Source organism: Miscanthus floridulus, chromosome 3, assembly GCF_019320115.1.
Source record: "Miscanthus floridulus cultivar M001 chromosome 3, ASM1932011v1, whole genome shotgun sequence".
Taxonomy (NCBI): Eukaryota; Viridiplantae; Streptophyta; class Magnoliopsida; order Poales; family Poaceae; genus Miscanthus; species Miscanthus floridulus.
Window position 1 is genome coordinate 4,794,864 of NC_089582.1, and position 144,179 is coordinate 4,939,042.

Consider the following 144,179-nt stretch of genomic DNA (forward strand, 5'->3'; position numbering starts at 1 on the left):
GTTCCCCACGCCGTTTTCGCTCACTCACACCTCGGAAGCCCCACAACCACCGCACGGAAGAGCTCCGCCGGCCACCGTCCTCGCCGTCCGCGTCGCCGCCTTCTCCAAGCCTCCCCGTCCTCGTTTTTCCCCGCGGTGAGAATCCCCTCGCTCTCCTCTTTCTCCCCGGCCTTTTTCTTTGGCGTTAGATGGTTCCTAGCACCGTAGCCACGGGCGTCCGCGAGCTTTGGCCACCGGCCATGGCGTCCGCCGCCTTGGCTCACTCCTCCGGCCGTCGTGATGGCCTGGGCGAGTTCCCCTCCTCCCCAGCTTTCTCCCGGTGCCTCCGGATTTCCGAACTGTGGCCCATGGGCCGTGTTTCGCGCGCTCCGGGGACCTCCATGCTGCCGGCAATGGTGCTCTGCCGCCGGCGTCACTGTTTCGGCCGGCCAGCTTTCTTCTCTCTCCCCCGGATCCATTCCTGGCCGCTCATTTCTAATCCAACGGCCGAGAACGTCCGGTACCCCTTCGCGTGGCAGATTTGCAAAAGAGACCCTCGGTTTCGGATGAATAGAACCCACAGCCAAAGCGCATTTCCCTGATTACGCATCCGCGTTTTGAAAACGTAAACTTCACTGCTTAAGTCTAAAATATGTTTTCAGTATTTACAGAAATACCATTTGAATTGTTTTGCTTATAAAATTGTCGTTTTATCTCCGAATTGATCCATTCAAATCGCGTTAGCTTCGTAATTCCATAATCTACATGTTAGAACCACTGTTAGTCAAGTTTGGAACTTTTTAATTTCATGGTTAGATTTAATTAAATATATGGCTATAGGAAAACCCGTTTAAATCATAACTTTCGCATTTTAGCTCCATTTTTCGTGGACTTCGCGTTGACGTGATCGTAGCAAAACGTAGATTATTTTTACAAACATTTTATCTTGTTTTCAATACTGTTGGTGTACTGTTCTAATGATAGGAATGTTTGCCTTGCATGAATGCTTTTGGAATGTTGTATGTTGTCGTGTTGGTCGCGTTCAGACGATGAGGAGAACGTTGGAGATCAAGAGTTCTTCGACGACCAGCAGGACCAGCAAGAGTTTGTGAACCAAGGCAAGTATAGCTTGGGCCTACCTTGACGTCCTATTTCACTTTAATCAATTACTCATTTGCATGTGTCTAAATATTGATACCCGTAAGGACATCCTAGTGAATTGTTTATCCTGTTCCTCATCTCCTATGGGTTAAATGCATATGGGTAGATTGCTAGTGCTCTAACTGAACTTGATCTACATGATGATGAATGACTCTTTGGAACTAAGAGTTTAACATGATATATAACAACTGTTCCATAGGGCAAAGGTGCAAATGACCTTTGTTCATGTTGCTCCCGGCCCTCCATAAGGACTTATCTATCGGCAAAAGCTGGGACTGACAGTGCAACCGGGAGAGTCATATGGCTCTGACTTTAGCTCAGTAATAGGAACTTTTCTAGCTAGTTAGATGTTACCTTTTTGGCGCAAATGGGGCTTGCCACGTTGGGTATAGGGCTGCCTCTGTTCCTATGAGTATAGCCACGATGGATATGTGCCATAGGAAAGGGGGGTTCCTACATCTGCCTGCCAAGGAAACCTAGCGGCCCTAACTTGTTAGTGAAACCTATGAAATGGCTTCATAGTGTACCCTGCCCGCTCACCTTGGCAGTGACATGGGAGTAATTAACCCGAGCATATGGGGATCACGACTCGCGGTGAATGTGCACCACCTCTGCAGAGGGTAACAAACTGTTATAACAGCCGTGCTCACGGTTACGAGCGGCCCGGAAAACTCATAGAATAACTGGTTACTTGTTGATGATCATTTAAGTTATTCAATGATGATATATGGTACACTTGACCCTGATATATGTTCTTATGGGAATTAAATGGGAGCTTAAGCATAATTTGATAACACCTGAGAATAAAAGCTTGACTTACTAAAAATGCTAACTGTAGTAAACCAGAGTCAACCCTTTTTGAGCTTCATAACCCCATGTTAACTTGTTAAGTACGGGATGTACTTACACTTGTTTATTTTCTTTATTTGGATAAAAATCCCGGATGGGTAACAGATGACAACGGGTATGTGGAATTCCAGGAGGATTTTTAGGCTTGTGGTCAACCAGTTGACCTTCCCTGTGATGGTGTTCCACGAGAGAGTTATCCTTTACTATTCCGCTGTGTTGTGTAAGACTACTTAATGTTATTATTTGTGATGTAAGAGACACCGTGATGATACTTTTTATGATTTGTCAACTTGTGTGTGTGACTGATTCCTGGGCACACATGAGTATCGTGCATTCAATTTTATCCTTAAAATTGGGTGTGACAAAATGGTATCAGAGCCAGGTTGACTGTAGGACGCAAGCCTAGTTAGAAAATGGTCGTTTTAGCATCTTTGCTCCTCTGGTTTCTTGCTTACTGTCTTATTCTTGTTATTTTATTAAAACATTTATGCTTTTCATACCTTAATCTATTATTTAAAATTGTTGATTCTAATTCTATCTCACTTTAAATCTATAGATGTCTCATAACCCGAAGACTGTTCGCCTCAGCACCGTCGGCTATCGTGCCATGTTCACCCCGCGAGCCCCACAGGCGGAGAGGGAGATTGGGATCATCTCCGACGATAAGGAGATGGCTACCCCGACACCTACACCTGCTCCTACCCCAGTTGTCGCGCCAGTCTATCCAGTCGTAGCTACACCTGAGGAGTCGACGACTACTTCCCCTACACCTGCACCATCCCCAGCTGTCCCCGTGGTGGATGAGGAGATTGGCTGGAAGTGCAAGTACTACTTCAAGCCAGCTCCAGAGACGGCCTACTACCACACCCTCCTCACTCACGTGCTGGACGACTACTACCCCGACTTGCACGCCTCCATCAGCTACCACTGCGCCGAGTACCAGCATCCATTGGAGGCTACCTTCTGGAAGGTAGAGCTGGTGGTCACCGCCTGGAACGACATCAAGAATGGACATGAGGTGGAGACTGTCCACTGTGCCCCTGCCAGGAGAGCCCATGCCTTGGATGGCATGGAGGATGTAGCACAGAACGCCTACATCCACTACCATGGTCGTCGCTTTGAGGCCATGAGGGAGGATCGCTTCAGGTTCCTTCCTCGAAATGATCATGAGGGTGTTTGACAGGTTTTGGCTCCACCAGAGAATGACCCAACTCTAGAAGCAACGGTGCAGCATGTCCACGCTATGCAGGGAGTGGATGAGGAAGTCAAAGGAGAACTGCGTGCATCTCAGAGGGCTCAAAGACGCCTCCAGAAACAAGTGGATGAACTTCGAGCACAACTTGGGCAGCCTTCCATCTACAAGAAGAAGCGCCGGTCCTTCACCATGATTGACACCACTCCATAGGTGTTAGGTGCCTTGATCTAGATTACCCCATCGATAGTTCATGTTTCTTATTTAGTCTTGTTTGGTCTTGTGAACTTGGTTGATTAGATGTTTAATTTGTGAACTTGGTTGATTTGGTATTTGCTTGATTGCTGGAAGTTTGTGGGCTTGTCCACAACTTCCTTAGATTGGAACTTTAAGTTTAGAATGAAATCTTAATGCAGATGTTTCGCTTTATCTTATCTCTGCTGTGCTGATTTCTGGAGCAGCCCGTGTTCTTTATCTGGTATCTCGAAATCTGGGATGTTAAAAATTTTGAAAATTTTGTGGAGATAACTAGACCTCTGTATCTTTCAAATGTCTCTAGAATCACGTCATTAGCTGTTCAGGTTTGTGAGATCTAGCTGACACAAGTTGATGTTCCTGCGCTGTCTGGAACCCAGAACAGATTTGGTTTAGCTCTACTTTTGACTATGTGTGTGTCAGAATCTGTAAAAGTGATCTAAATAAAAGTTGTAGCTGATCTCCTAATCTTTCTAACAAATCTTGGTGCACCTCTATTGGATCTCTGAAACTCAAGTTATAACAGTTTTACTGAACTGCTGAATTTGAATCTTGTCCAGAAAATTCTCAGCATTGTTTCTTATCTTTTGTAAGCTCTCTATAATTGAAAAAATCTCTTAATTTTGCACATTTGTTGAAAAACAGATGGCCGCAAGAGGAGGAAGAGGCAGAGGCCGTGGTTGTGGGCTTGATGCTCTCATAAATCCACCACCACCGCCACCTGTGACCATGGAACAAATATTGGGAATGCAAGCGCAGCTGATGCAAGCTATGATGCAGCGCTTGGACAATGAACCTGCAAGAGGACCACCGCCTGTTTAGGTCAGAGATAAGCGTGGAGAGTTTATGAAAGGTCGACCACCGATGTTCACCCGTGCCTCAGACCCTATGGAGGCAGATGATTGGTTGCGTGCTATGGAGAAACAACTGAACATAGCATAATGCAACGACCTTGAGAAGGTGTTGTACGCTTCTGGGCAACTCCAAGGAGCTACTCAGGATTGGTGGGAATTATTCCAGTTTGGACGTCCCAACAATGCTCCTGCTATCACTTGGCAGGAATTCAAGAACAATTTCCGGTCATACCATATTCCCGATGGACTAGTGGAACTGAAGCAAGAAGAATTCCGATCCCTCAAGCAAGGATCAATGACTGTGGCGGAGTATCGGGACAAGTTCGCATAACTATCACGCTATGCTCCAAATGATGTAGCGGACGACAAGGATAAGCAACGCCGTTTCCTCAAGGGACTCTATGATGGACTGCAGGTCCAGCTGATGTCTAATACTTACCCTAACTTCCAGTCTTTGGTGAATCGCGCTATCGTGATTGACGATAAGCGCAAGGAGATGGAAGCTAAGAAGAGAAGGCTCCAAGGGCAAGCTTCTGGAAGCAACACTCGCCCACGTGCTTATCCCTAGCAAGGTTTCCAGCAGAGGAATCAAGGACCAACTCACCAGGGAAACCGTGGTCAGCATCCTCAGCGGAACCAGTTCCAGCAACGCCCTCAGTACCAGCAACAATTTGGGAATCAGCGTCCCCTGCAACAGACCAGCAATCTTGCAACACGCCAGGGAGTGCCCAACAATGCTCCTGTGAAGAGTGGTGCACCCAACAACCCCAATGCCTGCTACTGATGTGGAGAAGTAGGTCACTATGCCCATCAGTGTCCTAAGAAGCAGAACCAACAAGCACCTCAGAACCAGACTAGCAATCAGAAGTTCAACGCCCGACCACCTCACACTGCGAAGGTGAATTATGTGTCATCTGATGCAGCTCAGGAGACGCCTGAGGTCATGTTGGGTACGTTCAGCATCAACTCTATCTCTGCTACCGTACTTTTTGATTCTGGTGCTTCGTATTCTTTTATCTCCCAAGCTTTTGTTAGAATGCATAGCATACCTTTGTGTGCCATGAAAAACCCCATACTAGTAAATTCTCTGGGAGGTAGTATGCCCGCTTCTTATTGGAGCCCCTCAACTAGCATTTCCTTAAGGGGGGTAGACTTCAAAGTGAAGCCTATTGTGTTGAGAACAGCGGGAATTGATCTTATTCTGGGAATGGATTGGATGAAATAACACCGGGCAGTGATTCAGTGTCAGGAGAAATCTGTGGTCGTGATATCACTCAATGGAGATAGAATCTATGTAGAAGTGGTAGTGCAAGCTCAGCCTACAGCCACAATGAACTAGCTAGATGGAGAAGTCAATGAACAAGATCGTGTCGTGGAGGAGTTCCCGGATGTCTTCCCTGATGACTTGCCAGGTATGCCACCTGACCGAGACATTGAATTCATTATTGAATTATTACCTGGAACTGCACCAATAGCTAAACATCCATATAGAATGGGAGTTAATGAATTAGAAGAGCTTAAGAAACAACTAAAAGAGTTGCAAGAAAAAGGTTTCATACACCCCAGTTCTTCCCCGTGGGGGGCACCTATGATCTTTGTGGATAAGAAGGATGGTAGTCAATGAATGTGTGTGGATTACCGCTCACTTAATGAGGTTACAATCAAGAATAAATACCCTTTGCCTAGGATTGATGATTTGTTTGATCAGTTGAGAGGAGCCCATGTGTTCTCCAAGATTGATCTCCGATCTGGTTATCATCAGCTTAAGATTCAAAACTCGGACATACCTAAGACAGCATTCACTACACGGTATGGATTATATGAGTACATCGTTATGTCTTTTGGATTGACCAATGCACTTGCATACTTCATGTATCTGATGAATAAGGTGGTCATGGAGTTTCTGGATAAATTTGTGGTGATATTCATAGATGACATACTAATATTCTCCAAGACTGAAGAAGAACATGCTGAACATATAAGGTTGGTCTTGCAAAAGCTTAGAGAACATAAGTTGTACGCTAAGCGGAGCAAGTGTGAGTTTTGGTTAAAGGAAGTCTCTTTTCTGGGTCATGTTGTCTCCAATGGTGGAATAGCAGTGGATCCAGGCAAAGTGCAAGATGTACTGAATTGGAAACCACCAACAACTGTAAGTGAGATTCGTAGCTTTTTGGGATTAGCTGGATATTACCAAAGGTTCATTGAAGGTTTTTCCAAGCTAGCCAAGCCTATGATAGCTCTGTTGGAAAAGAATGCTAAGTATGTATGGTCGGATAAATGTCAGACAAACTTTGAAGAGCTAAAGAAGAGATTGACTACAGCTCCAGTATTAATCTTGCCCGATTTAAGCAAGAACTTCTCTATATATTGTGATGCATCCCGTTTGGGTCTTGGATGTGTGCTTATGCAAGAAGGAAGAGTGGTTGCATATGCATCTAGACAACTAAGGAAGCATGAGTTGAATTATCCTACTCATGACTTGGATTTAGCAGCTGTGGTTCATGCTTTGAAGATCTAGAGACATTATCTAATTGGACATAAGAGTGATATCTATACTAATCATAAGAGTTTGAAGTATATCTTCACCCAATCAGATCTGAATCTGAGACAACGTTGTTGGTTGGAATTGATCAAAGACTATGATTTGGAAGTGCATTATCACCCGGGAAAGGCAAACGTCGTAGCTGATGCACTTAGCAGAAAGAGCTATGCCAATGGACTTCAGATGACATCTATGTCAGCAGAGTTATGTGCTGAAATGGAGTATCTCAACTTGAGTCTTGTCACTAATGCAATGGAATTGGTGATAGAGCCTACATTGGAGCAAGAGATACGCAAAGGTCAATTGGAGGATGAAAAACTTAAGGAGATAGCAGAGAATGTAGTGCTTGGAAAGGCACCAGGATTCAGAATGGATGAGAATGGTACTCTTTGGTTCGGAAAAAGGATATGTGTACCTGAAGTGAAAGCTATTCGTGATGCAATTCTACAAGAGGCCCATGAGTCTGCATATTCTATACATCCGGAAAGTACCAAGATGTATTTAGATCTCAAGGAGAAGTTTTGGTGGTATGGTTTGAAGAGTGATGTGGTAGAATATGTGGCTTTGTGTGACACTTGTCAAAGAGTGAAAGCTGAGCATCAAAGACCTGCAGGGTTACTACAACCAATGAAAATTCCTGAATGGAAATGGGAAGAAGTTGGTATGGACTTTATCGTAGGATTGCCCCGCATTCAAAGAGGCTATGATTCAATATGGGTAATAGTGGATCGACTCACAATGGTTGTCCACTTTTTACCAGTCAAGACTACCTATACTGGTGCAAGACTAGCAGAGTTGTACATGGAAAGAATAGTGTGCTTATATGGTGTTCCCAAGAAAATTGTGTCGGATAGAGGCAGTCAGTTTACATCGCAATTCTGGCATAAAGTACATAGATCTTTGGGAACAAAGTTGAATTTCAGTTCTGCTTACCACCCGCAAACTGATGGATAGACTGAAAGGATCAACCAGATTTTGGAAGATATGTTGAGAGCTTGTGCACTTCAGTATGGTGATAGTTGGGATAAGGGTCTGCCATACGCAGAGTTCTCATATAACAACAGTTATCAGAAGAGTCTCAAGATGGCACCTTTCGAGGCGCTATATGGGCGTAAGTGTAGAACGCCTTTGTTCTGGAATCATACTGGAGAAACTCAAGTGTTTGGACCCGATGTCCTTAGAGACGTGGAAGAACAAGTGAGGATGATTAGAGACAATTTGAGAGTAGCTCAGTCCCGACAGAAGAGTTACGCGGATATTCGCAGAAGAGAGCTGACTTTTGAGATTGGTGATTATGTGTATTTGAAGGTGTCACCAATGAGAAGTGTGAGAAGATTCAATATGAAGGGAAAGTTAGCACCAAGGTATATTGGACCTTTTAAGATCCTAGAGAGACGTGGAGAAGTATCTTATCAGTTGGAACTGTCTGAGAGTTTGTCAGGTGTGCACGACGTGTTCCATGTTTCCCAATTGAAGGAGTGTTTGAGGGTACCAGAAGAGCAAATTTCTTTGGAAGAACTTGCTGTCAAGGAAGATCTTACTTATGAAGAGTATCCGATAAAGATCTTGGAAACTGCCGAAAGAGTTACAGGAAGCCGAATTGTAAAGATGTGCAAGGTGCAGTGGAATCGGTATACAGAGGATGAAGCTACATGGGAAAGAGAAGAGGATCTGAGAAAGACTTATTCCCAACTGTTTGAGTAAGCAATCACTCGAATCTCGAGGATGAGATTCATCTTAAGGGGGGTAGAATTGTAACATCCTAAAAATTGCACTCTTTTAAATAGCTAAATTGATTTGTTTACGCAATTATGTGTGCATACAAATGTAGGAAAATAATAATTTTATAAAACTAAAATCAAATATAAGATTAGCTACAAGTGATGCATACATGCTGCTGCATATCATTTTGTGAATGTTTGGAATTTATTAAAGATTTCAAAAAGAATTGAAATTTGAATTTAAAAATGGATTTGGAAAATTGTAGAAAAAGAAAAAGAAAAGAATCATTTTCCTCTCCCTCCCTTCTTGATTTTCGGCCCGCAGGCCTTCTCTCCTCACCGCGCCAGCCCAGCTTTCCCCCGCAGCCCAGCGCCAGCCGCCAGCCCAGCTTTCCCCTGCAGCCTAGCGCCAGCCGCCAGCCCAGCACCGCTGTCGGCCCAGCACAGCCACTAGCCCAGCCGCCGCGCCTTCCTTGCGCCCATAGCCGCTGACCGCCCAGCCTCACATGTCGACGCCATCCCCTTCCTCCCGCGCGGCTCGGAACCGCCCGCGCCCGGCGCTGCTACAACCGCCGCCCACGACGTGCGTCATGGGAGCGTCCCCCCCGCTCCTCGGCCTTGATAAATAGGAGCCGAGCCCCCTCGCACGCCCCCTGCTATTCCCCGTGCCATTTTCGCTCGCTCACGCCTCGGAAGCCCCACAACCGCCGCACGGAAGAGCTCCGCCGGCCACCGTCCTCGCCGTCCGCGTCGCCGCCTTCTCCGAGCCTCCCCGTCCTCGTTTTTCCCCGCGGTGAGAATCCCCTCGCTCTCCTCTTTCTCCCCAGCCCTTTTCTTTGGCGTTAGATGGTTCCTAGCGCCGTAGCCACGGGCGTCCATGAGCTTTGGCCGCCGGCCACGGCGTCCGCCTCCTTGGCTCACTCCTTCGGCCGTCGTGATGGCCTGGGGGAGTTCCCCTCCTCCCTAGCTTTCTCCCGGTGCCTCCGGATTTCCGAACCGTGGCCCATGGGCCGTGTTCCGCGCGCTCTGGTGACCTCCATGCCGCCGGCAATGGTGCTCTGCCGCCGGTGTCACTGTTCCGGCCGTCCAGCTTTCTTCTCTCTCCCCCGGATCCATTCCTGGCCGCTCATTTCTAATCCAACGACCGAGAATGTCCGGTACCCCTTCGCGTGGCAGATTTGCAAAAGAGACCCTCGGTTTCAGATGAATAGAACCCACAGCCAAAGTGCATTTCCCTGATTACGCATCCGCGTTTTGAAAACGTAAACTTCACTGCTTAAGTCTAAAATACGTTTTCAGTATTTATAGAAATGCCATTTGAACTATTTTGCTTATAAAATTGTCGTTTTAGCTCCGAATTGATCCATTCAAATCGCGTTAGCTTCGTAATTCCATAATCTACATGTTAGAACCACTGTTAGTCAAGTTTGGATCTTTTTAATTTCATGGTTAGATTTAATTAAATATATGGCTATAGGAAAACCCATTTAAATCATAACTTTCGCATTTTAGCTCCGTTTTTCGTGGACTTCACGTTGACGTGATCATAGCGAGATGTAGATTATTTTTACAAACATTTTATCTTGTTTTCAATACTATTGGTGTACTGTTCTAATGATAGGAATGTTTGCCTTGCATGAATGCTTTTGGAATGTTGTATGTTGTCGTGTTGGTCGCGTTCAGACGGTGAGGAGAACGTTGGAGATCAAGAGTTCTTCGACGACCAGCAGGACCAGCAAGAGTTTGTGAACCGAGGCAAGTATAGCATGGGCCTACCTTGACGTCCTATTTCACTTTAATCAATTACTCATTTGCATGTGTCTAAATATTATTACCCGTAAGGACATCCTAGTGAATTGTTTATCCTGTTCCTTGTCTCCTATGTGTTAAATGCATATGGGTAGATTGCTAGTGCTCTAACTGAACTTTATCTACATGATGATGAATGACTCTATGGAACTAAGAGTTTAACATGATATATAACAACTGTTCCATAGGGCGAAGGTGCAAATGACCTTTGTTCATGTTGCTCTCGGCCCTCCATAAGGACTTATCTGTCGGCAAAAGCGGGGACTGACAGTGCAACCGGGAGAGTCATATGGCTCTGACTTTAGCTCAGTAATAGGAACTTTTCTAGCTAGTTAGAGGTTACCTTTTTGGCGCAAATGGGGCATGCCATGTTGGGTATAGGGTTGCCTCTGTTCCTATGAGTATAGCCGCGATGGATATGTGCCATAGGAAAGGGGGGTTCCTACATCTGCCTGCCATGGAAACCTAGCGGCCCTAACTTGTTAGTGAAACCTATGAAATGGCTTCATAGTGTACCCTGCCCGCTCACCTTGGCAGTGACATGGGAGTAATTAACCCAGGCATATGGGGATCACGACTCACGGTGAATGTGCACCACCTCTGCAGAGGGTAACAAACTATTATAACAGCCGTGCTCACGGTTACGAGCGGCCCGGAAAACTCACAGAATAACTGGTTACTTGTTGATGATCATTTAAGTTGTTCAATGATGATATATGGTACACTTGACCTTGATATATGTTCTTATGGGAATTAAATGGGAGCTTAAGCATAATTTGATAACACCTGAGAATAAAAGCTTGACCTACTAAAAATGCTAACTGCAGTAAACCAGAGTCAACCCTTTTTTAGCTTCATAACCCCATGTTAACTTGTTAAGTACAGGATGTACTTACACTTGTTTATTTTCTTTATTTGGATAAAAATCCCGGATGGGTAACAGATGACAACGGGTATGAGGAATTCCCGGAGGATTTTTAGACTTATGGTCAACCAGTTGACCTTCCCTGTGATGGTGTTCCACGAGAGAGTTATCCTTTACTATTCCGCTGTGTTGTGTAAGACTACTTAATGTTATTATTTGTGATGTAAGAGACACCGTGATGATACTTTTTATGATTTGTCGACTTGTGTATGTGACTGATTCCTGGGCACACATGAGTATCGTGCATTCAATTTTATCCTTAAAATTGGGTGTGACAGACAATTATAAACACTAGGAGCATGCTTTCCTCGATTCATGTAATAAAGAAACCAAATGACTGTGCCAATCTGTCGCTAATCCCATTTGTAACTTGTAACCTACCTCTAGCTGAGAACATCCATTGAGCAATTCCTGTAGATCAAATGATGTAGTATTCAACACATTGGCCTCAGATATCAGTTGCTCCTCGGTTGACCTTGAGCTTGGAGCATAAGAAACAAACAGAGTAAGAAACAAAGTTCCAGTACCTCAACACAAGCTCAAGGTCATCAGTTCTTGGCATGCTTAATTTGATATCATCATTGGCAAAGTAAGTGAGGCCTCAGCTTAATGATATGTTGGTACAATTTCCAGATACTCAATCATAGGTGGCTGCCAAGGCGAAAAAAACAGATAGAAGAAAACTAAGATCATGTACCATGGTTTGATGACAGTCATGAGAATCATACAGAATGCACAAAAAACAAATTGCAGCCACCTCAGAGTTTATTTCTCATGTTGCATCATTGGCCAAATAGATATCAAGAGTTTGAACATCACAGTCATATCAAGAGATTGAACATCAGTGTCATAAATTCTAGATGCTTCAGCACAAAGAACCCTCACTAGAATCAGAGCTATGGACTTAAGCAAGACGCGGCTGCCACACCATAGGGTGCTCCTCCAGCGCCTAGGGTTAAGTAAACATCATCGACCAAGGCACTTTGCTCAGTTTGTAAATCGGACTAGGCATCATCATGTGCAAAATCTAGGCGACAACACATGTGTACAACAAATAAGAGGTGCACATCACACAGATCTGAGGGCGGAACAAGACGAAAGCAAATGTAAACATGTAGATCAACAAAAATGTCGCCTAGATCTAAGTATCTAAGAACATGAACCCTAATATCAGTGGACGACAAACTAAATCCACAAACGATTCAACATAAATCACCGCACAGAGAGGGGTAGGAGATGGGGGCAGGTGAGATATACTGTCGGAGCACTAGAGGACCAACACGAATCCGCCGGTGGAGGTTGACCGTATAGGTCAAGCAAGCTCGATGGGGAGGAAGAGGAGAGAGCGCACCAAACCAGAGGAGGAAGGAGAGGCGCGAAATGGGGGCGGTAACCCTAGCCCAGGCCCCAGGACGACAAGATCTCCCGCACCAAACCAGAGGGAGGGGGCGGCACCGGCCGCTGGATCTCGCCGGTGGGGAGCGGGAGGGGAGGGGCCGCGCCAGGGAAGAAGGTAGGGGAGGGGGGAGAGGGAGGGGCGCACCGGCCGCCGGATCTCGCCGGTGGGGAGCGGGAGGGGAGGGGTCGCGCCGGATCTCGGGAAGAAAGGTAGGGGAGGGGGGAGAGGGAGGGGGCGGCACCGGTCGAGCCGAGGAAGAAGGGGAGTGGGGGAGAGGGAGGGGGTGGCACCGGCCGCGCCGAGGAAGAAGGTGAGGGAGGGGAGGGGCGGGATCCGGCGGAGGATGGGCGGGTGTGGGTGCGGGAGGAGGGGAGGGGAGTGTAGGGGGCTGGGGAGGGGAGGGGAGCGTGCGTGCATGAGGAGCCGAGCGGGCGAGTCCGCGGCGGGTTAGGTTAAGGACTTCTTGGTTTTTTCTGTGCGTGTGCACGTTTTTTCTGGGCGTTTTAAAATAACCGACAGAAAAATAATATTTTTTCTGTGCGTGTATATACTTTTTCTGTGCGTTTTTAAAGATCCAACAGAATAAGTTGCATTTTTCTGTGAGTGCTGATTTTTTCCGTGTGTCTATTATCACGCACAGAAAAATCATGGGTTTTCGTATTTTTCTGTCGGGGTATTTTGAAACCGACAGAAAAATCATAATTTTTCTGTGCGTACCGAAAAAAACGCACAGAAAAATTAAACACCCACAGAACAATTCGAGTTTCCAGTAGTGACTATGCCAAAAGATAAGCCACTGAACGACGAGTACACTTTTATACCAGCCATTGCTAATATGTGGCCTGTTCGCTTGGCTGATAAGCCATGGCTGAAAGTACTATTGCCTGATTTGTTATGAGAGAAAAATATTGTTCGTTGGCTGAAAAAATACGGCTAAGCCAAGCAAACAGGGAGATAGTTTTTCTTAGTAACTACTCTCTCCATGTAACAAAAGAGTGTCATCCTCACTCTCTAAAAAGTCAAATATTTTTAATATATAAAAGAAAAATATCAAAATTTTAGTGCATAATCACTATCATTACATAAATCATTAAATATATTTTAATAACAAACTTATTTGGAGATACAAATAATGTTAAATTTTTCTATAAACATAGTCAAATTTAGAAAAGTTTAACATGCATGAACCCCGTAGGGGGCGTCTATCTATACATACAGAGAGAGAAGAAAAAAAATGTATGGATGGGACTTTCGTGCATGCCGTGTACAGTAGTGCGAAACAAGTCCAGCTGGAAAAAGTCACGGAAGTGCTGAGGACGTCACACACCGGACGATAGCAGAGGGAACATCATGCGACAACTCGCTAACTTGTACGACGATATATGGTCGGTCGTCGCTGTTGGATTTAGCACGCCCATCAGACGTCGTGCATTCACTCCCGAGTGCCGTAGAAATCGTGGCAAGCCAGCCCTGGTACCGTAGACCTTGACGCGTAGCCAGAGATGGGATCATGACGAAAGAACCTTCCACTGCAATTCCTTGAGCGTTCATTCCAACGACTCGTCTCGGTGATCTAGGCCACCGTACCGTACCAACAAACACGGCAACCTTTTTATTTTTATTTTGTTACGAGGACTATCGATAGAATATCGTCGATAGTCCATCGAGAGATATCCTACGAAGATAGATTGATAAGTAAAGAGGTGTATAATCAAGAAAAAGAAGGCAACAGAAATACACGAGTCAGAGAGGTTCAGACCGTCAGTATGACGTAATACCCTACTCCTGTGGTCTTTTGGATTGTATTGACTATCGTATGATATTGCGTGAATTTGGAGGGGATCTGACTTGCTTGTCTATCTTTTTTTTTTTGGTTGCCTCTCCTCTGGGTATAGCTGTAGCATCTGTTCGTACACACGCACGTCCACTCAACACACGCACGCTACTCACACTACCCGTGTATAAACAAACCTACAACTACACTCAGATCTAGAAGGTCGCGTCCTTGTCGAGATCACCGAAATCCAATGATTCCGTAAGCGACGGGTACGTGCACCACGCGGAGGCAACGAAATTTATTTGGGGATGCACCCCAATGAGACACCAGAGTTGCGATCCTCAGGGATCGAACTCTGGCGGGCAGCTCTCACACCGGAGAAGCTAGCCACTGAGCTACGCGCTCGTTCTCACTTGCTTGTCTATCTATACATACAGGGAGAGAAGGAAAAAAAAAGGTTTGGATGGGACTTTCGTGCATGCCGTGTACAGTAGTGTGAACCTGTAGATCGGAACAAGTCCAGCTGGAAAAAAGTCAAGGAAGTGCTGAGGACGTGATCGACTTGACACACCGGACGATGGCGGAGGGACCATAACGCGATTTCTGAATGCGACAACTCGCTAAGCGCGTGTTTAGTTCCCACCCTAAATTCTAAAAAAGTGCTACAGTAGCCATCACATCGAATCTTGCGATATATGCATGGAGCATTAAATGTAGACGAAAAAAACTAATTGCACAGTTTAGTTGGAAATTGCGAGACAAACGTTTTGAGCCTAATTAGTCCATGATTAAACAATATTTGCCAAATAAAAACGAAAGTGCTACGATAGCCTAATTTCTAACTTTGAACCCACTAAACACGCGCTAACTTGTACTACGGTATATGGTCGGTCGTCGCTGTTGGATTTAGCACGCCCATCAGACGTCGTGCGTTCACTCCCGAGTGCCGTAGAAATCGTGGCAAGCCAGCCCTGGTACCGTAGACCTTGACGCGTAGCCAGAGATCGGATTATGACGAATGAACCTTCCACTGCAATTCCAACGACTCGTCTCGGTGATCTAGGCCACCGTACCGTACCAACAAACACGGCGACCTCTTTATTTTTATTTATTTTATGAGGGACTCACCTACTATCTAGAGCAACTCCTCTTTGGCGATTGGCATCCTCTTTATTTGGGCAGATGTACCGTGAACTAGCCAGCTCTGCGAGGGGCATATCTCTATGTGCCCCAGTTCTCCACTAAATAAAGAAGAGAACCACCACTGCACAAGCCTTCAATTCATTTTCTGATTCGTTCGTGAGCTCGTTCCACTAGCTAGGATCACAACACAGCTATAGTTTGGTTGTGGTTTGCTGTTGCTGCATCCGCAAGAGGAGATCGAATCCATCAGGTCCGGGCTCTAACCCAAGCACACGTTCTTCTTCACTGCTACTACTTGTTTCATTTGTGCGTCAAATCAAAATTAAAGTAGCTCATTATTTTTTTATTCTTCTCTGCAGGGCGCACCAAGGCGAGGAAATCTAGCAAACAAACCAAACAGGCCCCCAAACTCCCCCAAGGAGACTTGATGGAGGAAATATACTCAGCTTCATTCTTAGTTCTGGAGGCCGTGATGACCAGCAGAACCCTCTCCTTTGTGTTGGCCAAGTGCACAAAGATGGCAATCTCGGTACTCAACTTTGACCTCCACAAGTTTGTCAACCTGACGATCACGGTTCGGCTGCTTCACAAGGCCGTCCAACTACTGCTCCAAAGCTACAGTAATAGCTGTCGAGTTCTTGTTAACCACGTCAAGCGCATCCAACGGATGTTTCGTGAGGTTTGCAAGGTGGGATCTTGTTCTCCATGCATTTGATTATGTTATGTTTTACATACATACTGTATTTGCAATGAGTACTACATCTTCTACATATTACGTCATTTGATGTCGTTCGAACCGTCTGCAACCTCCGAAGCGAAGAAAGATTCGCTATGGTTCGACTGCTCCAGTGTGCCAATCGAATCATACTCCTCCCACGGTCCGAATTTTTTTTTTATTTTTCAGCCCTTATTTTGAAAAATATTCACAAATAGACCCCTGATGGTTTGATTTCCGTTTATGAACCCTGACTTCGGCGTCATGTCTTTTGGCGCCGAGGAAACACGTCTCGGCGCCATGGCCAATGGCGCCGAGGTCTTGGTGAGGCGTCGGACGTGACGGTGACCTAACGCCGACGTTGATAAGGCATCGGCGCCGTAGATCTTGGCGTCGAGTTCAGCGCCGTAGATCTTGGCGTTTGAAATAAAACAAGTATAATTGTTCCGAGAAATATGCAACAATGCCATTGCGGTTCAACTGGTTAGGACGTGCTTGACTTAGCTCAAGGCCTGAGTTCGAACCCTAACATTAAATCTTTTTTTGCTATATTTTTATAAGCAGTGGAACAAGAAAAATTAGGGTGCGTTTAGATCAAAAAAATTTTGGATTTTGGCTCACTGTAGCATTTCGTTTGTATTTGGTAATTAGTGTCTAATTATGGACTAATTAGGTTCAAAAGTTTCGTCTCGCGATTTCTCGACCAACTGTGTAATTAGTTTTTTTTCGTCTACATTTAGTACTCCATGCATGTGCCGCAAGATTCGATGTGACAGTTACTATGCAAAATTTTTTGGCAACTGAACGGGGCCTTATTTGGAGGAACGTCGAGTGACCGAACCGAACTACCATGGCCGTGCCCGCTAGGGAGTAGGGAGGCAGGAGCAGGAAGGAGGAGAAAGAATACTAGGCCTCTCCGGTTGGGACGTCCGCGTCAAAGAGAGGCGTCAGCGTCGTCAGGTCACTCCGGGCCAGGAGGAGACGCGCCAAGCCCGCCCCGCGTCGCCCACACATGCATGCACACGTATGTACTGTTCTGTACACGATGAACTCACCCACCCAGCTGCCACACGTGTACGCGCTCGGCGGTTGGGCTGTCCGCTTCGGCCCCGGCACGCGAGGGTGACGCGTGCCTAGAGCCTTGGACGTACTCCTACTCGTTTAGGTTAGGGCGTCGGTCGGTCGTCGGCACGGCGCAGGGGTGAGGGGTCCATCCAAGCGCCAAGTGCCGGGCGCTCCTCGACCGATCGTTCTCGACGACGCGAGGCCCCGCAGCGTGGTGGACTTGGGGGGTGAAGGAAGGGAGCCCCGGCACCTGGTTCGCGCCGTCGCGCGGCACGTGATTGTAATGCGACTGCGTGCGAGTGCCGAGGACATCTTTTCTTTCTTTTCTTTTTTTTAAATAATACAAAAATACTGCTAGTAGTAGCTCAAGTGCTCAGTCTCCCCCTCCATATACGCTATGTGCAAAAAAGGAGCTGAGGCTAATGTGTCGTTCCACTGCTGCCTGCAGAGAACATTCCATTTGTTTAGACAGTGGACTAGTGTGGAGCCAACACCGAGGTCCATTGGTTCCCTAAACAAGGGGGGGAGTTTGCAACTTAGCGCGCCGGCTCTGGCTCCCACACTGTAGCTCAACTGTAGCGTGCAGGAGCTGGAGCCGGAGGAGAAAAAAAAAACGAGCTTCTTCAGCTCCGGCGCTGTCAGTGAGAGAGGAAAGGAGGAGAGAGAAAAACAGCTTTGGTGAACAGTATCGCTACAGGAGATGAACAGGGGAGGAGTCAGAGGAGCCGGGGAGGAGTCAGAGGAGCCGGAGCCGCTCGGAGCCTGGTCAAACGGGCTCTTAACTTTTTTACCACCCACCTGTGCTCCGATCCATCGCTGATTTTCTCAGCGCACCGTTCTTGTCTTGGGACCTCACTCGCCCCAAACACGTTGTGTGCCTGTGCCACGGGAAATGGTCCGTCCTCCACCGTCAGAAAACACGGTTTCTCCACCACCACCAGGTCCAGGTGCTTGGTTCCTCGGTCTAATACTCGAGAGAACTTGCATCGCCATCATCATGCCAGTGCCCAGGCCATATACGCCATATAAACGTCAACTCTTCCTCTACGAATATGATGCCACCGGCACGCTAGAAAGCGGCGATTTTCGTAGCCTTCCGGTGCGGCATGAGCACCATGACATATGCCGCCATCAGAGCGTGAGCGTCAGACTCGGACCAAACGGTATGGGGAGGACGCCCGCGACTTAGCTCCAAATAATTTTTTTTGTTCTATTGCTTATAAAAATATAGCAAAAAAAGATTCAGCGCGGGAGTTTGAACCCAGGTCTTTGAGCTAAGTTACGCGCGTCCTAACAAGCTGAACCACAATGGCAATGTTCCATGTTCCTCGGAATAATTATACTTGTTTCATTTTAAATGTCAAGATCTACGGCGCCGAGGCCTTGTCCACGTCGGCGCTAGGTTACCGCCACGTCTGACGCCTCACCAAGACCTCGGCGTCATTGGCCATGGCGCCGAGACGTGTTTCCTCGGCACCAAAAGCCATGGCGTCGAGGTCGGGGTCCATAAACAGAAATCAAATCACCAGGGATCTATTTGTGAATATTTTTTTTTAAAAAAGGCTGAAAAAATCCTATCGGTCATCTGCTGGCCGACATCGTCCAGTCGGCCTTTGGATGGCCGGTAGGTCTATTGCTAAAAATAGGCCCAGTCGGCAGGCTCCTATCGGTCCTCCAGATGCCGATAGGAGTCATGTTGGCTCTCCAGAAGCCGACAGGATACTAAATTTACAATTCATTTCAAACAACAACCAGATTTGTAATTAATCATTAAAAAATATTATTAAAAAAAATCCCTCTCCCTCTCTTTGGCTTTCGGAATTTCATCCCAAGTATTAGGAGCAAAGAAAAAGACACGTGCATGAACACAACCGTTTATGGCGTTATAAGGCCATCTCAGTAGTTAATAACTCCAGACACTTCGAGCCCAATAACAAGTTCAGCACTTAGACACTTCCAGCCCAATAACAAGTTCAAAGTTAGAACACCGCACAACTCACTCAACGTATACACCTAGTCTATCATATCACCACCGAAACAAACTAAGGGCCTGTTTCGATCTCAATTGGATTATTATAATCTAGGTTATGCATAGGATTATTATAATTAGGATTATGGACAATGTTTGGGTCCCTAGATTATGGTAATGGGTTATGTTTGGTTAAAGTGAGAAATTTCTATCTTTTTCGCTAGTTTGGCAAGTTGGACATTTAATTAGGGGCCAATTTAGACTTTCAGGATCCATAATCCCCTAAAACCTTGTTTCACTTGGATTATGGGATTATGGTAATCATGGGTTTTGATTATAATAATCCATCCTATAATCAAATCCTATTTGGATCAAAATTTGATTATATAAATCTGATTATTATAATCACACACGGTATCAAACAGCTCCTAAATATAGCATAGCAGAAACATTCTCCTATGTTCTCCATCTTCTCTTCCGGTAAACAGTATCTCCTGGTCGATCAATTTGCCAGATTTGACAACATCGTCAAACCTACTATCTTTCTTCGCCATCTTCTTTATCTCTTCTGGTAATGTTTCCAACTCCTAGTCGAATAAATGTTTGTCAAAGAACAACAACATTTGTTACTCACACTCCTCTATCTAGCAATCCTTTCAGAAATGTTTGCTATTCTGTCCTTTGACGCGAACACCTTTGCTCTGCTAGCTGTTTCTTGTCCATAGTGCACAGAATTAGCCAATTTCTCACAAGCTCATCAGCATTCTATTAATTTATAACGAAGTTGGCTGTTGGCATGGCCGACTAGTAGCAACCATTCTGAAAGCATAAGCATTTTCATAGTTCCCGAAGCCCCTACAGGGCTCACTACTGGAGGCCACGGCTTTGCCGAGTGTTTTTACACTCGGCAAAGAGCCCTTTGCACTCGGCAAAGGCTTTGCCGAGTGTAGCACTCGGCAAAGTCCGCTCGGCAAATTTTTTCTCGGCAAAGGGTCTTTGCCGAGTGCTTTTTATCGGGGCACTCGGCAAAATAAAAAATTTTTTTGCCGAGTGCTTGGGGCGGCACTCGGCAAAATATTTTCGGCCGTTGCGGCGCCGGCCGTTAACGGTTATTTTGCCGAGTGCCCGACCCAGCACTCGGCAAAAAAAAAAATTATTTTTTTTAAAAAAATTACTTTGCCGAGTGCCCCAGCCCAGGCACTCGGCAAAGTTTTTTTTTAAATTACTTTGCCGAGTGCCCCAGCCCAGGCACTCGGCAAAGTTTTTTTTTTATTTTTTTTAAAAATTACTTTACCGAGTGCCCCTGTCCAGGCACTCGGCAAAGTTTTTTATTTTTTTTAAATAATTTCTTTGCCGAGTGCCCCTGTTTAGGCACTCGGCAAAGAATTTCTGATTTTTTTTAAAAAAAAATACTTTGCCGAGTGCCTGGGCAGAGGCACTCGGCAAAGTACTTTTTTAAAAAAAATTAAAAAAAACTTTGAGGGCCCAAAACTGCCAGCAGGGATGTTCCAACAAAACAACAAGTTTCTAGGATTTCTATATACTCGTTTCTTTTTTTCTATTATTTTTGTTTCAAATTTATAATAAAAAAATGTTGTGCAATGGAAACGATCTAAAGAAGAGGTGGATGGTTCAGATAATGATATATGTTATACACATTCAATGTAGATAAAAAATGAGTCAGTATGAACATCTAACTGTATGTAAAAGTAGAGCACTATGACCTTTGTGTCTTAGATGGATTGCTTAAACCATTAAATTTCCAGCTGACACTGATATAGATAATTTTTTGGGTAATAGCCATTGTGCAGAGCAATGCGTGAATTTTGAAATAGAAGAACCAATATGACAGAAAGATGCAATCGTACCTTACATTTTGTAAGAACTTTTAAGTAATTAGATATACCAATTTATTGTCATTCGAGTATTCAAAAGTTCTTATCCCCATGCTGCAATTTAGTTTGATTTCCAAAGATCTGCAGCTATAACCTGTAAGGTGGGAACACTGTATGCTGGGGAGTATGCTGGTAGCTCCCAAGCAAATTGCAACGAAATCAACCTATGTCCCTAAAACCTATGTAGTTTGCTCATATTAAGTGAAAAGTGGTGAAGAGAAGTCACTCATTATATTCTATCAGTTTAACTTCAAAAACAAGTGACTAAAATGGATGCACAGTATGGAGAAGATATGAACGTTAACATTTTTTCATGGAAAGCATAAGTGTAGTCGTAGACCAAAAAATGACAAATATAACTGAAAACCAGTTTACACAAATACGAAGATAGATTATACTGCATAAAGATTGTTTAGGTGCTATGCCTATGATCAAGTCACATGAATAAAATCAGTTTTTCTTTAGCTATATTCTGTAACACTATTGGGTCACATGGTAGTGAGCCACTACTACAACTTGGTAGCATTGCAGCTGCAGAGTCACTCAGAAGTTAGAACAAATCGCACTTGTAACTATTGATCTCAAGCTACCTCAATGTTGAATCAATCTATCAATATTTAGAGCCCAGTACATATGAACACATCTTGTTCACTTGCATTTTATAAAACATGAACAGAAGAAGAATAATGACCTGTTACCTCACGGGCATATATCATTGTATACATTGTGTGCGGAGTAGTAGTACATGTTTGGCTCAGATTTGCCCCATTGTAATCACATAGCCTCTAAATTGGTTGCTTGTATATGGTATGCAAGCCATCCTAGTTTAGCGGCTCACAAGTATGGGGACATTTCATCATCATTGCCGCTGCCTCAGCATACAAAGTTTCACATCATTGCATATGCCATTGCCTCAGTACAATTGGTTTAGAAGTTTGAACAAATTCATCATTGCAAATGCCACAAATTCAGTTAGCAGATAGAGAAGCAAGTAGTAGTAGTAAGCAACTTAAAATTTGGCATTTGCTCAGAAAAAATTGGCATCATAGGCACTGGCATTTGCTCAGAACAAATTAGCATCATAGGCAATGGCATATGCTAAGCATTCCAAATATTGGCATCACAGGCAGCAATGGAAGCTAACTGAGCTTAGCAATGGAAATCCAAAATTCCAAAAATTGCATAACATTAGCTAGGGTTCGTCATCTACATCACCAACCAACAGGAGTAGTAATAGTAGATATCGGCAGTGGCGAAGCCAGAGTAAGTTAGAGGGGGGTGCCTTTCTCTTATAGGTGTGAAAATTTGATCTACAACCATGGTAAAAATTTGTTCCTAATAGAGGTTTTTCAAATTTCTGTGGGTGCATGGGCACCCACAAGCTACTATGTAGCTTCGCCCCTGGATATCAGTATGCAGTAGTAGTAGGAATTCAGTGAGTAGTAGATAGCAGTACAAATAGTAGGAAATAGCAGGGTAGTAGAGAGCAACAGCCAGCCAACACCATTAGTAGTAGTAGTAGTAGAGACTAGATAGAGTAGTAGAAATAGGAGCTAATAGCAGATATCAGTAGTTGTAGCAGTAGGCAGATTAAATGCATAAACATGTTTGTTTGTAAATAATTGCTCTCAAAATAGCGGGTTGCTGCACCAAGCAGCCTTCCAACGCTTGTTGGTGATCACTGATCCTTGACTAATGTGACAGCCCTTCTTACCAAAATAACAGGTTCTAGATCAAAAATTAAGTGCCTAGAAAAATAGCAATATAACCAGGAAAATAAGTTACTGAAGATTAGTACAAAACAGGTTATATGCTCATAGGATTAACCAACTGATCAACTAATAAGCAGTTCAAATTAATAGATAAATTGCTAGGCAAATAATTAAACAGTGCTGAAAATAATCAACACTCTAGAATCCGACTGTCACGTTGTCTCACTACACCGCTTTGTATCATCGAGCAACAAATTAGTCCACCCAATAGTGCAATCACACCCAAGTTATAGAAACTAGCAGATTGCACATTAAAAAAATAATAGAGGCATCATAGGCAGCTATAGAATTAATCATAGGCATCACATAGGCAACAAGAAAAGGGGATCCAAAACCTGCAGGGAGGAAGAAACGGGGATCCAAAACATGCTAGGGTTCGGGCTCCCTGCGCGGAGGAGGAAGAAGACGGACGGACGGACGCCGAGCAGGAGGAAGACGGCGCGGGGAAGGAAGAAGACGGTGCGGACGGAGGTACGCCGGGGAGGAAGAAGATGGCGCGGGGGAGGAAGACGACAGCGCGGACGGAGGGACACGGCCGCCGCTGCCGGAAATGGCCGGCCGGCACCAGCCAGCCACCTCTGGGCGGCCGAGGCGAGGGGGGCCGGGCCGTGGGGAGCTGCCGGGGCGCGGAGAAGGTTTCGAGCAAGTTGTGACATCGGATACAAAAAACCCAGACATCTCCACATGTGATCATTGTGAAACGAAGTGATCACATGTGGAGATGTCTGGGTTTTTTGCATCCGACGTCACAACTTGCTTGAAACCTTTACAATTTTTTACCACAGCCTCCACATGTGATAACACGACGCCTCGACAAGTTTCGTGATTTTCGGACTTCGTTTGCATTTTATATAATTTAAAATCACATTTCCGGCAAGTACCTCGACATGTTACGTCAACGAGATGCTCGAGATTTTATGTGACTTCCTGGATACGGCCTAAACATACCCTAAATATCATGAGTATCAATTTTTGGATGACCAAAGTCCATTATTCTATGTACCTGCAGTTCAAATTTGCAATATCCCAAACAATTAGACGAAACGAAATAAACTAATGAAATATATCAAAAAAAGTCAAAATTGCCCCAAATTTGAAAATAGAGTTTGAAATACTATCACAAGGCCACAAAAAAAATTTGGGCCCAAAATCAAAAAAAAAAAAATTGCCGAGTGCCATGGGGGGCACTCGGCAAAGTGGGCTTTGCCGAGTGCCGGCCCAGGGGGCACTCGGCAAAGTTGATTTTCAAAAAAAAAAAAAAATTGCCGAGTGCCTGACGCTGGCACTCGGCAAAATAAGTTTTAAAAAATTAAAAAAAAATTTGCCGATTGCCCAAGGCTTACGCTCGGCAAAATAAGTTTTTAAAAATAATAAAAAAAAATTTGCCGAGTGCCATCCGTTAGGCACTCGGCAAAATCTGACGGCACTTTTTCCGAGTGGGACTTTTGGCGAATGCCGCGGCACTCGGCAAATCCCAGGTTTGCCGAGAGCCAGGCTTTGCCGAGTGCTTTATTTTGCCGAGTGCGGCACTCGGCAAAATATTTCTTTGCCGAGTGCCCCGATAAAAAGTACTCGGCAAAGTCTCAGGCACTCGGCAAAGTACAGTTTTTCAGTAGTGGCTGCAGAACTACAAAGTTTGTTAATGTTGAGATTAAAAATACTGACCACATGATACGACATGCATATATAGCTGATCCTTTCTTTTCTGTCGAATATAAGCAGGCCATTGTCATCCACTGCACACCAGCCGATCAGATAGTGGAACAGCAGGAGCGTTGCTCCAAATACTCACAGCAGGCTATTGGGTTTGCCATTTCCACATACAGCGGGTTCCTTGTTTCTCCAAAACCATACTCCACTGGAGACACTGTCGTCAAGATCGCCACCTCAGCTGCCTTCTTCGTGGCCATCATTGCTGACTTGGTTTCGTGGAGGATGAAACCAAGGTGGGGAAGGGCTTTGGTATATATATCAACGTTCCATCTGATGCTGATGACATTTGGCATATTCGTCTCATTCGACAAGGACTATGGATACCTTATTCTCTTGGTATTGCTAATAATATTGATTGCGGCCACCCTCCAACGCAAAATATGGCATGGAGTGTGGCAACAAAGCAGGGACGACAACACAACAATCAGTCAAGACCTTGACTTAATGTTCGACTTGTCGGCCCTTATCCTCAACTTGGATAGCATCATCACCATGATCACTACCATTAGCGGGCACTTCCCTTCGGGCTTAAGCAAATACGAAGCAGCCAAGACCACGGGGTTCTTGTTGTTCTCCACCATCGTCCTAAGCCTGTATCTGATGATGGTGGCAACGGTGAGAACTGTGGCGCTCACTGTCACTTCCATGTACCTCGATGTCTTGCTGATGGTTCTCCTAGTGAGCACACTTATCTCCACCTCAATCACATTTATATATTTTTTGGGCCAACCATTGTTAGAGGAGGGGGAAGTGCCCACATGAGATGAGAGTCTTATTTAATTTCCCTGTGAGTTTTCTAGAAACTGTCAAGATAATATCCATTTTCCTGTGTGTTTTAAGAAACCATCAAGGTAATGCTATTTACCCTGACGGTTTATGCAATAATCGTCAAAAAAATTCGAAACCGTCAGGGAATTTCTCGTTTCCAGTAGTGAATGTTCCGAAGGTTTGAGCGTTGGATGGGTTTGCCTACTGGCTGGTGTGGTTTTGTGGGTTGGTATGAGGATTTGGCTGTGGGATGTGGGGTGGACGGATCGTCCTAACTTGGATGAAGGCTTTGGACCTCTGCTAGCTTGTAGGAGTATTAGTTGCTGCCTTTTGCCTCTGCAATCTAATGAGCCGTGACGACGGCACTCTAGTTTGCTGGAGTGGCTTCAATTAGTCTATCCCTTTTTTGCTGTGCTCTTTGTAGCTCTACTTGTGGCTGCTGCTATTGCTGTTTCAATGTGAGTGCGGCCGTAGGCTTGGCAAAGATGGGGTCTACCGCGTCAGCCTCAGGTGCGCCAATTCACTCCTATGTTGATATCACGGATCGGGGGAGTGGCGTAAGCACTCTGGGTGTTGACTTGTAGATGTTATGCTTTCTATAAACTTAGTCAAAACTTAAACAAGTTGGACCTAGGACAAAATAGAAAAGCCTTATATTTTAGGACAGATTGAATATTTAACACGAAGGAGGCATGCTTGCCCTTTCCTTCTATGAAAAATTCTTAGTGCCGCGGTTGGTGGCTGAAAGAACATGGTTACAAAAGGAGAAATATACCGCCTGTAGCCGACAGAAAAAGTGGACTATATGAAGCAACAATCAGACAAGACACCAAGCTTCGTGCGTAAGCCGCGGCTCCTCAGACCAGATGGTCGGGACGTCTGGTTGGTACTCTCGCGTGCAGGGTTCGAACCCCCACGGGTGCGTTCGTTCGCCTGTCGGAGTTAAAAAAATCCCCTCGCATGTCCCGAGTTTCCCAAAGCACAGGCAACGGACTGGCCCACTCACAGGGTAACGGGCCCCTGTGTAAGGGCGGGACACGGTGTTCGGGGGTTTTCTCGGCCTGCGTGAGAAGGTCTTCTTTCTTAAGCACAAAGTTGCAGGAGCTGTCTGCCCATCGTAGGCCGAGTTTTTTTTTAAGCCAAGATGGAGGTTTGCTGCTGCAGCTGCCGTCATTCCTGTGCAAGGCCAAACAACCCTTTGAGAAAGATATAAACCATTTTATAGTTGTATTATTATCCAACCGGTGACGACATTAAGCTCCACTTAAAAACAGAACGGAATGGTTGAAAAATGTAACCTCACCAATTGAGTAACTAATAATACAGAGTAAAGTCAATGGAGTGGTTGACAATATTGTTATCTCATGAAGTTGACGAACTTTAGCCAAAGATGTTTACCCAAGGCAAAGGCAATGCATACAATGCCCTCACTACGGAAGCAAGTTTTTTTTTTTTTTTTTTTTTTTTTTGAGGAAACTGGAGGGGTCGCAGCCCCTACAGAACATTTATTAAAAGCAATAAAAGAACAGAGAGTTTACAAGCAGAGTTCAAGAAACAAAAAAAGAGAAAGAAAATGAGACAAAATCCTGGGCTTAGATCATTTCTAACGATTGTATCCATTGTTCAAACTGAGTTGAAAGACTTGATTTAACTCTCACAGCCACCATTCTTGCTTCTTTAAGAAAGATCTTCTGCAGTCTTGTATGCTCATTTGATTTTCATTAAAGACTATCTCATTCCTGGCTAGCCAAATTGTTCAGCGCATTAAGATGATTGCCACCATTAAGAACTGGGAGTCAATCTAATTCTTGAGGCAATTGAAGTTTTCAAGAGTGCCACTGTGTAAGGAGGTTGTCAAATTGATGAGTCCCCAACATTGCTGTGCAAAGGGGCATTGTAAGAAAACGTGATCAGTACTTTCTTCAACACCCAAAGCACAGAGCTCACAATCATATGAATCTAGCTCCATGTGTTTTATCCTGAGGATATTTCTCGTACTCAACCTATCTTTAAGTAGTAGCCAGCAGAAAACCTTGTGTTTAGGTTGGCAGTAGCTTTTCCAGACCCATTTGAAGGCTGGATCGGTTGGCTGATGTCCAATCAGTTTTCTGTAAGTTCTTGAGGTAGAAAATCTGTTAGATCCCCCATTATATGACCAGATGTCATCACTGTTCTCCAAAGTTGTTGCTTCCATTATTTGTTGAAGGTTCTGCATCTGTGTGAAAGCTGTTTGGGAGAGTGGTAAGTTGAACATTCCTATGATTGTGTCTTGACTGAATGCTCTATTAACAGTGATTAGCTTGTTTTTAGCAAAAGAATGGATCTCAAGAAAATTCTGTTCAAGAGGTATATTTAACCATTTGTCCTTCCAGAAGAAGCAGGTTTGCCCATTTCTGATTTGGATGACTGCAAGACCCTTAAAATCTGACAGCAGATTTAATACATCTCTCCACCAAAATGATCCTTTTTTTACATGGCTTGGTAGCTTTCCATTTTTGTAATGCTTTTCCCAAATCAAATTCACCCATGGAATGTCCCTTCTGTTAAAGAACTTGTCAAGATTTTTCATTAGCAGAGCTTGATTCTGTATCTCAATATTGATGACTCCCAGTCCTCCTCCTTCTTTTGGCACACATACCATCTCCCAAGCAGCTTTGGGTTGAGTCCTGCCATTGATATTTGAGCCCCTCCACAAGCAATGTTTTCTAAATTTGTCAATCTGTTTTATAACTGTCTTGGGGAGCTCAAGAGTACACATGTAGAAGGTTGTTAAGGCTGAGAAAATTGCATTAGTGATTTGCAGCCTCCCAACCTGATTGAGCATAGAAGGAATACCACCCAGCCTTCTTTCACATTTATTAATCAGAGGCAAGAAATCCTATACTCTGGGCTTTGTTAAACCTAAGGGTAGTCCTAGGTAGGTGAAAGGCAGACTCCCCTTTGAACAACCAAAAGTTCTAGCCAAATGGTCAAGCCTCTCATCTGAAATGTTGATTGGGAACATCATTGACTTGCTGTACTTAACTTAAGCCCAGTTGATTCAAAGAAATTATGGAGCAATGTTTTGAGGAAGAACAGCTGTCTCGGTTCAGCTTCTAAGATTATTAAAGTATCTGCATACTGTACTACTGGAAAATCAGAGGAAGACTGGAGGGGAATCGGTAATTTCAGTAATCCCATATGTTTGGCTCTGTTGATCATTACTTGCAGATAGTCAGCAGCTAGAACAAATAGCAAGGGTGATAGAGGATTCCCTTGTCTTACTCCCCTCCTGCAGTGCACTGTTTTTCCAAGGACTCCATTTAAGAGCACTTGAGATGTTGCAGAGTTCAAGATGTTTTTTATCGATGAAATCCACTTCTGTCCAAAACCATGAGCCTCCATTAAGGTAATCATTGCTTGGTGCTCAATTTTATCAATGGTATTCTCAAAATCAAGCTTAAGAATGACAATTTCTTTCTTAGAATGGTGGCAGATATGTAGATATTCAAATGCCCATACCAGGCAGTCTTGATTGTCCTGGTTCTGATGAAGCCATATTGGTTTCTGTGAATTAGAGGGATGACTGAAGATTGCAGTGTATTGGCTAGGATCTTTGTGAGAAGCTTTACTGAAGTATTCAACAATGAAATAGGCCTAAAGTCACCAACATACTTGGGGTTATCCACCTTTGGAATCAGGGTTATGTAAGAGGAATTGATGCTCCCCAGGCAGACATCATCACTGTAAAAACTGTGACATAGATCATAGAAGTCCTGTTTGATGATTGGCCAAGCTGCCTTTATGAATTCATTGTTAAAACCGTCTGGCCCTGGAGATTTGTTGTTGGGCAAAGCCCTGATGACACTATCAATCTCTTCTAAAGTGAAATGTTCTTCAAGGTGTTGCAGCTGTGAGCTTGTAGTGATTAGATTTTCTGGTTGCATAGTGAAACCACTAAATTCTGTGACACCTAGTCTCTGCCTGAATTCATTCCACAGGATCTTATCTTTGTCATTGTGATTAGTTACAGTTATCTCCTCATCTGATGTCAGTTCATTAATCAACTTGTTTCTATGTCTCAAGGTTGCATTGGCATGGAAGAAATGTGTCCCAGCATCCCTCAGTTGCACCCACTTGATGTTGCCCCTTTGCTTCCAATAAACATTCTGCTTTTCTAATAAGTTCAGGAGATGATTTTCTAGTATTTTTCTGAAGTTCCACTCTGCTAAGCTCAGATCTATGTAATCTTCTAGCACTTCTAGAAAGAGGATGACTATCCTGACATTTGAGATCAAGGTCTTCAGGTTTGTCATTGAGGCCTGCCACTCCTTTAACCTTTTCCTGAGGACCTTCAGTTTAGCAGTAATGTTCTTAGCTTTATCAGTGATATGATTTGGCTGACTCCAGCTCTGTGTCAAGATGCTTTGGAATTCTGCCATGTTTCAACCAGAAGTTTTCAAATCAAAAAATTCTACTTCTTGGGATTAGTGTGGAGACAGCCACCAGACATGGGCAGTGATCTAAAGGAACCATATCAAGGGTTTTAGCAGATGTATTGGGGTAGGAGATGGCCCAACTATTTGGGGTGAATACCCAGTCAAGCTTCTCTAGGAGATGAGAGGGTTGCATGTTTGACCAGGTAAACTTTCTGCCTTATAGAACAATTTCATTAATGCAGAGAGCACGGATTGCAGAATTGAACCTGAACATTTCTGACAGGTCTCCACCAGGTTTATTTCTATCCTCAGGTTTTTCTAATGAGATTAAAATCTCCTAAAACCATCCAGTCTGTGTTCTCAGGCATTTGAATCTCTTTGAACCAATTTAGAAATGAGCCTTTCCCTTCTGGTGTACATGGTCCATAAACACATGTAAGGATCCAGTTGGAATTGTCATGTTTGGAGCAGAATTCAACAGATAAAGCAAAATCATTGTTGAATATTTTAGCTCATCAAACACTGAACTTTTCCAAACTATCAAAATTGCCCCAGAGGCCCTAACTGATGGGAGGAACTCAAAAGCATCTAGAGCTGGGGGGCAGATTTTCCTGATGAAAGATACATCCATATTTTCCTTGGTTTCTTGAAGACAGACAACATCACAAAAAGCATCAGAGATCTTGTTTCTAACTGGATCCCATTTTCAGGCAGAATTGATGCCCCTTACATTCCAGTTTTTAGTTAAGGTCTGATTCATTGGGAAAAAATGCATTAGAAGAAGTTCACAGATCCATGCTTAACATGTATCAACAACCAGGTCCATATGATTAACAGCCGTTTGTAAAAACTAAAATCACCAAACTGTTGACAGACCAAGATAGGGGCACCATTACAATTACATTCTGTCTGAGTGCTCAAGCTGAGCCAAAAAAAGCTATAAGCCAAAAGAAAGTGGCTTCCTAGCTTCTCTCTACTGCATTTCTGTTCAACTGTCATTTTCACCATTGCCCTCAGGTTCTGCCTCTTTCCCTGCAGGCCCACCAGTGTCTCCCTTGCTTTCTTGTGTCTTGCTCTTTTTCCTTGCCACAGGTTCAGCCTTCTTCTTCTTGAATAGCAGGGCCAAGTCCCATTTGCAATTGTTTACGTACGGTAAAGAACCGTACAAGCTTTATATTAGTCGGTGAGAAGGGATGTACAACTTTTTATTAGTCGTATTATTGCCGGCCGGTACTGTGAGGACTTTTTTATATTTTTAATCCTTTTTTATTCAATACTTTAGTAATAATCTCTCTAAAATTTTTTTGCGGATCTGACCATTTTGGTCGCGCCAGTGCCGTCGGCGCGACAAAATAACGTTGCTGCACCACATGCATTGGCGCGGCAACATCTGTCACTTTAGATGGCGTTTCTGACGTGCACACCTTGTCACAGTATGGTTTTGTCGTTCTGCCGGTAGTGGCGTGACAAGACTTTTGATACGACATCGGATGAAGATGAACTTTATATGAAAATGGTAGATCTCGATGAGATCTACGACTTTTTAGTTTTGAGTTTTTTTTTGAGGATGTTAAGACCCTAAAAAAATAATATAAATTTCATGAGCATAATAATTGTGTACTAGTGCTTGTAGCATTAGAAAAATAGTATCTTTTCTGTATGGTCTTACATAAAAGATGTAGATCTCATTGTTTTGAGTTTTTACATTTGATGTCGTTCAGATGCTCGAAAAAATAATGTAAAATTTTAGCAGCATAATAATTATGTATTAGCGCTTGTTGCATTAGAAAAATAATATCGTTTTTATGTGGTGTCAAATGAAGGTACTTATTATATCAAAGTTGCAGCTCTCAATGAAATTTACAACTTTATAGTTTTGAGTTTTTATATTTGAGGTGGTTAACATACTCTAAAAATAATAAAATATTTGAGCAGCATATTAATCATGCACTAGGTGTTGTCGTCTTACTAAAATTATAATTTTTTCTGTATACGATACTTTTTATATTAAAGTTGTATCTAACTATGATATCAACAACTTTTTAGTTTTGAGGTCTTTCATTTGAGATAGTTAAAATACCCAAAACGTATTAATCATGTATCAAAGCTTATCTTTTTAGAAAAATCATATATTCCTTATTTGATGTTGCATAAAAATACTTTTCAAATGAAAGTTATGGATCCCATTGAGAGCTAGAAATTTGATATAATAAATATCTTTATTTGACACCATACAAAAATGATATTATTTTTCTAATGCAATAAGCACTAGTACGTGATTTTTATGCCGCTGAAATTTTATATTATTTTTTTTAAGCATCTTAATGACCTCAAATATAAAACCTCGAAACTAGTTGTAGATCTCGTTGAGGGCTATAACTTTGATGTAAATAGTATCTTCATTTGACACCATACATAAAAGATATTATTTTTCTAATGTGACAAGCACCATTATGCGATTAATATGCTACTGAAATTTTATATTATTTTTTGAGTATCTTAACGTCTTTAAATGAAAAAAAACTCAAAAATAGAGAGTTGTAGATCTTATCGAGGTCTACAATTTTCATATAAAAGCTCATCTTCATCTAACGTCATATCAAAAAGTTATGATTTTTCTAAGGTTCAGTCTTGTCACGCTACTCCCGGTGGCCCGATAAAACAATATTGTCACACCAATGTGAGTGGCGTGACAAGATTCTCCACGTCGGAAACGCCATCTAACGTGGCAGATGTTGCCGCACCAATGCATGTGGTGCGATCAAAAGGGCCAGATCCGCAAAAAAAATTTTGGGAGCGATTATTATTAAAATATTGAATAAAAAGGATTAAAAATAAAAAAAATGCCCACGGTGACGGAGTGGTGGATGTTGATATATAAGTTCACACCCACCATCTGACCACCTAGCACAATAGTGACGCGAGAATAGTGGTAGACTTTTGTGACCTGTTATTTTTCTAGATAACAGAAAAAATCAGCGTCAGACTTCTTCATAGAAGCATCAGACCGAAGTTCTTACACTTGCAAGCGCACACACATCCTCCATACATATTATCTCCACTGAGCGTCTATTGTCTACAGTAAAATATTTCATAGGACAAAATTTGAATGTTAAAATGATTAGTATTTTGAGACGGAGTAAGTAGGATATATCGTAGTTTAGTGTGGCATGATGACATCCAAGAGGCCAGTGCCTTTCCTTGAGCTTTCTAGCTCATTTCGGGCCACACAATTTCTCGGCCTGTTACCGTCGTACAAAAAAAAAATGAAATTAGTGCCCCCACCCCCCTCCCCGCAATTTCGGTCAGCTTGTATATAAATACAAGTGCACCATCTCTGATTTCTCGTGATCCAATTCCCAAGTTCCCAGCGTCGCTTCACACCATCAGCAGCTTTAATTGGCTACCTAGTAGTACTCACTACTCCAGATCTGGACATCAGTGCCGGTTCAAAAACCCACTTCACTATCGGATTTTGAACCGACAGAGTGATGGGGTTGATATCACTGTCGGTCCTTAAAAACCGACACTGATCTACAGGAAACAGTGTCAGTTCATGGCTCCACCCGGCAGTGTCCAGTTGAACAACACTGCTGGTTTATAGTGCCAACCGACAATGAATGTTGCTTCAAGAGTGTCGGTTCTTGGCTGAAGCCAGCAGTGTTGAGCAAGCCTACACTGTCGGTTCATGGATCAAACTGGCAGTGTTGTAGTAAATATCAGTGTCGGTTCATGGATCAAACCGGCAGTGTTTTCGTAACTATCAGTGTCGGTTCATGGTTCAAGCCGGTAGTATTGAGCAAGCCAATATTGTCGGTTTGCTTCTAACCGGCAGTGATGGTTACGACAACAATGCCGGTTTGTTGCTAACCGGCGATGATGACCCGTTCATATTTTATTGTTTTATAATTTATTTTAATTTATATTTTTTCATGGAATCGGGTTTCGCTTTATATACGCTATGTAGACGACAGGTCCATCAATATTAAATATTACAAATGTTACGATTACAATTCAAATGTTCTTATTCACATCTCGATCCCTCAAAATAAAAAAGAAATGTTCTTGGACTTCACACATGCTTCTCGGACTTCTTACAATAATCTGGCGAGCCGCTCTGGGCCATACTGGTCCTTGTACTTCACGGATTGTGCAATGGAAAATACTCTATCTTTTTCCAATACCTCGGCTAAGATGAATTTTGCCAGCTCCGATTGTAGTGCGACGATCTCCATGTCTAGTAGCCTTTCGTGCTTATATTTCTTACGCTGTCGTTCAAAAAAGATGATATCCAAAGAGGAACGGTAAATCATTTTGTTGAATTATTAACAGACATAAATGAAATGGGGATTATACACACCAACTTATCGGCTTCTTCCGATTTTCCGCCGATGTAGCGAAGCATTGCCCACATTACATAAAACCCGCATTCATTGTTTCCCGCCGGCTGTGATAGGTACTTCCCCTCCATTTCGACAACCTTGAATGGGACCGGCGTCCCACCGATATGTCTTCTTCGGACACTGAGCAACATTAAAAGGAGAAATATTAGAAAGCGGTATGGGTGATTAGAAAATAATAGTTATTAGGATCGCTTACTAATTCAGCACTGCCACCAGTGCATCCAGATGATGAAATAGTTTTTTCTTCGAGTCCCACACCTCGAGCAAATTTTTGGCAAGATTAACACAAATGAAGACGAAATGGTTGCTGCAATCACAGAATCCTAATTATTGAATAATCTTAACGAAAAAAGAAGCATAAAATTAAAAGCCGAGAACACATACTCGCAGTTGTAGGCTAGCAGTATGTGGGTTTTCTTCTTCATCATGAATTCGTCGAAAACAGCAATCAATCTCTGTTTCAGGTCTTCCACGTCACATCCATAGAGGCCTAGACATGTCCTCTCATTGACTCGCATGGGGTCCAAGAATCCTATGTAATCCCATTTGCTTTTTAGAATGCAAAATTTTGCTATACACCTACATAAAATCATGGGAAGTGCTCAAAAGTTAACAATTTGTGTCTCGAGAGAGTAGTTAATTGTAATATCGTGCGTGTAGGGTACTTACATAGTCCACAGCGTCAAAATTTGAACATAGAGAGAGCGTTTCTGGTATAGCTGGAACAAGCACTCCCACTTGACATCGAACTTCTCTTCTTCAGGATATTGGAAAACTTGTGACGAACGGATAATAACCTCAAAACAAAAGTCGTCCGTCTCTGTTGCTTGAGCCATGTAATATTCATGTAACTGGCGCATATATGTTGTCAGATTTTTATACTCATGATCGGGAACCAAAAGATTGCCCCTTTCATACTTCATTGTCGGTGCTTCCGTCCCTTGTACATCATAATAGATGTTCGCGGCCTCTTCCATGGTTAAATCAGGGTTGTCTTCGACTAACTTCATAATGTTTCTTAAATCTTTATTGTGTATTTCTTCGTCTCTTGTTGTAGCATATTTATTCTGTGTTTGCCTTTCGAATTCGGACTTCAACAAAAATGGAGGCAGTGAGGAACATAGATTGAAGAAACTAACACAATCTTCCATCGACATGTGTGTTGTAAATTTTTCTTTCATCAAGATGGTAACGCTGCCACTAAACGGCCTTTTTCTTTTCTGTTGGTCCACTTTGGGGGCAATAGCAACCGAATCCAAGGACCTTTTCTGCGACTGCGAGGATGTCCTTGATCTTGTTTTGGGCTGAGGTGGAGGAGGAGGATGACGACGAGAATTCTATTTTCCCGGTGCTGATGAAGATGGAGGAGGAGGAGTCTCTTTTCTCGGGGCTGATGAAGATGGAGTCGGACGAGGAGGAATAGAAGGAGACCTCTGTCTTCTCGGGGGTGATGGCTCCGGATGAGGAGGGGAGTGATCTCTATTATGAGATGGTGAGTGATCATCGCGGGTGGGCGAAGACTCATAGTCGTCCTCATCATTAGAGGACAATTGATGGTCAAGCTTAATGAAGCGCTTGCGCCAGGGCACTTGAGAGCCCTTGTTTTGACCAAGTTTCAGCCTGTCTTCCGCTATGGGGTACTCAATGGGTATCTTGTTATACTTCTTATCAAGTATTCTGTCAATGGTGACGCGAGCGTACCCTAGTGGAATTGGGCGGCCATTAATTGTCCCGTCTCCTATAGGCCAGGCCTGGCCGAGTGCCACCTTGTCCTTTGTCCATTCCTGACGGATGTACAACCTAACATTGATGGGTTCAGTGATGTCGTCCACCAGATGAGGCACATTCGCCTCTTCTTCATCGAGCGGGGTCGATCCGTAGCTGCTGCGACCCCTAAACTGTGGGCTAAAGGCACTAGGAGTAGGGTTTTGTGGTACTACTGACCCCTTGGACAGCAAAATTTGCTCGACTCGCGCTTCAACGGTCGCCTCAATTTGTGCTTCCATTCTGTCTTCCATCTCTTTTAGTCTCCTCAAATACTCTGCCTCATGTTCCGCTCTACCCCTCGAGCGGCTCCGGTAAGTGTTAGATTCTTTGGAGAATGCTAGTTTCTAAGGAACAACACCGGTTCCTCTAGTGCGACCAGGGTGCTCCTTGGTTCCAAGTGCTTGGGTGAGCACATCTTTCTCCCTATTAGAAGTGTGAGTCCCTTGCCTCACCTCCTCAGTTACCTGGGAGATCCTCTGGATGAGTTCGCTCATGGGTTGATTTGAGGAGCTAAAGCTCCCGTCCTCGGCATGCCGTACATTTCTCCCCATATAGTATAATATCGATCTGGGCTCCCAATCGACGGTATCAACCTGAACGCCTTCCTCAGCAAGGCGATCCATCTTTTGAAGTTCTGCTTCAAATTCTGGCATCTTTTTGGCGTAGCCACGAGAGCCGAGATGATGAGGATTCGTCGCTTTCTATGAATTCTCCATATTCTTCCTGCTCAGTTCTAAGTACTCCTCGGATAACCTGTATTAATTGAAATCCTGCCAGAAGTCCTTCTGCTTGCTAAACTGTCCACCATCAAAATCTAGCTCGTTATTTTGGAGGACAAAATTCTTGTACAATGTCCCCTTGAAATTCTTGAAGCATGTCCCCATGATTTCTTTTGCTTTTTTCTTGACTAACTCCCTGTCATACTCGGCTAGGAAAGTGAAATACACTGGGATCTTGACATCCCATATGTAATCCTTCTCACTTTCGGGAACCCTCCACCGGTCATCATCTTTCCCAATCCACTTCCTGTACTTAATCTGGATGAAGTCCCTAACAAGTAACCCAAGGATAGTCTTGTATTTGGTCAAAGCTATATGCGGTGAGAGTGGATCCCCGAATTCATCAAACTCAGTAATGTGCCAGTGTGCATTCCTACCAACAGGAATCTTTGACACGCCTCGCTTGGATCTGGCCTTCCTGCTACCCGAACCCTCTGGCTCCTTGGCCGACGGAGGCTCCTGCTAGAGACACCAAGTAAGCTATGACCCTCTCAATTGATTAGCGTGTGTGGCTACATACTGACATGATACCAAAGTTACCTGGCCATCTTGGTCATTTTGACCTAGATCGAGCAGGCCGGATGGGGTCCATGGCTGCTCGTTCTCACTGACCTGATTGACACCGTCACCATTTGTCGGATCATGCGGCTCTCCCGTCCCAGCGATATCAGCCACTTCTTGTTGCCGATCAGTTCTTTGGCGACGGGGTAATAGGCGATGATGAGTCATGGCTATGATACAATCATGGTTAGTTTTGGCCACGGACAACTACTAATAGCATATGTTCATATATATATATAATATGTTTAATGCAAAGTCTAATAATAAGTCCACATACAACAAAGTCAAATAATAGCATATGTTCACCTAGAACAAATTCATTGTTTGATTGACCACATACAACAAAGTCCACCTACTCTTCTACGAAACTAAGCCCACATCAACTTCTAAATAAGAAAAGCGATGACCATAGACATAAATAAAAGCATGACATCTTTCCAAGACCAAGGAGCAATTCTCCTAATCTTCACATCTCCGGCGGGTGGCTTCTCTTCGATCTCCAGTGCTAGCGGATGGCCATGGTTTGCATTCATTGGACCATAGTAGGCCGGTTGCCCATGGTTTGCAAGGTAGGCCGGATGACTATAGTAGGCCCTCAAAGCTTCAGCTTCTGTGTTGTATTTTTTGTGCAAATTACCAGGGTAACAATTGACTTGAGCATAGCAATCTTCCCAGGTTTGATAAATCCTAGGCATGTGACCAACATGCACTACATACCATGCCATGGTTGCCTATACATTTAAGTAAATTAGGTATGTGGTAAGTTTCCATTGACTGCTAGTTTCTATTGCTTGCAATAATTACAAAGTACAGAGATATCATAACATTATGCAACTACTATTCGAGACAGATATGCTCATATCATTGTCACATATTCAATCTAACTATGTCAAGAGATGTTGATGATCAATGTTTAAATACTTAGACTGCACACAGCGCAATAGGTCACTTAGCTGTGACTCGAGGGAATAACTTGTTGCGACAACATGCAAATAACACCAATGGTTCTTAAACAGTTTAGGGCCATGATTACTAGGTCCCCAACAAATCAGTAGGTAGCATAATCTCTTTAGGGAAAAACTAACTGGTTTATGTAACAATATGTACATATAAGGATAGCTAAACTAAGGAGTAACAGCTTGTAACTCAATCGAATAGGAATCGACTGCTATTGGGAAGACAACAACCATGGGGTATTTCATCAAACACTTAGCGGGCAGTGAGCCACGCACTCACCGTGGGGGTGGGAAAGCAGCTGTTCACGCGCGCTCCTGAAGGCCTTGGCGGTGCTCCGGCGTCGAGCGGTGGACGGCGTGGGGAGTGCTCCGGTGTGGGGCACTGCACGGGCGTCGACATCGAAGAAGAGGAGCGCGGGGGCTAGGAACAGCGGCGCGGGGGACGGTGGACGGGTGCTCTGGCGTGGGGCGGTGCATGGGCCTCGGCGTCGAAGAAGAGGAGCGCGGGGCTAGGAACGGCAGCGCGGGGGGCGGTGGACGGGTGCTCTGACGTGGGGCGGTGCACGGGCGTCGACGTCGAAGAAGAGGAGCGCGGGGCTGGGAACGGTTGGCGCGGGGTTGAAATTTTTCAACCCGTGGTGGGCTTTTATACCATACCTCGTCACTGTCGGCTCTAATTAGAAACCGACAGTGATGCGGGTACATCACTGCCGGTTGTAAGTAGAAACCGACATTGATGGGGGTACATCACTGCCGGGCCATTCTCTAAACCGACAGTGATTGCCGTGTAGCGGTTACAACATAAGTAACTTATCTTTTCCACTTCTTTCGAATACCTCCTAGTGTCTCAACGGTTAGGACCCCACAACTTAGCCCCCAATACCCGTGTTCGAATCTCGGGTGGCCTGATTTTTTTGGTTTAATTTTATAATTTATTAAGCGGTCTAAATGTCAAAAAGATAAAATAAATAATCTTGGCACACATCATATACTATGCGCAGCGGTTAAGTGTATGAACTCTGTAGCCCGAGACCCGAGCTCAAACCCGAGGGCTGGCACAATATTTTTTTTAATTTTTTATATATCACTTCCGGTTTTCAAAATAAACCGACAGTGATAACAAGCATCAATGTTGGTTTCTTCTCATCACTGCCGGTTTTTTGAAACCGACAGTGATGTTTATATATATTAAAAAATTCTTTTATATACTGGATAAACAAAAGCATATATAATCCTTTGTCGAAATAGCTTGAAATTTTTTTGGCAAGCTTGTACACCCAAATTAAGATCCCACACATGATCTTAGGTTTTTCTAATCATTTTTTATTAATTATATTTTTTGTGTGCTAAACAAGATAAAAGAGGGTGAATTTCATCTTGGACCCAATAGATTTTTTCATCCACCTCCACAAAATTCTTATCCCTAGGGCACATTAGAGCCTGTGTAAAAGTTTGGCACCATTCCGGATCTTTTCGTGGGTAGACTCAGTTCAACCTATAATTAATAGGTGTCGTCACGCGAAAATTCAATTAAACCTCAGAAAGTAGTAAACCATTTTCGGAAAATCCCAAACTTGGTGTTTCCTTCACATATGGCACGTGCAAGCCTAAGAAAAAGTTTGAGACCAATATGACACTGGAATGCCTATGAACCACAGAAACCTTGATAACCTATGTGTATAGTCATGGTTCTATGAAAGGGCACATGTACCTCTGTGAAGCATGTATACTCCGCCTATGTCGAAATGGCTTAAAATTTTTTTGGCAAGCATGTACACCCAAATTAAGACCCCACACATGATCTTAGGATTTTCTGATCATTTTTTATTTATTATATTTTTCTCTGTGCCAAATGAGACAAAAGAGGGTGAATTTGATCTTGGACCCAATAGATTTTTTCATCCACCTCCACAAAATTCTTATCCCTAGGGCACATTAGAGCCTGTGTAAAAGTTTGGCACCATTCCGGATCTTTTCGTGGATAGACTCAGTTCAACCTATAATTAATAGGTGTCATCACGCGGAAATTCAATTAAACCTTAGAAAGTAGCAAACCATCTCCGAAAAATCCCAAACTTGGTGTTTCCTTCACACGTGGCACATGTAAGTCTAAGAAAAACTTTGAGACCAATATGACATCGGAATGCCTATAAACCACAGAAACCTTGATAACCTATGTGTATAGTCATGGTTTAATGAAAGGGCACATTTACCTCTGTGATGCATGTATACTCCGCCTATGTCGAAATGGCTTGAAATTTTTTTTGGCAAGCATGTACACCCAAATTAAGACCCCACACAGGATCTTAGGATTTTCTGATCTTTTTTTATTTATTATATTTTTCTCTGTGCCAAATGAGACAAAAGAGGGTGAATTTGATCTTGGACCCAATAGATTTTTTCTTCCACCTCCACAAAATTGTTATCCCTAGGGCACATTAGAGCATGTGTAAAAGTTTGGCACCATTCCGGATCTTTTCGTGGGTAGACTCAGTTCAACCTATAATTAATAGGTGTCGTCACGTGAAAATTCAATTAAACCTCAGAAAGTAGCAAACCATCTCCGGAAAATCCCAAACTTGGTGTTTCCTTCACATGTGGCACGTGCAAGCCTAAGAAAAAGTTTAAGACCAATACGACATCGGAATGCCTATGAACCACAGAAACCTTGATAACCTATGTGTATAGTCATGGTTCGATGAAAGGGCACATGTACCTCTGTGAAGCATGTATACTTCGCCTATGTCGAAATGGCTTGAAATTTTTTGGCAAGCATGTACACCTAAATTAAGACCCCACATAGGATCTTAGGATTTTTTGATCATTTTATTTATTTATTATATTTTCTCTGTGCCAAATGAGACAAAAGAGGGTGAATTTGATCTTGGACCCAATAGCTTTTTTCATCCACCTCCACAAAATTCTTATCCCTAGGGCACATTAGAGCCTGTGTAAAAGTTTGGCACCATTCCAGATCTTTTCGTGGGTAAACTAAGTTCAACCTATAATTAATAGGTGTCGTCGCGCGGAAATTCAATTAAACCTTAGAAAGTAGCAAATCATCTCTGGAAAATCCTAAACTTGGTGTTTCCTTCACACGTGGCACGTGCAAGCCTGAGAATAATTTTGAGACCAATACGACACCGGAATGTATATTTCTAGTTGCCCAACAAATGTTACACGAATTACATGCATGACAATAATTAAACACACAAAGTCGTACATATTAAGATTAGAACCCAATTAAACTACGACCTTAAAAACATAGCTAAATAAATATTAATTACTATTGGAATCACTGCTGGGATCGATTGGGCCACCCACACTAACATGCCTCTATAGCCATATATGGTAATTGATGTCACGGATTATGTATCCGCTTGTATTGATGAAGTCCAATGCATGTATGAGTGCACTCTCTCGTGCCTCACAATACCGAAAGAATGGTCGGCCATAGATGTAACCTACTAAACGACCACTGCCCCTATTAGTAATCCTTATGTAGTACTGGCGTCCTTCTATAGTGAGCTGGCCGAGGTTTCCATTGCAGAAGTCCCAATTGTACCCGAGTTGCTCCATAGCTTGGTCTAGAACGCCCACAAGCCACATGCAACATAGGTAAGGTCCTGTAGCGCAATCTGCATGCGGAGAAAAAGAAAAAAAATTAGAGAATGTTATTACAATAATAAACAACAAATAACCACGACTCAGGTATAAGTGACCATTTTACCACATCCGCATGGTTGTAGCTCGCAAACCATTCGCTTGCTTGCGGGATGGGGATATCACCAGCATTCAAAGCAAGTGCCTTGAAGTGCGAGAAATCAGGCACATCATAGCAAATACATCGAAGTGCCTCTAAATAGATGCGCACGGCACTTAATTGGGCACTTATCACGTCCGGGCTCTGTATTCCCATCCTGTGGATATGGTTCCGATGATTTGAACCCCTCACAGGGATGAAAAAACTGAGTTCACACGTCCATAGCCGACCACTTGCATTAGATACCGTGTTCTCGACGATGTCCGAGATAAAGAACTAGCTAAGTACTGTTCGTAGCCAATCTATTGGGGATATAGTCTGCGACATATATGCATGCAACAATGATATTAAACTAATTACACTTATTTGTTAGCATCAAAAAACAAAAGATGTTGAAAAATATTTCATACAATAGCTGGAACAGGGAACCATGGAATGGCCACATTAGAAGCGAATGGCTCATCGCCGGGGTGGAAACCTAGTTCTTGTGGTAGGGGAGGTCCATTGTTCATACCACCTGATCGATAAAATGAAAAAATATGAACATAAAATATATGCACAAAAAAATTCTTCTAAGTAAAATGTGGCAACATAATTAAATATAGATCAAATGCAAGGAATAAGAATATATATAAATGTAGAATGCAAAGAAACATGAATATAAATATAGATCAAATGAATATAGATAGAATATTGGAGAAGAGAACATATCAATACCTTTGAAAAATGCAGGAGCCATGACCAAATCACGTAGAGAGAGAGTGGATGTCTTGAGAAGTGAGAGTGAAATGAGACTAAGAGAGTTCGTGGGTGGGTGGGATCGATGTATGTGGCCGGCAGTTTGTTTTATATAGGGGGGCATGGACATCACTGCCGGTTTTTAAATAGAACCGACAGTGAAGGTGGCTATCACTGTCGGTTTCTAAATAGAACCGACAGTGAAGGTGCATATATGTAAAGGATATATTTATTTAGATACAACAGTGGGAAAGTTTTAACAAGAATGATATATTTATTTAGATAGTAATGAAATACATCAAAAAATTAAAAAAAATAGAAATAAGTTACATATACAATAACAAAGACCTTACACTAAAATTCCATATACGATAACAAAGACCTATTTGCGTATAGGTCAATGTTACCATCAATGTGTATCAACATATTATAATTTAACCACCTCAGTAGCATTCTTCTTGCACTAACTAGGGTTCAAACAATAGCACCGAGGTGGTCTATGAGCTATACCGGTTGGAGATGATAAGGTGGCATCGATGAATCCATGCCTCTGCTGTACATGGCCTTTTTCTTGGTACAGTCCAGAGCACATCAGATTCAGCTCGGCACCATAGCGGATAGCTCTGTGAACCTCGTGGCATCTTCAATCTTTGACGTTGCTCTATCTTCAGTAGCATTCTTCTAGTACCTCATGTGTGCACCATTTTGGTCGACTACGATGTATAACGATATCTGTGGTTTGTTGTGAGAGAAAAACATTATATCATGGCTGATAAGGTCTGGCTGAAACCAACATGCATGGAGAGGCTAGTTCCTGGCCGAGGGCCATTTTATAGGGGCTAGCAGTCGTGGTACATTTTTATTTCTAAACTAAAGTTGTCAGGGTAGGTGTGAGCAGTGTTCCAACTGTTGTGGTCATGGGAGCACTATTGGCATGTGAGGAGCATCTACACATCACTGTCGGTTTTAGTTTAAAAACCGACAGTGAATGGGCCTTTCTGTGTCGGTTTGAGCAACCGACAGTGATAGAAGCTATCACTGCCGGTTTTAAAACCAAAACCGGCAGTGAAGGGCCCTGTCGCCAACTTTTAGTAAAAAAATATAAAAAAACACTGTCGGTTTGGAGCCTGCCATCGCAGCCTTTTTGTAAAAAATATAAAAAAGTTTGGCCCGGCTGAGATTCGAGCGCGGGTCACGGGGTCGAGAGTGCGCAGCCTTAACCGCTGAGTTAGGATAGGGAGTTTGGTAGAATGGTTTTTTTTCTTTTATCCCATTGTAATGCACTATTAAATAATAAATGCAAAATCAAAAAAGTTTGGCCCGTCTGGGATTCGAGCGCAGGTCTCAGAGTATAGAGTGCGCGGCCTTAACCGCTGAGCTAGGATAGGGAGTTCGCTTAGTTTGCTTTTCTTTATTTATTTATTAATAAAAATAATGCAGTTAGTTTATATTCTAAAATAACATAAAAATTTGTGTCTTGATTATTTAATTCTATGATAATTAATTAATAGTCTATAATTATCAAATAATAGTGTTTGTGAACATCATCTTAATATTTGATTACATAGTCAATAATTAAATTGTAAAGATGCGCACAAAATATAAATTAAATATTCAGTGCGAATTACTGATACAACGTCTGCATAATGATTATATAGTTAACAATAATCTAACTATCTTTAGGTGCATGAACAATAAGGGCCTTATTATGATCAATTCATACATAAGCAGGTTCGTCACCCTCTTGAAGGATAGGTAGGGGTACGTTCGCCCCGAATGGAGGCATTTCCTGATAGCCCCTGTAGTCTTCTCCGTCTATCACTCCATCGACACCGCCAATCTTCCTTTTCCTTTCTAGGACTACTTTTAGCATTCCTTTTGTCTTGTTGTCCCTTGCATAGAAGACTTACATAACATCTCTTGCAAGGCCGAAGGGGTCGTCTCTATATGCGGTCTTAGTGAGATCAACGGTAGTGAATTCTTCGCTGTCAGTGTTGATTTCCTCGAGCCGGACCCACTAGCAGCGAAAAAGAGCTGCCTTCAATGGACCATAGGCTAGCTACCATATCTCCTCTATGAAACCATAGTATGTCGCCTGCACATTGCCGTTCTCGTCGTGAGCATCAAAACGAACACCACAATTTTGGTATGTGCTCTTTCCATCTTGCTTTTTGTGTAAAATGTGAATCCATTGATCTCATACCCTTGGTACTTAAGATATGTACTCGAAGGTCCCTTGGCTAAGGCATCCAGTTGATTATCCAACTTTATTCTAAGCAAGCGACGTCGCAACCAGCTGTCAAATTCCTCCTTATGTTTTTTATCCAGCCAAGCTTATGATTTGCTCGGATACAGAGTTTGCCATGATTGCCTGTGCTCGTTAATGTATGACATCACACCCTCGGTTTGCGCGAGAACAGTGAACTATGCCTGGCTAAAAGAAATAGGGTTGTCTACTGTAACAGATTTCTCCCCGATCGTTCCTTTGCCACGTAGTCTTCCCTCATGACGAGATTCTAGGACTCCGACCCTTTTGATGTTCAGATAATATGTGTAGAACTCAATGGCCTCCTTCGTTGAACATCCATCAACCATGCCCCCTTCTGGCCTGAATCTGTTCCTTACATACCTCCTAAAAACTTTCATCAATCTTTCGAAAGGAAACATCTGATGCAGGTACATTGGGCCAAGGGCTCTAATTTGGTCAACAAGATGAATGAGCAGATGCAATGAGATATCAAAGTAAGTCGGCGAGAAATGCATCTCAAGCCTAATGAGAGTTTCGGCTATGTCCCGCTGCAGCTGCTCTAGCGTGGACACATCAACGACCTTTTTTGAGATCACGTTGAAGAACGAGCAAAGCTTTATGATTGGGGTGCGGACCTTTGGGGCGAGCATACCACATAGAGCAACAGGGAGCAGCTGAGTCATAATGACATGATAGTCATGGGCCTTCATAGGGCCAAAGTTGAACTTGAGTTCTCTCATGTTCACTAGCCTCTTCGGGTTTGCACAGTAGTCCATCGGGACTTTGAGTTCATTGAAGAAAGAAATAAGCGCACACTTTTCTTCCTTCTTCAATGTCCATGACGCAACCAGAAGTTTGAACTGGCCATTCTCTAGCTCCACGGGATGCAGCTCCTTCCTGATTTCCAAGTGTTGCATGTCCAGGCGTGTGGCTAGTGAATCCTTCAATGTCCCCCGGGTGTCCATCAAGGTGTTAAGAGTGTTAGCGCACACGTTTTTAGTGATGTGCATGGGATCAAGATAGTGGCGTACACTCAGAAATGGCAAGTAAGGTAGTTTCTAGAAAACCGATTTTTTCTTCCAAACACTCCCATCAGGCGCTGCCACTGCATTATCCCCCTTCCTAAGGACAACCTCCAGTTTGTTGAGTTCTCAAAGTATCACAGGCCCATCTCGATATTTTGGAGCTAAGCGTTTCTCAATAGTACCATTGAAATCTTTTCTGTTCCTGCGGTAAGGGTGGTCCTTAGGTAGGAACCTACGGTGTCCCATATAAACTATCTTTGAGTTATTTGGCAGATTTACCGCATCGGTGTCATCCAAGCACTCGACACATCTAGTATAGCCTTTTGTCTTCTCTCCGGACAACGAACCTCGACCTGGCAGGTCGGTGATTGTAGCAATAAGTACTCCCTTGATCGTGACATGTTCCTTTTTGTACTTGTCCCAAACATCCGGCACACTATTTTCAAACATCTCCACTAGTTCATCGATCACTGGTTCCAGAAACACATCGATGGCATTCCCAAGCTATCTTGGCCCTTGGATCAGTAGTGGTATCTGGATGTAGAACCGCTTCATACAGACCCAAGGTGGAAGGTTGTATATACAGAGCGTCACTGGCCAGGTGCTATGATTGCTTCTAACCTGGTCGAAACGATTTATCCCATCTGTGCTCAGAGCAAAATAAAGGTGCCTTACCTCTCCACCGATGTCTTTATAGAACATAGTATTGACAGTCCTCCAGTCATGCCCATCAGCGGGGTGCCTCATCATTGTATCTTTCTTATGCTCTTCGCCATGTCAGCGCAACAGCATGGCTGACTTTGCACATGCAAACAGCCTATGCACCCGGGGAGCTATAGGGAAATACCAAACGACCTTTACGGGACCTCCTCTGGTCTTGGTACCCTCATCTGACGGCCCTTCCTTGTACCGTGGAGCTTCACACTTGGGGTACTTGTCCAAGTCTTTGTATTTTTCTCCACGGTACAATATGCAATCATTGGAACACGTGTTGATTTTTTCAACCTCGAGGCCGATGGGGCAGATCATTTGCTTGGCCAAGTATGTATTTTCTGGCAACTCATTTTTTTCTAGGAGCATTTTCCTTATTATACCTAACAACTGATCGAAGCCTTTATAGCTCAATCCATTTGTCGATTTGAACTCTAACAGCATGATGTCGGCTTTCAATTTGCTCATTGGACAATTCCTATACAATGGTGTTTTATCATCTTGTCTTATTTTCTCTAGCTTTCTCAGCTATCTTTCACTAAGACATCCGGTCTCTACATTACGTAGCAACTGAGAAATGCCATCGTTATCCTCGGTGTCATCAGCTAGCGTGTTCCTAAACATATTATTAACTGTTGCCATAAGTTCCGTATTGACACCGGGTTCCTCGTCAGCATCGTGGATGGCTACGTCAGGCATGTCCACATCATCATCGTTTTCCTGCAGAACATTCACACCAACATCGCCATGCATAGTCCATATCGTATAGTTTGGCATGAACCCCCTGGTAATCATGTGCGATCGTATAGACTCAATTTGACGAAAGTTCATATGATTCTTGCAATCTTTGCATGTGTAGAAGACAGGGTTCCCATTCTCAGCATGGGCTTTGGCATCAGTGATAAACTGGCTGACGCCATGCATGTACCGCTTGTCCGTTTGGGACAGATGCATCCACTCTCGATCCATCTCTGCACAAAAAAATACTGAGACAGTAATTATAAAGAATTAATAAGAAATCGAGCTTCATGAACAACAATTGTAGCTCGAAAGTACTATTTTTGGAAAACATTATTGTACACTAATTATTGAAAAATTAAAATTGGTAGCCCCGCCCCTGTAAATTGAAAATCGTAGTAAAAAACAATTGTTGCACAATATTGAAGAACAACTATTCTACTCTACTTCTAAGAACTAATTATAGCATCACATACTAACAATGATGATCTTGACCACCATGGAATAATTAGCTAGGAATTTAAATGTGTTCATAGACACCAACCTTTTGGATGATGGATTCACCACAATTTGAGCCTTGCACAAATGTCTAATTGGAAAAGTGCTCTCTAGAATGGAGAAAGAACTAGAATGAGAATCAAGCAATGTAGCCATCAAAACGAAGCTAATTAAGCAACAAAATCAATTGAGTGGATGTTTGTTACTAACCTTAAAGCAAAAAGATCAAGCCATTCTTCAAAATCCAAGCACTAGCTTCATGGTGAAGAGCAGCCGCAACAATGGAGGGAATGGTCCAAACGCGCGCCTCTGTTCTCGGGATGGAAGAGAGGAGGAAGGAGAGGATGGCTACAACCTTTTTGTGTTATAGGCTTATCACCGTCGGTTTTTGGCTAGAACCGATAGTGATAGTGCCCAATCACTATCGGCTCTTGGCTTAAACCGACAGTGATGAGTGCCCGCCAAAACACTGCCGGTTTAAGCCACAAATCGGCAGTGATGTGGTCCTTCACTGTCGGTTTTAGCCCAGCACCAATCATTTTTTTCATTTTCAAGCTCATAACCGGCAGTGAAGGTACATCACTGTCGATTCTCACAAATCCGGCAGTGATGAGGCCGGCAGTGATGTGCAAATCTGGCGTAGTGACTGTTTTCTATTTTGTCTGCTCAGCAATTACAATGGTGGATTCAATGACGGACCAGAGCAGATCCGCACCTATAGTACTGGGCAAACGCAAGGAGATGATGGCGTCTCATCTCGGAAGTTCACAGCACGAATTCGAAGAGCCTCCAAATGGCACTTCTTACCAGGTTAGAGTTCGAGATTGGAAGGGCCCCTGGATGCAGAGGAGGACAAGTCATCTGCACGGTGAGATCTCGTTCCCCATATATATGCTTGATCAGCATCAGCTAGCTTGCTTTTGTTGACACTCTCTGCCTAGCTTATCTTTGTTTTGCTGGGCGGAGGACAGGTGTTTGTCGACTACTGCACTCCAACAGATGAGAATGAGATCGAAGAGCAGCAGAATAACTTCACTGCGTACGATTTTTTCCACGAGCATGCATACGTTCTGAATTAGAGTCAAACATGTTAGTTGATCTCCACCAATTGGCCCAACGATCAATTGGGCTCTTGGATCTGCGTCCTGATCGGGGGCACCCAACCCTAATATGGTTGGTGGGCCTTGTCGCACAGCGCCATAAATAGGAGATGGGGGCCGGGGGCGCCAAGTACGAGGTTCGCCTGAGCCACCTAGCACCCCACCTATAGTCCTAAACTCTAACCGATCACAGAGGGGGTGCTGCCAATGACGGGAAGTGCTGCCACCGCCTCTGCATGTACACTGAAGGGCTGGTACGATGCCGGGCTACCCTGTGACCTCTACACCGACCCCGGGACGATGCCGCTACTGCATCGCCGCCCTTCGACTCAGCACCGCCACCGGGTTATCGCCAAGCACTGCGATGGCGAGCCCATCTTCCTCCAAGGCGGCCGATGGTTTGCACCCCTTCACCCCTCTCTCTCTCTCACTCTATCTCTTATCATGTACTAGTAGATACCCTAGGACTCACGGTTTATTCCAAGTGCAAGTAGACATGCTAGATTTATGCCTAGTGATTCTGCTTTAACTCTATCAATGGTATCAGACGCCTAACTAGGTGTAGACATTGCTGCAGGCCGGGCCACGCACTATTGCAGCTGGGCCGGGTACTGGCGCTGCAGGGCAGGCCAAAATGAACAGTAAATAAAGTTTGAAGTTTATTTAATTTTCAGAAGCAGATTTCGATGAATTTTATCTAGTTTAATATCTCTGTTAAAATTTGAACCAACGGGATAATTTTTCAGAGAATAGTTGAGAAAAGTTCAATGCTTCTGAAAAATAGATAATGAATTTTTTCATGTTTCCGCTGCAATGTTAAAGTTAATAATCTTATAATTAAATTTGAACCAACAGGAGAATTTAATTTGTAGAGTAGTAAATTTTAATCAATAAATTATAATATTGTTATTTTTCTGACCAACATTGATAATAACAATGTTATAATGTTTAATTATAAGTTTTTCATGTATTAATTCTATTTCTGCACAATTGTGATGTAGAATTAATGTATAAGAATGTTGTATATTTTAATTTTGACCAACGTTAAATTAAAGCATGCAATTATAATGTCATATTTTCCCACTATCTCTGACGGTGTTTTTCAGGACTCAACCCAATGGCATTCATCTCGCACATACCACCTTTAGAAGGGGGCAATTACAGAGTATGGCAAGAGAAGTATGAGCTCGCACTTGCGCTGTCCTAGAATGACTTAGCGCTTACCTCTCTGTGTCCTACTGAGCCAGTGGACCCGGTGAGGGCAGAAAACAAGACTGATGCTGATTTCACTGCTCGGTTGTGAGATCATGTGGAAGTTAGAATGAAATACGATCTTGATTGGAAGAAGTGGGACATCTCGAACCACAAGTGCTTGATGGTGGCCAAGTCCACTATTTTAGATGGTATAAGGGGGTCTATCCCAGATTGTGATACCACCACGGAGTACCTAAAGAAGGTGGAGAGTCAGTTCACTGGCTCTTCAAAGGCTTATGCTAGTACATTGATCAAGAAATTATTTAATAAAAAATATACTGGTGGCGGTATCAGAGAGCACATATTGAAGATGAGCAACACGGCTTCAAAGCTGAAGCCAATGGATTTGTGGCTCAAGGATGAGTTCCTGATTCATTTGGTTTTTGCTTCCTTGCCAAAGGAATATGAAACCTTTGTTGTTAACTATAACATGTAGCCCGACAAGTGGGACATAGAGAAGCTCATCGCAATGTGTGTTCAAGAAGAGGAAAGGCTGAAGTCCTTATAGGGTGACTCTGTAACCTTGTGAAGGACAAGAAAAAGAACTTCAATAAGAATGCTAAACCTCAAGGGAAAGCCCCTCAGACTGAGCACCATCCGAAGAACAACAACACTCAAGTTGAGAAGGATCAGTGCAAATGGTGCAAGAAGCATGAACACTACCATAGGGATTGTTCAGACTTCCTGAAGAACCTGTTGAAGAGAGGTGATGATTTCATTACATTCATAGATGAATCCTTGTATTTAAGTTATGCAAAATCTACTTGGTGGATTGATTCAGGTGCAACTGTTCATGTTGCAAATTCATTATAGGGATTCCATACGAGGAGAACCCTGTAAAGAGGAGAAAGAAGAATTAAAGTAGCAAATGGAGTTGAAGCTCAAGTTGAAGCCATTGGAAATTTTTTTCTAGAATTAGTTTATGATTTTCTACTTAAGCTTTCAGATGTTCTATTTGTACCCTCTTTGCAAAGAGACTTAATAAGTGTTTCACGTTTAGATGACGATGGATATGATTGCCATTTTGGTAATGGCAAATGTCAGATTGTTTATAATAATAAATATGTAGGTTTTGCCTTCCGACAAGACAAGCTTTATTTATTATCACTTTCTGAGAATGTGAATGATGTAAGTACTGAGAATGAGAATGCTTTCTCGTCTATGAATGCAACAAATAAGCGGAAGAGAGTGCATGATGTATCTTCGAAATTATGGCACTATCGTTTAGGCCATATTTCGAGGGGGATAATAGAGCGATTGATTAAGAAATCAATTCTTCCGCCTTTAGAATTTTTAGATTTAGAACAATGCATAGATTGCATAAACGGAAAGTATGTTAAGAAAATAAAGAAAGATGCCAAACGAAGCGCAGGAATTTTAGAAATAATCCACACAGACATCTGTGGTCCTTTTTCTGTGAAGAGTGTGGATGGTTATGATTCATTTATAACATTTACAGATGACTATTCTTGTCTTGACTATATTTATCTAATTAAAGAAAGATCGGAAGCATTGGATAAATTTAAAATATTCAAGGCTGAAGTAGAAAATCAGCACAACTTAAAGATTAAGATAGTAAGGTCTAACCGCGAGGGAGAGTACTACGGTCGACACACCCCATATGGCCAAGTTCCTGGACCCTTTGCAAGGTACTTACAGGAAAATGGCATAGTAGCCCAGTATTCTACACCGGGCGAGCCTCAGCAGAATGGAGTAGCTAAAAGACGTAACCGTACCTTAATAGATATGGTGAGAAGCATGATAAGTTACTCTACCTTATCGATAAGTTTATGGATGGAGGCGTTAAAAACCGCCATTCATATTCTTAATCGAGTGCCAAGTAAGTCGGTGCCCAAGACACCGTATGAGTCATGGACAGGAAAGGAACCCTCATTAAACTATTTACGTGTGTGGGGTTGTCCAGCTAAGGCAAAAGTATTTAACCCAAATATAGGGAAGCTGGACTCCAAGATAGTCAGCTGCCATTTTATTGGCTATCTAGAAAAGTCAAAAGGTTATCGCTTCTATTGTCCTATCAGACAAACGAAGTTTGTAGAAATAAGACATGCTGTCTTCTTGGAGGATGATATGATCAGGGGGAGCATGGTAGCGCGAGAAATTAGTTTTGAAGAGAAGCAGATATACGTGCCCACTCCTATGGTTCAGGAACCATTCTTCATGCTACCTGTTATTGCTGTACTAACAGTACAAGATACTGTAGTAACAACACCTATTGTTAGTTGTCCTGTGGCAACAATGAATGAGCATGAGGAACCTGTCCTTTAGGATCTCCAAGAACCCATTGTCACACATGAGGGAGAGCAACAACAGCCTCATGTAGAACAAGCGTCATCTAACGAGTCCCCTAGAAGGTCTCAAAGAGTCAGGAGATAAGCCATTCCTGATGATTATGAAGTTTATGAATGTGAGGAATTTCAAATGAAGGGTGATCCCACCTTATTTGAAGAAGCTATGAGACGCGCTCAGTCATCCAAGTGGCTTGAAGCCATGGAAGATGAAATGAAATCAATGAAAACCAACAGAGTTTGGAAATTAGAAACAATTCCTAGAGGAGCCAAGACAGTAGGCTGTAAATGGGTCTACAAAACTAAACATGACTCCAAAGAAAATATGGAAAGGTTTAAAGCACGACTTGTGGCGAAAGGTTTCACGCAAAGAGAAGGCATAGATTACAATGAGACATTTTCTCTAGTCTCATCTAAGGATTCTTTTAAAATCACAATGGCGCTTGTAGCACATTACGACTTAGAATTACATCAGATGGATGTAAAGACGGCGTTCCTAAATGGGGATTTGGAGGAAAACGTTTACATGGTACAACCAAAAGGTTTTGTTGTGGAAGGAAAAGAACGCGTGGGATGCCACCTGAAGAAATCCACTTATGGATTCAAGCAAGCTTCAATACAATGGCATTTGAAGTTTGATAGTACAATAAGAAAGTTTGGGTTTCAAGAAGATATAGATGACAATTGCGTTTATGCAAAGTTCTAGAATGAGAAATACATTTTTCTAGTTTTGTATGTGGATGACATCTTGCTCGCTAGCAGTGATGTTAATCTACTACTAGAAACAAAGAAGTTCTTGTCCTCAAAGTTTGATATGAAGGATCTCGGTGAAGCTTCGTTCGTCCTAGGAATAGAGATTCACCGAGATAGAGAAAAGGGGGACTTTAGGATTATCACAAAAGGCATACTTAGAAAAAGTTCTAAAAAAATATAGTATGCAAAATTATAAGTCATCACCCGCTCCCATAGTCAAGGGCGACAGATATGGGAAATTTCAATATCCTAGGAACCAATATGAGATCGATCAAATGAAAGTGGTTCCATATAGTTCAGCTGTCGGAAGTTTACAGTATGCTCAAGTGTGTACTCCCCCTGACTTAGAATATGTTACCGGGTTGCTCGGCAGATATCAGAGTAATCCAGAAATAGTACACTGGAAATTAGTAAAGATAGTTTTGCGTTACCTGCAAGGTACGAAGAGTCTCATGCTAACGTACAGAAGATCTGATTCCCTACACATAGAGGGGTATATAGATTCTGATTATGCGGGAGATGAAAGAAAGTCCACGTTAGGATACATATTCACTCTCGCAGGAGGAGCTATATCGTGGAAAAGCTCAAAGCAAACCATCACTACATCGTCCACAATGTATGCCGAGTTTGTAGCATATTATGAGGCCACAGGGCAGGTGAATTGGCTAAAGAAATTCATGCCCGGGTTGAAAGTGGTAGACGACATACATAAACCACTCAAGTTATACTACGATAATAATCCAGCAGTATGTTATGCTCACAACAATAAGTCAAGTAGTGCGGCCAAATACATTGACATAAAGTATTATGTTATGAAAGATAAAGTCCGGGATCATATAATTAGTCTTGAGCATATAAGAACAGAAAAGATGCTCGCGGATCCGCTTACAAAAGGCTTACCACCCAACGTGTTCAGAGAACACTTAGCCGGCATGGGGTTAAGGTAAAGCCTATGATTCCCGGACAATAAGGGCCTAATTAAGAATCTGTTTCAAAACAGAGAGGTGCATTATAGCTGTTTAATCTAATGGCAAGAGACCGTGACGATGAGGCATGCTCTATGCACTGACCTGTGATGTAATGGGAACAAGAGATAGTAAGTAAGTTAAGTTTAAGTTATAAGTGAGATCAAGGGGGAGAATGTTAGTTGATCTCCACCAATTGGTCCAACGGCCAATTGGGCCCTTGGATCCGCGACCTGATTGGGGGCGCCCAACCCTAATATGGTTGGTGGGCCCGTCGCACAGCGCCATAAATAGAAGGTAGGGGCCGGGGGCGCCAAGTACGAGGTTCGCCTGAGCCGCCTAGCACCCCACCTACAGTCCTAAACCCTAACCGATCACAGAGGGGGCGCTGCCAACAACGGAAAGCACCGCCACCGCCTCTGCATCTACATCGAAGGGCTGCTACGACGCCGAGCTGCCCTGCGACCTCTACACCGACCCCTGGACGCCGCCGCTACTGCACTGCCGCCCTTCGACTCAACACCGCCACCGGGTTATTGCCAAGTACTGCGATGGCGAGCCCATCTTCCTCCAAGGCGGCCGATGGTTTGCACACCTTCACCCCTCTCTCTCTCACTCTATCTCTTATCATGTACTAGTAGATATCCTAGGATTCACGGTTTATATATTTCAAGTGCAAGTAAACATGCTAGATTTATGCCTAGTGATCCTGCTTTAACTCTATCAAAACATAGATAGGCGGATAACTTCTGTTTCCTTTCCGCAATATATCTCGTTCAACTGAGCTCGTTTTTTGGCGCTGGAGTTATATATATATATTAAACTCGAACTTAGAAAGGCAGATAACTAACAGTTCATTGCCCATGCCTACCGCTCAGGTTTCTTTGTCCTGGTGTCCCGTGAAGTTCTTGTCAACCGTGCGTCACATGTTTAATTCGGATCTTGGCTGTTTTGTTTGCAAATTATCGTTCACTCTGATTTGATTAGCTTATCTTTAAATAGTTTTAACCATTGCATGGAGTTGCATATATATATATATATATATATATATATATATATATATATATATATATATATATATATATATATATATATATATAGGGAGAGGCTATTCAGTAGCCAGCTACAGAATAAGTTATTCTGTAGCCACCTCCATTTACCATAATTTTATATACTAATTTACGATAATGTCAATATATATTTACTATAGTTGGGTTACTATAACACATAGGGATATTTACCATAACGTTATAGTAAACCACTTAGTAAAGAGTTACTATAATCTCATAAATTAACATAGTAATTATAGTAACTCAAGGTGGCTACAGAATAGGTTATTTTGTAGCCAGCTATAGAGTAGTTGTTCTATATATATATATATATATATATATATATATATATAACTACTACCCGTAGCTGGCTATAAAATAACTTATTCTGTAGCTATTTTGAGTTACGATAATTACTATATTAATTTACGAGATTATAGTAACTCCTTACTAAGTGGTATACTATAACGTTATGGTAAATATCCCCATGTGTTATAGTAACCTAACTATCGTAAATATGTATTGACATTATCGTAAATTAGTATATAAAATTATCATAAATGAAGGTGGCTACAGAATAACTTATTTTGTAGCTAGCTACTGAATATACTCTCCCTATATATATAACTATATATATATATATATATATATATATATATATATATATTAAACAATTGAAGTAGCACTTTTCTATGAAGGAACAGCGCGTAGTACTCGGCGATGGTGTCGATGATGAACCGACGATGTGCTAGTGTAGTCGATGCCGTGGTCAGAGTAGTATGCGCGAGGTCAACGGGCAGTGGGTGACTCAATCCCGATTAGTGATTGTGCGAACCAAAAAGATACAACAGTAGTGGAATGGGTGTACCCAGTGAGACAGCGCGGAAGCGGCGGCAGCTACGGTTAGGATCTAAACCTAGGCGAATGATACCATAAAGGAGAAATAGAATTGGTGGGATAAGTGTTGTCTTGCATTTGGTCTCATGGGCTGATTATATAGGATACATAGGATTAACACCTCATGTGGGTAGACAATATGGTATCATTCCTATTTACTCTAACATCCCCCCGCAGTCACAGCGGGAGCGTCGCAGACGGTGAGACTGGAGAAGAAGCTGAAGCTAACATCCCCCGCAGTCATAACAGTCAGTGCGTCGCGTATGTTGTGGCTGGAGATGAAGCCGATGAGTCCTCATGCAAGGCGGTAGCCCTTTTGTGCTGTTGTCGAGGTAGCCGAGCATGCGGGTGCAATAGCCACGGTCGAAGACGCCGTGCTGAATATTGCCGAGGTCAACGTAGTTGTGGTTGGGTTGCCATGTCGATGGAGCTGCAGGCGCACAAGTGGCGCCATGGGGATGATGGAGACGCGTCGAGGCAGACGTCGTGGAAGGGGGCGATGCCATGGTCGATGCAGTCAGGGCTGTCGTGGACATAGAAGAAAGGCCGGTTGGGAATGGGAGGGTCGATGCCCAAGTCGATGCAGTCAAGCCGCCTGTACGCCGAGGCGCTGGCTGGATTTGCCAGACCTAGCAGCGCATCGGGGACGAAAGCACGCGTCCATGTTGCCAATACTGGGCGTACAAGGGAGAGGGCCTCAACCACGGGGATGCGACGTGGTTGTGCTGGACGAATAACAAGATGTGCGGGAGCGGACGCATCGGCGAGCAGGGCTCAACGACGACGCGAGGGAGCGGCTAGCGAGCATGGCTTAGCGATGGTGTGGGTAGGCGCAACTCGATGACGAAGACCCAATCAGCAGGACGAAGGCCTTGTGCAAACGGATGGGGGAGCAAAGATTGCGCAATACAGTCGTCGATGCATAGGAGATGGCGATGTGGATGCACGGCGAAGCAGACACATGGGTGGTGATGCTGCGGCCCGATGAGGCGACACAGCAGCAGCCCTATTGCTTGGAGAAGATGCGTGTAATACTCGGTGATGGTATCGATGACGAACCAACGATGTGCTAGTGAAGTCGATGCCGTGGTCAGAGTAGTATGAGGTCGACGAGCGGTGGGCGACTCAATCCAGATCAGTGATCGGGCGAACCAAAAAGATACAACAGTAGGGATCGGGTGTACCCAGTGGGACAGCACGGCGGTGGCGGCGCGACCCGATAGGGCGGCACCCACGGCGACAGTGCGCATCGGCGCGGCTCGTTCCGGCCGATGGTGGCGCGACTCGATTGGGCGACGCGGGGCGCACGCCGGTCGCGGACGCGCTGGGTCGAAGGCGCCGACGCGGATGGACGTGGTGGAGATGCTCCAGATCCGCCCGACAGCAATGACATGCCACATCTGGCTGCCTCCATGGCAGCTCAGGGTTGGGGCGTGTGGCCGGGCCTGGCCTCCACCACGGCAGCACGTGATGGGGCGAGATCCATCTGCCTCCATGCGATGAAGATCAGGAAGGTGTTGACGGTGATAGCCCAGCGACGAGCCCGGGGACGAGGCGGCAGCGACCCGGCGATGACGAAGGGGAGACCCCGACCAGCTGCCCGATGACGATGATGGCATCCGGATCAATAGGATCAGACGCCTAAACAGGCGCGCTGCCCCTGGCGGAGATCGATCTCTCCCCGGGGGGGGGGGGTTGCGGAAGCGGCAGCTGCTGGGGTGAGGATCTAAACCTAGGCCAATGGTACCATAAAGGAGAATAGAATTGGTGGGATAATGGTTGTATTGCATTTGGCCTCATGGGCTGATTATACAAGATACATAGGACTAACACCTCATGTGGGTAAACAATATGGTATTATTTCTATTTACTCTAACGGAGAGGCATGCAGACTGGGCCGAAAAGTTTGCAGCAGAGATGGAGTCTAGCTGCCCACTCCGGCGCGACACCTCCCGCTACCCATTTCTCAGGCATCTGTTTGAAGGGAAAACTGTCGGGTGAGAAATAATGGTAAAGAAACCAAGCCAATCACTCAGTTTCTACCTACATCCCGTGATTGTGGATGGGCGTGGCGTAGAGGTCATACTGTGTATTATGCATATGATGATTGCAGGAAGCTTGAGCAATCCTTCTTTCTATATATGGTCGAGCATACGAATCTCGGAGGACACCGACATAATCGGGATCAGCATCACTATTAAGTGCATGGAGTGGTGGACATCTCAGTTCAAGCTTGTGCTTCAATCTGCAGTAGGAGGACTCACACTGCTGCCAAATTTTCAAGACATTTTCCATTTGTATGTTCCTCCACCGAGTTTCATGAAACAAGACGAATATGCCTTTTATTCAAAATGCTTTTAGGGTGGGTTCCCATGTGGGGTATGCGTGGATGGGTGGAGACCGGTTTTACAAGACTGGGTTGGGGTGGGTCGGGTTTAGATAAAATGCGGGTTGGGGTGCCATCATCGCGGCCATGGCAGCCGGCATGGATCAGCTCTTGCGCAGGCGGTGGAGCCACCTGACTCTCTCACCGCAACATGGGCTCTTGCGCAGGCCGACAAGCATGAGATGGAACGGACGGATTGCAGCAGCTCTGCGACTCCCTCGATGTTCATCGCCTCGGAGAAGCTGAGTGCTGCACCTGAGAGCTGCGGGTTGGGCGGGTTGGAGCGGTGAAGTGGGTTGGGGCGGGGCGGGTTGACCAGCTTTAATATTGGGTGGGGTCGGGGTAGCAGAGTTGTCTCATGAGCGGCAGGGTGTAGCGGGTTTAACCCCATTAGGAGGCGTAGATCCAATATGTTGCAATTGCAATGGAAAAAGCTACGGGAAATCTAGCAAAGTCATTAAACGAAATCCCAGAGCAAATTATTCAAACCTATTTTTGTTGTAATATTTCAGCACTGAAAAACAAGTCGCGTAACACATCACCTCTGATTCTGGACGGTCTTTTTGCGCCTCACGCGCCTTGTTACCCACCTGAGGAGATTTATATTGAGTATGGTGGCAAAGAGGAATGTTGAAACGGTAGTGTGCAGCAACGGGAGGAGATAGCAACATCAGATGGGCTCGTTTATTAGGTCCATGAGCCAGAACCGACGGATTATGCTCTGCTTTGGTTTTTCTACACATGGTGCTGCACTCGTTACTCTGAATTGAAGGCCATGCCAAGACCCGGCCGGAGGGCTCCCTAGAGACAGCGGTGGAAAAAAAAAACATTTTCTAAAGCTAAATATGGCTATTTTGACGGAAAAAACGTCTCCAACAGATTGTAAAGTGGCTGTCCAAATTTACACGCTCTCCGTCCCAGAAACTTCGGTCGCTCGCCATCGGGTCTCTTCTGGCGCGTGGCGCGCCTTTGCCGTGCTCGCTCGACTCCAGTTCCATGCACGTGCCACCTCCCCGCCGCTCGGTGTCAGGCGTCAGCACTACTTCTCCGCCCAAGTCGCCGAGGCCTGCTATGGTCTGCTCCCATGGTCGTGCCGAGGTCTGCTGCTGGCCTGCTCTCTGGATGCCACCAAGCGAGGACTGAGGACAGCGGCCGGCCGGCTGGCTGGGGATCTCTTGCCTATTTACAGTCCTCGGCGCTGATGACGATGCATGTACGGCAAATCATGGACTAATTAGATTTAATAGATTCGTCTCGTAAATTAGTCTCTATTTATGTATTTGTTTTGTAATTATCATATGTTTAGTCCTCCAAATTAGCATCCGAACGTTCGAGATGACAGTGCCTAAAGTTTAGTCGGGAATCAAAGCACGCCCTAGTTACACATGCAACGCTACATGCATGTGCGGACAAGGCACGTCCTACGTACAATTAATAATGCATGGTGAGGCGACGACTAGACCAAAGACTTGCAAGTCATTGCATACTTCAGAATGTGCAGTAGTGCAGCTACCATCCGCTAGCTCTACCTCCGTGAACTTGTGGTTTGTAGCAACCTTTGGTACCCCGGCCGGCAGAGTGGCGGACACCAGACAGTAATGCGTAGACAACACATGCACGCACACGAATAATAATGATGTCGCAGTAGTGCAAGCCATTGCTTTGAGATTGTCAAGTAGTGCAGCCTAGTCCTCGTGAACTTGTCCTTCATCACTTTGTTGTGGCGTCCTAGGCAGGCACACGGCCGGGGGAAGCCGCCTCTGCATTTCCTTGAACGTTCCAGCTACTCCATGGATGGACCGCTCGATGGCCACACTGCTGAGCACGAAAAGCAGACCGCTATGGACAGGACAGCTGAGTCAGCTCAACAGTAAAAAAAGCCAGAGGCAAACATGACTTGTACAGTACATCCTCCGGGCCAAAACATCGCAATTATTAAAGCAAAATAAAAGCTACTAATAAAGCATATTGCTGATTAAGGCACCGTTCGTTTGATAGGGAATGATGCCCTGGAATGATTCCGGCTAGGAATGATAGACTAATTTATATAAACTTTGATGAGGTGGAATAAATCCTGGGCAGGAATTTGGTTAACCGAACGAGCCCTAAGTGTTCCAAGAGTGTGATGGTAAGGCAGTAATGACTAAGGACCCGGATAAATGATGATTATTTGCACCGCCGATCTACTAATAAAGCTACTAATAATGATCTAGTAGTTACTCAATGCGCTAAGGGCCGTCCCAATGGTGTATTGATGATGGTTTCTATCCTCATTAAATGACTTGTCACGTAGGTAAAACGCTGACATGGCAACATAATTAATGAAGAAAGAGAGCAAAAATCCTAGAAATGGTTTCCTCATGAAGAAATCAGGTCTTCTCTTGACCTAATGCACCAAGAAACCATGAAATCGCCATTGGGGAGAAACCACCAGTTTTTAGGGGGCTCATGCCGCACTCCCATTGGAGGAAGAAGATAGAGTTGGGAGAGAGAAAGAGAAAATAATTATTACTCATAGAAACCATAGGTTGAAAAATAATACTTTTTTGATGCGGTATCCTATATTATAGAAACAACTAGTTTCTTTCGTCGGGACTGCCCTAATAAAATCCAACAGCGACGACGACCGAGGCCGACCATGGCCGTACAAGTTTTCGAGTCGTCGCATTCAGAAATCGCGTTCCGATCCATCCTACACCATGATACATGATTGTATACTACTGGAAGGAAGTTGCTAAGAAGCATCCTCAGTGCTTCTTTGACTTTTCCTGCCGGACATGTGCAACGCCCTGAATTTTTGTCTAGTTGAAAAATCACTAAAAATTTGAACCGTTTAAAACTTTCTATAAAACAAATAAATATGACTTGCATAGGAATTATTTTATCACAAGTAGATCAACTTAAGAAATAAAACTACATGAGTGACAATGCCTTGAAGTGTTTGATTGCTTGCTTTGCTTGTTGAACATATGGTGGTACACTCTTCTTGAAAAGCCATATTTAATTTTGCTTCAAATTCATCTCAAAACACCCTATAGAAAATTTTGGAAAAAGAAAAAGGAATTCATAAATGGAAAAGAGCTACTGGGCTCATTCTTCTTTCCTCCTCCCCTCGGCCCACAACGCAGCCCGCCGCCCTCCTTCTCTTCTCCCACAATGGGCCGGCCCAGCTCAGCCAAACACACGCCCACTCCCTCTCCTCTCTCTCACTCACCGATGCACGGGTCCCACCCGTCAGATACATGCGTTGTCTACCTCACGTAGCGACGCGGTATGCTCCTCGGCCGCGCTGCCACCGCCTTGCCCCAGCGCCGAGGGGATAAGGATGAGGACGCCCTCCGAAAGCTTCCTGGCCCCACCGTGTCCTCCCTCTTCCTCTCTATCTCCCTGTACGCTCCATGAACATGTGGCGGCGCAAGCTCCGTCGACCGTTGCTGCCATGGATAAGGATGAAGCTCCTCTGACGAGCGCGTTGATAAGATCGCATTGTGGCAAACCACCTTGCGGATTCAAATGTAAGCGCGGCGAAGGAAATATCCCACCGGTTGAGAAAATATCCCAACACCGGGCATCGCCCTGGCCGGCCTATAAATAGGCTCGACCAATGGCGCTCCGGCATCACAACGACCAGAAAGAGCTCCGCTAGGAGCTAGAACATCCCATCTCCCTCCATTCCTCCTCTTTCCCAGTATTTAGAGCGCTAGGTTAGTTTTCCCCAGTTCGGGCGCTGCCGTCGCCATTGGAGTCGACCTCAATACTCTCCTTCTCCACTGCATCTCTGGCCGATTAGGGTAGAAGGTGAGCCCTCAACCTCTCATCCACCCTCTCCTTTACTTGTCTCCCTCTCTCTCCATCTGTGTTACGCTAGCACCGGAAGCTATGCTCTGCCGAGCCACCATGGTCGCCGCCTGTAGTCAACAAGGCTTGGCTAGGTTCCACAACACCTCTAGCATATCCACATCACACCTGCAAGCACGTACAAGGGGCAAGCCAGCCAAAAAAGGCTCCTACGCCCATCTACATGGCGAAGCGCTGCCGCGGACACTCTGGCTAGCCGCCACCACCACCATGGGCGCCCACCGTTGCCGACAACCCTGCCAATGGCTGTGGCTTTGTCGACGAATCGGTAGAGGTGCGCGAGATATGAACTAGATGGTAACAGAGACATAAGATTTATACAAGTTAAGGCCGACAGCATGACATAAAACACTACGTCATGTGCTGTGTTATTTTGTATTGATTGAGTATGAGATTCGATCTATTGTCTAGGGGACCCCTGCCCTCCTTATATACTCTGGAGGGGTAGGGTTACAAGGAAAATATCATATTTGGTATTATACAATAAATCACATCTTCTTATAGCCTTGCGGTGCACGCCTTGATCTTGTGGGGTAGGCCACCTTTGGGGCGCGACCCATGTCTTGTCTTGTGGGTACCGGGCGTATATCCCCCACAGCTAGTCCCCGAGCGCCTTGTATCCTTTGAGTAACGCCATCTTGAGCTTGTCCGAGCTGTCCAACTTGTTGCTGATCATAAGATACATGCTTTTGGCCTGTTTAACTAGGAGCCAAGCTGTTGAAACAAGCATCCGAGCTGTTAACCAAGCGTCCGAGCAGTTGAAAACGGCGTCCGAGCAGTTGAAGCAGATGTCCAAGCAGTTCAACTAGGAGCTAGGCTCGGACTTACTCGAGTAAAGTTTGCCAGAAGGATGTAAGGGGCTCAACATAAAAATTAAAAAAAAGTACTACATTCACCGCTAGGTGAAGTGTAGCCACTTAGTCCCCGAGCCTGCTGGAAGATAAAAAAATAAATCTGGTAGTAGGTCAAATAATTTTAATGAAAGCTTGCCAATGTCATCTGTCATGTACTTATCAAGACCCCAGAAGTGTTGCCCAAGATTAGTACCTGATCTGAATAGCATGGAGCAGCTTGAAAGCACAGTGATGAGACGTAGCAAAATCCAAACGCCAAGGGAGTCTCCAGCTTAGCTGGCAACTCTTGCACGAAGAATCCAAGCGCCGAGGAGTCCCCAGCATAGCTGGCAAGTCCCCAATGTAGATGTCGATGAAGCCGAAGCAACGAGCAATCTGATCGGCGGTGAAGTGAATGCCTGAGCGGAAGTGAGCATCAAAATGTCCGACCAACTGGTCGGCGATGATGTCCATGAACCGAACGGTCCGACCAGTTGGTTGACGGTGAAGTCCGAGTGCCAGGTGGCACGACCACCCAGACGATGATCCTCTTGTCCTTCCTGACGGATCTAGTCCTCGAGCGTAAGCTCGTTGACTAAACCAGGCCCCTGAAATAAAAATATGTAGAATGGGTAGTTCATGATGTAAAAATAAAATATATGAAACCCAAAGGAAAATCCACAGAGATTAAATAGCGTATGCAGCTCGGCGATCAATTGTAGATGAACATTATGTTCGTTTTTGGACGAAGTGTTTATATTTAGTATAAACCATCTGAATAGTTAGTTTGTAGCTAAGTCTCCAGCCCTGGCTAGCCCGTTAACCATAATACGGAGCGTGGAACCTGTGTACGTGTAGGAAGAACAAAGCGTCGCTAAGGAGCCGCTAGCGACCACCTGTAACGCAGAGGGCAGACGCTCATGCACGTATAGGGAGAAGCTGGAGATAGGGCCGTCTCTAGGGACATCCAAGAGTCAACATGACTGTTTGGGGATTTATTGAGTCAAAAGCGTGTGTCATCTTTAAGATGGTATACTAGAGAAAAAAGTCATTTGGAGAATAATTATTGAAAAAACAGCATGGAGAGACACCGGAGACATACGAAGAATAGAGAATATTTAGAAGAATATTAAAGAATGACTTCGCTTGATTGACGCCGAGTGGAGTAGAGGAGCTAGTGAGTAATGATGTCCGAGTAGATGGATGTGATTTGAATGGCTCGCTTGACAGCTCGGATGGCTCACTTGACAGCTCGGACGGTTTGCTTGGCAGCTCGAACGGCTCGCTTGACAGCTCGGATGGTTCGCTTGATAGCTTGGACGGCTCGCTTGATAGCTCGGATGGTTCGCTTGACAGCTCGGATGGGTACGCTGAGTCGTAGGCGAACATTCAACGCAACAACTCTTGCATTATTGCACACGCGGAAATCAACTTCTCCCTTTTCCATGCTTCTACTTCTTATCATTCCCTGCATCGTATTGCAAATATGAGCAACTGCTCCGGTATCAAATACCTAAGAATTAATATAAGAATAAGCAAGGAAAATGTCCGTAACATAAACAACAAGTGTACAAGCTATGGGAGTACCTTTACTGCCGCGATCCTTTATGGATTCCAGGTACAGCTTGCAGTTTCCCTTCCAGTGACCTTTCCCATGACAATGAAAGCACTCAGCATCAGCAAGTGGTTCGGCCTTGGGCACAGGTGGGTTTGGCTTAGAGATCTCATCTTTAGCCTTGCCCTTTTTCTTCTTCCAAGAATTGCCCTTCTTCTTAAACTTAGGCTTGTTTTGGACCGCCATCACATGGCTACTACCAGCACCTTTCTTGATATCAGCCTCTGCTGTTTTAAGCATGCCACATAATTCATTCAAGCCCTTCTCCGCCCCATGCATATGGTAGTTTGCTATGAAATTTCCATATCTAGGTGGAAGAGACGCGAGAATAAAATTAGTAGCTAATTCAGGGCCAATTGGGAAGCTCAGCTTCTCCAACCTCTAAGTGTAACCAACCATTTTGATCACATGCGGCCCAACTGCTGTGCCCTCTGCTAGCTTGGTTTCAGCAAAAGCCTTTGAGACATTGAACCTTTCAGTCCTGGCTTGAGTCTGGAATATATCATTGAGCGCCACGATCATATCATGCGCTGCATGGTTATTGTCAAACTGCAACTGCAGATCTAGTTCCATACAAGCAAGCATAAGGCAACTCACTTCAAGATTAGCATCATATGCTTTCTTGTAAGCGTTTTTGTCTGCAACAGGTGCATTATCAGCACGCTCTTTTGGTAATGGGGTGTCTAGAATTTCTTCCTTTTTCTCAGCCCTGAGAACAATTCACAGGTTGCGGATCCAATCAGCATAGTTTGTTCCATTCAACTTATCTTTCTCAAGAATTAAATGCAAAGTAAATGGTTGATTGCTAGGAGCCATTTATCTACAACAAAAGTAATGCAAAATACTAAGACAATGTATCCAAGACAGAGTAAACAATATTAAACCTTTAATAGAATCTACTTCCACTAAAATCAATATCCCTCTATTGATACTTAGTGATTCAGGATCCACAACTAACAAGTCTACTAGTGAGCTTTAGCATCACCACTAGAAGACAAGGTAGATCAGTAAGCAACTCTTTGCTAATCATATCACATATGACTCCTGTTGTTGGGTAGCATCTCCATGCTTTGGTGCCCAACTACTCATGCTCCAAGGTCCCTAACCGTTAGGATGACCTTGTCCAAGTAACCAACCCTTCTGCTGTAAGTATCCGATACGAACTTGTCTAGTCAAGGAAAATCGGTGGCACCCTAATTTCATAGACCCACCACCGATTGTACAAGACACATGATAGTGCAAGGTTTGGGGAAGCATTTTAACTTAAACATTGCCGAGGGATTGTTCTACTTCACCATCGCATGTAGACAAAAACATTATCGCACGTGAAAGTAGAACATAGTAAGAACGGCATTAACACAGATATGACATGGTATAGCCCATTGTTCCTCTAGGGATCTCCATCTCCATCGAACTGTTCCTCATGATGATCTCCATCTCCATGATCCATGTATGCCATCCTTCAGTGATGAGTCCACCAAGACTAGCTATCACTAACACAAGGCAGTGAAGAAGATTACATAGTTGCGGATAGGATCATCATAGTTTGGCACGCAGGCCATTACATCAAATTGACAATATCTTTGTGGCTCCAGCCATATTGTCATACTCACGACATGCAAGCCATGAATTAATTACATACATGCATCACATACACATAAGGGCTATACCAGTCACAAATTCATGCAAAACAGAGTTAACCGATTTTGATGTCTAATCTTAAAAACGCTGAAAACACCATCTTCCCGGCCAATTTTTGCAAATCTAATTTCAGCGAAACTGGCAAAGCGGGTGAGAATCGGATGTAAAATTTTCTGTAGATCAATTTTCATATAAAATTCGTCTCAATCCGAGGTCGTATGCAAAAGTTATGGCTATTTTACCGAACAACACTTTTTTCTTACACCCCGGCGCCCGGCAGTAGATCCAATCTATCACCGCTGCGCATCACATGTGCTCGGCACTTGACCTAGGTTCGATTCGATCAATCTGATTGATCTCCATCTTGCCATGACTAGATTTACATGTATCACTTAACTCGGATGGCGGAATTTCGACCGGTACGAGTAGATCGTTACAAGACCAACACGGTAAAATCACGAACCAAGATCAGAGAGTCATCTACAACCGCGTATATCTCCATACGCACTCATCCGAACCTATAACAACGTAGTAACAGCTCCGATACCACTGAAGGGTTATGAGGATGCTACGCTAGCCGGAAAACAAAAATTTCAACCTCATAAACCCGGATCTACTGCTAGTTATAGATCATGGGATTACCACTAGATGCGCAGGTGCAGCAGTAGCGACTCGATGTAGTCATACGCATCACAGCAGTGCCGTGCAGTTGCGAGGTCATCTGTCCGTCCGTCCCCTTCGTGTGGTTCGTCCTTGTGCTCTAGATGCAGCACCTCTGAGGTATCCACACATACAGGGAGGAAGCGTTGCGCCTCCGGACTACTAGGTCCGCGAGGAGCAGTAGGCGTGGGCATAGGATGGGCGGCGGTGGCTGCCAAAAGGCGTGGATGATCTAGCCCTGTTGCCCACCCTACTTATTTATAGGCATCCCTGATGAGCTCCTGAGTTGGAGGCCCATTAGTAACCCTAAGTCTTGTCTAACTTGGATCCAATCCGAATTAGGCTTCCAGCCCCTTAAGCGTGCGACCCTATGGGTTCACGTACACATAGACATGGCCCGAGTACTCCTACTCGGCCATTAGTTGATAGCGGCCTCTAGCAAGGCATGTCAACTCCTATGAGCACGCAAAGATCATATCAGACGAACCACCACAAAACCACATACTTGTTATTCCCTTGCCTCACGATATTTGGTCCAACTCATAGGTTAACACTTAACCCAAGCACGGCCATGCATTTCTTGATCTAATCATTAGAGTGGTCCAGTGATATCTCTCTCATATAGAGAGGGGCAAATTCCATCTTGATTGTCTATGTCTCATAGCATGTTTCCCGACAAACCCAAAAACCACCTTTATAACTACCCTATTATGGAGTAGCATTTGATAGTCCCTGAGTAGGTTGTTTCACATCTTGAATACATACAACAATCTCAGGTCTAAGGACATAACGTACATGATGTGAATAGAGATAATAGCAACATCTCACGTTGGGTCAGTCCAGCCCCATGTCATACATGTGCCCACATTATTAGTTTGACATCTTCATGTCCATGACTTGTGAAACATAGTCATCAGCTAATACATGTACTAGTCTAATATTCATGTGTGTCCTCACATGAACTCTGACTAGGGACAACTTTAGAATAACCATACAAGTAAAGAGTTTCACATACAATTCACATAATTTCAAATCAATTCAAGTAGCCTTTAATGGATATTCAAGGAACACAATATAAAACATGGATACACTAGAATATCATCATCTCTATGATTGCCTCTAGGGCATATCTCCAACACTTTCTGCCAGAATTGCGATGTAAACTGAGTACCTCTATCAGACACAATTTTCTTGGGAACACCATGTAAACACAATCCTTTCCATGTACAACTCTGCTAGCCTTGCACCCGTATAGGTAGTCTTAACTGGTAGAAAGTGAGCAACCTTGGTGAGTCGATCCACTATTACCCATATTGAATCATAACCTCTTTGAGTGTGGGGCAAACCTACGACAAAATCCATACCAACTTCTTCCCATTTCCATTCAGGAATCTTTGTTGGTTGTAGCAACCCTGCAGGTCTTTAATGCTCAACTTTTGTGGCAGAACCGCCCGAAATAGCGTACTTACGGAGGTGCTCGTCTTCCACCAGACACTAAGCACCCCGAAAGCAACTACAGCGAGCGGTGTCCGTCGAGCACACCCTGAGGGAGAACCCAAAAGATCCACATTTTTCCCAAGGATCCAATAATGAGAACGAGTTACAACACAAGTCCATTTTATACATTAGAGTTTCTTACAAAGTACATTATTACAATACCAAATACAGAGTGCAGAATGATAAACAGTGGAATATTAAAAAGATAACATCTAGCGATAAGGTAGCGAGGATACCATCTAAGCCCACCAGAATGATCCTCCACACAAGGTACTCCTCAAGCATCACCTACAACAGGGGTAAATAAACCCTGAGTACACAATGTACTCGCAAGACTTACCCGAATAGTGGGAATAATTTCCCGACTCTAAGGAATATGCTAGGCTTTATGGTTTGCTGGTTTTCTTTAGCAGAAAGCAATACTAATAGTGCATCCTTATTTAGGTATTATTATTATCAGCCGTATTAAGTTATCATCTAGCCAGTCTATATAAGCACCTGTCTACTTTCAAACAAGGGTTGAGCAATCCGTTATATTTCTTCTTCTTTCTCCACTTTCAGTTCTTACTATGGTGCTAAACCGCAGACAAGCCGTACCGGATCCACCGGCGATTCATGAATCAATGTGCCCAGCTGGGTGCCCCAAAACACACACCCCGCTTGTACCCCAGGCACAAGCAGGACTAACCCATCGCCCTCCTGTCCTGGGTGTCCAGGTCCGCGTCCAAACTTGGACTCCAAGCCCCCACATCCTGAGTCCCAGACTCAGTATGGTGCAAGGACCTCCACCACCTCCTCTTCCCATCAGTCGGTCCGGAAAGAGCCGGATCCGCGACAAGAGAGCAACAGGCCTTCCATGCGCCCATACCCAGGTATGTGCTCGGGACAATAATCTGTGACTTGCCTAGAGTCATATGCAACGGCTGGTCCTTAATCGATACAGACAGGGAAATAGTGTAACCGAGCTATGCCTTATTGGCCGTAGGACACAACCCTTTACACCCACCAATCCCCAAACCATATCCCTGCCCGGTCACCATTTACCTTTCCATCATTTTATCGTGAATGTTCATATTTTATCACCTATTTGTGAGTAATGGCAGGTTACTCACGCTACCGATAGCCTGAGCATAGCAGCTACTCGACCTGTACTAGTAGGACTCATGGGTAGATATATTTATGCATGTAGTTTCCATAAAATGCCTGTAACGTAAATGCACATCATATATATATTCAGTGATCATTTGAAAATAGGGTTTATGCATCGAGGCTTGCCTTGGGCAGGTGCCGGGTCAGCAAGGTCAGTACCAACAGGCTCCTGGGCTTCCTCCTGTGCGAAGATCTTCTCCTTGTATTCCTCGATAACCTCGTCATACTCCGGCTCGCCGACGGGTACGAAGTCTACCTGTTCGGGATCTACATGAAATGATGATGCAATGCTTAATAAGATGACAACAACAACTCTTCGCCTAAAAGTACATCTATTAAACTACTAAGCGAGGTCTACCCACTAAGGCTAAGCTACGTACCAGCACCACTAACAAGTATGAACGTGACATACATTCTTACAGCGACTACGGATATTCCTATTCCTAATGCCGATTTACGATACATACAATAAAGCAAGGATAATAACTACGCTATTAAGCAACTCGCTCTATAGCTACCAATTTTACAGCAAGTAAATAAAAGCCTAAGGAACCTACTGTAACAATTTCAAAGCTAAAGCTATTGTCGGTTTGCCACAATAATTCCTGCAATTATTGATCGATATAACGCGAAGCTTTGTACTTAAATCTTATGAGCCTATCATCCTAATAGCTAACTGTGAACTAACTATACTAACAAATAGATGGCATTTTTGTGAACCTAACAAACTTAGTTTCACTATTTTTGGACAACCACACAATTTACTATGATTTATCGAAGTTGGATTCATAACAAAAATAAATAAGCATTTCTATCCTCTGGAAAAATAAGAAAACCGAATTCTCTCCTTCGACCCAACCCGCTGGCTCGACCCATGATGCGCACGCCAGAGTAGCGCGGCCCACGTGCATGCACGGCCCAGCCGGCCAACGGCCCGCTACGGGGGAAGGCCTGCGCGCGCTGACAGTTTCGCGGAAACGCCCCCGAACTACTTGACATTTACCGCGAGTGCTAAGACACTATTTACCTAGTCTATGATTTTTCGATTACGTCCTCCCCCTCCTCCTTTACCTCGGCGGTGTCCCTCAGCACCAGTGCGCACACCGGCGCGATGGCGCGGGCACTGAGTTGCCTCGCCGGCGACACCCGAGTCCCCAAGACCTAACTAAGGGGCCGATGAGTACCTCCAAGGCAGCACATGGTGTTTGGAAGCGGTTCAGCGAGCAGGGCATCGTCCCAGACTCCCTCCCCGGCGGTGAGCCCAGACCTGCAATGGTGGAAGCGTTCCTGTAAGCCACAGCGACAACGAAGCAAACCAAATAGCTAAAGAGCTCGAGTAACCACCCACGAAGACCCTTGCGGTGATGGTCTGGCCGGAGGAAACCCGAGTAGTGCTGGCCGCGTGCGCACCGACGAGGTGACAGCGCCCGGCGATGGCATGGTCGTGGCGGTGGTGGCTGGCCTGCTGCGAAGCTACGGCTGGGGTGCGCGGGGTGCTCAGGAGGGTACGACTAAGCTAAGGGTGCACTGAATTGCTACGAGATGCTCGGAGTGGCTGGCTTGCTGTCAGGGAGCGTCCGTGCGGTCTTATGGAGCCGGTGGCGTGGTATTTCGAAATTGCGGCCCTATGCAACGACATACATAGCAAGGTGGGGACGGGGTGTGGCCAGATACCTAGCGAAGCCGAGCGTAAGCCGAATTGGAGTCTAATGCTATGGTCACGGCGAATTGGGAAGAGTCGTCTCGGCGGCCAGGGGGACAGTAGGGCAGGGGAGGTCCTGGCGTGGCTTGGCTCGGTCCGGCTGCGGCATAAATGCAACGAGCCAACACATTCCTATGGGGAACAGTGGGACAGGCGGGACGTGCCCCAAACGGTTGTCTGCACAGCCACTGTGGCAAAGCGACGAGCGCGGTATGGTTCCATTACGGCGGGCAGCGCCAGACAAGGACGCAGAGCGATGCGACATGGAGGGGATGGCGGGACAGGTGAATGACCTTCAAGCGCGCAGCCAAGGGAAGTCAGTGGTCAGTACCGCGCATGGCCGCTGGCGACGTGAACACGGGACCTGGTGCGCCTGCGGCCAAAACGGGGCAGGACAAGGCACGGTGGAACTTGGTCGGTGGCCTGGGCACAGCGCATTAGCCAGTGAGGTGACCCGCGCGCCACGAGGAGCAGTAAGCAGCCAAGGCAGCAGCACCTAGAGCCTACGCGCGGTGCGTTCACGGGGACCGAGCAGGCGCGGCTAGCACATGGTCGCACGCTGGCAAACCTGCAGCAGCGCCAAGCCACGCGGCAGCGGTGGCCGTGGTCAGCGTGCGGTGGGGAACGAGCAGCAGCGGAGCAGACGGCCTTGGCACGCAGTACTAGAGTTGCACGCGTGTGTAGGCCCGGCGGTGGGACGCAGTCGGCGCGGCAGTGGGCGTGGCCTGCACGACAGGGGGCGCTGGCAAGCCAGCAGCGGTGGTAAACCACGCCCCGAACCAAGCCCCATGCCGTGCACGCTTTCTAAAGCAGTCAGAAAACTTGTACTCAAAGCTCCGAATGCCAAACTAATTGCTCGATGCACAAGAGGGTACATCAAGCTATCCATTGCCATCAAGACATTGCGCTACTGCTTAAACCAATCGCTCCATAGAGCTTGCCAAAAGTGACCGTCGACCCCTTCTAAGACTTACGCGAACGACTTTGTTACGAACGATTTCGCGTCAAAAAAATCAAATCCGACCCACGGGGTGTACTAGCTAGTTACATTGTCCTCGACCGCACATGATTTATCGCCGTTCACAAAACATTCTCTAGCCTTTTTGTTTTGACAAGAATTCAATTAGGATAATAAATAACGCTATGTGACACGAAACATAACCTTCGCGTTCTCGTTTCATATAACTATTTTAGGGACCGAACTTTGATTTATAATTTATGTTATACACACATGCACATAATTACGATGCTCATGAAATGTTTTAGCAAAACATTACAATGTAACACCGGGGTGTTACAGCTTTCACTCTTTGACAAGTGTCACACAAAGCCACATACTCTGCCACATCTCTCTTCAAACCATACCACCAATACTTCTCTTTGAGATCCAAATACATCTTGGTACTTCCGGGATGTAAGCATAGGCAGACTCATGTGCCTCTTGCAGAATTGCATCACGGATAGCCTTCACTTCAAGTACACATATCCTTTTCCCGAACCAAAGAGTACCATTCTCATCGATCCTGAATCCTGGTGCCTTTCCAAGCACTATATTCTGCGCTATCTCCTTAAGTTTTTCATCCTCCAATTGACCTTTGCGTATCTCTTGTTCCAAGGTAGGCTCTATCACCAATTCCATTGCATTAGTGACAAGACTCAAATTGAGATACTCCATTTCAGCACACAACTCTGTGGGCATAAATGTCATCTAAAGTCCATTGGCATAACTCTTCCTGCTAAGTGCATCAGCTACGACATTTGCTTTTCTCGGGTGATAATGCACTTCCAAATCATAATCTTTGATCAATTCTAACCAACGATGTTGTCTCAGATTTAGATCTGACTGGGTAAAGATATACTTCAAACTCTTGTGATCTATATAGATATCACTCTTATGCCCAATTAGATAATGTCTCTAGATTTTCAAAGCATGTACCTCAGCTGCCAATTCCAAGTCATGAGTAGGGTAGTTCAACTCATGCTTCCTCAATTGTCTAGATGCATATGCCACCACTCTTCCTTCTTGCATAAGCACACATCCAAGGCCCAAATGGGATGCATCACAATATATAGAGAAATTCTAGCTTAAATCTGGCAAAATCAGCACTGGAGCTGTAGTCAATCTTTTCTTTAGCTCATCAAAGTTTGTCTGGCATTTATCAGACCATACAAATTTGGCATTCTTTTCCAATAGAGCTGTCATAGGCTTAGTAAGCTTGGAAAAACCTTCAATGAATCTCCTGTAGTATCCAGCCAATCCAAAAAAACTACGTATCTCACTTACATTGGTTGGTGGGTTCCAATTCAATACATCTTGCACTTTGCCGGGATCCACTGCTATTCCACCATTGGAGACAACATGACCCAGAAAAGAGACTTCCTTCAACCAAAACTCAGACTTGCTCCACTTAGCATACAACTTATGTTCTCTAAGCTTTTGTAAGACCAACCTTATATGTTCAGCATGTTCTTCTTCAGTCTTGGAGAATATCAGTATGTCATCTATGAATACCACCACAGATTTATCAAGAAACTCCATGAACACCTTATTCATCAGATACATAAAGTATGCAGGTGCATTGGCCAATCCAAAAGACATAACGGTATACTCATACAAGCCATACCGTGTAGTGAATGTTGTCTTAGGTATGTCCGAGTTTCGAATCTTAAGCTGATGGTACCCTGAGCGGAGATCAATCTTGGAGAGCACATAGGCTCCTCTCAACTGATCAAATACGTCATCAATTCTAGGCAAAGGGTATTTATTCTTGATAGTAACCTCATTAAGTGAACAGTAATCCACACACATCCGTTGGCTACCATCCATCTTATCCACAAAGATCACAGGTGCACCCCATGGGGAAGAACTGGGTGTATGAAACCTTTTTCTTGCAACTCTTTTAGTTGTTTCTTAAGTTGCTCTAATTCATTAACCCCCATTCTATATGGACGTTTAGCTATTGGTGCAGTTCCAGGTAATAATTCAATAATGAATTCAATGTCACGGTCAGGTGGCATACCAGGTAAGTCATCGGGGAAAACATTTGGGAACTCCTCCACAACACGATCTTGTTTATTGGTTTCACCATCTAGCTTGTCATAGTAGCTATTGGCTGAGCTTGCAATATCACTTCTACACAAACTCTATCTCCATTGGGTGATGTCACAACAACAGATCTCTCCTGGCACTGAATCACTGCCCGGTGTTGTTTCATCCAATCCATACCCAGAATGAGATCAATTCCCGTTGTTCTCAACACAATAGGTTTCACTTTGAAGTCTACCCCCTTAAGGAAATGCTAGTTGAGGGGCACCAATAAGAAACTGGCATGCTACCTCCTAGGGAATCTACTAGTATAGGGTTTTTCATGGCACACAAAGGTATGCTATGCATTCTAACAAAAGCTTGGGAAATAAATGAATGCGAAGCACCTGAATCAAAAAGTACTGTAGCAGAGATAGAGTTGACACAGAACGTACCTGTCGACACAAAATTGCGCTCTGTGCCGAGGACACACGCAGCAAGCTGGAAGGGTCCACTCGGTTGAGCAGATCCGCCTAGCTTTAGCGCAGGGATGGTCAGTCCTGCGCAAATCCTCCTAAGGCGTGCCAATCAATTTGACCCTGTAATTAACAAGGAGAGAAAGTTCATCAATAATTAAGGGTGGAACTTGCCGGTGTTGCCAGACAGTCCCGATTGTGTGGCTATGAGAGCCAATATGCGAGGAGATCGGCTAAATAGCCAATTCTGGTATATTCATGAAGGTGAATCGATTAAAGCTCATGAGGTAGTATAAGAAGAATCGGTTATCATTCAGGATGTACATCATTAATCGAACAAATGTTAATCAATGGCAATAAGATATTAACGATGAATAGTTCATGATGAGCCAATGATTATGAGTAACCAAACTCCTTTCATATAAAGAAACAACTCAACATCATTTAACCATTTGATAAAGATAAATCTAATGAACATGTTAGATCTCATCTATCGCTCTAACCAGAGGGACATGAGGCAGAATCATGCAGGCCGTAGAAATAACAATAGATTCAACGACCCTACCTCATTACTAATATCAGTGGGGCATGATGCAGAATCATGCAGGCCGTAATACAATAATAAGATCATAGGGCTAACATATCTTTCAATTTATCTCTACTTCAACAATATCATGATGCAAACTGTTCATGAAAGCATACGACATCGGCTAAATAGCCGATTCAGGCATAACACACAGTTAAGGTCATGCCTTCTCAGGAACAGATCTGCCAGTTAGCGATCCCCACTCCATGGTGTTAACAGTGGGGTGAGAGGCAGAATCCCATAGGCCGTGATAACAGGCCATGAAACGGTTCTCGCTAGCCAATAGATCTACTCAAGATCGAACATGCCTTAACCACACGCTATGCACAATTAAGATTGATATAAAACGGTCGATAAAAGCATAACTCATCATTTATGGTGCAAGATTAGATTAGTTCTGAATTAGCAAACGATGGGTTAAATAAGATATAAGGCCGATCTAAATCAATCTCAATCGGGCAGAGTGATATTGCAGTAATTAAATAAATGATAGAAGCAATAAGCAATATCGGTAACTTAATGAATCTACCAAAGACTGCCATTCTAAGGTAGAGCCGATAACTTTACCTTGATCTAATTCAAGCAGTGGGGTGTGAGGCAGAATCACACAGGCTGTACTTGAATTAGACAAGAATCGATAACTAGCTTATACCAGAGTCGTAGTGAGGGTCGACCAGATCGATGCAGCCATACGAACAGAGGTATAAACCATGACGATACTTACAACAAGCAGTGGAGGTCGATCGGATCGATGCAGCCATACTTGCCGAAGAACTCGCTGAGATCTACTCTAATCCTACTCCTAAGGGGTGGCCAGAGCCAAAAAAGTAATAAACTTGTATTTGATTGATTGGATGTCCCTTACAATAGCCGAGGTTTGGCATTTATACCCGGAGTCTAAACATGAATCCTATTTGACCACAAACTGTTACAATCTTAGGTATAAATGAAAACATTCCTAATTTAAGATAACTTGGACTCTAATCTTTCCCTTTTTTGTAGAGTCCACCATGTTCTGCCCTGGCGCCGATCGTAGCCTCTGCCCTTATCTGCCGGCATTATCTGAAGAAAGCCGATTCCCGTTCCTGCACCTGAACCAGCTAGTTCTGATTTGCACGTGGTTGATTCCTTGCTGACATGATCTTGGGAGATTTTCTGAGTTCTGAGACCCTTCTTCCAAATTTTGGTGTAAACACATGCCCCCAATTTTGGGATAAAAGAAATTTTATTCTAAAATTACCATGTCTGTGCTCCCGATAGGTCCACAGTCACGGGTGAAGAATCTTGATCCGGGGCCCACCTTTTGTCGCCGCCTCTGTCGGCTCATGAACCTATGCTTCAAAACCTTTATGGAACATTAATTGCTTCATGAGCATTTGGATTCATCCTTTCAAACCGGCTATAAAATGCCTATCCGACCCTGGCGAGAACAAACTCGATGATTCAGCCATGTTTTATTTTTATCTACCTCCTTGGATGCCCCCGACTCCGCTAGATCCTCCATGGTTTATCCTTTTGCTATGCAGATCTTGAGCGGTTAGAAGAATTCTTGTGTATAGGGTGACTGTGTCACTCATTTTAGCGTCTTGTTGAGCAACAATACCAGCTTTCACGGTTAGAAGAATCCTTGTGATATCACCCAAGTTTTCTTTCCATGTCTGTAAAGCTATTCTAGTGTTCGCGAGGGCCAAAATGCGTGTTTCGGCCTTATGGAGACTCAGACTCTCTTCAATCCAAAGAAGCCTTGGTAGGTCAATCTTTGGTCAGTGTAAATCCTTCGCATCCGTCGTATGGCATTGTGATCTGGGGACGCGGTGAGTTCGAGTCTGTTACCCCTTTGTTATCCGTTCCCCAAATTTTCGGAGTGTTGATCCATTTCCATTTTTGATTTCACACCCCCGGCGAAAATTTCCTTCCCATCTCCCTGGGCTATATATTACGGGCCACGGCTGGGGATCAACTCACTTCAACTCAATCCTTCCGCACCATTAGTGTAGTTCCCGTTCTCCCATAGTTTCGAAATCATGGAGAACAACAAGAGGTTTGCAGAAGAGGCCCCTGATGGATCCACATCATCGTGTCAGCGCCTTCACAGCCAGGAGGGTACAACTCATGGCGCCCTCACTGCCTCGGGAAATAGGGCCGATTCTGTTCGGCCTTCGGGGCCCTCTTCGTCGCCAGCTCATCGCTAGTTTCCCTACCATCAGAGGAGGCAGATTGATGACGATGATCTACTCGTCTCCATCGATCGGCATGGTCAGAGCCTCGCTGAATGCCTCTCTCTCGCAGAATCGGCCCTGGCCATGGCCAGATGTCGATCGCCTCCCAGAGTTGATTCAGTGGAGGATAGGTTGGCCAAGGCCGAGGCTAGAATCACAGGTAAGACACATATCACAACCTCTTCCTTCTTTCAGTTTCATTTTCAAGGCTCTGATCATCTCCCCTTTGAATATTTTAGATTTATCCGCCCAACTGGAGAGTTTCCGATCAGCTGCGGACCATGCTGTGGGATTCATCAATGCCAGTCATGCTATCCCGGTGGTTTGCTTGCACAATATCCCAAATCGTGTTAGGGAGGTCGCCCTTCACGGCGTTCGCCATGGTGCTACCATGGCATTGGCTGCTGCACAAGCCCATTCGGGCCATAATCTTTGGCTTCTTCCTCATGGTTTTCTAGATGCAGTACACCCTAGGGAGCACGAGTGCTTGGTTGAGGATTTTATGGATGTCGCCAATTCTGTGGCTTTTAACACTCTGGCCGATGATATAATAGGCAAGGTTTTCCTCGGCCCGTAGTTTGTAATAGGCTACATTTAGCAAGTGATTTCCTTGAGTGATTCTGCCTTTGATTTGTACTTCATACTATACACATCGCTCTGTCCCTGTTCGCTTTACCCCCATGAACGATATGCACCATATTGGCCTTTCACCCCTCTAGATTCTTCCTTTGCGCTAGACACGATACCTCTCTGGTATCGGCTGTTAGGGCTGACAGCCGAGCAAATTGGTTTTCAAGTATTAATCCAAATATTAGGGCAGTATTCCTTTAAACATTCCCTCTCCGATTGCTCTGCTAAACCTTCTTTTCTTCCCAATGATCTCCAAAATGTATCAAGCGCGCACTGTCTGAGCCAATAAAGTTACTCCTGATTAGGTGATCATACCGGCTATCTTTCCCTCCGATTGTTATAAGCTTGTTTTTCGAGAGTATCTCCAGATCAGTTTGGGAAGTCAAAAAACCTACGGGAGTTGATGCCGTTTGACTGGAAATACTGAGAGTGGCCCAGGATGTCCTAGACTTGAAGTCCGCACATCATCACGTATCCCATGTAGCATCGATCATATCCTTTGTTGTTTACTCAAGCTTCTTCTTTCGGCTAAAGAGCCGATTTGATATAGCCGATCCAGGCCCTCGGTTTGATCAAACCTAAAAACATGGCTTTTATTAAGAGAACCCTTCGATTTCCTGCCTTTCAGTTGCTCAGTGTTGTATTCCCTTCGGCATTAGTGAAATGATGCCTCGCTTCACATTAATTGTTGCTGCCTTTTACACGTCCAGAGACGTCCATCCCTTTGCTTCGGGTCTTCAAATACCGGTTGGTGGTTTCGGCCTCGAATACATCCCTACTCACAAATGTTTCTCCGCCCTTCTCCACCTGTCAAAATCCTGTAGCGGTTCTCGCTCCCCACTTTTGTAGATCCAATCATTCTCCATGGCCGGCGAAGATAGCCGGGGCAAGCGTGCGGCGGAGGAAATCCCGGAGGAGAGAATGCCAATGAACCAGCGCCTCCGACGCATGAGGTGATATCAACATTTCTTGTTCGTGATGATGAATAGTTCTGACTCGCCTGTAGGTTTGTTGTGAATGACAATCTTCGTCCCCTCTCGAGGGCCGGTGGGCCTTCTGATGATGCATCCTTTGTGCCAGCCTCGTCGTCGGACTCATCTGATTCTCACAACGGCGACGACGCCTGGCGCTATCTTCATCAGTGGAGGATGGCCCAAAACCGTTACTCCAAGGTGACTTGGGAGAACGACCAACTGGAGATTCGCCTCGGGGCTTCCTAGGCCGCCCTTCACGCGGCTGAGGAGGAGGCCAGCGCCGTCCGAGCGCAACTGGCCGAATCCGACGCCATGGTAGCGGGTAAGATGAATCCCATGAAGGCTTTTGTTTTGTCTTCCATTACCTTCATCTTGATCGTCTTCTTGTTCTTATGATTGTCAGCCTTGATAGCACAATTGGAATCTCTTCAACTGGCGGCGAACATGGCTATAGACGCTGTCAATGCCTGGGGTTCTTCCATCGATGTTCATCTCCAAGATATCCCGGTCTGTGTTCGTGAAATTGCCCTTCATGGTGTTCGTCACAGCGCGTCAGTGGCGCTGACCGCGGCGCAAGTTCAGACAGGGTACGAGCTCCACGTCATGGAGATTGGTTTCCTAGTAGGCGACGGTCCTGAGGAACATGAGGACTTAATGGACGAATTTGTTGTAGCGGCGGAGGCCATCGTGGACATCACATCCGCCCAGGATGTGTGGATAAAATCTTTAGCCAGATTGTACTTAGGGGAAACAATGAACAAAGACTTCTCCTTCATGAATGTGCCTCAGTGCAAATGTCTTTGTGTGTAACTGTCCCTATTTTTGCTTTTCCTTTTGCTCTATAGGCGATACTTATCATATTACCTTTGAGGATTTTTCATTTTTGAACTAGAGGCGATACCTTTCTGGTATCGGCTATTAGAGCCAAGAATGAATCGGCTATCGAACGTCAACCAGGTGTCAAGATAATGTATCATAAAATTTCTCACGTCGGAGGTCGAATGATTAATTAGCACAGGTCTAGTGTCTTATTAAGTGAAACAGAAACTCCTCAACAAATCCATTAACTCCGAATCACACTTATAATTCCATTTAGCATTCATACGTCGGCCTATCTTTATATTCAGAACTAATGCTTATTTCCTCTATCCAGATGGCCGACGTGAAGCTCCGATTTCTTCCATTAAAACAAACTCTCAGAGCCGATTGCTTACATCGGTTGTTGGCTCTCATTGCTGATCTTAATGAAGTCTCCTTCCCATGCCTTGCCATAGAAACATTCAAAATCTCCTAGCTCCCAAAAGACTGGATCGGCTGTTGTGATGCTTACGGACTCATCAACATGAACCAGTTCGACATCATCTCCATGCCACTGAATTAAACATTGAAGCATGGTCGATGGTATGCAGCAATTCGCATGAATCTAATCACGACCGAGGAGTAAACTGTATGATCCTTTCCCATCGATGATAAAGAACATGGTGAGCAGAGTTTTACTCCCAATTGTCAGTTCAATGTTTATTGCCCCCCGGGTCTTAGACGTATTACCTCCATAGTCTCTAAGCATCATGTCAGTTTCCATCAGATCCTCTGGTCCTTTGCCAAGTTTACAAAAAGTAGTGTAAGGCATAAGATTGATGGAAGCACCCACGTCTACTAACATCTTGCTCATCGGTTTTCCATCAACAAGGCCTTTCATATATAACGCTTTCAAGTGCCGATGCTTGACTGGCCTGTCGAATATTGCTTGCTGCACGACCGTCAACTTGGTAATTATTTCTTCATACTCCGATTCATTGAAATCCGAATAAACTTCTTGATCTGCCGGAGCCCTAAATTCTGATGACAACATGAAAACCATTTGAATACCAGCCGATGGTTGCTTTCTACCGGCTGTCTGCTTGGTGCGCCACACCTGACCTTTATTGGGTGCCTGAGCCTGTTCCATCTCTGTATTCCTTAGGCGCTCCACCCTCCTCTTCTAGCTTCTCGTCAAATCTCCTAGGCACCACTAGTTTTCCTGCCACATATATCCTTTTTCGTTGCTTTCCTTTTCATGATCAGCCCAATCTTGATCAACGATTCTTTTTCCAAGCCGATCATGAACACTTTTATTTTTTAAGCGCCGATCCATGTTATGATGGTAAGTATCTTGAACACGGATAGATCGGCGGTTGGTTTGAGACTGCCTATACTCCTGATATCGATCACTACATTCTGGACAGTCATGCCTGGTAGGCAACTTCAAACCTTCGTTCCAGCAATGTCTGAAGAAAGGATAATTCCAATGTATTTTGGCATGTTCTCTTTCATGCCTTTCTTCTTCCAGCTGATGCTGGTATGCTTGATCTTCTAACCAGCGTTGATAATTCCTTTCCTTTCGCTACTGCCATTTATTCAACAGGATCTGAGATGTGACTCATGGCTTTGTCGTCTCTGTCCTTGATGTGCCCCCCTGCTCGTATCGGCTATTTTGTTCGATACGCCGCCTCCTAAGCTCTTTGTACTCGTCAGCCGATACTTGCAAATTCCTATCAATTGTTCCCGCTTCTTTTGATTTGGTCGATGTTAGAACTTTGGTCTTTCCTTTGAATAACCCGGCATCAACCATGTTCTGTTCTCCTGGGAAAGGATTATCATCAATTTTTATCTTCCGAGGCGTATCAAATTTGAGCCTCCCTTGCTGAACGGCTCTCTGTATATGCTGCTTGAAGATTCTGCATTCATTAGTGGAATGAGAGGTGGCATTATGGAACTTGCAGAACTTCCTATTCTTCAATTGATCAGGGGGCAACATGATATGACCATTAGGCAACTTGATATGTCATTTTTCAAGCAAGAAATCGAAGAGCTTGTCAGATTTGGTGACATCAAAATCGTAGCTTTCCTCGACTCCTCTCCCCCAAGGATTTGGCACCATCACTGTCTTCTTGCCCTAATTCCACTCAGCTGTAGTAACCTCTTCTTCTTCATCTTCATAGCAGTCACCAACTGAGTATGGATCATAAACCTCAGCCACTAAGGTACTCTTCTAGAATCAAGTATCTCTACGTATGCTCTGGAATTGGCTATTAAGTGCTGTCACTCGTTGAGCCAATTGACCTAAGTTATCAAAATCTTATCCTATCAGCTTCTCTTTCCACATAGGCAGCATCCCTTGGACAGCTAAAGCAGCTAGTTGATCATCAGCCAAGTTTAGAGAGAAGCAAAAGTTCCTGACTTCTCAGAATCTTTGAAGAAATTTAGTTTCCGATTCATTAGTTCTCTGTCTCATAGTTGTCAGATCGGTAATCTTCTTTTCTCCAGTCCCAGTGTAAAAATATGTATGAAATTTCTTCTCCAGATCAGCCCAATTGGCAATAGAATTAACTGGCAATGATGCAAAGCAAGTGAAGGCTGGCCCTGACAAGGACAGAGAGAAGAATCGAACTTGATGGGCATCCTCAACTAACACTTTGCCCAATTGTGTAAGATATCGACTGACATGTTCTATTGTGCTTGTACCATCCTGGCTAGTGAACTTAGCAAATTCTGGGAGCCTGTAATTGGTGGGGAGAGCGACCAAATCATACCATTCTGGATATGGACGTTTGTATGAAAAGGTCACCTCTTTTGGCTTCAGACCGAACTAATTCTTCATTACTTCAGTCACCCTTAACAGCAACTCATCAGCATTTGAAATTGGATTCCTCTGTACTTGCTGACCCATCTGTGCATTGAATTCCCTCGTGCCTTGGTACCCTGGATTTGGCATCATGTGAATAGTGTTGTAATCCGTGCCATAGTGATACCCCTGTGGAATCTCGATCTGCTGGGTCTTTTGCTGGTTTGCTGCTTGAAGTCTCTTATTGTAGACATAAGGATCTATGTCCCCGTGGATCTTCTGAACTGATGGTGCTATTTTTTGAGCCGACGACGGTATGTGGCCTGTTGTGCCAAAATTGATCACCTAGTTCTAATTTTGCCCCATCGGCTGTTGCACATGCTGTACGGGTGGCCCAGAATTATACTGTGTCTGATTCGTAGCAGCTCCTTCAGTTTGTTCGGGTGATCCTTGAGCTATCTGGACATTACCATTACCAGTTGGTGTGGCTTCTTGATGGCTGGTACCGACTTGATAAGTCCCTTGGGTAGATGGATCTGGAATATCGTAATAAATTGGTCCACCTTGACCAATTGGGAATCCATGAATCGCTTCTTTCATTGCATTGTGGAATGCCTCAATAAGAGCTTCATTGCGGCTTGATAGAGCATCCCGAACAGATTTGTCCATGGCTTCCGTAAAGAAACACATGTCTTCAGCTTCGACCGTATCTGTCTGCCCGTATAGTAGAACTCTTGGTAGTGGAAATTTCTAAATAATTGTGTTGTCATGTGTTTTGGAGTAGGACAACAAACACTTGTTCTGAAATTGTTCTGTAGCTTTGTTGATGACTTGCTTGTCTCCATCAGGTAGATCTTCATAATGCAACATAAGGATGTCATTGTTGTTGTGAACCGCCATGATGATTGTGCTGCCCCACCAAGCGTGCCAGAAACGTGTGTCGACACAAAATTGCGCTCTGTGCCAAGGACACACGCAGCAAGCCAGAAGGGTCCACTCAGTTGAGCAGATCCGCCTAGCTTTAGCGCAGGGATGGTCGGTCCTGCGCAAATCCTCCCGAGGCGTGCCAGTCAATTTGACCTTGTAATTGACAAGGAGAGAAAGTTCATTAGTAACTAAGGGCGGAACTTGCCGGTGTTGCCAGATAGTCCCGATTGTGTGGCTATGAGAGCCGATATGCGAGGAGATCGGCTAAATAGCCGATTCTGATATATTCATGAAGGTGAATCGATTAAAGCTCATGAGGTAGTATAAGAAGAATCGGTTATCATTCAGGATGTACATCATTAATCGAACAAATGTTAATCAATGGCAATAAGATATTAACGATGAATAGTTCATGACAAGCCAACGATTATGAGTAACCGAACTCCTTTCATATAAAGAAACAACTCAAAATCATTCAACCATTTGATAAAGATAAATCTAATGAACATGTTAGATCTCATCTATCGCTATAACCAGTGGGGCATGAGGCAGAATCATGCAGGCCGTAGAAATAACAATAGACTCAACAACACTAACTCATTACTAATATCAGTGGGGCATGAGGCAGAATCATGCAGGCCATAATACAATAATAAGATCATGGGGCTAACATATCTTTCAATTTATCTCTACTTCAACAATCTCATGATGCGAACTATTCGTGAAAGCATATGATATCGGCTAAACAGCTGATTTAGGCATAACGCACAGTTAAGGCCATGCCTTCTCAGGAATAGATCTACCAGTAAGCGATCCCCACTCCATAGTGTTAACAGTGGGGTGAGAGGCAGAATCCCACAGGCTGTGATAAAGGGCCATGAAATGGTTCTCGTTAGCCAATAGATCTACTCAAGATCGAACATGCCTTAACCACACGCTATGCACGATTAAGATTGATATAAAACGACTGATAAAAGCATAATTCATCGTTTATGGTGCAATATTAGATTAGTTCTGAATTAGCAAACGATGGGTTAAATAAGATATAAGGCCGATCTAAATCAATCTCAATCGGGCAGAGTGATATTGCAGTAATTAAATAAACGATAGAAGCAATAAGCAATATCGGTAACTTAATGAATCTACCAAAGACTGTCATTCTAAGGTAGAGCCGATAACTTGACCTTGATCTAATTCAAGTAGTGGGGTGTGAGGCAGAATCACACAAGCCATACTTGAATTAGACAAGAATCGATAACTAGCTTATACTAGAGTCGCAGTAGTGGTCGACCGGATCGATGCAGCCATACGAACAGAGGTATAAATCATGACGGTACTTGCAACAAGCAGTGGAGGTCGACCGGATCGATGCAGCCATACTTGCCGAAGAACTCGCCGAGATCTACTCTACTCCTACTCCTAAGGGGTGGCCGGAGCTGAAAAAGTAATAAACTTGTATTTGATTGATTGGATGTCCCTTACAATAGCCGGGGTTTGGTATTTATACCTGGAGTCTAAACATGAATCCTATTTGACCACGAACTGTTACAATCTTAGGTATAAATGAAAATATTCCTAATTTAAGATAACTTGGACTCTAATCTTTCCCTTTTTTGTAGAGTCCACCATGTTCTGCCCTGGCACCGATCATAGCCTCTGCCCTTATCTGCCGGCGTTATCTGAAGAAAGCCGATTCCCGTTCCTGCACCTGAACTAGCTAGTTCCGACTTGCACGTGATTGATTCCTTGCTGACATGATCTTGGGAGCTTTTCTGAGTTCTGAGACCCTTCTTCCAAATTTTGGTGTAAACAGTACCGAACATTACCTCAGGTGTCTCCTGAGCTGCATCAGATGACACATAGTTCACTTTAGCAGTGTGAGGTGGTCGGGTGTTGAACTTCTGATTACCATTCTGGTTCTGAGGAGCTTGCTGGTTCAGCTTCTTAGGACACTGATGAGCATAGTGACCTACTTCTCCATAGTGATAGCAGGCGTTGGGATTGTTGGGTGCACCACTCTTCACAGGAGCATTGTTGGGCACTCCCTGGCGTGTTGTCGGATTGCTGGTCTATTGTGGGGGACACTGATTTCCAAACTATTGCTGGTACTGAGGGCGTTGCTGGAACTGGTTCCACTGAGGATGCTGACCATGGTTTCCCTGGTTAAATGGTCCTTGATTTCTCTACTGAAAACCCTGCTGGGGATATGCACGTGGGAGGGTGTTGCTTCTAGAAGCTTGCCCTTGAAGCCTCCTCTTATTGGCTTCCATCTCTTTGCGCTTGTCGTCAATCACAATAGCGTGGTTCACCAAAGACTAAAAATTAGGGTAATTGTTGGACATCAGCTGGAGCTGCGGTCCATCATAAAGTCCCTTGAGGAAGCGGCGTTGCTTCTCCTTGTCATCCGCTACATCATTTGGAGCATAGCGTGATAGTTGAGTGAACTTGTCATGATACTCCACCACAGTCATGGATCCTTGCCTAAATGACCTGAATTCCTCTTGCTTCAACTCCACTAGTCCATCAGGGATATGATATGACCAGAAGTTGTCCTTGAATTCCCGCCAAGTGATAGCAGGAGCATCGTTGGGGCGTCCAAACTGGAATGACTCCCACCAATCCTGAGCGGCTCCCTAGAGTTGACTAGAAGCATACAACACCTTCTCAAGATCATTGCATTGTGCTATGTTAAGTTGCTTTTCACAGCACGCAACCAATCATCGGCCTCCAAGGGGTCTGAGGCATGGGTGAACACCGGAGGGTGACCCTTCATGAATTCTCCATGCTTGTCTCTGACTTGAATAGGCGGTGGTCCTCTTACAGGCTCGTTATCCAAGCGTTGCATCATGGCTTGCATCAGCTGCGCTTGCATTCCCATCAATTGTTCCATAGTCACTGGTGGCGGTGGTGGTGGATTAATGAGAGCATCATGACCATGACCATGGCCTCTGTCTCTTCCTCCTCTTGTGGCCATCTGCTTTCCAACAAATGCGCAAAATTTTAGAGATTTTCCAAATTATAGAGAGCTTATAAAAGATAAGAAACAATGTTGAGAATTTTCTGGACAAGATTCAAATACAGCAGTTCAGTAAATCTATCATAACTCGAGTTTCAGAGATCCAACAGAGGTGTACCAAGAACGGTTAGAAAGCTTAGGAGATCAGATACAACTTTTATTTAGATCACTTTTACAAATTATGACAACACATGGTCAAAAATAGAGCTAAACCGAATCTATTCTGGGTTCCTGTCTGCGCAGAAACATTAAATTGTGACAGCTAGAACTCACAAACCTGAGAAGATATTGATGTGATTCCAGAGGCATTGGAAAGATACAGAAGTCTAGTTATCTCCACAAAAATTTTAGAATTTTTGGCAGCCCAGATTTCGAGATACAAGATAAAGAACACAGGCTACTCTAGAAAATAGCACCGCAGAGATAAGATAAAACAACCATTTGCATTAAGATTTCATCTAAACTTAAGGTTCCAATCTATGGAATTTGTGGACATGTCCACAAACTTCCAGCAAACAACCAAACTCTAAATCAACCAAGTTCACAATTAAAAACATCTAATCATCAAAGTTCACAAGGCCAGACAAGACTAAACATGAATCATGAACTAACAACGTCATAGCTTTAAAACAAGGCACCTAACATCTATGGGGCGGTTCAATCATGGTGAACGACCGACGCTTCTTCTTGTAGATTGGTGGCAGCCCAAGTTGAGCACGAAGTTCATCCACTTGCTTCTAGAGACGTCTCTCGGCTCTCTGTGATGCACGCAGCTCTCCTTTAACTTCTTTATCCACCCCCTGCATGGCATGGACATGCTGCACTGTTGCCTCTAGGGTTGGATCACTTGCTGGTGGTGCTAGGACTTGCCAGTTACCCTCATGATTATTGTGAGGAAGGAACCTAAAACGATCCTCCTTCATGGCCTCAAAACGACGACCATGGTAGTAGATGTAGGCGTCCTATGCTGCATCTTCCATGCTATCCAGTGCATGGGCCCTTCTGGCAGTGGCACGGTGGACAGTCTCCACATCATATCCATTCTTTATATCATTCCATGTGGTGACAACCAGCTCTACCTTCCAAAAGGTTGCCTCCAAAGGATGCTGGTACTCTGCACAGTGGTAGTTGATGGAGGCGTGCAGATCAGGGTAGTAGTTGTCCAGCACATGAGTAAGGAGAGTGTGGTAGTAGGCCGTCTCCAGGGCTGGCTTGAAGTAGTACTTGCACTTCCAGCCTATCTCCTCATCCACCACAGGGACAGCTGGGGATGGCACAGGTGTAGGTGAAGTAGCTGATGACTCCTCTGGGGTAGCTATAGTAGGATAGACAGGTGCAGTAGCTAGAGTAGGACCAGGTGCAGGTGTAGGTGCAGGAGTCGGGATAGCCATCCACTCCTCATCATCCTCGAGCAAGGGTTCCACCTCATCATCGGAGATGATCACAATCTACTTCTCCACCCGAGGAGCACGGGGGTGAACATAGCGCGGTAGCCTGCAGTGCTGAGGCGAGTGGTCTTCGGGTTACGAGACATCTATAGATTTAGAGTAAGATAGAATTAGATTCAAAAATTTTATATAATAGATTAAAGTATGAAAAGCATAAATATTTTAATAAAATAACAAGAATGAGACAGTAAGCAAGAAACCCAGTGAAGCAAAGATGCTATAACGACCATTTCTAACTAGACTTGCGTCCTACAGTCAACACGGCTCTGATACCAATTTATCACAGCCAATTTTAAAGATAAAATTGAATGCACTAAACTCATGTGTGCCCAGGGATCAGTCACACACACAAGTTGACAAATTATATAAAGTATCATCACAGTATATCTTACATCACGGTTAATAACATCACGTAGTCTTACATCACACAGCGGAAGATAAAAAGATAACTCTCTCGTGGAACTCCATCATAGGGAAGGTCAACTGGTTAACCACAAGCCTAATAGTCCTCCGGAAACTCCTCATACACATTGTCATCTGTTACCCATCCGGGATTTTTATCTAAATATAGAAAGTAAACAAGCATAAGTACTTCCCGTACTTAACAAGTTAACATGGGGTTATGAAGCTCAAAAAGGTTGACACTGGTTTACTACAGTTAGCACTTTCAGTAAGTCAAGATTTTATTATCAAGTATTATCAAGTTATGCTTAAGCTCCCATTTAAACCCACATAATCATATATCAGAATTATTTAGATCATTTTATCATCGTATAACATCATGAATGAACAACAATATAAGTAGCCATCTATTCTGTGAGTTTTCTGGGCCGCTCGTGATCATGAGCACGTCTGTTATAACAGTTTGTAACCCTCTGCAGAGGTTGTGCACATTCACCATGAGTCGTGATTCCCATATGCCCGGGTTAATTACTCCCATATCACTGCCAAGGTGAGCGGGCAGGGTATACTATGAAGCCACTTCATAGGTTTCTCTAACAAGTTAGGGCCGCTAGGTTTCCTCGGCAGGCAGATGTAGGAACCCCCCTTTCCTATGGCACATATCCATCACGGCTATACATAAAGGAACAGAGGCAGTCCTATACCCGACGTGGCAAGCCCCTTTTGCGCCATAAAGGTAACCTCTAACAAGCTAGAAAATATCCTATTACTGAGCTAAAGTCAGAGCTATGTGACCCTCATGGTTGCACTGTCAGTCCCAGCTTTTGCCGACAGATAAGTCCTTATGGAGGGCCGAAAGCATCATGATCAACGGTCATTCACTCCTTCGCCCTATAATTCAGTTGTTTAAAAGCAAGTTTTACTTTTCCGTTCCATAGAACCATTAGTCATCATGTAGATCATGTATAGTTAACCTTGAGCGCTAGCAAACTACCCATATGCATATAACCCATAGGAGACAAGGAACATGATAATCAATCACTAGGATGTCCTTACGGGTATCAAAATTAGACACATGCAAATGATTAATTAATAAATGTGAATAGGCATCAAGGTAGATCCCATGCTATACTTACCTTGGATAGCAAACTCCTGCTGGTCCTGCTGGTCGTCGAAGAACTCTTGGTCTCCAATGTTCTCCTCACCGTCTAAACGCGACCAACACGGCAACATACAACATTCCAAAGGCGTTCATGCAAAGCAAACAATCCTATAATTAGAACAGTACACCAGCAGTATAGAAAACAAGATAAAATGTTTATGAAAAGACTCTACATCTCTCTATGATCTTGTCAACGTGAAGTTATGAAAATCGAAGCTAAAATGCGAAAGTTATGAATTAAACGGGGTGAATTAAACGGGGTTTCCTATAGCACTTTATTTAATTAAACCTAACCATGAAATTTAAAAGTTGCAAACTTGATTAACAGTGGTACTAACACGTAGATTATGAAATTATGAAACTAATGCAATTTGAACGGATCGATTCGGAGCTAAAACGACGATTCTATGAGCAAAACGGTGCAATGGCATTTCTGTAAATACTGAAAATGTATTTTGGACTAAAACAATATATTTTACTTTTTCAAAAGGAGAAAGCGTACTCCAGAAATGCGTTTTGTACTGTGGGTTAGGACTTAGAAAAGCTCAGGGACTCATAAGCAGAACTACCACGCGAAGGGGTACCTTCAAATCATGGCCGCAGATCTAGAGATGGACGGCTGTGGTGGCTTGGGGGAAAGTTGGCCGGCTAGAACAGTAACTCCGCCGCGGCTGAGCCATGGACGGCGGCGAGAGCTGGCCGGTGTGTGGGAAACAAGGCCTACGGGCCACAATTCGAAACGGGAATTGGATGGGGAGAAAGAGGAGAGCAAGGCGAGCTCACCACGGGCGAAAATCGGAGGCGGAGATGGAGCGAGGAAGGCGGACCACGGTGAGCAGCGGACGACGGCTTTCTACAAAGAACTACGGTGACGTTAGAGCAATAAAGAGTGAGAGAAAGAGGGGAAACCAGACGGGGAGGTTCACTAACATGATGGGATAATCGGCAACTGACTAGGGGTCGATGGAGAAGCGGCGAACGACGACCACTGTTGCGGCGGCTCTGGCGGGCCGCTGCACTGTGGTTTCTACGATCGGGAGAGGGAGAACTGGGGCGAGCAGCAGCAGGGGAGAGGCGTCGGTGAATGGGCTCCCCTTTATGGAGGCCGGGCGCAGGGGGGGAGGGGGGGAGGACGCTCCCACGTCCGAAGTGGGCGCGGCGGCGGTTGTGCGTGACCGGGCGTGGGGCGTGTGGAAGGAGGTTGAGGATAGCGCTGGCAGGCGGGCCTAGGCTGTCAACGGGGAAGAGAAGGAGGAGGGCGTGGCAGCGGCAGTTGCCGTGCGGTGGCTGGGCCGTGCGAGGCAGTGCCAGCTCGGGTGGGCCGGCCCAGGAGAAAACGGGAGGAGGGGAAAAAGAGAAAGGCGAGTGGGCCGGCGGGGCTGGGCTAGCGCGGAGGGAGCTGGGCCAGCAGGCCGGAATTGAGGAAGGGAGGGGAAGAAAGAAGAAAATCTTTTTCCAAATAGATTTCCAAAAGCACTTTCAAATAGATTTTGAATTCATTTGAACTTTGAATCAAGACCAATCATCACAAAAATTAAATGCAGCAGCATGAATGCCTCAACTTGTATCTATTCCTTATGATTTATTTTACTTTCACAAAAAATATTATTTTCCTATCTTTTAATGATCAGATAATTGCATATATAAATTAGATTTAGCTATTTTAAAAGAATGAAATTTTTATAGTGTTACACGCCACTCCTCTCAGCAGCCGCCTCCCGTCCCCTCCCCTCTCGTCTTCCTCATCTCCCCCATGGGACAGATCCAGCGAAGGGTGCAAGACGAGCCTGTGCTCCTTCTTCCGCCGCCGCGGTGCCGGTGCCGGCGCCGAAGGGTGTAGTCACGGGGAGTCCTGCCGCTACGCGCACACCGTGGAGGAGCTCCGCCCGTGGCCCGATAGCACCTGGGACCCCACCTCCGACCACGCCAAGAAACTCCGCAAGGTCGCCGCAGAGGCTAAGGAGGAGGCCGAGGAGGAGGTCACGGTGGATGAGCAGTCGCTCGACAAGTGCCTCGTTGGGCTCTCCAGGGGGTGGACGGCTGATAGGCTCAAGTCCTTCCTCCAGGAGCAGGCAAGTAGTACTAGTGCTCAGCTCCTTCTTGTTCTTGGTTTTATTGGACAGTGTCTCGTACTGTTAAATCTAGTACTACGCATTGCCCGGCAGCATCAACAATGGTTTTACAGAAATTGCTATTTTCTTGGGTGTCTAGGCAAGGCAAGAAACTTGTAAGGCCAATTTCATGTCCTTGTACTGTTCTAAACACTGATAAACAATGGTTTTACAGAAATTGCTAATCTCTCTTTTACTGTTCTAATCTAATGTAGACTCGCAATGCTAGGAAAGCTTGCCCACCTACCATTCCCTTTCTTGATTGGGTTTTTAAATCAAAGGAAATCGGTAACCTTCCAAGCTTATTGTGTTACAATTTCACATGGTATTCTCAGTAATTTTGATAAGCTCTTGTGTGGACGGTGATGGGTTGATCCAGCATCAATCATTGTCATATAGTTTATATTCTCCTTTGTGTTTCAAAAAGATTTCTTTACTAGTACTTTTTACCACCGCTCATCAAATACAATTACACTCATAGCTTGTTTTAGCTCTAGCCATATTTAACGCTAGCTCTGCCCCTTATGATCCCCGTGCAGATTTTTTTAGACAACTATATATGGATGAAGATAATTGTATGCCATGTTTTATGTTGGCTTTTTTTTTGGCAGAATGATTGAAATGTAATGCATATTTTGATATAAGCCATGTGGGATTGTGAGTAAACTGAAACAATCTTCATCCACGGAGGAGTTAAATCTAGTGTTAAGGGACATGCATGCTACTAATTCTTACTTATTATTGCTGATAAGTAATAATGCAATCTCCAGTCAAAACAGAAGTATTAATCAGCAAATGCAAATAGTTATGCCATATGTGTATGTGCTGATGGCATGGTTTCAAAGTCAACAAGGCGACCCAAGGTGACCTGGGTACGCCTTAACTAGACACCCAAGGTGAGCTGTGTCCGGTTGCTAACAGCAGGCTTAAGTGCTTATTCCTCATATATCACTTGCCTTGCCTTATTCCAAGCTTATTGTTGTTCTTTTTTTATTTATCTTTTGGTCTTATGAAATAAATTCCTTAGAAATCATGCCTTTTATTTTTTAGAATTAATTTTTCCATGAAATGAAAAACTTAGAAAATAGTTAGAAAATTATAGAAAATCCGTACTAGTTGAACTTGTGGACCGTGTTCATCTCGGCTAGCATGTTCTCTGCCGAGCAGTAACGGACGTCAAGGAGGAGCTTTGATTCTACAAGGGAGAGCGGCAACGGTCGTGGAAGACCGTGTTCCCTTCCTCGTAGAATCGGAGCTCTTCCTTGGCCAAGTACGGCGCCGTCCGGTGGAGAAATGCTCGCTGAGATGATCACGTAAGCAAGGTAAAAGTGCATTGCAGAAGGAGCTGGGTTTACCTATAAGGCCTGAAGTTCCTCTGATTAGATATTCATGCTTTAGACATGAATTTTTTATTTTAAAGAAATAGTATGGATCAATTTATTAACTTGATTTACAGATTGGCTTTATTGGAAGATTGGACTATCAGAAAGTCATTGATCTCATTCAATTTATCATACCACATCTCATACGGGACGACGTTCAATTTGTAAGTCCTGGTTCTTCTCCATTATTGTAAGCTGGAAAGTGAGTTAAAACCATCATGTGGGGGATAAGGTTCAGGATAACTGTTGAACTGGTGAGGTGCACCAGCAACTGTGAAGACAGGTTTCTTATCTTTAGGGATCAACTAGGATTCTGAGCTGTGTTAGCTACTGAGCAACATGTTAAGGTTATTTTTAGTATATAGTCCATTGTTAAGCACTACACTCTCAAGATTCAAGACACATACTTTGAAATAGCTAATGCCTCATGTCATGTTTGGACTTTGGATGCTTTACTGCAAAGCAACTTTCTAAAAGATATCAAATACTCTTATCACAGTTTAATTGGACATATTAAGTTGCCTTCTTCCTTTTTCAATGCTTCATACGCCGTTTTTGTATCCATCTCTTGTTTCCCTAAACATCATACAATGAAAGACTCTAGCAAAGGATTATTTCAGCAAAGCATGTTTGTGGTTGATGACTGTTGCTCTTCTCTACTCAGTGCGCTCAAGCATGCTGATGATGAAGAGGATATCAATAAAGTTTTAAGGTGACACCTTCAAATCAAGTTCTAACAATTCTCTAGTGCTTATAGTATACAGAAAGTGATGTCGTCTCCACGCTTCCATGGGAGTCATGAACTTTCCTTAGCAATTTGTGTTCTTATTTGCCACCTGGGATGATTGCAGTTTACATTAGCTGAGGCCTATGTTTTTTTGTGCTTCTGATGTCAACCATTTTTTTAACTGTGGCTTTTTTTTGATAAAAAGCAAACTTTACTAGCAGCAGTGTGCTGCAATGATGGTGAATGAGTCACCAATTACATATTGCAAGGCTATCCTTGTAGGACAGCTGTTTACATGACTAGTATTGGTATAGGTGATCCGTATTTGAGAACTAGTTGAGCTCGATGAGCTAAATGCCTGAGTAGCTAGGACATGAGTATTGGTATACGTTTGCAGGTCATGTTGCTAGCTCGGAAGTTACACTGCAGCTTCCTCCTTGTTATTCTCCTATATGGAAATTACTACTCCCCTTTTTCTTTACTACTGTAAACCATTTTACCCCTTGCAAGCACAATTGTGACCTTGACCAAGTAGTCGTAGACTCGCTTGCTTCTGCAGCCTGCATGCACTGCATGACTGCTTGAAGACCACGTGCATGCTGATGCCATTCTTGTGCAGCTCTTGGCAGCGCGTTTTGATGCACGGGCACCACAGCATCATTGTGGTTCCTTTGGTTCATGGTTCCTGTAATACAAAAAATATTACCTTGACCATGTGGTCTCCTAGCTGCCCCGTCATGTGACTCGCTTCCGCATCTGCTCCAAAGCAGCACCGCAGCATCCTTGTGGCTGTGGCTGACGCACTCGCCATGATGTCGCTTGCCCCTGTGTTCACGCGTGCTTGGTGCCCGTGCCGCTGCGCCGCTGCTGTGCATGGGCATGTGCCATGCTGGCAGCTGTAGAGCGTTTGAGCAGACCGCGTGCCACGTGCCTGAGTCTCCTGCCTGCCTGCTATCCCGAATTTTTTTATTTTTCAGCCTTTTTTTGAAAAAATATTCACAAATAGATCATGGTAGTTTCATTTTCGTTTATGGACCATGACATCGACGACATGGCTTTTGGCGCCGAGGAAACACGTCTCGGCGCCATGGACAATGGCGCCGAGGTCTTGGCGAGGCGTCGGACGTGACGATGACCTGGCGCCGACGTGGACAAGGCCTCAGCGCCATAGATCTTGGCGCCGAGCTGTTACCCTATAGATCTCGGCGTTTAAAATGATACAAGTATAATTATTCCGAAGAACATGCAACAACGCCATTGTGGTTCAATTGGTTAGGACGCGCACGACTTAGCCCAAGGGCCTGGGTTTGAATCCCAACGTTGAATCTTTTTTTCTTATAAAATTAACTCGATTTTCAACCCTTTTGATATATGGTATCGAACTGCTCCTAGCAAAAACCTAAATTCTTACTGAACAAATTATTTATTTAGGTTAAGGAGACTTTTGTTTTGGTGTGATCACATTCTTTTCTTCCCTGTTGCATGTTCCTGCCATTTGCTTCTTTTTAAGCAGTGAGAGGTACGATGCCGGTTTAGTTCCTAAAATTTTGCAAAATTTTTCAAGATTCTTTGTCACATCGAATCTTTGGACGCATGCATGAAGCATTAAATATAAATAAAAAATAAAACTAATTACACAGTTTAGATGAAATTCACGAGACGAATTTTTTAAGCCTAATTAGACTATGATTGGACACTAATTGTTAAATAACAAATAAAGTGCCACAGTACCCAGGCCATGGTACGTTTTTTAAGCCGTGAGAGGTATGGGCCGTGTTTAGTTCCGTCGGATTCGGCGTTTGTACAGTGTTCGATGTGATGGCGAACACGGTAGTAATTTCGTTTGTATTTGTGAATTATTATCCAAACATTGACTAATTAGGTTCAAAACGTTCGTCTTGCAAAGTACAACTAAACTGTGCAATTAGTTTTTTATTTCGTCAATATTTAGTACTCCATGCATGTACCGCAAGTTTGATGTGACGGGAAATCTTCTTTTTACATAGTGCCAAAGTTTGGATTTTGGATAAACTAAACATGGCCATGGTATGGTATGGCAAACGCTCTTTTCTGAGGCCGATTAAGGCCCCGTTTAGATCTAAAAATTTTTTGGATTTTGGCTCACTGTAGCATTTCGTTTGTATTTGATAATTAGTGTCTAATTATGTACTAATTAGGTTCAAAAGTTTCGTCTCGCGATTTCTCGACCAACTGTGTAATTAGTTTTTTTTTTCTACATTTAGTACTCCATGCATGTACCGCAAGATTCGATGTGACGAGTACTGTGCAAAAATTTTTGAAATATAAAAAGGCCCTAAAACTATGTTCTCTCCGACATGCATCGACATGCGCATGTGAACCAGCACGTGGCCACACCACCGCCACACCGAAAACGATATATCATCCGTGTGAACTCAAGTCGACCGTGAGCGGCGTAAATAAATTTACGTAAATGTGGTGTACTGTGCGAAAATATGATTAGTTTCGGAAAGGACGACGAGCTAGCTGGAGATTTCGGAGCCGTGCCACATGGGCCAGTCCTTCATGTCATAAATATCTAGACCGTCCTGATAATATCCCCATTCCACGCATAATCTCCTTATTATCTGATGCACTGTGCAATATGTACGGAGTACTGGTGATCTTTTTAACACGGAAAGAAAGAAAAAGAATATGGTTACAGGTTTACAACAATGGGTAAAGTAATCATGCCGGACACCAGTGTAAGTGTAGCAACTTTTTTATTCCCTGACTAGCTAGCTAGCGTTCCACTATTTTTTATTTTTTTTTGCAGGTAAAAAAAAACAGTGTTCTTGTTTGCTTTCTCTTGGCACCATGCTGCCTTTCATTGCTACTAGTGCTAGTGGCTAGGAGTAGTAGGAAATGTGGGGGCATGGATCTCACTCTGGATGCAATTTGCACCCAGACTTACGTCATTAACCCTTTGATCTACGGACCACATCGTCTGTGAATGAAACAGATTAATAATAACAACACCACCACTATTGGAAAACTGAACTTTGTCGAGTGCCTCAGACTTTGCCGAGTGCTTTTTATCGGGGCACTCGGCAAAGCAATATTTTGTCGAGTGCCGCAGCAAAATAAAGCACTCGGCAAATGTGGCTTTGCCGAGTGCCAGACACTCGGTAAATCCTGGCTCTCGGCAAAACTGGGCTTTGCCGGCAAAGATCCCACTCGGCAAAAGGTGGCCGACCCGTGACGGCGGCCACCTGCCGTCAGATTTTGCCGAGTGCCTATCAGCTGGCACTCGGCAATTTTTTTTAAAAAAAACTTATTTTGCCGAGTGCCAGCCCCAGGCACTCGGCAATTTTTTTTTATTTTTTAAAAACATATTTTGCCGAGTGCCAGCCCATGGCACTCGACAATTTTTTTTTATTTTTTAAAACTTATTTTGCCGAGAGCCCGACCCAGTCACTCGGCAAAAAAAAAATTATTTTTTAAAAACATATTTTGCCGAGTGTAAGCCTTGGGCACTCGGCAAAATTTTTTTTTACTTTTTTAAAACTTATTTTGCCGAGTACCAGCGCCAGGCACTCGGCAATTTTTTTTTATTTTTGAAAATCATATTTTGCCGAGTGCCTCCTGGGCCGGCACCACTTTGCCGAGTGCCCCCCATGGCACTCGGCAAAAAAAAATTTTTTGGCCCAAAATTTTTTCTGGGGCCTTGTGAAAGTATTTCAAACTCTATTTTAAAATTTGGGGCAATTTTGACTTTTTTTATATATTTCATTAGTTTATTTCGTTTCGTCGAATTTTTCGGGATATTTCAAATTTGAACTACAGGTACATGGAATAATGGACTTTGGTCATCCAAAAATTGATACTCATGATATTTAGGGTATGTTTAGGCCATATCCAGGAACTCACATGAAATCTCGAGCATCTCGTTGACGTAACATGTCGAGGTACTTGCGGGAAATGTGATTTTAAATTATATAAAATGCAAACGAAGTCCGAAAATCATGAAACTTGTCGAGGCGTCGTGTTATCGCATGTGGAGGCTATGGTAAAAAATTGAGAAGGTTTTGAGCAAGTTGTGACATCGGATGCCAAAAACCTAGACATCTCCACATGTGATCACTGTGATCACATGTGATCACGAAAGTTGTGGCTCAACAGGGCGTGCAGGTGTATCATACACCATACGCGTGCCAAGACAAAGACCATCTTAAGTGTTGGTCTATTGTGCACTAGGTATCTTCGCACGGTAAACTACCTGTTCCAAACGATGAAGATTACACCTTCGACACAAACACATATGATGGAGAGTTCTATCAAGCAGATGGGCTACAAGGGAGCTTTGAGATAGTCTTACCCGGTGTGACGACCGCCAAGGAAGTAGACAATGAAACAGTTGATGACGAGGACCCTAGAGATGTAGTGCTAAATCCGAAGGACATTCAAATGCTTGAGCGATTCCATTTAGGCAAAGACAATGAAGAAGACACAGAACCTTCGGATAGTGTTGCCCATTTGGACAATTTTGACAGTGATGATGAGACCTATGACCCCAATCATGAAGATTATTCCTAAACCATGTAATACTATATTTTTTATTAAATTTTGTTATGTTTATTCATTTTGAACTATTTGACATGTATGTACTAACGCTTGTTATTCATTCTTTGTACATTGTAGGTGACAGAACAAAGATGGTGGGCAACCGTTCATCAAGGCAGGTGCTCTCGGTGTACCAGAGGCTACGCCCTCCTAATGGAGGCGAGGGGACGTCTTCGCCCCTAGCGGCGAGAGCAGGCCCGGGTCGCCCCAGCACGGGGAGGGGGAGGGGGAGGGGTCGGGGTCGCCCCAGGAGGGACCCGCCTCCTCCCCCGGCTCTCGACCAACCGGAGGACCCGTCTCCTACCCTGGAGGACCACGTGGCGGCCATGGGCACGACCACAGACACTCCGTCGGGGGACAAGGGGACTCAGCAGATGAAGGATAGTTCTGCTCAGTCGGCTCCCTGCCTGCGAGGTCCCACAAGCCTTCCTCCAGTTCCGCTTCCTGACCGACGCCCACTGGTTCGTCCTGTGGGAAGAAGGTAAGTAACTATAGATATTATCACTAGTACTTCATATGATACGTTGAAAATCAAAAGAGAAACTGATAATTTTTCTTAATCACTTATGCAGGGGCTGGCTAGTTCTGTCGGGTGCTCTTGACCCCCCATGCACCCCTGCTACCGTCCTGGGATGTCTGTGCAGGAAACACATCCCCGGCCTTGTGGACTTGAAAGAGGGGAGGTGGGAGCCGGCCTGGTCGTGGGACAGGTACAAGCTCGGCTCGGATGACGAGCAGGACAACAAGTAGGGGCGGGTTTTGGCGGACTTTTGGGTAAGTGTCTCACAACATAGCTCAATACATCTCCTCCATTGGTTAAGTCTTTTATTGAAATAATGAACGGATACATCGTGTTTGTATGCAGAGGTACTTCAAGGCCGAAGAAGGTCGAGAGACCCTGGCGGATCAGAAGGCACATAGAGCCTGTAAGAAGTGCGTCGACGACATGATTCACGAGGCATGACTCCAGGCCCACGTCAACTACTATAGGTCCATCAAGAAAGAGCCCCTCAACAAAACCGGCGCAAGAAAGGTGGCGCTGACCAAGGAGCAGTACCTTCAGGTAGGTGAATAATATTGATTCGTTTTGAGATTTAGTAGGTCCAGAATTGATCTTCTTATATGTCAAACACTTGATGATGTGTAGGTGCCGGCCTCGTGGTGCATGTCGCATAGATCGGCATGGTCGAGGATCGTGGATAGGTACCTTGACCCGGCGTACATCGCAAAGCACGAGCAAGGCAAGTGGAAGCGGGCACTGAGGACCGATCCAACTCACCACCAAGGCAGCCACAACCTCCCTGCATTCAAGCGGGCACTTGTACGAGATGTCACTTATCTATTCTAACATTCAATTTTGCCTGATTTCTAATCATCTTGCCGTCTTTCTCATAGGAGGTGGCACACCCGGACGTGCCGGTGTCAGAGTTTGGGCCATGGGCTGTGTCCCACATGGGCCCGGTGAAATCCGGTGTCGTCTTCAATTCGGATGCCACTGCCCAAGCTTACTCTGACCCGAGCATCCACGCTAAGGTCAGAGACTACGCAGAGGTGGTTAGGGCGCTCCGTGGCTCAGATCACAATCTGAGCACTGAGCCCCTTGAGACAGAGGTGATCGTGAGGCTGGGGCAAGGCAGGAAGCACGGGCGGTTGTGGATTGCAGACGGCGCCAACTCCTCGAGCTCTGCACCCTCTCTCTCCGACGTGAGGGCACGGAGCACGGCCAGAAGCCTTCCCATACGTGCACGGCCTACTCCAACACTGTCGCGGGTCGACGAACTTCAGGTAATTCCGGTTTCACACGTCGTACATTGAACGTTACACACATTGATCAGATTTGCAATACTAAAACATGTGATTGAAACACTGCAGGCGAGCTGGCAGAGACAAGGGAGATGCAAGCGCACCTGACCGTAGAGCTAGAGGCCACGAAGAAGCAGATGGCGGACATGTATCAAATCATGCAAACCATCGGGCAAGCATCGGGTGTCCAAGTGCAGTTGCCAGCTCCAGCTCCAGTTCGACACTTCACTCCTGTGAGTATGAAAGTTTAATGCATTCGTGCCGTTGGGATTGTCGGCCTTCGTGTCGTTGTGATTTTTGGCCTTCGTGCCGTTGGGATTGTCGGCCTTCGTGCCGTTGTGATTGTCGGCCTTCATGCCGTTGTTTCTTGTAGGTTGGAAACCTCCCCGTGCAGGGGAGGTGCTGCCGAAATTTTCAATTTTGAGTCTAACACATGTAATCTCTTCTCTTTTGTGCAGCCTCTGTCGGCGGGTTCAAACAATCCCGCTACCGTGTCACCGGTGGCTGCTCGCGTCAACCCTTCACCGTAGTCCGGTCCTTCACCGCAGTCCGGGGGGCCACACCTGTAGTCTCCGTCGCCACAGTAGGGATGTTGAACTTTGTGATGTTGAACTTGTAATAATAAACTTGTGATGTTGAACTTTGGTGCATTTGTGATGGATTTTCGATGGATTAATTAAATATGTGTGTGCTTGTGATATATAATGCATGTTGGTGATATAGATGTGATGATTGATGTATATATATATATGTATATATATATATTTTCTGTTACAATGTAATATAATTTTTTTTTGCAATTCTCGGGGTCTTTGCCGAGTGTCATGGGCAAGGCACTCGGCAAAGATTTCTTTGCCAAGTGCCTTGCCGCGGCACTCGGCAAAGTATTTTTTTTTTAAAAAAAATCAGAAATTCTTTGTCGAGTGCCTAAACAGGGGCACTCGGCAAAGAAATTATTTAGAAAAAATAAAAAAAAACTTTGTCGAGTGCCTTGGCAGGGGCACTCGGCAAAGTAATTTTTTTAAAAAAATAAAAAAAACTTTGCCGAGTGCCTGAGCAGGGGCACTCGGCAAAGTACTTTTAAAAAAAAATAAAAAAAACCTTTGCCGAGTGCCTGGGCTGGGGCACTCGGCAAAGTAATTTTTTAAAAAAATAAACTTTTTTTTTGCCAAGTGATGGGTCGGGCACTCGGCAAAGTAATTTAAAAAAAAATTTTGCCGAGTGTTGGGTCGGGCACTCGGCAAAATAACCGTTAACGGCCGGCGCCCCAACGTCCGAAAATATTTTGCCGAGTGCCGCCTCAAGCACTCGGCAAATTTTTTTTATTTTGCCGAGTGCCCGGATAAAAAGCACTCGGCAAAGACCCTTTGCCGAGAAAATTTTTGCCGAGCGGACTTTGCCGAGTGCTACACTCGGCGAAGCCTTTGCCAAGTGCAAAGGGCTCTTTGCCGAGTGTTAAAACACTCGGCAAAGCCGCGGCCTCCACTAGTGCACCGAACCGCATTTGACCCTAAAAGACACGGCAAGCATCTCGATTTCTCGTGCTCCACACGGTGGATGCATCTTTCTGTCCATCGCGCTACAGCGCGCGCCCTAAATAAATAATTTGTTCAGTAAGAATTTTGATTTTTGCTGGGGCAGTTCGATACGATATATCAAAAGGGTTGAAAATCTGAGTTAATTTTATAAGAAAAAAAGATTCAGCGCTGGGATTCTAACCCAGGCTCTTGGGCTAAGACGCGCGCGTCCTAACCAGCTGAACCACAATGACGTTGTTTCATGTTCCTCGGAACAATTATACTTGTTTTATTTCAAACGCCGAGATCTATAGGGTAACAGCTCGGCGCCAAGATCTACGGCGTCGAGCTCGGCGCCAAGATCTATGGCGCCGAGGCCTTGTCCACGTTGGCGCCAGGTCACTGCCACGTCCGACGCCTCGCCAAGACCTCGGCGCCATTGTCCATGGTGCCGAGACGTGTTTGCTTGGCGCCAAAAGCCATGACGCCGAGGTCAGGGTCCATAAACGAAAATGAAACCACCAGGGGTCTATTTATTAATATTTTTTTTTAAAAAAGGCTGAAAAATAAAAAATTCGGCCTGCTATCGCTGTTCCTGTGAGTAGATGAAAAAAGCGCATGTTGTTCTTGGAAGTGGTGTTTGAAGGCCGTGTAGCCGTCGGTCTGCAGTGTGCTCCGAGTCGCTCTCCTGGTGCAGCTGAGAATGAGCAGTATTCTGTGCTTCACCAGCCTGCGTGGACTGCATGTCTATGTCTCGGTTAGGGAGACGAGCATGCTGCTGCCCTTGCGCAGCAAGAGGGAAATTTTGCACTGCATGATGTTGAGGCCAAGGAGAAGGAAGCGGTGAAGGCGGTAGAAGGGCCCGGGAAGGCCCCGAAGGCTGTCAACCTCGATGAACCATGCGCCCAAGTCCACCTCGGACGTGTGGGCAGCGAACAGGAGCAGCGGAGGTATCTGGACTCCGGCACCAGCAACCACATGACGGGCTCCAAGGCAGCTTTCTCCGAGCTCGACGACGATATGACCGGCACGGCGAAGTTCGGTGATGGCTCAAGGGTGGAGATCCGAGGGAGTGGTACCATCATCTTCAAGTGCCAGAACGGCGAGCACCGCGCGCTAACGGATGTATATTACATCCCACAGCTATGTTCAAGCATATCAGCATTGGCCAGCTGGATGAGCGCGGTAGCAAGGTACTGATCAAGGACGGAGTCCTTAGGATCAGGGACCGGGAACAACGGCTTCTTGCCAAGGTGAATTGGTCCCAGAACCGGTTGTACCTGCTCGACTTGAAGGTGGAGCAGCCGGTGTACCTGGCAGCACGGCACATCGAGGAGTCGTGGCTGTGGCATGCCCGGTTCGGACATCTCAGCTTCAACGCGCTTGGTCGGCTGGAAAAGATGGTCCGAGGGCTGTCTCACATCGAGCACGGAGGCGAGCTGTGTGACAGCTGCCTGGCCGGGAAGCAGACGAGGCTGCCGTTCCCAAAGGCGCCCAAGTATCACTCGGTGGACGCTCTCGAGCTCGTCCACGGCGATCTCTGTGGGCCAATCATGCCAGCCACAAATGGTGGTCTGCAGTACTTCCTCCTGCTCGTGGATGATTGCAGTCGCTACATGTGGCTGCGACTCCTGATGAGCAAGGACGAAGCGGCGGCGGCGATCATGAAGTTCAAGATGCGCGCGGAGGTGGAGAGCGGCAAGAAGCTCCGCGTGCTGAGGACTGATCGTGGCGGTGAATTCACTTCGGTGGAGTTCGCTGCATACTTCATGGATCAGGGTGTGGTGCGACACCACACCGCGCCGTACTCGCCACAACAGAATGGCGTGGTGGGGCGGTGGAACCAGATAGTGGTCAGCATGGCTTGATCAATGATGAAGGCCAAGAGCATGCCAGCAAGGTTCTGGGGTGAGGCGATGACCATGATGGTGTTCATCCTCAACCGCGCGCCCACCAAGGCCCTGAAGGGCAAGACGCCGTTCGAAGCTTGGTATGGGCGCAAGCCGAGCGTGTCCTTCCTCCGGACATTCGGCTGCATCGGCCACGTCAGGAAGACGAAGCCAGTCCTCACCAAGTTGGAGGACAGGAGAACACCGATGGTGTTCCTGGGCTACGTGGAAGGTACCAAGGCGTGCCGGCTCTATGACCCACGCAGGGACAACGTGCTTGTCTCGCGCGACATCAGGTTCGACGAGAAGGCGACTTGGGACTAGAAGAGTACGAGCACAGGGGAAGCTGGCGGCTTCACCAACACCTTCGTCGTCGAGCACTTGGTCATCCACGGTAGTGGAGATGTTGGGGAAGAGGTGCCGAGCACTCCAGCGATAGAGCCGAGCACTCCTAGGGCGGTGCCGAGCACTCCGGGAGGGGTGCCGAGCACTCCAGGAGTGGAGCCGAGAGGACCTATAGTGGTGTCGACCACTCTAGGACGGGTGCCGAACACTCCCATAGTGGAAGTCGGGAGGTCTTGCAGTGGTGCCGACCACTCTAAGACTGGGGCTGAGCACTCCTACAGTGGTGGCGACCACTCCAAGAGTGGTGACGAGCTGTCTAGGAGTAGTGCTGAGCACTGCAGCTAGGGTGCCGAGCACTCCAGGTGCTGTGCCGAGCACTCCGGCGGAACAGAGAACTCCATCGACGCCGATCGAGTTCGCCTCACCTCCAAGTGACATCACTGAGTTCGTGGATGCCTTCCACGACAGTGAGGAGGTGAGGTTCCATAGGCTGGACGACAACGTCGATGGCATAGGGCCCTCAGGCCTGGCGAGTTGGCTGCTCAATGACCCAACTCGTCGGCGCAGAGGAACCACCCACGTTCACGCTAGCTGAGCGCGATGGACACTGGCGACGGGCAATGCTGGAGGAGATGAAGGCGATCGAGGAAGACGAGACTTGTGAGCTCATCGATCCACCTCTAGGATGCCGTCTGATCGGCCTGAAGTGGGTGTACAAGGTCAAGCGGGACGAGCACAGTGCCATTGTTAAGCACAAAGCGCACCTCGTCGCCCGAGACTTTGTCCAGCGCGAGGGCATTGACTTCGAGGAAGTCTTTGCACTAGTAGCGCGCATGGAGTCTGTCCGACTGCTTCTAGCTTGGGCAGCAGCAAAGGACTGGCGCGTCCATCACCTGGACGTAAAATCGGCCTTCCTCAATGGCGAGCTGGCGGAGACAATCTTCGTCAGGCAACCTTCGGGTTTTACCGTCATGGGAGCGGAGCACAGGGTGCTCCGATTGCGCAAGGTGCTCTATGGGCAGCGACAGGCCCCACGAGCGTGGAACGCCAAGCTTGACTCCACGCTGGGCGAGCTTGGGTTCACACTGTGCGCAACCGAGCACACGCTCTACACACGGCGATGGGGGAAGAAGGAGCTCGTTGTTGGCGTGTATGTGGACGACTTGATCGTCACCGGCGCGCGTGCGGAGGACATCGATAGCTTCAAGGGCGAGATGGCGGCTCGTTTTCGAATGAGCGATCTTGGCATTCTCTCCTACTATCTCGGCATTGAGGTGAGACAGGGGAAGGAGGCGCTCATGCTCGGTTAGAGCGTGTATGCCTCGAAGCTGTTGGAGGGGAGCGGCATGGCTAAGTGCAAGCCGTGCATGACTCCAATGGAGGTGCGGCTGAAGCTGACGAAGGCCAGCACCGCGGCGAAGGTAGATGCAACACTCTACCGGAGCATCGTCGGCGGTCTGCGCTACCTAGTCCACATGAGGCCGGACATTACATTCGCCATGGGCTACGTCAGCCGCTTCATGGAGGATCCTAGAGAGGATCATTGGGCTATGATGAAGCGGCTGCAACGCTACGTCAAGGGGACGGTGGATCAGGGGATCGTCCTCCCCAAGACCGGCAGAACCAGGCTGCAGCTCACTGTGTTCAGTGATGCAGACATGGCAGGGGACGTCGACGGATGGCGGAGCACTTCTGGCGTGATCGCCTTCCTCGGACCGGCTCCAATTTCATGGTTGTCGCTGAAACAGAAGGTGGTGGCGCTATCCATGTGCGAGGCAGAGTACGTGGCGGCGGCCACAGCGGCGTGCCAAGTTGTGTGGCTGCGCCGGCTACTGGGCGAGCTGACTGGTGTGGAAGCTCACCCACCAGCATTGATGGTGGACAACTAGCCCACCATCGGCCTCGTGAAGAATCCGGTTCTCCACGACCGAAGCAAGCATATCGACGTGAAGTTCCACTTCCTCAGAGACTGTGTCGATGGAGGGCAGATCGTCATTGAGTTCGTCGAAACTAGTCGGTAACTCGTGGACGTCCTCACCAAGCCGCTCGGCCATCTTCGACTCACGGAGCTGAAGAAGATGATTGGCATGGAGGGGGTTCTAGGTTTAGCAGCAGGATTAGAGGAAGAATTGTTAGATAATCTGCTGCATACCTGTGTGAACACATGGTAGGGGAAGGCGGTGCCGAAAAGGCTCCCTGCTGTGGTACTGTAGCCACAGCAGGGGCAGGCGTCGAGCGGCTCACCTGCCGCACTGTAGCCGTAGCAGGGGCCGGCACTAAAGTCAGCCCTGCTCTCACATCTAGTAACTGTAGCACCATGGCAGCTGTACTAGTACTAGATGGATGTAGTTGTATATATAGTTTGTCACTACAACTCAGTAAAGAGAGCGAGTTCAAGTTTGCCATCTCCTCTGTAGAACTCCGGCCAACGCTGGTGCATCTGCTGTGTGTATGCTCTGTTCTCCCTCCTTTCTTCTACCTCTAGCCATAGTGTGTGGTCGGACAACGCTAATCGTGGCCGGCAACAGTGGTGAGTGGTCGACTCACCCGTGTCGGTGATCCAGTGGGCCAACATCGTATTGGGCAAACGCAAGGAGATGATGGCGTCGCATCTCGGAAGTTCACAGCGCGAATTCGAAGAGCCTCCAAATGGCATTTCTTACCAGGTTAGAGCTCGAGATTGGAAGGGCCCCTGGACGCAGGAGGAGGACAAGTCATCTGCACGGTGAGATCTCGTTCCCCATATATATGCTTGATCAGCATCAGCTAGCTTGCTTTTGTTCACACTCTCTGCCTAGCTGATCTTTGTTTTCCTGGGCGGCGGACAGGTGTTTGTCGACTACTGCACTCCAACTGTTGAGAATGAGATCGAAGAGCAGCAGAATAACTTCACTGGCTTCGGCTACTGCGTACGATTTTCTCCACGAGCATGCATACGTTCTGAATTAGAGTCAAACATAGATAGGCGGATAACTTCTGTTTCCTTTCTGCAATATATCTCGTTCAACTGAGCTCGTTTCTGGGCGCTGTAAACTCGAACTTAGATAGGCAGATAACTAACAGTTCATTGCCCATGCCTACCGCTCAGGTTTCTTTATCCTGCTGTCCCGTGAAGTTCTTGTCAACCGTGCGTCACATGTTTCATTCGGATCTTGGCTGCTTTGTTTGCAAATTATCGTTCACTCTGATCTGATTAGTTTATCTTTAAATAGTTTTAACCATTGCATGGAGTTATATATATATATATATAACAATTAAAGTAGCACTTTTCCACGAAGGAACAGCGCGTAATACACGGTGATGGTGTCGATGACGAACCGACGATGTGCTAGTGAAGTCGATGCCGTGGTCAGAGTAGTATGCGCGAGGTCGACGGGCGGTGGGCGACTCAATCCGGATCAGTGATCGGGCGAAACAAAAAGGGACAACAGTAGAGGATCAAGTGTACCAAGTGAGACGGCACGGCGGCAGCGGCGCGACCCGATCGGGCGGTGGCCCCGGCGACAGTGCCCATCGGCGCGGCTTGTCCCAGCCGCCGGCGGCGCAACTCGATTGGGCGGCGCGGGGCACACGCCGGGTCGCGGACGCACGGGGTCGAAGGCGCTGACGCGGATCGACCTGGTGGAGATGCGGCAGATCCGCCCGGCAGCAGCGACACGCTAGATCTGGCAGCCTCCATGGCAGCTCAGGGTCAGGGCGTGTGGCCAGGCCTGACCGCCACCACGGCGGCACGGGACGGACTGAGATCTATCTGCCTCCATGCGACGAAGATTAGGATGGTATTGACGGTGACAGCCTAGCGACGAGCCCGAGGACGAGGCGGCAGTGACCCGGCGATGACGAAGGGGAGATCCCGACCTGCTGCACGATGACGACGATGGCAGCCGGATCAATAGGATCGGGCGCCTAAACAGGGGCGCTATCCCCCACGGAGATCGATCTCTCCCCAGGGGCCTGCGGTGCGGAAGCGGCGACGGCTAGGGTTAGGATCTAAACCTAGGCGAATGATACCATAAAGGAGAATAGAATTGGTGGGATAATTGTTGTATTGCATTTGGTCTCATGGGCTGATTATATAGGATACATAGGACTAACACCTCATGTGGGTAGACAATATGATATTATTCCTATTTACTCTAACATCCCCTCGCAGTAATAGCGGGAGCGCCACAGACGGTGAGACTGGAAAAGAAGCTAAAGCTAACATCCCCCGCAGTCGTAAGAGTCGGTGCGTCGCGTATGCTGTGGCCGGAGATGAAGCCGATGAGTCCTCATGCAAGGAGGTAGCCCTTTTGTGCCGTTGTCGAGCTAGCCGGCCGTGTGGGCGCAATAGCCATGGTCGAAGACGCCGTGCTGAATAATGCCGAGGTCGACGTAGTCGTGGTCAGGTTGCCATGGCAATGGAGCAGCTGGCGCACAAGTGGTGCCATGGGGATGACGGAGAAGCGTCGAGGCAGTCGTCGTGGAAGGGGGCGATGCAGTGGTCGACGCAGTCAGGGCCATCGTGGACGTAGAAGAAAGGCGGGGTGGGAACGGGAGGGTCGATGCCAAAGTCGATGCAGTCAAGCCGCCTGTGCGCCGAGGTGCTGGCTAGATTTGCCAGACCTAGCAGCGCGTCGAGGAAGAACGCACGCGTCAGTGTTGCCAATAACGGGCGTACAAGGGAGAGGGCCTCAACCACGGGGATGCGACGTGGTTGTGCTGGAGGAAGAAGAAGCAGTGTGGGAGCGGACGCATCGGCGAGCAGGGCTCAGCGACGACGCAAGGGAGCGGCTGGCGAGCATGGCTCAGCGATGGCGTGGGTAGTGGCAACTCAATGAAGAAGACCCAATCAGCAGGACGAAGGCCTTGTGCAGACGGATGGCGGAGCAAAGATTGCGCAGCACAGTCATCGATGCATAGGAGATGGCGATGTGGATGCACGGCGAAGCGGACACATGGGTGGTGATGCTGTGGCCCGATGAGGCGACACAACAGCAGCCCTGTTGCTCGGAGAAGATGCGTGTAATACTCGGAGATGGTATTAATGACGAACCAACGATGTGCTAGTGAAGTCGATGACGTGGTCCGAGTAGTACACGTGAGGTCGATGAGCGGTGGGCGACTCAATCCCGATCAGTGATCGAGCGAACCAAAAAGATACAATAGTAGATGATCGGGTGTACCCAGTGGGACGGCACGGTGGCGGCGGCGCGACCCGATCGGGCGGCGCCCCCGGCGATAGTGCGCATCGGCGTGGCTCATCCTGGCCGATGGCGGCGCGACTCGATTGGGCGGTGTGGGACGCACGCCGGTCGCGGACGAGCGGGGTCGAAGGCGCCGACGCGGTTCGACATGGTGGAGATGCTGCAGATCTGCCCGACAGCAGTGACACGCCGGATCTAGCTGCCTCCATGGCAGCTCAGGGTCGGGGCGTCTGGCCTGGCCTGGCCGCCACCATGGCAGCACGGGACGGGGCGAGATCCATCTACCTCCATGCGTCGAAGATCAGGAAGGTGTTGACGGCGATAGCCCAGCGACGAGCCTATGGACAAGGCGGCGGCGACTCGGCGAGGACGAAGGGAAGATCCCGACCTGCTGCGCGATGATGACGTTGGCATCCGGATCAATAGGATCAGACGCCTAAACAGGGGCGCTGCCCCCGGCGGAGATCGATCTCTCCCCGGGGGCACGCGGTGCGGAAGTGGCGGCGGCTAGGGTTAGGATCTAAACCTAGGCGAATGATACCATAAAGGAGAATAGAATTGGTTGGATAATGGTTGTATTTTATTTGGCCTCATGGGCTGATTATTCAGGATACATAGGACTAACACCTCATGTGGGTAGAAAATATGATATTATTCCTATTTACTCTAACGGAGAGGTATGCAGACTGGGCCGAAAAGTTTGTAGCAGAGGTGGAGTCGAGCTGCCCACCGCGGCACGACACCTCCCGCTACCCATTTCTCAGGCATCTGTTTGAAGGGAAAACTGTCGGGTGAGAAATAATGGTAAAGAAACCAAGCCAATCACTCAGTTTCTACCTACATCCCGTGATTGTGGATGGGCGTGGCGTAGAGGTCATACTGTGTATTATGCATATGATGATTGCAGGAAGCTTGAGCAATCCTTCTTTCTATATATGGTCGAGCATACGAATCTCGGAGGACACCGACATAATCGGGATCAGCATCACTATTAAGTGCATGGAGTGGTGGACATCTCAGTTCAAGCTTGTGCTTCAATCTGCAATAGGAGGACTCACACTGCTGCCAAATTTTCAAGACATTTTCCATTTGTATGTTCCTCCACCGAGTTTCATGAAACAAGACGAATATGCCTTTTATTCAAAATGCTTTTAGGGTGGGTTCCCATGTGGGGTATGCGTGGATGGGTGGAGACCGGTTTTACAAGACTGGGTTGGGGTGGGTCGGGTTTAGATAAAATGCGGGTTGGGGTGCCATCATCGCGGCCATGGCAGCCGGCATGGATCAGCTCTTGCGCAGGCGGTGGAGCCACCTGACTCTCTCACCGCAACATGGGCTCTTGCGCAGGCCGACAAGCATGAGATGGAACGGACGGATTGCAGCAGCTCTGCGACTCCCTCGATGTTCATCGCCTCGGAGAAGCTGAGTGCTGCACCTGAGAGCTGCGGGTTGGGCGGGTTGGAGCGGTGAAGTGGGTTGGGGCGGGGCGGGTTGACCAGCTTTAATATTGGGTGGGGTCGGGGTAGCAGAGTTGTCTCATGAGCGGCAGGGTGTAGCGGGTTTAACCCCATTAGGAGGCGTAGATCCAATATGTTGCAATTGCAATGGAAAAAGCTACGGGAAATCTAGCAAAGTCATTAAACGAAATCCCAGAGCAAATTATTCAAACCTATTTTTGTTGTAATATTTCAGCACTGAAAAACAAGTCGCGTAACACATCACCTCTGATTTATATTGAGTATGGTGGCAAAGAGGAATGTTGAAACGGTAGTGTGCAGCAACGGGAGGAGATAGCAACATCAGATGGGCTCGTTTATTAGGTCCATGAGCCAGAACCGACGGATTATGCTCTGCTTTGGTTTTTCTACACATGGTGCTGCACTCGTTACTCTGAATTGAAGGCCGTGCCAAGACCCGGCTGGAGGGCTCCCTAGAGACAGCGGTGGAAAAAAAACATTTTCTAAAGCTAAATATGGCTATTTTGACGGAAAAAACGTCTCCAACAGATTGTAAAGTGGCTGTCCAAATTTACACGCTCTCCGTCCCAGAAACTTCGGTCGCTCGCCATCGGGTCTCTTCTGGCGCGTGGCGCGCCTTTGCCGTGCTCGCTCGACTCCAGTTCCATGCACGTGCCACCTCCCCGCCGCTCGGTGTCAGGCGTCAGCACTACTTCTCCGCCCAAGTCGCCGAGGCCTGCTATGGTCTGCTCCCATGGTCGTGCCGAGGTCTGCTGCTGGTCTGCTCTCTGGATGCCACCAAGCGAGGACTGAGGACAGCGGCCGGCCGGCTGGCTGGGGATCTCTTGCCTATTTACAGTCCTCGGCGCTGATGACGATGCATGTACGGCAAATTATGGACTAATTAGATTTAATAGATTCGTCTCATAAATTAGTCTCTATTTATGTAATTAGTTTTGTAATTAGCATATGTTTAGTTCTCCAAATTAGCATCCGAACGTTCAAGATGACAGTGCCTAAAGTTTAGTCGGGAATCAAAGCACGCCCTAGTTACACATGCAACGCTACATGCATGTGCGGACAAGGCACGTCCTACGTACAATTAATAATGCATGGTGAGGCGACGACTAGACCAAAGACTTGCAAGTCATTGCATACTTCAGAATGTGCAGTAGTGCAGCTACCTCCAGCTAGCTCTACCTCCGTCGTGAACTTGTGGTTGTAGTAGGCTGGTACAGCAACCTTGGGTACCCCGGCCGGCAGAGTGGCGGACACCCGACAGTAATGCGTAGACAGCACATGCACGCACACGAATAATAATGATGTCGCAGTAGTGCAAGTCAGCCCTTCTTTGTTTCACCCTAAATTCTTAAAAAATGCTACAGTACTTATCATATTGAATGTTTACGGTCCGTGCATGGAGTATTAAATGTAGACGAAAAAAAACTAACTACACAGTTTCGTGGGAAATTACGAGACGAACGTTTTGAGCCTAATTAATTCATAATTGAACACTAATTGCCAAATAAAAACGAAAGTGCTACAGTAGCCCTAAATTATAACTTTCTAAAACTAAACACGCGCTCACTGCTTTGAGATTGTCAAGTAGTGCAGCCTAGTCCTCGTGAACTTGTCCTTCATCACTTTGTTGTGGCATCCTAGGCAGGCACACGGCCGGGGGAAGCTGCCTCTGTATTTCCTTGAACGTTCCAGCTACCGCATGGATGAAAGGATGGACCGCTCGATGGCCACACTGCTGAGCACGAAAAGCAGCCCGCTATGGGCAGGACAGCTGAGTCAGCTCAACAGTGAAAAAGGCAGAGGCAAACATGACTTGTACAGTACATCCTCCGGGCCAAAACATTGCAATTATTAAAGCAAAATAAAAGCTACTAATAAAGCATATGGCTGATTAAGTGATCTAAGAGTGTGGTGGTAAGGCAGTAATGACTAAGGACCCGGATAAATGATGATTATTTGCTCCGCCGATCTACTAATAAAGCTACTAATAATGATCTAGTAGTTACTCAACGCGCTAATAAAATCCAACAGCGACGACGACCGAGGCCGACCATGGTCGTACAAGTTTTCGAGTCGTCGCATGCAGAAATCGCGTTCCGATCCATCCTACACCATGATACATGATTGTATACTACCGGAAGGAAGTTGCTAAGAAGCATCCTCAGTGCTTCCTTGACTTTTCCTGCCGGACATGTGCAACACCCTGAATTTTTGCCTAGTTTAAAAATCACTAAAAATTTGAACCATTTAAAACTTTCTATAAAACAAATAAATATGACTTACATAGGAATTATTTTATCACAGGTAGATCAACTTAAGAAATAAAACTACATGAGTGACAATGCCTTGAAGTGTTTGATTGCTTGCTTTGCTTGTTGAACATATGGCGGTACACTCTTCTTGAAAAGCCATATTTAATTTTGCTTCAAATTCATCTCAAAACACCCTATAGAAATTTCTGGAAAAAAGAAAAAGGAATTCATAAATGGAAAAGAGCTACTGGCCTCATTCTTCTTCCCTCCTCCCCTCGGCCCACAACGCAGCCCGCCACCCTCCTTCTCTTCTCCCGGAATGGGCCGGCATCGGCAGCAGCCCGAGCGTGCCCGCTCCCGCACTGGGCCGGCCCAGCTCCGCCAAACACACGCCCGCTCCCTCTCCTCTCTCTCACTCACCGATGCACGGGTCCCACCCGTCAGATATATGCGTTGTCTTCCTCACGCAGCGACGCGGTATGCTTCTCGGTCGCGCCCCCACCGCCTCGCCCCGGCGCCGAGGGGATAAGGATGAGGACGCCCTCCGGAAGCTTCCTCCCCTCTTCCTCTCTATCTCCCTCTGCGCTCCATGAACACGCGGCGTCACAAGCTCCATCGACCGTTGCCGCCATGGAAAAGGATGAAGCTCCTCTAACGAGCGCGTGGATAAGATCGCATTGTGGCAAACCGCCTTGCGGATTCAAACGTGAGCGCGGCGGCGGAAATATCCCACCGGTCGGGAAAATATCCCAACACCGGACACCGCCATGGCTGGCCTATAAATAGGCTCAGCCAATGGCACTCCGGCATCACCGCGACCAGAAAGAGCTCCGCTAGGAGCTCGAACATCCCATCTCCCCTCCATTCCTCCTCTTTCCCAGTCTTTAGAGCGCTAGGTTAGTTTTCCCTAGTTCGGGTGCTACCATCGCCATTGGAGTCGCCCTCAATACTCTCCTTCTCTGCTATGTCTCTGGCCGATTAGGGTAGAAGGTGAGTCCCTCGACCTCTCCTCCACCCTCTCCTTTACTTGTCTCCCTCTCTTTCCCTCTATTTTACGCTAGCACCAGAAGCTATGCTCTGTCGAGCCACCATGGTCGCCGGCTGCCGTCGACAAGGCTAGGCTAGGTTCCACAACTCCTCTAGCATATCCACATCACACCTGCAAGCACGTACAAGGGGCAAACCAGCCGAAAAAGGGCTCCTACGCCAATCTACACAGCATAGCGCCACCGCGGACACTCCGGCGAACCGCCACCACCACCACGGGCGCCCACCATTGCCGGCAACCCCGCCAACGGCTGCGGCTTTGTTGACGAAATACGGCCGGCAGTCTACCGAGGGGTATGCCCATGGTAGTAGATGAATCGGTGAAGGTGCGCGAGATGCAAACTAGATGGTAACAGAGACACAAGACACAAGATTTATACAAGTTCAGTCCGTCAGCGTGACGTAAAACCCTACGTCCTGTGCTGTGTTATTTTGTATTGATTGAGTATGAGATTCTAGGGGACCTCTACCCCTCATTATATACTCTGGAGGGGTAGGGTTACAAGGAAAACATCATATTTGGTATTATATAATAAATCACATCTTCTTGTACCCTTGCGTTGCACGCCTTGATCTTGTGGGCTGTGCCACCTTTGGAGCGTGGACCATTTCTTGTCTTGTGGGTACCGGGCGTATATCCCCCACAGCTAGTCCCCGAGCGCCTTGTATCCTTTGAGCAACGCCATGTTGAGCTTCTCCGAGCTGTCCAACTTGTTGCTGATCACCAGAGATAGGCTTTCGACCAGTTTAACTAGGAGCCTAGCTGTTAACCAGGCGTCCAAGCAATTGAAAACAGCGTCCGAGCAGTTGAAGCAGATGTCCGAGCAGTTCAACTCACTACTATAGAATGGACTTGTTGTCTCGGGCGATAACGGCCTTTAGTCCCGGTTACCGCGCCGGGACAACGATCCCGGGACTAAAGGTGGAACCTTCAGTCCCGGTCATCGAGCCGGGACTAAAGAGGGACCTTTAGTCCCGGTTGGTGTTGGTGTTACCAACCGGGACTAAAGGCCCTCCAGCCGAGCAAACCTGGCGCATCCTTTAGTCCCGGTTGGTAACCCCAACCGGGACTAAAGGTTCATTTTCTTTTTCTTTTTTTTTGTTTAATTTGTTTTCAGTTCAGTTACACATATTTGTTTAATATATAATATGTTTTTATGTACGTATTCTACGCTGCTAATATAAATACATGCACGCATATAATTACATCTAATTCTCATCTCGAGCATTATTATATTCGAATAAAGTATGAAACTATATATATTATAGATATATATGTATATATACAACACTTTCATAATCTTGTTCTCGAAAATAACGATATCAATAAACATTTAATTTACATCATTAGTTCCTTAGATCAAAGTAGAACTCGCCGTTGGGATTTAGCACTTTTTCTAGAAGATATCCTGCTATTGACTCTTGAACTGCTTTCAGATGGTCTTTTTGCATGACCCTTCGTTTCAACCATTCAGTCTTGCATTTGAAATAAAAGGAAAAGTATTAATACATATATATATATATATATTCATTTAAAAATAAATAAAAAATTGATATATACGTACTCTGAGGACATCTTCAGGAGTTCTTATGTATGCAATGATAAATTCACAAACGTAGTATCCATAAAAGTTATTACCTGGTTTCTACCGCAAACACCACTGTACGAGAAGAAGATTATTCTCATCATCTCACACGTAAATTGAAGTACGATATAGTAATTAAACATGTGGGGAAGTATATATAGTACTACTTACTGGTATTTCAACTACATTAAGTGGTGCCTTGCAATCCTTGCGGTGTTGCCGAATAAACTATTTCCAAACCCTGTGCGACCAATAATGTACGATCGTTAATAAATTATGGCAAAGTCTATTCAATAATAGTTGTGCGCGAGAGATCGAAATTACCCCTGGATAATGTCTATCATATCTTGGTATAGTGCTCGCTCTTTTCTCAACGAGTCCAAGATTACTAACTGACTTGAGTTTAACTCAATGACAATGAGTATCCAGTGAAACCTGCATTGGTTTATACACACACGTACGTGCATATAAGTTGTATTGATATTACATAAAATGTGTAGACTACATTATTATTAACACTTACTCAAAGTTGTACGGGAAAAGTATTGTTGTCTTGTCATGCTGCTTCACGAAGAACTTCATGATATTCGTCTGTGCTTCAGATACCCTGTGGTCCTTGACAATAATATTGGTTTTGAATACGATATAAGGATCAATGAAGCCAACACTGGTGTCTTGTATTCTTTGGAGCTCTGATATCTGGAATCTGTATATAAATATAAGTTACATATGAGGATAATTATATACACGTATGCATGAAAGTGAGTTTATTAAATAAAAGTAAGAATCACTTACAAACAAAAGGAGCTAATGATTAATTTGTCCAGAGCGTCCAAGTGGAATAGTTGATGCAATTCTTCAAAACTAATATGTAAGATGTCATCTCCACGTAAGTAATGATGGTCTCTAAATCTGACAAAGATCCACTGCTCACCTCTGCCACACGCCTGCATGTACCACTTGTTGAGCAAGTACATTTGCGTACCCAATTCATTCAGAGCCGCAGGGTTGCACAGACTTTTGCCAAATTTATAAGTCTTCTAGGTATCAACTTCCAGGTTCTGGATTGGAGCTTTGCCCATCACTTGATCCAAGGTTAAACCAGTTTGTTCAAAAAAATCATTAAGGTCTTGAACCCGACACTTCTCCAGAGTTGTCTGGTCGATAGACTTCTATGTTGGAACCATATTGATTAGCAAACAACAAGATTTTGCATTGGTTGCTTCTGTTGTCCGAGCTATGGGACATCCTTCCCTGATGCTCTTTTCCTTTTCTTATGTGCATCATGTGACTTCACAAGGGAGCTGTCATAGTCTGATAGTGGCGGTGGCTTACGAACTTCAAGCATCTTTTTCTTGTGAGCTTCGACCTTCTGCCTCAGCTGATCTCGTGGTATGTAAAAGTACGACTTCTCCTTAAACTTCGCTTGTCTCTGCTTTTGGATATCTATAAAAAAATCTTTCACTTTTTTGCCTTCTTCAGCTGCTATTTGCTCATCAGTCTTTTCAGGAAGTATTTCTTGAGAAATAACTCTTTTTTTGGGGTCTTCTTTGCCGCCGGGACCTTAGACGTCTTTGTAGTGCGTCGCTGTGGAGGTGGTGGGGGCGGTATTGGAGACCGGCGTGGAGGCGATGAGGCCAGTGTTGGAGTCTGGCGTGGAGGCGTTGGAGATCGTTGTGGAGGCGGTGGGGCCGGTGTAGGAGTCAGAGATCGTTGTGGAGGCGATGGGGCCGGTGTAGGAGTTGGAAATCGCCGTGGGGATGAAGTCGTCTCGCCCCTCGCGACGCTGTGATGAGATGGGGAATGAATGATTGGGCTAGGCTGGGGGGAGACCCTGCTACAAAAACAAGTTGTGGTCAATTATTTTTGAAGCCAATATAAAATTAATGGAAAAATAATATTTCATTCACTATCATTCGTACCTAGGGTGAGGTAGGGGAAGCGGTGGCGCCCCAGGAATGATGATGAAGCGTTTATGCCATTGAATAAATGTCTTCTCTGCTTCTCCTAGTGCCTTCTCCCCATCACCGCCTTCAATGTCAAGAGGAACATTGCTGTAACCTTTGAGCACTCTATCGACCGAGACGCTAGCATATCCAGGTTGAATAACTGACCCATGGATTCTTGGTGTCTTTGTTCGGTCTATTGGAGATACAACCCTGACAGCCACCATGATTGATGCATTATTACCATCTGGAATGTGCAGCTCACATGTTGTTAGAGGCTCGGTAATGTCATCAACAAGAAAGCGCAACCCAGCATCACCTTGAATAACTGGCAGCTCCGTGGAAGCACAACTGCTTTTCATCTGACCAACGGGGCTAATGGTGACTCCCTGCGTCGATTTCATTTGACTCATTACTAGCTACACTTGCCTCTTGATCTCCTCCTGCATTCTTGCCTCAAGAGATTTTTCTCGTTCACGTGATTCTAGTAATGCTTGTCGTGACTCATTAACAAATTGCTCCAATACACGGATTCGGTCTGCCTCCTCATCCTTCTTTCTCTGGCGGCTTCTGTATGTATCCCTATCTGCTAGGAATGCTTGTAGCCACAGAACCGCCCCATAGCCTCTTGTTCGACCACCGTGTTTGGGATTCTTTAGGGCATATGTCAATTCATCCTTTTCTCTATTGGGCTTGAAAACACCACTATCAGCTTCTTTCCTAGCACGAGCTAGTCTCTGTGTTGCTCTCTCAATTTTTTGGCCGAAAATTAGCTTGCCAGTGTCTGGGTCTAGGCTTCCCCCATGAGCGTAGAACCAATTCTTCGCGCGTTGAGGCCAGTTCTTCTCTATTGTTTCAGGTATGATTCCCTTGGCAGTAATCTCTACTTCTAGGTTCTGCCACCTGGGAATAGCACTCCTATAACCACCTGATCCCATGCGATGATGGTATTGCTTATGTCGGGCATTCTACTGATTCTTCATCACACGTTCCTCACTCTCTTGAGATGTCTTGTATTGTACGAAGTCATCCCAATGGGACTCCAACTTGACAAACGCCTTAGCATTGAAATTCGGCGTTTCATTCTTCAAGATAAACTTTTTATACAATGTCTTCTTCCAACTCTGGAACAATGTTGCCATCTTCTTCATTGTCTAATCCCTCACTAGCTCCTTCAAAGCATCATCTGCTTGTAATGTGAAATGTTGAGTGATATCTCTCCAAGCTAGGTTCTTGTCACGATCAGATACAAAACTAACATTAGGAGCGGATATCTTCTGCTTCCATTCACGAGCACTAACTGGGATCCTATCCCTTACAATGAACCCACATTGATTGACATATGTCTGAGCATGTGGTCCCAATGGTTTGCCGGTGTCGGTGTCGAATTCTGATATTATGAAATAGCCCTCTAATGGCTTTTTTGGCCTTTAGACTTTCCTACTCTTGCGGTGGTTGATGTAGATCCAGAGACGGGCTACATGAGTAGAAATAGAACGATTAACAACAAATATACGTACGCATGCATCTATAAGAGATGATAGATAATCGAATATACCTCGCCAGTATTTTCTTGCGCGACAATTTGTTGATCTTCAACCACCGGCATATTTAGGATATCATCATAATCAGCAAAGTACTGACTCATGTCATCCACATTGGTGCCGGCGTTGATAATATTCGCCATTATGTCATCATTCAAGTTATCATCCGGAGCAGCCATTTGTATCTTCAAGATAACACATAGATAGAATTACTATGGCACATAACATAAGTACATGTGATAACACATATAGAATTACTAAATCAAATTAAATATAATAACACATAATATTTCATAAGGATAAACAATAATAAGGTATAGGCTTTGGAATCGAATAAAAAACACTTTCGATCCAAAAAACATGGAAATAAGTACATGTATATATACATATAGAATGATACAATTTTCTCTCTCTCTCTCAACACATAGAATAAGTGCATATGTATATATCTCTAGATATGCATGTGATAACACATAGAATGTCTCTCTAGATACAATTTTCTCTCTCTCTCAACACATGAAAATAATTAAGTACATGTATATACACATAGAAATAATTAAGTACATATATATGTATACATATAGAATCTCTAGATAGAATTAATTACTAAATCTAATTAAACCTAACATATATACATAGATAGAATTTTACTAAATCAAAATTAAATCTAACACATATAGAGAGAGAGATAGAATAATAATTACTAAATATATCAAAAACTATAATACAAACTATCTAAAAAACTATCTAAATAAAGTACTAATTAAATTTTAATACATTTAAATCTAATTAACATATATCAAAAACTATCTAAAAACTAAGAATAAACTACTAATTAAATTTTAATATATTTAAATCTAACATATATATCAAACACTATCTAAAAAACTATCTAAAAAGTATCTAAATAAAACAGGCTATGGATGCATGGCCATGCATGCATGGCGGCTGGGCGTGCTGGCCAGCCACGGGGCCAAGCAGAGCCGCGCGAGGACGACGTACGGCGGAGAATCGACGGCCGCCGGGTGGGGCTCGACGACGACGGCGGCGCGGTTGCGGCAGAGACGACGATCGAGGCCGGGCGGGGGTAGACGACGACGGCGGCGCGCGCTGGTGCGGCAGAGACGACGAGATCGATTATAGATCGAAAAGTAGAAGATGAACCGGTCTATATATATAGGTCGGGACCCTTTAGTCCCGGCTTGTAACACCAACCGGGACTAAAGATCCTTTAGTCCCGGCTGGTAAGCAGAACCGGGACAAAAGGTCCAACCCTTTAGTCCCAGCTCGGCTTACCAGCCGGGACTAAAGGTATTTTTGGGAGGGCAATTCCGCCCACCCTTTAGTCCCGGTTCCTGGCCTAGGCCGGGACTGAAGGCCTGAAATTTTTGCAGCCCGCCAAAGTGTTGTTTTTTCATTAAGGATTGTAGATCTTGATGAGCTGCTCAAATGAGACACTAAATGACCTCAGATGAAAAATTTCTAAATACCAAGTTTGATCATCTCAGCAAGATCTACAATTGTTACATAGCTCATTTTTCTATTTGAGAAAGTTTTATCAACACTAGTTACAAATCCTTGATTCTCATATAGACTTTCTAAAACTATGTCACACACTTGTAAAATTTGAACTACATTTTGTTCAAACTTTCTCAAATGAAAAAATGGCCTATATAAGGATTGTATATCTTGATGAGCTGAACAAACTTGGTACTCAAAACTTTTCAATTGGAGACAATCTAGGGTTCCGAAAACTAGTTTCTAGGCGTCGAAATTTAAAAATCACAAATTTGAACCATCCAAACTATCTCAAATGGAAAGTTGACCAAAACAACAATTGTAGATCTTGATGATTTTAACAAACTTGGTACTCAAAACTTTTCAATTTGAAGTCATTTAGATTTCAGAATACTAGAGTCAAAGTGTTGTTTTTTTATTTGACCAAATTTGACTTGGTCAAACTTGCTCAAATGAGACACTAAATGACCTCAGATGAAAAATCTCTGAATACCAAGTTTGATCATCTCAGCAAGATCTACAATTGTTGCATAGCTCATTTTTCAATTTGAGAAAGTTTTATCAAACACTAGTCACAAATCCTTGATTCTCATAGACTTTCTAAAACTATGTCACACACTTTGAAATTTGAACTACATTTTGTTCAAACTTTCTCAAATGAAAAAATGTCCTATATAAGGATTGTATATCTTGATGAGCTGAACAAACTTGGTATTCAAAACTTTTCAATTGGAGACAATCTAGGGTTCCGAAAACTAGTTTGTAGGCGTCGAAATTTAAAAATCACAAATTTGAACCGTCCAAACTATCTCAAATGGAAAGTTGACCAAAACAACAATTGTAGATCTTGATGATTTTAACAAACTTGGTACTCAAAACTTTTCAATTTGAAGTCATTTAGATTTCAGAATACTAGAGTCAAAGTGTTGTTTTTTTATTTGACCAAATTTGACTTGGTCAAACTTGCTCAAATGAGACACTAAATGACCTCAGATGAAAAATCTCTGAATACCAAGTTTGATCATCTCAGCAAGATCTACAATTGTTGCATAGCTCATTTTTCAATTTGAGAAAGTTTTATCAAACACTAGTCACAAATCCTTGATTCTCATAGACTTTCTAAAACTATGTCACACACTTTGAAATTTGAACTACATTTTGTTCAAACTTTCTCAAATGAAAAAATGTCCTATATAAGGATTGTATATCTTGATGAGCTGAACAAACTTGGTATTCAAAACTTTTCAATTGGAGACAATCTAGGGTTCCGAAAACTAGTTTGTAGGCGTCGAAATTTAAAAATCACAAATTTGAACCGTCCAAACTATCTCAAATGGAAAGTTGACCAAAACAACAATTGTAGATCTTGATGATTTTAACAAACTTGGTACTCAAAACTTTTCAATTTGAAGTCATTTAGATTTCAGAATACTAGAGTCAAAGTGTTGTTTTTTTATTTGACCAAATTTGACTTGGTCAAACTTGCTCAAATGAGACACTAAATGACCTCAGATGAAAAATCTCTGAATACCAAGTTTGATCATCTCAGCAAGATCTACAATTGTTGCATAGCTCATTTTTCAATTTGAGAAAGTTTTATCAAACACTAGTCACAAATCCTTGATTCTCATAGACTTTCTAAAACTATGTCACACACTTTGAAATTTGAACTACATTTTGTTCAAACTTTCTCAAATAAAAAAATGGCCTATATAAGGATTGTATATCTTGATGAGCTGAACAAACTTGGTATTCAAAACTTTTCAATTGGAGACAATCTAGGATTTGCATCGTTGTATCATGCGGGCACAACAGTGAATTTTTTCTTGACGTATGACCCTTGGTTATGATCTTGTCGTAACTGTCGATGCGGGACCCACAGGATACCCCGCAGGATAGAAAAAAGATCTAGTCCAACTAGGATTCTTCCCATATAATCATAGTAGTAGAACTATTAGGTAATCCTACTAGGAAATCTCATTATAAACCGACTAGGACTCTGGCCTCCTGACTATATAAAGGAGGGCAGGGCTCCTAAGAGAAAGGACAATGGTACAACACAACACATTACAATCAATCCAACGCAAAGGCTAACGCCGACTAGACGTAAGGTTATTACTCGATCTACGATCGAGGACCTGAACCAGTATAAATCGACTGTCTCTTGCGTTAACCATCGAGTTCAGCATACGCCGAAGCCCGAACGTACTGCCCCGGGTACCCCCGTGGCAGGCTATCGGTGGTGAAACATCGACAGCTGGCGCGCCAGGTAGGGGCTTTCGGCGACTTTTCTTCTGAGAGCTCGATGGACCTCGACAACATGATTTTCCCGACGGGATCAACTTTCATCTTCGGCTCATGGATCTGCGAGGCAGACAACAACGACAAGCTTCAAAGCCATCTCCTCGAAGATTTAGATCATCTAAAAGAAGTTCCTATTCCAACGACTACAACGGATCAGCTCACCAGAGGATTCGCGCAGCTCATAGTATCCGAATCAAATCGGATTTCACGACCACTCGTATCCGATTCGAATTCAAGCTCCAAAGCGAAGTTTTATCAGAGTGTTTTCCAGAAACCGAGTTCTTTTTTGGCAAGATTCCGGAACACAACCCAAAACAACTCGGATTACCCCCAGAATTCTCTCAAGAAGCCGAGTTCTTCTCCATTTGGGCTCGACAACATGGCAAGACCCTATCAAGGACAGGTCGAAAGATTTTTCAATCCAAGATTCGAGATATCACTGACAGGAGCTTAGGAGGGCCTCGTGCTAACGATAACATCGCGGGACTGTATCATCCACTGGCCGGATTCCGTTCCTAAAGGTAGCGGAACCCAACTAGTCGGCACGACAACAACAGCTATTTTACCTTACCAAGAAGGAGACTCGATCTGCGACACCGAGGCATCCACTAAAGTTATCAGCGACTCCGACAGTATGAAAACTAACGCCAATAACAGAACGACTCATGCGCGAGAAGTGTTCATGGTCCGACGACCGCGGTCACCATTAAATCCCCCGGAAGCACCCGATGTTAGATCATTAGATGAATCAGAATCCAACATATCACCCTTTGCCCAGGGCTACGATAGAGAAACAGATAGTCAGAAACAAGCTAGAGAAAGAAAAAACAAGTTGAAGCAAGGGCGCCAACACCGTGCTAGGCAGCGCAGGGAAGCTTGGACCAGATATGAGTCAGAATTGGATGAGTACAACAGAAGAAAATCACAACGAGAAGTCGAAGGGAGATGCACGGTGAATACGCCTTACGATAAGATTCGAGAAGCATTAGAAGAACTCGGAGCAACTCTGCATCCTGGCGAGAAGTATGAACAGCTCCAGGACTTGCTCCGATCGACAATCCCGAGAACACATGAAGAGAAAGCTCGATCAAGACTACCCGCCAGATCAACGACCCACTGGCAAGAAGATCAAAATCAAAGGAAATCCGCCTTTGAAAGACTTGGGCCGGGTGGAAGCCATGACGGAGGAAGTAGGAAGGAACATAATCAAGGTCACCGATTTGAACAACTAAGGAAGACTAGGAGCAGGGTTCCTACCCAGACAACCTCGCAAAATTGTTCCCATCAGAACGACAGTTGGCCAGAGGAAGGCGCCGAATCTGAATTCAAAGAAACCAAGGCTCACGACAGGTTCCCCTGTTTCGCGAACAGGCTCGCATTGGTGCGATTACCTCACAAATTCAAACCATCTAATCACTCCAGGTATGATGGCAAGACCGAACCAAAACAATGGCTCAGAATATATTCACAATCGATTGAACTAGCCGGAGGAGATGACGATATCAAAGCCCTCTTCTTCCCCATGGCACTAGAGGCCATGCCCCTCCAATGGTTCGATAAACTAAATCCAGGATCTATCAGAAATTGGGAGGATTTGCAGAGAGCTTTTTGTGAGAATTTCACAGGAATCATTACACACCCAATCACTCATGCAGAACTAAAAGGACTCAAGCAAAAGGGAGGTGAAAGTCTCAGAAACTATTATCGGCGATTCGGCGAACTACGAGCCCAAGTGCATGACATAACCAAACGAGAAGTAATTGAAGCTTTTTCTCACGGAATCATGGCCAGATGGCAATTTCAAGACTTCTGCAAAGAAAATCCGAGAAACAATGAAGAATTCAGACGTACAGTAGAAAAGATGACTACTGCAGAAGAAAAAACACGAGAGAGGTTCCCGGACAGAAACAACCAAGATAACCCGGACAGGCAAAATCAACGAAATAGCAGACATCAAGAAAGAAAACGTAGACCAGACAATACTGTGGCAATGGCCGACAAATCAAAGAAATTTCCCAAACCAGGAAGATATGATGACATTGAAAACATACATTGCCCATTGCACCCTGGTGGGAGGCACACTATCGGAAATTGCTACACTTTCAATGATCGATACACAAGAAAAGATAGTAAGGAAAACACTAAAGAGGACAATCAGAAGAGAGAAGAAGACAACCATGAGGACAAAGGATTCCAAAAATCTAGGGGAACGGTAGCAGTGATTTTCTCAGGGGCTCCGGACTGCAGAAGCAAACATCAAGAAAAACTAGCACTATGGACCATTATGACAGCAGAACCGGCTACACCAAGATACCTCAATTGGTCACAGTATCCTATCCAATTTACCAGAGAAGACCAATGGACTAGCGTGGGAAACGCAGGCCATTATCCATTGGTTCTGGATCCGACTATTGCTGGTATGACCGTCGCCAAAGTACTAATCGATGGAGGAGCTAGGCTTAACATCATCTTTTCAGAAACTCTAAGGAAAATGGGGCTACAACTCACCGGGATGATTACGCCAACAAGCACACCTTTTTACGGAATAGTACCCGGCAAAGCAGCCATGCCACTCAGACAAATTACTTTACCTGTTACCTTTGGAACTCCTTCAAACTACCGAACAGAATTTATCAAATTTGAAGTCGCCGACTTCGATTCATCATATCATGCAATCCTCGGACGTCCAGCACTAGCCAAATTCATGGCAATACCACATTATCCGTACTTACTACTTAAGATGCCAGGACCCAACGGTATCCTTTCCCTTCGAAGCAATTTAAAGCGCGCTTTTGACTGCGACGTTCAGGCGATCCAGATCGCAGCTAAAGCGCAAGCCGACAATGGAAGAAAAGAAATAGCCGCAATCGCTGCAGAAACAAGCCAAGAAGAATTAGAAATACCAGCTAAAAAGCCCAGCATCATCGCACCGCCAAAAGAAGCCGACGTCAAACAAATCGACTTAGGCACAGGCGATACCTCCAAGACAGCAACTATCAGTGCTCACCTCTCGGCAAAATAGGAACTCGCGCTCACCAACTTTCTTCGGGACAACAAAGATATCTTCGCTTGGAAGCCAGCCGACATGCCAGGAGTCCCAAGGGAGTTGGCTGAGCACAGAATCGATGTTAACAAAAGCTTCAAACCTATAAAACAACGGCTACGACGATTCTCACCCGACAAGAAGGCAGCAATTAAAAAGGAAATAACAAAACTAATGGCAGCTGGATTCATCAGGGAGATCCTACATCCAGATTGGCTAGCAAATCTGGTTCTTGTACAGAAGAAAAACACGGACGAGTGGCGTATGTGCGTCGATTACACAGATCTCAACAAACATTGCCCAAAAGATCCGTTCGGGCTACCACGCATTGACCAGATAGTTGACTCGACAGCAGGATCTGCGTTATTATCTTTTCTCGATTGCTATTCAGGATATCACCAGATTGCACTAAAAGAAGAAGACCAGTGCAAGACATCTTTCATCACCCCGTTTGGTGCCTACTGCTACAAGACCATGTCGTTTGGACTAAAGAACGCTGGTGCCACGTACCAAAGAGCTATCCAGACTTGCCTCGGGAATCAAATCGGTGAAAATGTGGAGGCATACGTGGACGATGTGGTGGTAAAAACAAAGAACCCAGACACTCTAATTGAAGATTTAAAGCAAACCTTTGAAAACTTGAAGAAATGGAGATGGAAATTGAACCCAAATAAATGTGTATTTGAAGTTCCCTCAGGACAACTACTCGGATTTTTGGTCAGTCAGCGCGGAATCAAAGCCAGCACCAAGCAAATTCGAGCTATAACAGAAATGGGCCCACCTAGAAGTGTCAAAGATGTTCAGAAACTAATAGGATGCATGGCGGCCCTCAACCGTTTCATATCAAGACTCGGCGAAAAAGGGTTACCCTTCTTTAAACTGCTAAAGAAAACATACAAGTTCGAGTGGACAACGGAGGCCGACGAAGCTTTCAAAAAACTTAAAGAATACCTCACTTCATCACCTATCCTGACACCTCCGAAGAAAGATGAAGATATGATGCTATATATCGCGGCAACTCCTACCGTAATCAGCACAGCAATAGTCATAGAAAGAGAAGAACAAGGGCACGTGTATAAAGTGCAGCATCCAGTATACTACATCAGCAAAGTACTGTCAGAATCCAAAACCCGGTACCCGCATGTACAAAAACTACTCTACGCCCTACTCATTACCTCACGGAAACTTCGCCACTATTTTGAAAGCCACAAGATTACCGTAGTGACAAATTTTCCACTCGGAGACATCCTACACAATAAAGACGCCACAGGGCGCATATCCAAATGGGCAGTTGAAATTGGAGCTCTTGACATCAATTTCACCCCACGGAAAGCAATCAAATCTCAAGCCCTCGCCGATTTCGTGGCCGAATGGACAGAGATTCAACAGCCCTTATCAGATACAATCCTAGACCACTGGAAGATGTACTTTGATGGATCACTCAAACTAGGCGGAGCCGGTGCAGGCATTCTCCTCATTTCTCCAGAAGGAAAACAACTCAAGTACGTCCTTCAGATATTATGGCAAGCTACAAATAACGAAGCAGAATATGAAGCCCTCATCCACGGGCTACGAGTCGCGATTACCCTCGGAATAAAAAGACTACTCGTATACGGCGATTCAGCAGTGGTCATCAACCAAGTCAACAAAGATTGGGACTGCACCAAATAAAACATGGGTGCTTATTGTGCTGAAATATGGAAACTTGAAAAACACTTCCAAGGATTAGAAATTTTACACGTCCTACGTGATTCCAACATTGCAGCAGATGTCCTTGCCAAGCTCGGATCAGACAGAGCAAAGGTTCCACCCGGCGTATTCATATAAGAGCTATCAGTTCCCTCTATCAAACAACCCGGTGAAACAACACATGAAATTCAGGCTAAAAGCGTTCAGATCTTCATAATCAACACTTCATGGACCCAAGTTTTCATTGACTATATCAAAGAAAACAAATTACCAGCAGATAAGGTACAATCCACCCAAGTTGCTCGCAGAAGCAAAAACTACGTTCTAGTAGGAGATAAACTTTACAGAAGAACAGCATCATTAGGAGTACTCCTAAAATGTGTCTCATTTGAAGAAGGTAAAGAGATCCTAGACGAAATACACTCAGGTTGCTGTGGAAATCATGCCGCTTCAAGGACACTAGTTGGCAAAGCATTTCGCACTGGATTCTACTAGCCAACCGCTTTGAAAGACGCAGAAGAGCTTGTCAGAAAATGCAAAAGTTGCCAAATGTTTGCAAGACAAACCCATGTACTAGCTCACAATCTTATCTGCATCCCACCTGCTTGGCCTTTTTCCTGCTGGGGGCTAGATCAAGTAGGACCCCTGAAAAAAGCAAAAGGCGGCTTCGAGTACATCTTTGTAGCGGTCGACAAGTTCACCAAGTGGATCGAATACAAACCACTAGCGAAATACAGCGCAACCAAAGCAGTCGAGTTCATCCAAGACATTATGCACCGCTTTGGGATGCCCAATCGAATCATCACAGATCTAGGCTCCCCCTTCACAGCTACAGAATTCAAGAGCTAGGCACAAGACTGTGGTTTCAGTATAGACTATGCGTCTGTTGCACATCCAGAGGCCAATGGACAAGTAGAAAGGGCTAATGGACTCATACTAGCTGGATTAAAGCCAAGATTATACGAAGAACTAGTGGACTATGGGTCCAAATGGATTGAAGAATTACCGAAAGTAGTATGGGGACTACGAACTCAAATAAGCAGAGCAACAGGCTACTCACCTTTCTTCCTAGTTTATGGGTCAGAGGCCGTACTACCTGCCGACTTGATCTGGACATCCCCAAAAATAGAGCAATACGATGAAGGAGAAGCGGAACACACAAGAAGATTAGAACTCGACAGCTCAGAAGAAATCAGAATAAACGCTACCCTCCAATCAGCCAGATACCTACAAGGTTTAAGACGGCATTACAACAAGAGCACCCAACCTCGATCACTACAAGTCGGAGACTTAGTACTAAGAAGGATACAAAAGACTGATGGACGACATAAGCTACTCAGTCCATGGGAAGGCCCGTTCATCGTCACAAAAGTCACCAAACCAGGCACATACAAGTTAATGACCGAAGATGGAAAAGAAGTCAGCAATACATGGCACATCAGCCAGCTAAGAAGATTCTACGCGTAAAAACAACTCAAGAAGAAACTGATATGCAAGCCACAAGGGACCTACTTTCACAATCAACGAAAGACAATACTCTTCAACAACATATGTATTAGTTTATACTCATGATCAATAAAAGATGATTTTCATCCACAGCATGTCTTCTCATGACTTCCAACGAGTTGTTTTTACGAAACAAAAAGCAAAATGGCTGAAAACATGCCTGAGCATTCCGGCCGAGAGCAAAATAGCTGAAAAAACGCTTGAGCCCGCCGATGAGGGTAGCTAAAAGCTAACACCCGAAACAAAAAGCAAAATGGCTAAAAAACATGCCTGAGCATTTCGGCCAAGAGCAAAATAGCTGAAAAAACGCTTGAGCCCGCCGATGAGGGTAGCTAAAAGCTAACACCCGAAACAAATAGCAAAATGGCTGAAAACATGCCTGAGCATTCCGGCCAAGAGCAAAATAGCTGAAAAAACACTTGAGCCCGCCGATGAGGGTAGCTAAAAGCTAACACCCGAAACAAAAAGCAAAATGGCTGAAAACATGCCCGAGCATCCCGGCCAAGAGCAAAATAGCTGAAAAACGCTTGAACTCGCCAATGAGGGTAGCTAAAAGCTAACAAAAAGCAAATTGGCTGAGTCGACCGAAATTTCAACTTCAAAAGACCCTCCAGCACTTCGTTCCGAAAAGCAAGAGGCTCGGGGGCTACAACCAGAGGGATGCACTTTTTCTTCAGGAAAGCACAAGCGCCACTCAAGAAAGCACTCGGATGCATTTTTTCTTCAGGAAAGCACAAGCGCCACTCAAGAAAGCACTCGGATGCCGAGTCATAGCACGGACAAAGCACTCGACGGATCACAAAGGAAAGAAGAAAAGAAAAGTACTCGACAAATTGAGGGGCCTCGTCAGAATAACGCACAGAGTTGTCTTACGGAGCAGAGACGGGAACAAGACAAGGTACTCAGCAAGTCAAGTAACTTCAACCGCACCCAGGCAAAGTATACATCGACAAAGATAAAGAATCTTCATTTAAAAAGAAGTGTAATATTACAAGAGGACGCTCAGCCGAGTCAGGCGTTGTCATCAGAAAGGGAAATATCAATATTTAGACTATCTACAACCCTACTGGCTAGATCTTCAACCTCGGGCTCCATCCTTTCAACAGCGTCAAGATATTCTTGGCTTTCAGCTTCTTCTGCTATCTTGGAGAGAGGCGCTTCTGGAGCAAGGACCCGGACCTAGGCCAGCACATTCTTGGTACATACTTTGGCGCACCTCTTCACGAACTCTTGGAAATGAGTCGGAATCCGGGGAATGAACTACGCCCAAGATTGCCCGTCATCCGCTGGAGTCCGAAGGACATCGGCCACCGAACGAAAAGATTTCCACAAGGCATTCCAATTCTCGGTAGCCGTCGCCAGCTTCCCGGACAAGCCTTCAATGGTTTTTTGGGCCTGCACAAGATCTCTGTCAGCTCCACGCCTAATCGGCCTAGCAAGGGCGAGTTCTTCCTCAGCATGAGTATTTACCTCCTCAGCTCTATTATGACTAGAATGGACAAGGGCCTTCATTTCATCAATACTCTCCGAGAGCTTCTACTTCTCAACTCGGAGAGCTAGACAGAACACCAAAGAACAAGTCAGCAGAAAAAGAAGTCAAAATACAAGAAGAAACAGGCAGAACCCGCGGCACCTTTGCATTCATTCTTCATAGACTCCACCGCAGCATCTCTCTGTTTCTCCGTCTCCACTACCCGGGCGCGAAGGGCTTTCTCCTCCTTTTGGTGCAATTGACGCTCCGTCTCCAACTCAACCCGGAGAAGGTCAAGATCGGCTTTCAGAGCGTCCACCTCCAAAGACAACTTCCTCTCATTTTCAGATGAGAAAAAGAAGCCAGAATGATCACGAGAAAAAGACTGGGCGAAAAGAAGCAAAGAGAAACAAAGCGTAAGAATAGAAGAAAAAACAAGCGTACAAAAGAGGAACGACAGTAAAACCTACCTGGAGCTTCTCACCAAAAGAAGTCGCGAGGGTCGACAAGCTCCCCCAAGCTGCGGTCAGCTCCGATAACCGATGAGTGGCATCAAACTGTTGCACCACGTCACCAGAAAAGGAGGGGCCACCGGAGACAAGAGAAGGGGAAGGAGAGGCCGGCTGGGGCGAAGGAGGAACGACCAAAGCGACCTCCAGGGAAGCCGGAGCCAAACCCTTAGAAGAACCCGGCGCGACGGCCACAGTTACCTCCGGAGCGACCAAGTCCGCAACCCCACCAGGTAGCTCTGAAGCCCCCGCGGCGACCTCATCAACACAATGTTGTGAGTCCTGAGGCTCAGAACTCGTTGGCGTGGTGGGAGGCAGAGAAGAAGTCGATGAAGAAATTAGAGAAGACGAAACACTGAAAAGTGATAAAAGGAAGCACCAATAAGAACCAGAAGAAGGAAGATAAAAGCCAAAGAGATAAAGCTAGAATTTACTCACCCGACTACTTTTTTCTTCGCGAAACCAAGAGAAGGCCTCGCAGGGGGAACCACGACGGCAAAGACGTCCCCGCAACCCGGCGACGGGAGCGGGACAGCAGACAACGGAGCCGCGGAAGAAGTCGGGGCTGGAGCCGTGGAAGAAGCCGGGGCTGAAGAAGAAGCTGGGGCTGGGGCCGAAGAAGAACTCCGCACCGGAGGAGCGGTATAGCTCAGGACAGAGGCAACCAAAGAACTCGACACCGGAGCTTCAGAAGAAGTCAGTGCGGGAACCTCATAAGAACTCACACCCGACCTTCGATTACTTCAGAAAGTCCAAGACTAAAATTCAAAACAAAGAGGAGAAATTCAATGCAACAAGAATATGAAAAACAACTCACCGCCGCATGACGAGGGGGACTTCATCATCCTCTTCTTCTTCAGCCAACGAAACTAGAGCACCCGCTGAAAAGGAGATGAAAAATACTCGGTTCAAGAGAGAAACATGAAAATAAAAGAACAAAGAGTATTAAATGTGCTCACCTAAGAGCATGCTAGCAACAACTGGAGTACCTGAGGGAGTACTTGGTTTGCGAGGTCTTGGAGACAGGCAAGCCAGACGAAGACCCGTCCATTTGCCCCCTCTTCGGGACACTGCGAGGACCGCGAGGAACTAGATGAGGAACATACTCTTCATATACATCAACAAATCTAAAAGAAACCCTAGGAAGGGCTGTAAAGGCTTCAGACTTACTAATTGTAGAAGTACCAGCTAGACGATCCCCAGTCTCCGCCACGGCAGGGAGAACACCAAGGGGGATCGGATCGACAAAATTCCGCCCAAGCTCCTGCGAAAAAAAGATAAAACACCAAGACAAAGAAAAGCTAAGCAAGAACGGATGCAGCAAGAGTACATAAAGAACTCAAATAAAAAAGATAGACAACTAATAGCTGGGGGCGGGTTGTTGGCCGAGAACTCAGAGACGGCAGGAGGAATGACGCTCACTCCTTTCAGCATCTTCTGGAGATGCTCGAGTACCTCCTCACCGGTCAGCTCAAGAGCTGGGACCATGCGTGAAGGATCCTCGGCCCCAGAATACTCAAAGCCGAGATGTTCCTGCTCTTTCAAGGGCTGAACCCGGCGACGAAGAAAGCTTGAGACAATGCCAAAGCCGGTCAATCCCTGCTGTTTCAACGTGCTAATCCTATCAAGGAGTGGCTGGATCGCTTGAATCTCAGCAGGAGACTCAAGCTTCTTGTCCCACCGGTCATTCGCCACAGGACCGGATCCGGAGTGAACAACAAGAGAAGGGATCAAATTGGCAGCGTAAAACCACTCGGCACGCCAATCTTTGACAGAATCAACCAGGTCATAGTCAAAAAAACTTAATTTTGAGACCCTGGCGAAACTGAATCCCACAACCGCCGAGGGCACCGGTTTCTTCACGGCGGGGTTGGGGTTTCAGGCGAAAGAAAAAGCGAAAAAGAGATAGAGAAGGAGGGATCCCAAGGAAGGCTTCACAAAGGTGAACAAAAATAGAAAGATGGAGAACGGCATTGGGGGTTAGATGGTTCAGACTAACCCCGAAATAACCAAGAAACTGATGAAGGAAGGCGGAAGCAGGAAGACAGAGTCCAGCGCGGACAAAGGAAACAAAAAGGACAATCTCACCAGGACCCGGAGCCGGAACCCGATGCTCGCCCGAAACTCTCCATTCAGCGATGACTTTGCTTTGGATCAAGCCATCACTAGCGAGCTCGCGCAGCTGGTCTTCACTTGTTGTTGGAGCCGGCCAAACTTTCTGAGCTGCCCTCATGGCCACAAACTCCTGGTTTTCAATCAAAGACAGGGATGACTCCTCGTCCACGAAGGTCGCCTAAGACTTGCTTGCGGTTTTCTTCTTTCCCATGAACTGGCAGAAGCAAAAAAGGCGCTAAGGGAGATGAAGCTAGAATGATGGTGCTCGGGTGATGGCGACAATGACGGCGGCAGATTTTTGAGAACTAGGGTTTAAAGGCAAGAGCTGGGTAACAAAGGAAAGGAAGATAAAAGGTCTTTAAATAGATTTCTCAGTAATACAAACAGCCCACAAGGCCCGTTAAAGCACAGTGTGGGAACACAACGGTCCATTTACCGACGCAGCTAAAACGACGGAGGGCACGAATCCTCACAACGGTAAAAACCAACGGGTAGATTTCAGACTTATCCATCCAACGCCACGGCAGGATTATCAGATCGATACAAGAACAACCCGTCAAACCAAGAGGAAAGAAAGAAGAAAGAAAGGGCTACCTCACGAGGAACAAAAGAACCCAGTTATATAAGAAAGAACTTGGTAGTCTCATGAACGACAAGGATCACAACAGAAAAGTCAAAGACAACTCAGAAGACAAGATTCGTTACATTACAAGCGACTTCAAAAATAGAAGATTACAAATCTTACAAGACCCAACGAACTCAGCACCATGAAAAGCAAAGTAGGAAAGAGGAACACGGACACGACTAGGCTCTGGAACGACTACGTGTCCCAAATTGCCACTCGGAAGGACAAATCGCCATCAGTTACACTGTTTTCTTCAAAGGACGAACACAGTGCATCCAAGGCAGAAATCGACAGCACGGCAGGGCAACATGGAGCATAGAAGATCGGCAGGCATCTGTCTACCCAAGACCGATGTGATGTTGGATATGGTGTTGATCTGCACCGGACGGTCTCAAGATAGGCGACGAGGATCAACCCAGAACTGCCGGATGAAGGAACGAAGCCCACATCACAAGACTTCCTCCAACTACCACCATGTACATCCTGGCACAATGCTGTCGCGGGATCAGCCTACCTCTAATCCCTATCACAAGACTTCCTCCATCTACGACAAGACACACAGAAAGTACAAAACATGCCCGAGGGCTGCTCTACTTCACAAACTACCATGTTCATGACCACCAAGGTTTCAACACAATATCCAATGAATGAAAACAAGCACTCAGGGACAGTATTTATAGACCAAAGGATCGGCGCACATGGACTAGGAGTACCAACGAAATAGGCCTAACAAAGGACACAGTGAAAAGACAGGACACAATAATGGACGACTCAGGCGAGAGGAAGCGGTACTCGAAGATGGGCATATTCGGAAGAATATACCAGCACAGTACAACCCGTGAACAAAAGGCATTTACACTCAACCACCACCATACAACTACATCTGACAACAGCAAAACTATCAAAGAATACGCCAAAACCACGCATCCGAGTTCTTACTGAACAAAACAACACGGATATACGCTCGGGGGCTTGGACGGCATCATAGCTTAAACAACACTGAGCTAGAGAGCTCGGCCTTAATTTTCACCTATTCCCGGAGGCTCGAAACCAAAGACGAAAGACCACGACACATCAAGACTCTTCATCCGACTTCTTTTCTAAAAAGAAGAACTCAGAGAAAGCACGGGGCCTACACTCAGTGAGTGCAATTCTTTGACATAAGCTCGGAGGCTGCTTACCGCAAAACTACTCGGATAATGACGTAATCCAAGTCTCGGGGACTACTTCAGAATACAAAATTTTCAAACAACATAAAGGATCAAGACCCTCCAACTTTTTGTTCCAAATAGCAAGAGGCTCAGGGGCTACACTCAGTGAGTGCCCTTTTTCTTCGAAAAAGCGCACGTCACCAATAGGCTTCCTCAACGCAAACCACTTCAAGACATTACGGCAAAAAGAACCCGGAACAAGCCATGTTCGGGCGAGTTCTTTTTGATAAAATTTCAACGAACAATCAGGGCAACTTCAAGACAAGATCCTCCAGCTCCTTGTTCCAAATAGCAAGAGGCTCGGGGGCTACAACCAGAGGGATGCACTTTTTCTTCAAAAGCACTCACCACCCAAAGATCCCAAGAAGCGCTACAAGGTTTCACTCCAAAAAACGCTCGGATGATATTTTGTTCCTACTCAACAAGACCAGAAGGAGCAGAGCGAGATTTTCAGAGCTCAACCATGAAATGCTCGGGGGCTTGTCGATGCGGGACCCACAGGATACCCCGCAGGATAGAAAAAAGATCTAGTCCAACTAGGATTCTTCCCATATAATCATAGTAGTAGAACTATTAGGTAATCCTACTAGGAAATCTCATTATAAACCGACTAGGACTCTGGCCTCCTAACTATATAAAGGAGGGCAGGGCTCCTGAGAGAAAGGACAATGGTACAACACAACACATTACAATCAATCCAACGCAAAGGATAACGCCGACTGGAAGTAAGGTTATTACTCGATCTACGATCGAGGGCCTGAACCAGTATAAATCGACTGTCTCTTGCGTTAACCATCGAGTTCAGCATACGCCGAAGCCCGAACTTACTGCCCCAGGTACCCCCGTGGCAGGCTATTGGTGGTGAAACATCGACAGTAACCATGTAGTGTCTTCATCAGTTAACATGATGCTTGGATCTTTCTTCACTATGAAGGGTGGAATTCGGACATTTCTTTCATAATCTTCTGACATGTCTGACTTATCTTCAATTTCCACTATATTTATTTTCCTAGAAAGAACTATGTGGCGCTTTGGCTCATTGATCATTGAGTTGATGTCTTCGTTTTTTCCTCTCTTTGATTTTGTAGACATATCTTTCACATAGAACATCTAACTCACATCGGCAGCAAGGACGAATGGTTCGTCTTTGTACCCAATATTATTGAGGTCCACTGTTGTCATTCCATACTCTTTGTCGACTATTACCCCTCCTCTGGTCAGCTTCACCCATGGGCACCAGAACAAAGGGACTTTAAAATTAGGTGCGTAGTCTAGTTCCCATATATCTTCTATGCGGCCATAATATGTTTGTATATTTCCATTTGGATCTGTGCCATCTATGCGAACACTACTATTTTGATTGGTGCTCCTTTTTTATCTTGGGCAACTGTGTAAAATGTATTCCCATTTATCTCATACCCTTGGTACATGAGGATATGCCATGATGGTTGCCTAGCCAACAAATACAGTTGCTCATCAATATTGTCATCGCCTTGACATTCTTTTTGCAACCAACCATTGAAACTTTCTATGTGCTGACGCCTAATCCAAGCTTCAGTCTTCCCTGGAAACTTGGATCGTAAGAACTCCTTATGTATCTCAATGTACGGATGCACCAATGACGAGTTCTGAAGAACTATGTAGTGTGCTTTATTGAAATAATCGTCTTCCATGCCAATATATGTTTTCTTCCCTAAAGTTCCTTTACCACTGAGTCTCCCCTTGTGTCACAATTTGGGAACGCCAATCAGGGCAAGGTCAGGAATAAAGTCAACACAGAACTCAATGACCTCCTCTATTCCATAGCCCTGGGCGATGCTTCCTTCAGGCTTAGAATGGACTTTCACATATTTCTTCAAGACTCCCATAAACCCCTCGAAGGGAAACATGTTATGTAAGAACACAGGTCCAAGAATACTAATCTCCTTCACCAAATGAACTAGGAGGTGTGTCATGATATTAAAGAAGGATGGAGGGAACACTAACTCAAAGCTGACAAGACATTGAACCACATCATTCTGTAGAGTAGCTAGTTCCACTGGATTGATTGCCTTCTGAGAAATTGCATTGAGGAATGCACATAGCTTCACGGTGGCTAGAGGTACATGTGGAGGTAGAATTCATCTTAAAGCAACTGGAAGCAATTGCGTCATAAGCACGTGGCAGTCGTGGGACTTTAAGTTTAGGAATTTCTTCTCTGGCACATTTATTATACCCTTTATATTGGAGGAGAATCCCGATGGGACCTTGATGCTGCTTAGACATTCAAACATGCTGTCCCTCTCTTCTTTGCTAAGCGTGTAGCTAGCAGGACTTAAGTAATGACGTCCATCATCTGTCTTCTCTAGATGAAGGTTGTCTCATTCTTTCATGCCCTGCAAGTCCTAGTGTGCTTCAAGTGAATCCTTTAGCTTCCCGTACACACCCATGAATTCTAACAGGTTCACATAAAGATTCTTTGTCAGGTGCATCACGTCGATTGCATTGCGGACCTCTAGGACTTGCCAATAGGGTAGCTCCTAAAAGATGGACTTCTTCTTCCACATGGGTCGTGTCCCTTAGCATCTTTGGGAACAGATTCGCTGCCTTGTCCCTTTCCAAATACTACTTTCATATCCTTGACCATTGTGAGTACATCTTCTCCGGTTCGGTTATGAGGCTTCTTCTGGTGGTCTGGCTTACCTTTAAAATGCTTACCTTTCTTTCTTACTTGGTGATTCAAAGGAAGGAATCGACGATGGCCAAGGTACATGACCTTTCGACATCTTTTCAAATATATACTGTCAAGGTCATCAAAACAATGTGTGCATGCATTATATCCTTTGTTTGTCTGACCTGAAAGATTACTTAAAGCAGGCCAATCATTGATTATTATGAACAACATTGCTCGTAGGTCAAAGTGTTCTTATTTGTACTCATCCCAGACACGTACACCTGGTTTGTTCCATAAAACTAGAAGTTCTTCAACTAATGGCTTCAGATAGACATCAATGTCGTTGCCAGGTTGCCTCGGACCTTGGATGAGGATCGGCATCATAATGAACTTTCGCTTCATGCATAACCATGGAGGAAGGTTGTAGATACATAGAGTAACTGGCCAAGTGCTATGACTAGTGCTCTGCTCCCCAAAAGGATTCATACCATCTATACTTAAGGCGAACCTTAAGTTTCTAGCCTCATTTGCAAACTCTGGAAATTCCCTATCTATCGCTCTCCACTGGGACCCATCAGCTGGGTGTCTCAGCATATTATCTACCTTACGGTCTTCTTTATGCCACCGCAACAACTTTGCATGGTCTTTATTTCTAAACAAACGTTTTAAGCATGGTATTATAGGAGCATACCACATAACCTTGGTAGGGATTTTCTTTCTAGGACGTTGTTCACCCTCGACGTCACCAGGATCATCGCGCCTGATCTTATACCGCGATGCTTTACATACCGGGCATTCATCCAAATTCTCGTATTCATTGCCATGGTAGAGGATGCAGTCATTAGGACATGCATGTATCTTCTGGATTTTTAATCCCAAAGGGCAGACAACCTTTTTTGCTTCGTACGTAGTGGTGGGCAATTCATTTGGCTTCGGAAGCATCTTCTTTATGAGGTTCAATAAATTCCTAAATCCCTTGTCGGATATACCATTATTTGCCTTCCACTGTAGCAATTCAGTGTTGTACCCAATTTTTTTGCCCCTCTTTGGCCGTCGGGTATAGCAACTTCCTATGATCCTCAAGCATGCGCTCGAACTTAACTTTCTCTTTTTCACTTTCGCATTCTTGTTGTGCATCACGAATGGCATCGCCAAGAGCATCACCGAGATCATCTTTTGCCGCTACCTCTTCTTCATCTCTCCCCATTGTAGTATCATCAAAGGCAGCATATTGAGCAATAATGTCATCAATGTCTAAATCTTCTCCTTCACCTTCTTCCATCATGACCCCGCTTTCTCCATGCTTAGTCCAACATATATAGTTTGACATGAAACCTGACTTAAACAAATGTGAATGAAGACTCATTGAGCTTGAATATTCCTTTAAATTCTTACATATGGCACATGGACAGCACATGAAACCATCCCGCTTATTTGCCTCGGCCACACCTAAGAAATAGTGCACACCCTCAATAAAGTCTTGGGAGCGGCGATCGGCATTATACATCCAATGGCATGACATAATCTGCATTACGCGACAAATTATGAAAACCTTGAACATAATTAAGTATTTTATTACACAACATAGATGACACACACACGGTTGATTAATTAACTAAGCCTGGCTACAACGTAAGCAATCCCAACTATCACTAAACAAACTAAAACTACAATGCACTTTAGTAACATAATTATTTCGTGATCGTACGCAACTAAAACAGACAAATCATTCTTCTGTTGAATATCAATAAGCTTCTCCTGCTGGCTCACTGCCTCATCATCAGCAGCCGCTACCTCAAGCGCACCCAAATTCTGCACGTATGTAGCATAATCTTTCTCCCAGTACCAACCATCGCATCCATTGCCCTCCCACTGAAATTAAAGCCAAAAAATATTTAGTCAAAAATATTCAAGAAAAGCAGGTCAATGAGCCATAATTATAAAATGCGTAAGAAACTCACATCGCGATCCGGGCACTTGTAGAAAACACGACCCTTGTTGAGTCCCTGTCTCTTGACTCGGTACTCCATCACAATCTTCTACTTACACTTGTCGTAGATAATGAGACGGAATTCTGGCCTCAGTCGTTTCGCAACCGAACAAGAGGCCGAGGATCCGGTACCAGTTGTCATCTACTTTCTATACTTATTTTTGCAAACTAGTGTAAATTTTATATTTTCTAAAATAATATATTTAAACAAAACTAGTACGGATTTCACATGTTTCAATAAATAACCATCCGTACTAGTTGACCTTGCTTACGTGATCATCTTGGCTAGCATTTCTCCACCGGACGGCACCGTACTTGGCCAAGGAAGAGCTCCGATTCTACGAGAAAGGGAACACGATCTTCCACGACCGTTGCTGCTCTCCCTCGTAGAATCAAAGTTCCTCCTTGATGTCCGTTACTGCTCGGCAGAGAACATGTTGGCCAAGCTGAACACGGTCCGCAAGTTCAACTAGTACGGATTTTCTATAATTTTCTAACTATTTACTAAGTTTTTCATTTCATGGAAAATTTAATTCTAAAAAATAAAAGGCATGATTTCTAAGTATTTCATTTCATGAAAAAAATAATTCTAGGTGACCTGCTCGATATCGGCGAGCTCGCGGGCGTTTAGGTTGCTGAGGATAGTAACATTTGTAGATGACATTTGTAGGTCTGATGTTATCAAATATCCATCAAATTATAGCTCAAAAACATGTTTCAATAAATAACCATCCGTACTAGTTGACCTTACTTACGTGATCATCTCGACGAGCATTTCTCCACCGGACGGCACCGTACTTGGCCAAGGAAGAGCTCCGATTCTACGAGAAAGGGAACACAGTCTTCCACGACCGTTGCCGCTCTTCCTCGTTGAATCAAAGCTCCTCCTTGACGTCCGTTACCGCTCGGCAGAGAACATGCTCGCTGACCTGAACACGGTCCGCAAGTTCAACTAGTACGGATTTTCTACAATTTTCTAAGTTTTTCATTTCATGGAAAATTTAATTCTAAAAAATGAAAGGCATGATTTCTAAGTATTTCATTTCATGGAAAAAATAATTCTAAGTGACCTGCTCGATATCGGCAAGCTCGCGGGCGTTTAGGTTGCCGAGGATAGCAACATTTGTAGATGACATTTGTAGGTCTGAAGTTATCAAATATCCATCAAATTATAGCTCAAAAACATGTTTCAATAAATAACCATCCGTACTAGTTGACCTTGCTTACATGATCATCTCGGCGAGCATTTCTCTATCGGACGGCACCGTACTTGGCCAAGGAAGAGCTCCGATTCTACGAGAAAGGGAACACGGTCTTCCACGACCATTGTCGCTCTCCCTCGTAGAATCAAAGCTCCTCCTTGATGTCCGTTACCGCTCGGCAGAGAACATGCTTGCCGAGCTGAACACGGTCCGCAAGTTCAACTAGTATGGATTTTCTACAATTTTCTAAGTTTTTCATTTCATGGAAAAAATAATTCTAAGATCACGTAAGCCACCGGGGATGAGAATGGCGCGTGCTCCAGCGAGGACGAGCGAGGCGTGATTTTAATGAACTAATTTAACTTTTGTTTATCCAAACATATATGCAAATCATCATGTGATTTTGAGCTAAAAATGACATATAAAATCATAATAAAGTCCAACATATAAAGTTACACATGTATCTACATCGCAAAATGAGATAAGCTACTGATAAAACATAAGATGATTAAGTTTGTTACCTCCAAAATCGAAGAGCAACACCAATGGAGGGGGAGAGAGCAAGAACAACAGCAAGCTGAAGAACAGAGGCTGTGAATTTGAATGGAATGGCTCGGGCTCAGTGAGAAAGAAATGAGCTGGATTATAGGCCGGGATAATGAGTCCCGGTTAGGGGGTCAAACTGGGACTAAAGATTAATCTATATTCCTGGGGCATCACCCAAACCGGGACTAAAAGCTTTAGTCCCGGCTGGTATTACCAACCGGGACTAAAGGTAAACCTTTAGTCCCGGTTGGTAATACCAGCCGGGACTAAAGATCCCTGCCCCGCGGACGACCGTTGGGCAGGGACCTTTAGTCCCGGTTACCAACCGGGACTAAAGGGTCCTTTAGTCCCGGGGCAGGGATCTTTAGTCCCGGCTGGTATTACCAACCGGGACTAAAGGTAAACCTTTAGTCCCGGTTGGTAATACCAGCCGAGACTAAAGATCCCTGCCCCGCGGACGACCGTTGGGCAGGGACCTTTAGTCCCGGTTGGTATTACCAACCGGGACTAAAGGGTCCTTTAGTCTCGGGGGCAAAAAATGCCGAGGCTAATGCCAAATTGGGACATCGTTCTAAAGTCTGTTCTCTAGTACTAGGAGCTAGGCTCGGACTTACTCGAGTAAAGTTTGCCAGAAGGATGTAAGGGGCTCAACATAAAAATTAAAAATTCTCCACTTTAGGCGAAGTGTAGCCACTTAGACTCCTTAGTCGATTGTGGAGGGAAAATAAAAAAGTACTACTTTCACCGCTCGGTGAAGTGTAGCCACTTAGTCCCCAAGCCCGCTGGAAGATAAAAAAATGAATTTTATAGCAAGGTCAAAGAATTTTAATGAAAGCTTGCCAATGTCATTTGTCATGTACTTATCAAGACCCTAGAAGTGCTGCCCAAGATTAGCACCTTGATCTGAACAGCATGGAGCAGCTTGAAAGCACAGCGATGAGACGTTGCAAAATCCAAACGCCAAGGGAGTCTCCAGCTTAACTGACGACTCTTGCACGAAGAATCCAAGCACCGAGGAGTCCCCAGCATAGCTGACAAGTACCCAGCGTAGCTATTAATGAAGTCGAAACGACGAGCAATCTGATCGCCGGTGAAGTGAATGCCTGAGCGGAAGTGAGCATCGAACTGTCCGACCAACTGGTCGACGATGAAGTCCATGAAACAAACAGTCCGACCAGTTGGTTGGTGGTGAAGTCGGAGTGCCAGGTGGCGTGACCACCCAGACGATGATCCTCTTGTCCTTCCTAACGGATCTAGTCCCCGAGCGTAAGCTCGTTGACTAAACCAGGCCCCTGAAATAAAAATATGTAGAATGAGTAGTTCATGATGTAAAAATAAAATATATGAAACCCAGAGGAAAATCCACAGTGATGAAATAGTGTATGCAGCTCGGCGATCAGTTGTAGATGAACATTATGTTCGTTTTTGGACGAAGTGTTTATATTTAATATAAACCATCCGAACAATTAGTTTATAGCTGAGTCTCCAGCCCTGACTAGCCCGTTAACCATAACGTGGAGCGCGGAGCCCGTGTGCGTGTAGGAAGAACAAAGCGTTGCCAAGGAGCTGCTGCCGACCACCCGTAACGCAGAGGGCAGACCCTCGTGCACGTGTAGGGAGAAGCCGGAGATAGGGCCGTCTCTGTGGACATCCGAGCGTCAGCATGACTGTTCGGGGATTTATTGAGTCAAAAGCGTGTGTCATCTTTAAGATGGTATATGTGGAGAAAAAAGTCATTTGGAGAATAATTATGGAGAAAACAGCATGGAGAGACATCGGAGACATATGAAGATTAGAGAATATTTAGAAGAATATTGAAGTGTGACTTAGCTTGATTGACGCCGAGTGGAGTAGAGGAGTCGGCGAGTCATGATGTCCGAGTAGATGGATGTGATTTAGATGGCTCGCTTGACAGCTCGGACGGCTCGCTTGATAGCTCGGACGGTTCGCTTGGCAGCATAGACGGCTCGCTTGACAGCTCGGATGGTTCGCTTGACAGCTCGGATGGCTCGCTTGATAGCTCGGATGGTTCGTTAGACAGCTCGGACGGGTACGCTGAGTCGTAGGTGAACGGGCTTAATCGGAGCCTAACGGAGTCAATCCACGTGGGGAGGCGAAGCCCTTGACCGTGTCCGATCGAGGCGACAGCATAGTCTGAGAT

General features: G+C 45.1%; 2 protein-coding genes and 1 pseudogene across 5 annotated transcripts; 2 read left to right on the top strand and 1 right to left on the bottom strand.

The window, feature by feature from the left end:
* The first annotated feature begins 15,471 nt into the window (after window positions 1–15,471).
* LOC136541277 (uncharacterized) lies at window positions 15,472–29,367 on the top strand. 4 transcript variants are annotated; one of them, XM_066533092.1, is made up of 5 exons: window positions 15,472–15,856; window positions 15,966–16,294; window positions 24,742–28,664; window positions 28,781–28,891; window positions 28,968–29,367. In XM_066533092.1, exons 2-3 carry the CDS (start codon window positions 16,034–16,036, stop codon window positions 25,495–25,497), a joined length of 1,017 nt encoding a protein of 338 aa, XP_066389189.1. In that variant the 5' UTR covers window positions 15,472–15,856; window positions 15,966–16,033; the 3' UTR covers window positions 25,498–28,664; window positions 28,781–28,891; window positions 28,968–29,367. The 4 variants fall into 4 exon arrangements, with proteins under 4 accessions (XP_066389189.1, XP_066389188.1, XP_066389190.1 ...); XM_066533091.1 differs by having other exon boundaries at window positions 24,742–28,891; XM_066533093.1 differs by having other exon boundaries at window positions 24,742–28,891; window positions 28,979–29,113.
* Window positions 28,896–70,485, bottom strand: LOC136543005 (uncharacterized). Its single transcript, XM_066535595.1, has 3 exons — window positions 70,452–70,485; window positions 70,198–70,338; window positions 28,896–29,917 (listed from the first exon to the last, which is right to left on the bottom strand). The coding sequence occupies exons 1-3, from the start codon at window positions 70,483–70,485 to the stop codon at window positions 28,896–28,898; spliced, it is 1,197 nt and encodes a 398-aa protein (XP_066391692.1).
* A 39,364-nt stretch (window positions 70,486–109,849) lies between these two features.
* On the top strand, window positions 109,850–111,717 carry LOC136543006 (uncharacterized; annotated as a pseudogene).
* The last annotated feature ends 32,462 nt before the right edge of the window (window positions 111,718–144,179 follow it).

What these genes read in the sequence shown, in the direction of transcription:
- LOC136541277 (XM_066533091.1), top strand. Translation starts at nt 16,034, where the DNA reads ATGGAGGAAATATACTCAGCTTCATTCTTAGTTCTGGAGGCCGTGATG. An exon ending in TGTTTCGTGAGGTTTGCAAG is followed by an intron (nt 16,295 to 24,741) that starts GTGGGATCTTGT and finishes GTCGAATATAAG; the next exon opens with CAGGCCATTGTCATCCACTG.
- LOC136543005 (XM_066535595.1), bottom strand. Translation starts at nt 70,485, where the DNA reads ATGTATGTCACGTTCATACTTGTTAGTGGTGCTG. An exon ending in CATACTTGTTAGTGGTGCTG is followed by an intron (nt 70,339 to 70,451) that starts GTACGTAGCTTA and finishes CATTTCATGTAG; the next exon opens with ATCCCGAACAGGTAGACTTC. An exon ending in TGACCCGGCACCTGCCCAAG is followed by an intron (nt 29,918 to 70,197) that starts GCAAGCCTCGAT and finishes GAAACATGGCAG; the next exon opens with AATTCCAAAGCATCTTGACA.